At 44.4% G+C, this 144,179-nt stretch overlaps 1 protein-coding gene across 1 annotated transcript; it reads right to left on the bottom strand.

Annotated features, from left to right (window-relative positions):
• Positions 1-46,299: 46,299 nt before the first annotated feature.
• Positions 46,300-118,078, bottom strand: prkx (protein kinase X-linked). Its single transcript, XM_078402042.1, has 9 exons — positions 117,723-118,078; positions 97,159-97,327; positions 95,557-95,820; positions 79,121-79,240; positions 72,459-72,554; positions 65,862-65,919; positions 57,516-57,593; positions 53,342-53,489; positions 46,300-50,990 (listed from the first exon to the last, which is right to left on the bottom strand). The coding sequence occupies exons 1-8, from the start codon at positions 117,880-117,882 to the stop codon at positions 53,364-53,366; spliced, it is 1,071 nt and encodes a 356-aa protein (XP_078258168.1). The 5' UTR covers positions 117,883-118,078; the 3' UTR covers positions 46,300-50,990; positions 53,342-53,363.
• Between the last annotated feature and the right edge of the window lie 26,101 nt (positions 118,079-144,179).

The following is a 144,179-nucleotide window of genomic DNA, read 5'->3' as shown; positions in this document are numbered from 1 at the left end:
CCTGTGGCGTTCTGTCCTACATCTTGGTGGAACCAGTCTGTTGCTGAAGGTTTTTATTCACAAAATGCTGGAGTAACTCAGCGGGTCAGGCAGTATCTCGGGAGAGAAGGAATGGGTGACGTTTCGGGTCGAGACCCTTCTTCAGACTGATGTCAGGGGGGCGGGACAAAGGAAGGATATAGGTGGAGACAGGAAGATGGAGGGAGATCTGGGAAGGAGGAGGGGACGGGAGGGACAGAGGAACTATCTACAGTTGGAGAAGTCGATGTTCATACCGCTGGTCTGCAAGCTGCCCAGGCGAAATATGAGGTGCTGTTCCTCCAATTTCCAGTGGGCCTCACTATGGCACTGGAGGAGGCCCATGACAGAAAGGTCAGACTGGGAATGGGAGGGGGAGTTGAAGTGCTCGGCCACCGGGAGATCAGTTTGATTAATGCGGACCGAGCGCAGGTGTTGAGCGAAGCGATCGCCGAGCCTGCGCTTGGTTTCGCCGATGCATCTGCAGGTATCTTCTTATACTAACTGTTGCTGAAGGCGCTCCTCAGGTTGACCAGTGTGTGTCATGGAGGGGGTGAGCCGTATTGTCCAAGATGCTCCGCAGTTTGAGGAGACCACCCTCCCTTCCAATACCACCTCCCGTGAACCCAACTCCGCCCCCAGGACGTATACAAAGTGTAACTGCAAATGAAATCATTTACTCTGGCAAGGAAGTCAAATTATTTTAGAAAGTGGATACACTACAGTGTATGTTAAAAGAATATCATCAATCAAAGCTTTATGCCTTTCGTTAACCCTAAGTAGTTAGGGTTGCAGGATGAGGGGGGACCTCATTGAAACGTACTGAATAGTGGAAGGCCTGGATAGAGTGAACGTGGAGAGGATATTTCCACTAGTGGTACTATCATGCGTAGGAAGGCAGAATGTTTAAGAGACATTTGGACAGGCGCATGGATCGGATAGGTTTAGAGGGTTATGGCCAAGGGCAGGCAGTTGGGACGAGTGTAGATGGGTCATGTTTGTTGGTGTGGGCAAGTTGGGCCGAAGGGTCTGTTTCAGCACTCTAAGACTCTGTGGCTCTCGTGGAAGAGTCTAGGAACAGATATATATTCACAAAATGCTGGAGTAAATCAGTGGGTCAGGCAGCATCTCGGGAGAGAAGGAATGGGTGACGTTTCGGGTCGAGACCCTTCCTCAGACTGATGTCAGGGGGGCGGGACAAAGGAAGGACATAGGTGGAGACAGGAAGACAGGGGGAGATCTGGGAAGGAGGAGGGGACGGGAGGGACAGAGGAACTATCTAAAGTTGGAGAAGTCGATGTTCTAGGACCAGAGGCTGAAGAAGGGTCTCGACCCGAAACGTCTCCCATTCCTTCTCTCCTGAGATGCTGCCTGACGCGCTGAGTTACTCCAGCATTTTGTGTCTACCTAGGACCAGAGGCCACAGCCTCAGGAAAGTGCATTCAAAAATCAAATCAGCGTTCATGACTCCGTGCCGAAGAGTGTTGTCATCTTTAACACCAGTCCCCAATATACGAATGTGCTGGAATAGTTCGAGAATACATTGATCTAAATCAAAGACGTTTGTTTTATTGGTGTTCATGTTTTTACTCTTATTTGTTTAAATTGATCCCAGTAATTGGAGGCAGGTAAAGTTACTGTTGGATTTTTATTTTATTCCAATCTAAACAGAAAGAGAAACCTAGTTGGGGAGAGGAATTTGAACAAAAGGGGTAGCCCAGATGTCAGTGATTTCTGAGTGAGCAGACTGCTGCCTCACGCCGCCAGAGACCCAGGGTTTGATCCTGACCTCGGGTGCTGTCTGTGTGGAGTTTGCACGTTCTCCCTGTGACTGAAAGGGTTTCCTCCGGGTGCTCCGGTTTCCTCCCACATCCCAAAGACTTGCGGGTTTGTCGGTTAAATGGCCTCTTAGTGTTTTTAGTGTGTAGGGGGTCAACCAGAAAGTGGGATAACATAGAACTGGCGTGAACGGGCGATCTGTGATCGGCGTGGGCTCGGTGGACCAAAGGGCCACTTTCTTCACTATACTGTCTCCACTAAACTCTAGTCTGTGAACTAGACTAACTTACAACTCTAGTCTGTGAACTAGACTAACCTACAACTCTAGTCTGTGAACTAGACTAACCTACAACTCTAGTCTGTGAACTAGACTAACCTACAACTCTAGTCTGTGAACTAGACTAAACTACAACTCTAGTCTGTGAACTAGACTAACCTACAACTCTAGTCTGTGAACTAGACTAACCTACAACTCTAGTCCGTGAACTAGACTAACCTACAACTCTAGTCTGTGAACTAGACTAACCTACAATGGATATTACTTAATCTTAGTCATTGTTCAATATTCAATTTAGTTATGTAATTAGTTTATTAGTGTAATACAGCATGGAATTATGTTTAATGTGGATAAATGTGAGGTTATCCACTTTGGTGGTAAGAATAGGAAGGCAGAGTATTATCTGAATGGTGTCAAGTTAGGAACGGGACGTACAACGAGATCTGGGTGTCCTAGTGCATCAGTCACTGAAAGGAAGCATGCAGGTACAGCAGGCAGTGAAGAAAGCCAATGGAATGTTGGCCTTCATAACAAGAGGAGTTGATTATAGGAGCAAAGAGGTCCTTCTGCAGTTGTACAGGGCCCTAGTGAGACCGCACCTGGAGTACTGTGTGCAGTTTTGGTCTCCAAATTTGAGGAAGGATATTTTTGCTATTGAGGGCATGCAGCGTAGGTTTACTAGGTTAATTCCCGGAATGGCGGGACTATCATATGTTGAAAGACTGGAGCGACTAGGCTTGTATAAACTGGAAATTAGGATGAGAGGAGATCTTATCGAAACGTATAAGATTATTAAGGGGTTGGACACGTTAGAGGCAGGAAACATGTTCCCAATGTTGGGGGAGTCCAGAACAAGGGGCCACAGTTTAAGAATAAGGGGTAGGCCATTTAGAACTGAGATGATGAAAAACTTTTTCAGCCAGAGAGTTGTGAATCTGTGGAATTCTCTGCCTCAGAAGGCAGTGGAGGCCAATTCTCTGAATGCATTCAAGAGATAGGGCTCTTAAGGATAGCGGAGTCAAGGGGTATGGGGAGAAGGCAGGAACGGGGTACTGATTGAGAATGATCAGCCATGATCACATTGAATGGCGGTGCTGGCTCGAAGGGCCGAATGGCCTCCTCCTGCACCTATTGTCTATTGTCTATTAATTAGGCCCACCGAGTCACTGCCAGCCAGCAATCTCCGGACACAAACACCATCCTACACTCACGAGGGACAAATCGCAATTTTACCAATCCGATTAACCTACAAACCTGCTCGTCTTTGGAGTATAGGAGGAAACCGGAGCAGCCGGAGAAAACCCACGGGGAGAACGTACAAACTACGTAAAGACAGTGCCCATAGTCAGGATCGAACCCAGGTCTCTGGTGCTGTGAGGCAGCAACTCTACCGCTGTGCCACTGTGCCGCTTCCTAATATGAAACTCCTTTAACCTTCTGCCATTTATTCTTGAAGGCTGCAGTTCATTTATCAGGTTGCAGAATAAATGAGGAGGAATTTCTTTAGTTGAGGAGGAATTTCTTTAGTCAGAGGGTGGTGAATCTGTGGAATTCTTTGCCACAGAAGGCTGTGGAGGCAAAGACTGGATATATTTAAGGCAGAGATAGATAGATTCTTGATTAGTGCGGGTGTCAGGGTTATGGGGAGAAGGCAGGAGAATGGGGTTAGGAGGGAGAGATAGATCAGCCATGATTGAATGGTGGAGTAGACTTGATGGGCAGAATGGCTTAATTCTGCTCCAATCACATGATCTTACGATAAACCAAGGGTCACCATTATAAAAGAAATGTTTTAGCCAGAGAATCCTCTCTTTTCCCAAAGGCTGTTGGCCAGCTATTAATGGAACTCCCTGGCATCTGAATTGAAGGATTAGTTTCCTCCATTAATTCAAGCCATGCAAGGCATCCTAACAAGCTGTATCCTTTCTAACTTTAGTGTTAACTGAGATTCGTGGTATCGGTTTACTAAAGCAGCAAAAGTGTATTTAAGTGCTTGCAATCTATTGCGATCTGCTCATTACGGAAAAGGAAACTTATTACAGCCTTCTGGATTAGTCTCAAAGTAAACGTGCAGGGTGTGTAACAATGAGTCATGTCTAGGGCTTTCTAACCTTGTGGCGTAAAGACTTTGGAAAGGTCCTCGACTGGCTTGTCAGCCTTTGGAAGCAGGCCCTTCATCCCACCGAGTCTGCGCCGACCAGCGATCCCCGCATATTAACACTTCCCTGCTCACGCTAGGGACAATTTTAAAAAAAGACATTCATACGTTTACACCGCCGATTAACCTACAAACCTGTACGTCTTTGGAGTGTGGGAGGAAACTGGAGATCCCGGGGAAAATCCACACAGGCCACGGGGAGAACGTACAAACTCTGTACAGACAGCACCCACCCGTAGTTGGGATTGAACCCGGGTCTCCGGCGCTGCAAGGCAGCAGGTCTACCGCTGCGCAACCATGCCACCCTATTTATTTCAAACTCCTTTAACCTTCTGGCATTTATTCTTGAAGGTTGCAGTTCATTTATCAGGTTGCAGAATAAATGAGGAGGAATTTCTTTAGTTGTGGAGGAATTTCTTTAGTCAGAGGTCGGTGAATCTGTGGAATTCTTTGCCACAGAAGGCTGTGGAGGCAAAGACTGGATATATTTAAGGGACCCGACGTGGCAACTCCAACAGCCTGACCGCGGGAGAAGACGGCAGGGGAAGAGAAAAGACATTCCATCACAGTGAGGAGGGGACTGGAGGAGACTCACTGTGATGGATGTTTCTTTTGTTTGGTGTTGGTTTATGATTGTATGTGTTATTGCATATTTTTTATTGATTATTCTTATTGGTCTTATTGTTGAACTGCGGGTAATTTTTCATTTCACTGCACATTTATGTGTATGTGACAAATAAATTGACTATTGACTATTGACAATTTAAAAAAAAAACATTTATATGTTTACACCGCCGATTAACCTACAAACCTGCACGTCTTTGGAGTGTGGGAGGAAACTGGAGATCCCGGAGAAAACCCACGGGGAAGAACGTACGAACCCACCACATTTCTACCTCTATATTTAAACTCTTACTTTTATTGCTTTTGCCCAGCTGACTTTTTTGACAGCCTCTGCTAAAATAGAAACGGCATTGCAATGTTGGAAAGAAAAGTTTCATCATTTCATTTGAGAGACGGTGTGGCACGGTGGCGCAGCGTTAGAGCTACTGCCTTATGTATCTTATACGTTCGAAACGTATAAGATTATTAAGGGGTTGGACATGTTAGAGGCAGGAAACATGTTCCCAATGTTGGGGGAGTCCAGAACCAGGGGCCACAGTTTAAGAATAAGGGGTAGGCCATTTAGAACAGAGATGAGGAAAAACTTTTTTAGTCAGAGAGTTGTGAATCTGTGGAATTCTCTGCCTCAGAGGGCAGTGGAGGCCAATTCTCTGAATACATTCAAGAGAGAGTTAGATAGAGCTCTTAAGGATAGCGGTGTCATGGGGTATGGGGAGAAAGCAGGAACGGGGTACTGATTGAGAATGATCAGCCATGATCACATTGAATGGCGGTGCTGGCTCAAAGGGCCGAGTGGCCTAATCCTGCACCTATTGTCTATTGTCTTACGGCGCCGGAGACCCAGGTTCGATCCTGACCACAGGTGCTTGTCTTTATTGAGTTTGTACGTTCTCCCCGTGACCCGCGTGGGTTTTCTCCGGGTGCTCCTGTTCCCACCCACACTCCAAAGGCGTGCAGGCGTGTAGGTTAATTGGCTTCGGTACAATTGTCCCTGGTGTGCGGGATGGTGCTAGTGTACGGGGTGATCGCTGGTCGGGACGGACTCGGTGGGCTGCAGGGTGCGTTTCCGCGCTGTATCTGTAAACTAAAAACTACATCCACAGTAGCGGAAATCCTTACGTGTTCCTCAGATCAAGGGGAGTTGAGGTGTAAATCAACATCGAGGTATTTGTACAGTGTTACTTGAAGGGTGAACAACCTTCCCCTGTTCAAAGACTGGAAGATTGGGCTTGAAGTTGAGAGAAGCAGAGTTAAAAGGGGCAAATATTTTTACAGAGAGGGTGGTGGGTGCCTGGAACGTGGTACTGGAGGCAGAGACGATGGCAGCATTTAGGAGGCTTTTAAATAAGCACATGGATGTGCAGAGAACAGGGGGCATAGATCACAGGCGGGCGGTTGAGGTTTGTTTACCTTAGCATCACGATTGGCACAGACATGATCAGCCATGATCACATTGAATGGTGGTGCTGGCTTGAATGGCCGAATGGCCTACTCCTGCACCTATTGTCTATTGACATTGCGGGCTGAAGGGCCTGTTCCTGAGCTGTACTGTTCGAAAGGAATAGATAATGTTCTTTAGGTTTCAACCACAAACGTCATCTATTCTTTTTTCTCCAGAGGTGCTGTCTGTCCCACTGAGTTACTCCAGCATTTTGTGTCTATCCTCTGTTTAAAACCAGCATCTGCAGTTCCTTCCTACAATGTACTGTTGTTCTATGTTCGATATGATCCCAGACATTAAAGCACAGCATCTCAAACCTCTCGATTCTCTGCCACAGAGGGCAGTGGAGGCCAATTCACTGGATGTTTTCAAGAGGGAGTTAGATTTAGCTCTGAGAGCTAAAGGAATCAAGGGGTATGGGGCAGAAAGCAGGAACGGGGTACTGATTTTAGATGATCAGCCATGATCATATTGAATGGCGGTGCTGGCTCGAAGTGCCAAATGGCCTAGTCCTGCAAATATCTTTCTATGTTTCTACGTTTCTCAAGATGGAGGTGCTTTCTTTTGAAAATAAAACACAACTGTGATTTATCTTCGTTTCTTCCACCAATGCACAAGAGGATTGTCATCCACGCATCTATATTATTTATTTAGTTGTGGATCGAGTTGTTTTTCCCGTGAGGTTTGTGTGTCAGTCTGATGCCAATAACCCATGACCGTTGCCCATGAATTGCACGATTAAATTCCTCTTTTTTCATGATATATTCCACCTCAGTCTTAAACCACAAGGGCCATATTTGGACTGCAGTCTACGTTGAAAGAACACCATCAATCAAAGCTTGACACCTTGAGTTCAAACCTAAGTAGTCAGGGTTGCAGGATGATGGGGGACCTCATCAAAACTCCCCAAACATTTCAAAAACAGGTGTCAGGAGTTATGGGGAGAAGGCAGGAGAATGGTGTTGAGAGAGAAAGATAGATCAGCCATTGATTGACCAACTGTAGGGGCCAACTGGCTTATTTCTACTCTTATCACGTATGACCTGTTGACTGAATAACATTTGGACAGGTACATGGATTGGAAAGATTTAGAGGGATTTTACAAGAATGATCTCAGAACGAGTAGGTTAACCTATGATGAGCGTTTGTCAGCACTGGGCCTGTACTCGCTGGAGTTTAGAAGAAAGAAGGAGGACCTCATTGAAACATACGTAATAGTGAAAGGCTTGGTTAGAGTGGATGTGGAGAGGATGTTTCCATTAGTGGGAGAGTCTAGAACTAGAGGTCATAGCCTCAGAATTAAAGCACGTTCTTTTAAGAGGATAAGGAGAAATTTCTTTAGTAAGAGGGTGGTGAATCTGTGGAATTCTTTGCCACAGAAGGCTGGAGAGGCCAAGTCAGTGGATATTTTTATGGCAGAGATAAATAGATTCTTGATTCGTATGGGTGTCAGAGTTTACGGGGAGAAGGCAGGAGAATGGGGTTAGGAATGGGGTCACTAGGTTAATTCCCGGAATGGTGGGACAGTCAGATGTTGAAAGACTGGAGCGACTAGGCTTGTATACGCTGGAATTTAGAAGGATGAGAGGGGATCTTATTGAAACATATAAGATTATTAAGGGATTGGAGACGTTAGAGGCAGGAAACATGTTCCCAATGTTAGGGGAGTCCAGAACCAGGGTCCACAGTTTAAGAATAAGGGGTAGGCCATTTAGAACGGAGATGAGGAAAAACTTTTTCAGAGTTGTAAATCTGTGGAATTCTCTGCCTCAGAAGGCAGTGGAGGCCAATTCTCTGGATGCTTTCGAGAGAGAGCTAGATAGAGCTCTTAAAGATAGTGGAGTCAAGCGATATGGGGAGAAGGCAGGAATGGGGTACTGATTGTGAATGATCAGCCATGATCACATTGAATGGCGTTGCTGGCTCGAAGGGCCGAATGGCCTACTCCGGCACCGATTGTCTATTGTCTATTGAGGGAGAGATAGATCAGCCATGACTGAATGTTGGAGTAGGCTTGATGGGCCGAATGGCCTCATTCTACTCCTATTCCTTATGACCTTATCATACGGACCAAACATGGGCAAATGAGTCTAGTTTAGATGGGGCATGTTGGTCGGCATGAAGAGGTTGGCCAAACGAGCCTTTTGTCCATTTCCCCATGGAGCATGGCTCCATGACTATGACACTGTGAACCAAGGTGTTTATTTGTCATATATACAGACAACGCAACAATGAATTTAGACATAGACATAGAAAACAGGTGCAGGAGGAGGCCATTTAGCCCTTCGAGCCAGCACCGCCATTCATTGTGATCATGGCTGATCACCCACACTCAGTAACCCTTGCCAAACTTCTCCCCATATCCCTTGATTCTACTAGCCACTAGAGCTCTACCGAGCATCAGAATTTGCATCAGAACTGGAAGACATTAGAGAGGTAATCATTACTTAATACACACAAGAGCAGTGATTGTCAGTTGTACACACTCCAGCAATACTTTGCCAGGATTTAAAGTGAATGGGCAAATGGGACTGTGATTAGCAGCCAATACTCTTGAGTGTATCGAGGGCTGACTACCGAATGTGAACTAGGCCAAGCTTGAAGCTGAGGAGAAGGAAAGGAAGGACACAGGGAGTAAAGGAAAAAAAGTTTGTGATATACAAAAAAAGGCAGGAGACATTTAAAATAACCAAAAGAATCATCTATAAAGCACAGCGTGAATACGCGGTGTTGGCAGGTACTGTGAAAGACACAGCACAGAAACGTGTCCTTCAGCACACCGAGTTTCAGTTTATTTTAGTTTATTGTCACGTGTACCGAGGTTTAGATTTTTTTTTAGATTTAGATTTAGAGATACAGCACAGAAACAGGCCCTTCGGCCCACCGGGTCCGCGCCGCCCAGCGATCCCCGCACATTAACACTATCCTACACCCACTAGGGACAATTTTTACATTTGCCCAGCCAATTAACCTACATACCTGTACGTCTTTGGAGTGTGGGAGGAAACCGAAGATCTCGGAGAAAACCCACGCAGGTCACGGGGAGAACGTACAAACTCCGTACAGACGGCGACCGTGGTCAGGATCGAACCTGAGTCTCCGGCGCTGCACTTGCTGTAAGGCAGCAACTCTACCGCTGCGTCACCGTGCCGCATATCTTAAGAGTATGGTACAGTGAAAAGCTTTTGATGCGCGCTAACCAGTCAGCGGAAAGACAACACAGGCGCTCCTCAGCTTACAATGGGGATCAGTTCACAGAAACCCATCGCAAAGCGAAAATATTGTAAGTCGAAATGCACATGATACCCACCCGGTCACGTGGCCGGAAACGAGCCGCGGCCCGCTACGGGTCGCTGCCGTTTGCTCCATCGCAAAGTCGAACCATCGCAAGTCGAAGCATCGCAAGCCGGAGAGCATCCGAGACATTCACAGTGTATAGATACATGATAAGGGAATAACGTTTAGACAATAGACAATAGACAATCGATAATAGGTGCAGGAGGAGGCCATTCGGCCCTTCAAGCCAGCACCGCCATTCAATGTGATCATGGCTGATCATTCTCAATCAGTTCCCCGTTCCTGCCTTCTCCCCATACCCCCTGACTCCGCTATCCTTAAGAGCTCTATCCAGCTCTCTCTTGAATGCATTCAGAGAATTGGCCTCCACTGCCTTCTGAGGCAGAGAATTCCACAGATTCGCAACTCTGACTGAAAAAGTTTTTCCTCATGCCAGGTAAAGCCGGCAAAGTCTGATTAAAGATAGTCCGAGGGTTCCCGCTGAGGTGGATAGTAGTTCAGCACTGCTCTCTGGTTGTGGTACTTTGGTTCAGTTGCCTGATAACCAGCTGCGAAGAATCTGGAGGTGTGCGTTTTCACACTTCTCGACCTTTTGCCTGATGCGAGAGGGGAGAAGAGGGAGTGGCCAGGGTGCGACTCGTCCTTGAGGCAGTGTGTCCTTGCCGACCATCGATCATCCGTTCACACCAGTTCTATGTTATAAGGTCATAAGTGATCGGAGTAGAATCAGGCCATTCGGCCCATCAAGTCTGCTCCGCCATTCAATCATGGCTGATCTATCTCTCCCTCCCAACCCCATTCTCCTGCCTTCTCCGCATAACGTCTGACACCTGCACTAATCAAGTCTTGATCTATCTCTGCCTTAAAAATATCCACTGGCTGGGCCTCCACAGCCTTGTGTGGCAAAGAATTCCACAGATTCACCACCCTTATCCCACTTTCTCATCCACTCCCTGCACACTGGGGGCAATTTACAGAGGCCGATTAACCTAAAAAAAAACAGCATATCTTAAGAGTATGGAAGGAAACCGGAGCACCCGGAGGAACCCCACGCAGTCACGGGGAGAAGGTGCAATCTCCATGTAGACTGCACCTGAGGTCAGGATTGAACCTGGGTCTCTGGCGTGGTGAGGTAGCGGCTCTACCAGCTACGCCACCATTGCGCCCCTAACTTGGCCCATGAGCAATTTCCTGCATCTTTCAGCTGCAGAGCCTCAAGCCTTGACCACTGGACATCTGCGGTTGGAATTGGATATAATTACTACTTGGATACAACACAAATGATGAATTATGGGACACTATTTGTAGTATTCAGACCAAATTGGTCATCAGACAATAGACAATAAACAATAGACAATAGGTGCAGGAGGAGGCCATTCGGCCCTTCGAGCCAGCACCGCCATTCAATGTGATCATGGCTGATCATTCTCAATCAGTACCCCGTTCCTGCCTTCTCCCCGTACCCCCTGACTCCGCTATCCTTAAGAGCTCTATCCAGCTCTCTCTTGAATGCATTCAGAGAATTGGCCTCCACTGCCTTCTGAGGCAGAGAATTCCACAAATCAGATCATAAGATCATAAGTGATAGGAGTAGAATTAGGCAATTCGGCCCATCAAGTCTGCACACCGTATCTCTAAACTAAACTAAGCTAAAATAACAAGAGTGCACTTGAAATCCCTCTAACTGCGGCCGGCAGATCAGATGGTTCAGAAGGTCATAAGGAATAGGAGTAGAATTAGGCCTATTCGGCCCATCAAGTCTATTGCCATTTAATCATGGCTGATCTATCTCTCCCTCCTAACCCCATTCTCCTGCCTTCTCCCCATAACCTCTGACATCTGTACTAATCAAGAATATACCTCTCTCTGCCTTAAATATATCCACTGCCTTTGCCTCCACAGCCTTCGGTGTGACAAAGAATTTTACAGATTCACCACCCTCTGTCTAAAGAAATTCCTCATCGTCTCCTTCCTAAAAGAACGTCCTTTAATTCTGAGGCTGTGATCTCTAGTCCTAGACTCTCCCATTGGTGGAAACATCCTCTCCACATCCACTCTATCCAAGCCTTTCACTATTCTGTATGTTTCAATGAGGTCCCCCCTAATTCTTCTAAACTCCAGCGAAGAGAGGCCCAGTGCTGACAAACGCTCATCATAGGTTTACCTACTCATTCCTGGGATCAATCTTGTAAATCTCCTCTGGACCCTCTCCAGAGTCAGCGCATCCTTCCTCAAATATGTTGCCCAATATTCCAAATGCGGCCTGACCAGCGCCATTTTGAACCTCAACATTAAATCCCTGTGTTTGTATGCAAGCCCTCTTGAAATAAATGCAAGCATAGCACCTGCTTTCTTTGCTACTGATTGGACTTGCAGATTAACTTTTTGGGAAATCTGCAGCAGCATTCCCAAATCCCTTTGCACCTCCGATTTCTGGATTCTCACCCCATTTAGAAAATAATCTCTGCCTTTATTCCTAATTATAAAGCCATTTCAATCAAGAACAAGAGAACTACTAGAAAGTTACTTTGGAGATTGAAAAGCAGAAAAGAAACTGTCTTTGGGGAACAAACAGTCAAGGGGAAACAAAACTGTTTCCTTGTAACCGCCCCACAGTAATCAAACACCATTGGCGATTAAGAAAAATGACCAGGGCCCATGGAAATTGACACGCAATCGCTTTTATCGACATTTGTGCAATGATACGTTATTAAACAATGTAACATATAGTCTTTAGTATGTTTAGAATGCAATAACAATAATAAATTTATAGCACTTGACTAAACTTTTACTTTGGTAAACCCTGAAGGAAAAATAACTTTGTTTTTGTATGGGTGGCACGATGGCGCATTGGTAAGGGACCAGGCTTGCAGTGCCAGGGACTCGGGTTCGATCCTGACTACGGGTGCTGACTGTACGGCGTTTGCACGTTCTCCCCGTGACCTGCGTGGGTTTTCGCGGAGATCTTTGCTTTCCTCCCACACTCCCTAAAGTATGCAGGGACACGACTCTTTGTTTTTCATTCCCCTATCCTAGGTAAAAGACTGTGCATTCATAGAGTCATAGAGTGATGCAGTGTGGGAACAGACACTTTGGCCCAACTTGCCCACACCGGCCAACGTGTCCCAGCTACACCTGACCCCATCCTCCTGCCTTCTGCTCATAACCCCTGACACACTTACTAATCAAAAATCTGTCAATCTCCACCTTGCAAATATCCATTGACTTGGCCTCCACAGCCATCTGTGGCAATGAATTCCACAGATTCACCGCCCTCTGACTACACAAATTTGCTTCTCATCTCCTTTCTTCAGGTACAACCTTTAATTCTGAGGCTGTGCCCTCTGGTCCTAGACTCTCCCAGTCATAGAAATATCCTCTCCACACCCACTCTATCCAGGCCTTTCACTATTTGGTATGTTTCAATGTAGAACCCCATAATCCTTCTAAACTCCAGCGGGTAGAGGTCCAGTAACATTTACCCAGTCAATTAACCTACAAACCTGTACGTCTTTGGAGTGTGGGAGGAAACCGAAGATCTCGGAGAAAACCCACGCAGGTCACGGGGAGAACGTACAAACTCGTACAGACGGCGCCCGTAGTCAGGATCGAACCTGAGTCTCCGGCGCTGCATTCGCTGTAAGGCAGCAACTCTACCGCTGTGCCACCGCGCCGCTTCTAAACTCCAGTGAATCCATTCTTTCGTCATCTGTAAATATGGCTGATTCTGAGAGGAAGTGTGGCATGGACGATACCTGAAGCAGAACATTGCATGGGTCATTGGCACCATGTTAACAAAGAAGCCTCACAGTGACAATCTGTTCCACATCTGGCTTTGGCCATTCACGTCGACGTTCATCTCAAAGGCATCTGGATGACAGAAACTCATCGTAAGATTGGCAGCCGAGGTTTACGTTGGTGCTGAGCCAAACCCCATTGGACTATAACAGGAACTAGAATATAAAAACAGGGACATAATGCCGAGGCTTTATAAGGCACTGGTCAGACCGCATCGATGCACTGTGAATAGCTCGATTGTAATCATTCGTGTATTTGTCTTGCCGCTGACTGGTTAGCAGGCAACCAAAGCTTTTCACTGTACCTCGGTACACGTGACAATAAACTAAGTTGAAAATGATTTGATTCGATTTTGATTTAGAGATACAGCGCGGAAACAGGCCCTTCGGCCCACCGATCCCCGCACATTAACACTATCCTACACACACTAGGGACAATTTTTACATTTACCCAGTCAATTAACCTACATTATTTATCTTTAACTAAGAAAAGGCACAAAGTGCTGGAGTAACTCAGCGGGTCAGGCTTCATTCCCGGGCAACAAGGATTGATGACGTTTCTGGTCGAAACTGTCCGAAGAAGGATGCCGACCCTAATCGCCACCTATCCACATTCCCCAGAGATGCTGCCTGACCTGCTGATTTATTCCAGCACATTGCTCCCTATTTTTGTAAACCAGCATCTGCAGTTCCTTGCTTCTAAATTTACCTTTAACTAATCTCCGAAGGGTCTGATTGTTAATCTCATAGCTGTTTACGGTACATTTTTTAATGTAGAAATTGAGCAATTCGCATTATAACTTGAGCATACTTCCAAAGTGTAGGAAGGAACTGTTTATACCGAAGCTGTTCACCAAATACTGGAGTAACTCAGCGGAGCTGGCAGCATCTCTGGAGAGAAGGAATGGCTCAAGACCCTTCTCAAGACCCTCTCAGTCTGAAGATGGGTCTCGACCCAAAACGTCACCCATTCCTTCTATCCAGAGATGCTGCCTGTCTTATTTCCAAATTGTTTGGTTTACAGTGAGTAAAATGGAAGGTGTAGGAAGGAACAGCAAAGAAGGAATGGGCGACGTTTCGGGTCGAGACCCTTCTTCAGACCCGACCCGAAACGTCGCACATTCCTTCTCTCGCGAGATGCTGCCTGGCCCGCTGAGTTACACCAGCATTTTGTGTCTACCTTCGATTTAAACCGGCATCTGCAGTTCTTTCCTACACAGGGAACTGCAGATGCTGCTTTAAACCGAAGATAGACACAAAAAGCTGGAGTAACTCAGCGGGACAGGCAGCATCTCTGGAGACACGGAATGGGTGACGTTTCGGGTCGAGACCCTTCTTCTCGACCAGAAACATGACCCATTCCTTCTCTCCAGAGATGCTGCCTGTCCCGCTGAGTTACTCCAGCATTTTGAGTCTATCTTCGAGTAAAATGGAAGTGCTTACTAGGTCCTACTGCAATTTACAAAGACCTGAAAAGAAGAACGGCGCTTTGTAAATGGAAACCTTTCAAATTCCCTAAGGGACCAAATTGCGGATGGCTGGGAATTATTTCTGTGTGTAAGGGGATACCACTCGTGTCTTTCCTTCTGAACATAATTCCTTTGAGGCACTTATCACGGGAACATCTGTCTCTGTTTAGTGACTGTAGTCAATCAGAGGAAATAACTGCTATTTCCCCAAATTAACCTGATGACTTTGATACACACACACACACACACACACAGCTGTATTAAATGCTGTGATTGCTGCCTTGATTAAGTTCCAAGATACGAATGTTTAGTTTAGTTTAGTTTGGGGGAATAGCGCGGAAATAGGCCCTTCGGCCCACCGATTCCGCACCGACCAGCGATCCCCGCACGCTAACACTATCCTACACACTGGAACCAGTTTTACCAAAGCCAATTAACTTACAAACATGCATGTCTTTATAGAGTGTGGGAGGAAACCGGAGCACCTGGAGAAAGCCCACACAGGTCACGGGGAGAACGTGCAAAATCCGTACAGACAGCACCCGTAGTCAGATTCGAAGCTGGGTTTCTGGCGCTGGGTAAGGCAGCAACATACTATTGACTCCATTTATACCTCACGCTGTCTCGACAAGGCCAGCAGCAAAATCAAGGACGAGTCGCACACCCTGGCCACTCCCTCTTCTCCCCTCTCAATCAAGCAAGAGGTACAGAAGTGTGAAAACGCACACCTCCAGATTCTGGGACAGTTTCTTCCCAGCTGTTATCAGACAACTGAACCATCCTACCACAACCAGAGAGCAGTGCTGAACTACTATCTACCTCATTGGTGACCCTCGGACTATCCTTGACCGGACTTTGCTGGCTTTACCTTGCACTAAACGTTATTCCCTTATCATGTATCTATGCCCTGTAACTGGCTCGATTGTAATCGTGTATTGTCTTTCTGCTGACTGGTTAGCATGCAGCAAAAGCTTTTCACTGTACCTCGGTACACGTGACAATAAACTAAACTGAACTTAAATGAACACACTAGGAGCAATTTACAATTTTGCCCAGCCAATTTAGCCTACAAACCTGTACGTCTTTGGAGTGTGGGAGGATACTGGAGATCCTGGAGAAAACCCCGCGCAGGTCACGGGAGAACGTACAAATTCCGTATAGACAGCACCCGTAGTCGGGATCGAACTCTAAAAGTATTTGGGCAGAAAAATGGCATATTCTACACATTCGAGATTAGATTTGAACTTGGGTCTCTGGCACCGTGAGGCAGCTGTTCTACCAACCAAGCCACCGTCACTGCTTTGTGACTGTCAGCTTTGTGCTCCACGGCACGGTGTCACGGTCATGTTGCTGCATAACAGCGCCAGAGACAAGGGTTCGATCCTGACTACGGTCACTGTAAGTACAGAGTTTGTACGATCTCCCCATGACCTGTGTGGGTGGATTTTCTCAGAGATCTTCAGTTTCCTCCCACACTCCAAAGTCGTGCAGGTTAGACAATAGACAATAGACGATAGACAGTAGGTGCAGGAGTAGGCCATTCGGCCCTTCGAGCCAGCACCGCCATTCAATGTGATCACGGCTGATCATTCTCAATCAATACCCCGTTCCTGCCTTCTCCCCATACCCCCTGACTCCGCTATCCTTAAGAGCTCTGTCTAGCTCTCTCTTGAATGCATTCAGAGAATTGGCCTCCACTGCCTTCTGAGGCAGAGAATTCCACAGATTTACAACTCTCTGACTGAAAAAGTTTTTCCTCATCTCCGTTCTAAATTGCCTACCCCTTATTCTTAAACTGTGGCCCCTGGTTCTGGACTCCCCCAACATTGGGAACATGTTTCCTGCCTCTAACGTGTCCAACCCCTTAATAATCTTATATGTTTCGATAAGATCCCCTCTCATCCTTCTAAATTCCAGTGTATACAAGCCTAGTCGCTCCAGTCTTTCAACATCTGACTGTCCCGCCATTCCGGGAATTAACCTAGTAAACCTACGCTGCACCCCCTCAATAACAAGAATAGCAGGTTGGTTGACTTGGTGTAAATGTCACATTGTCCCTAGTGTGTGTGGGATCGTGTTAGTGTGCGGGGATGGCAGGTCGGAGCGGACTCGGTGGGCTGAAGTGCCTGTTTCCGTGCTATATCTCCAGAGAAAAACCATTTGAATGGTTATGAGGATGGAAGCTGGAGTAGAGACTCAACCTAACTGGCCAGTATCCTAGACTGTGTTAAAAACTGAAGCTGCCCGCCAAGGCTCTGTGGGGGAGGACCACAGTCTGGGGTCCTTCTGCGGCTAGACATGGGGGGGGCAGGGTGTGGTGGAGACGCCCCTCCAAATAAGGGAAGGGATTCTGCGTAAATCTGACAATGAATATCTGTATTGAATGTATAACCTCCGGGAATGTCGGATGGAGTTTTTGAAAAGAAAAATGGTTTGTAAATATTTAATACTGGAATAAAGTATTTTTTGATATATATTTTTTTAAAGTCTCTGGCGCTGTGAGGCAGCGGTTCTACCAGCTGTGCCATCGTGACTGCTTTGTGACTGTCAGCTTTGTCATGGTAGTGTTGCTACCTTACAGCGCCAGAGACAAGGGTTCGATCCTGACCACGGGTCCTGTACAGGGCTGTCCAGTTGGAACCCAATTAATTGGAATATAACTCTTTCATCTTCAGCCTTTGTCACTTACTCACACACAACGGGCAGCACGGTGGCGCAGCGATAGGGTTGCTACCTTACAGCAATTACAGTGCTGGAGACTACGGGTTCGATCCTGACTACGGGTGCTGTCTGTACGGAGTTTGTACGTTCTCCCCATGACCGCATGGGGTTTCTCCAAGGTCTCCGGTTTCCTCCCACGCTCCAAAGACGTAAATTATCCCTAGAGTGTGTAGGATCGTGTTAATGTGCGGGGATCGCTGGTCGGCGCGGACTCGGTGGGCCGAAGGGCCTAATTTACGCACAGTGTATCTCTAACTAAACTAAACTAAAAAAAACTGTCAATCAAGCACTCCACCACGACCTGTACCCACCTATCACTCAGTTTAGAGACACATTGCAGAAACAGGCCCTTCGGCCCACCGATTCTGCGCTGATCAACTATCACCTGTACACTAGTTCTATCCAACACATTTCTGTACAATTGCTAATCGGAGGGGGGGGGGGGGGGGGGCGGGGGGGGGGGGGGTATGGTGATACACTACTAGACTGTTTGTAAGAAAATAATTTCACTGTGCATCTGCACTTCGTACATGTGACAATGAAACACCATTAAATCATTGAACCATTAAAGAAATCGAAGCGTTAAGGGGCAGTATTAAGAACCATGAATCCACCATTAACCTTTTCACTCAGAGAGTTGTAAAACTGTGGAATTCTCTGCCTCAGAAGGCAGTGGAGGCCAATTCTCTGAATGCATTCAAGAGAGAGCTAGATAGAGCTCTTAAGGATAGCGGAGTCAGGGGGTATGGGGAGAAGGCAGGAACGGGGTACTGATTGAGAATGATCAGCCATGATCACATTGAATGGTGGTGCTGGCTCGAAGGGCCGAATGGCCTTCTCCTGCACCTATTGTCTATTGTCTATTGTTTATTAAAGCGGTGGCATGGTGGCACAGCAGTAAAGTTGCTGCCTGACAGTCCAGAGACCCGGGTTCGATCCTGTCTAAGGCTGCTATCTGTATGGAGTTTGTACGTTCTCCCCGTGACCTGCGTGGGTTTTCTCCGAGATCTTCGGGTTCCTCCCACGCTCCATAGATGTACAGGTTTGTAGGTTAATTGGCCTGGGAAATTGTAAATTATCCCTATTGTGTTTAGGATAGTGTTAATGTGCGCTTGTCGCTGGTCAGAGCATACTCACTGGGCCGAAGGGCCTACTTCCGCACTGTATCTCTAAACTAAACTATACTAAAACAAGAAAACAAAAGAGCCACTGAGGTTGCTGCAAAATTATGTATTGATCTTCTAAATAATGCACACTAATGACTGAGCCACCGGCATTAGTCACTTGACAAGCAAGCTCAAACTGTACCAGAAACCTTTCTGAAAGTAGAATCCACATCTCCATTGAGGTGCAACACCTCATCAGTAATTTATAATTGTTGCTCAGGCTGGCTAATTTGCTCTCCAAGAAACAAATGCCCATTGATAATGGGCCTCCCCAGAGTTGTAGTCCATATTCATTCACCTAACTCACATCTGACCCCAGTCACAAAATGTTGTCATCGTGCTCAGTAATTGGTTTCCAAACACATTCATGATTCGTTTAGTTTAGTTTAGTTTAGAGATACAGCGCGCACATAGGCCCTTCCGCCCAGCGAGTCCGCGCCGACCAGCGATCCCCGCACCTTGACGCTATCCTACGCTCACTGGAGACAATTTACAATTTTATCAAAGCCAATTAACCTGCACGTCACGGTGGCACAGCGGTAGAGTTGCTGCCTTACAGAGAATGCAGCGCCGGAGACTCACGTTCGATCCTGACTACGGGCACCGTCTGTACGGAGTTTGTACGTTCTCCCCGTGACCTGCGTGGGTTTTCTCCGAGATCTTCGGTTTCCTCCCACACTCCAAAGACATACAGGTATGTAGGTTAATTGACTGGGTAAAATGTTTTTAAATTTTTTTTTGTCCCTAGTGTGTGTAGGATAGTGTTAATGTGCGGGGATCGCTGGGCGGCGCGGACTCGGTGGGTCGAAGGGCCTGTTTCCGCGCTGTATCTCTAAATCTAAATTTAAAATCAAACCTGTACTCCTTTGGAGTGTGGGAAGAAATCCCACGCAGATGACGGGGAGAACGTACAAACTCCGTACAGCCAAGCAACCGTGCTCAGGATCGAACCCGGATCCCTGGCGCTGTAAGGCAGCAACTCTACCACTGCGTCACCTTGCCACTCTAATATCCCTGCATAGTTTTGTGCTCTGATGTGTGAATAGCGGTGACTGAAAATAACTTGCCCCTCCATTCATAGAAATCTACTATTGAGTTTAGTTTACATTAGTTTAGTTTAGTTTAGCTTAGAGATACAGCTTAGAAAACGGGCCCTTCGGCCCGCCGAGTCCGTGCTTTTTCAGTCAGAGAGTTGTAAATCTGTGGAATTCACTGCCTCAGAAGGCAGTGGAGGCCAATGAATACATTCAAGAAAGAGCTAGATAGAGCTCTTAAGGATAGCGGAGTCAGGGGGTATGGGGAGAAGGCAGGAACGGGGCACTGATTGAGAATGATCAGCCATGATCACATTGAATGGTGGTGCTGGCTCGAAGGGCCGAATGGCCTCCTCCTGCACCTATTGTCTATTGTCCAAGCGAAATAAGAAATGCTGTTCCTCCAATTGGCGGTGGGCCTCACTCTAACAGTGGAGGAGGCCCAGGGCAGAAAGATCAGCGTGGGAATGGAATAGACAATAGACAATAGGTGCAGGAGGAGGCCATTCGGCCCTTCGAGCCAGCACCGCCATTCAATGTGATCATGGCTGATCATTTTCAATCAGTACCCCGTTCCTGCTTTCTCCCCATACCCCCTGACTCCACTATCCTTAAGAGCTCAATCTAGCTCTCTCTTGAATGTATTCAGAGAATTGGCCTCCACTGCCCTCTGAGGCAGAGAATTCCACAGATTCACAACTCTCTGAATAAAAAAGTTTTTCCTCATCTCCGTTCTAAATGGCCTACCACTTATTCTTAAACTGTGGCCCCTGGTTCTGGACTCCCCCAACATTGGGAACATGTTTCCTGCCTCTAACGTGTCCAACCCCTTAATAATCTTATACGTTTCGATAAGATCTTCTGGGTTCGATCAATGACTCTACCAAACATGATACCAAGTCAAACAGATCTCCTCTGCCTGCATGTGATCCATATCTATATGCATTCACTGCTATTCCTTGTGCCTATCCAAAGCTCCTTAAACGCCACTATCATAGTAGCTGCCTCCACACAACCATTCCAGGTACCCACCATACTCTGCGTAAAAAAACACGACCCGCACATCACCTTTAAACTTTGCCCCATTCAATTTAAAGCTATGCCTTCTAGTCTTTGACACTACCACCCTGAGAAAAGGTTTTTGATTCCCTACCCCACCTATGCCTCTCATAATTTTATACACTTCTATCAGGTTTTCTCTCAGCCTCCCACGTTCCAGAGAAAACAAGCCAACCTCTTCTTATAGATAATACCCTCTAATTCAGACATCACTCTGGGAAACCCCTTCTGCACGCTCTCCGTCCTTCATGTAATTAGGTGACAAGAACTGAACATAATGCTTCAAATGTAGCCTATCATATGCTAACACTCAGTGTTAAAGGTTCTTTTTGAAATGATAAGTGATAGGAGCAGAATTGGGCCATTCGGCCCATCAAGCCTACTCCGCCATGGCTGATCTATCTTTCCCCCCTAACCCCATTCTCCTGCCTTCTCTCCATAACCCCTGACAACCGCACTAATCAAGAATCAATCTATCTCTGCCTTAAAAATATCCATTGACATGGGCTCCACAGTTTTCTGTGCCAATGAATTCCACAGATTCACCACTCTCGGGCTAATGAAATTCCTCCTCATCTCCTTCCTATAGGAACGTCCTTTAATTCTGAGGCTGTGACCTCTGGTCCTGGACTCTCCCCGCTAGTGGAAACATTTTCTCCACATCCACTCTATCCAAGCCATTCACTATTCTGGATGTTTCAATGAGATTCCCCCCCTCATTCTTCTAAAACCCCAGCAAGTACAGGCCCAGTGCTCATGTCTCAGTTTTAACTTGCTCAGCCTTTATCAACATTTACAGTGCGTTTGATATTTATTAAGTGCCATTTTATGCAAGTTAATCAAAAATACTGGCAGCAAAATTACCCGTCACACCTCCGCTTCCAACAGGGTGGTTTTCACACATCGGTTGCACTTTGAGAAACACATCTTGGCTTTGCAGTTTTCCGAAGCTCCAGTTAAATGATTGACTTTCGAGTCGTCTCTCAGCCCTTTTCTTCAGATGGGCCCATTGCTCTGGATGTAGGTTTTGATAATCCTTTGATAACCCGCGGTGCATGGTAAAATGTTAAACACAACTACCAGGCTGTTTGCATTTCCATTCCAGACCTTGAACGAATTACTCAGGATGTGGTGGAGCCCAGAGGGATGTGTCGATGGGCTCCAAGCTTCTGTCAGATTCGTTTTCTCTCCAAGGCACCGCAGGAAACAATGGTCACAGAGCTGTTATTCCACTACCACCTGTTCTCCGCGGCTCAGAGCTCTTCCCTCCAGTTCCTTGCTTAATGCAGGACAGCTCATGGGAAGAAGGCTTCATGTTCTTGCGAGGTGCAGCCTACCTTAATTAGCACGGGCTTCAAGGGGATTTGGGGAGAGGGCAGGAACGGGGTACTGATTGTGAATGATCAGCCACGATCACATTGAATGGCGATGCTGGCTCGAAGGACCGAATGGCCTACTCCTGCACCTATTGTCTATTGTTATGGGGAGAAGGCAGGAGAATTGGGGTTAGGAGGGAGAGATAGATCAGCCATGATTGAATGGTGGAGTAGCTTGATGGGCTGAATGGCCTAGTTTTTTTAGTTTAGTTTGGTTTAGAGATACAGCGCGGAAACAGGCCCTTTTGGCCCACCGGGTCCGCGCCGACCAGCGATCCCCGCACATTAACACTATCCGAAACCCACTAGGGACAATTTTTACATTTACCAAGCCAATTAACCTACATACCTGTACGTCTTTGGAGTGTGGGAGGAAACCGAAGATCTCGGAGAAAACCCACGAAGGTCTCGGGGAGAACGTACAAACAGCACCCGTAGTCAGGATGGAACCCGGAACTCCGGCGCTGCATTCGCTGTGAGGCAGCAACTCTACCGCTGCGCCACCGTGCCGCCCTATTCTGCTCCTATCACTTATGACCTAATGACCTTCTGACCTTAGCGATAGCCGAACACTTGCGTCGCTCCGCCAAGGCCTTCTTCAGTCTGAAGAAGGGTCTCGACCCGAAACATCACCCATTCCTTCTCTCCTGAGATGCTGCCTGACCTGCTGAGTTACTCCAGCATTTTGTGAATAAATACCTTCTCATCTGTTGAGTTGATATCATTTTTATTTTAGTTTATTAGAGATACAGCGTGTAAACAGGCCCTTCGGCCCACCGGGTCCGCGCCGTCCAGCGATCCCCGCACATCAACACTATTCTACACACACTAGGGACAATATACAATTTTAGAAAAGCCAATTTGCCGACAAACCTGTACGTCTTTGGAGTGTGTGAGGAAACTGGAGCATCTGGAGAAAACCCACGCAGGGCACAGGGAGAACGTGCAAACTCCAAAGAGACGGCACCCACAGTCAGGATCGAACCCGGGCCTCTGGCGCTGTAAGTCAACAACTCTATCGCTGCGCTACCTGCTGCCATCCAGTCTATTTCTCCAAAAGCAACACCTCAGAGACGCAGTACGTCAGCTCGATAGAGCTCTTAAGGATAGCGGAGTCAGGGGGTACGGGGAGAAGGCAGGAACGGGGTACTGATTGAGAATGATCAGCCATGATCACATTGAATAGCGGTGCTGGCTCGAAGGGCCGAATGGCCTCCTCCTGCACCTATTGTCTATTGTCTATTGTCAGGGATCCTGAAGGAGGAATTCCCACTCAGATAATATATCCGATGGCCTGACTGTGGTCAGCTGCGCTGTCTCGGATGTGGTCCAGTGGACTTGGAAGTGGATGCTGGCACTATATCCCAACTGATACTGAACTACTTAAGTTGGATTTCGAGATGGAACAATGTGTGAGCTCAACAGAAAACAAAGTGAAAAGGTTTGTGTGACTTCTGCAGGTGAAAATACCTTTGCCCACACACATCTAAGTGTAGGCTGCATCTTAATTAATGGAGGATAGGCACAAAAAGCTGGTGTAACTCAGCGGGTCAGGCAGCATCTCTGGAGAAAAGGAATAGGTGACCTTTCGGGCCGAGACCCTTCTACAGACTGAGAGTCTGGTGAAAAGGGAAACGAGATATAGATGGTGATATAGAGAGATACAGAACTAATGAATGAAAGATTTGCAAAAAGTAACAATAGACAATAGACAATAGGTGCAGGAGGAGGCCATTCGGTCCTTCGAGCCAGCACCGCCATTCAATGTGATCATGGCTGATCATACTCAATCAGTACCCCGTTCCTGCCATCTCCCCATACCCCCTGACTCCACTATCCATAAGAGTTCAATCTAGCTCTCTCTTGAATGCATTCAGAGAATTGGCCTCCACTGCCTTCTGAGGCAGAGAATTCCACAGATTCACAACACTCTGACAATAGACAATAGACAATAGGTGCAGGAGTAGGCCATTCGGCCCTTCGAGCCAGTACCGCCATTCAATGTGATCATGGCTGATCATTCTCAATCAGTACCCCGTTCCTGCCTTCTCCCCATACCCCCTGATTCCGCTATCCTTAAGAGCTCTATCTAGCTCTCTCTTGAATGCATTCAGAGAATTGGCCTCCACTGCCTTCTGAGGCAGAGAATTCCACAGATTCACAACTCTCTGACTGAAAAAGTTTTCCCTCACCTCTGTTCTAAAAGGCCTACCCCTTATTCTTAAACTGTGGCCCCTGGTTCTGGACTCCCCCAACATTGGGAACATGTTTCCTGCCTCTAACGTGTCCAACCCCTTAATAATCTTATACGTTTCGATAAGATCCCCTCTCGTCCTTCTAAATTCCAGTGTATACAAGCCTAGTCGCTCCAGTCTTTCAACATATGACAGTCCCGCCATTCCGGGAATTAACCTGGTAAACCTACGCTGCACGCCCTCAATAGCAAGAATATCCTTACTCAAATTTGGATGCCAAAACTGCACACAGTACTCCAGGTGCGGTCTCACTAGGGCCCTGTACAACTGCAGAAGGACCACCTTTAACGATGATAAAGGAAACAGTCCATTGTTAGCTGTGAGCTAGGTCCTCTTCTTCTTTCGTGTCCATCATCCATGTTTCAAATGTTACATCACTGTCGTCATCCGTCCTGAAAAGGGCGCGAGCTTCCGGCGACAATCAGTGGGAGCCATCACGTACAATAGTCAAGTCAAGTCAAGTCAAGTCAAGTCAAGTCAAGTCAAGTCAAGTCAAGTCAAGTCAAGTCAAGTCAATTTTATTTGTATAGCACATTTAAAAACAACCCACGTTGACCAAAGTGCTGTACATTTGATTAGGTTCCAATAGAAAAAAAAAGAAACATACAGTAGCACGCAAACAGTTCACAGCGCCTCCTCAATGAGCCTCAAACGCTAGGGAGTAGAAATATGTTTTGAGCCTGGACTTAAAGGAGTCGATGGAGGGGGCAGTTCTGATGGGGAGAGGGATGCTGTTCCACAGTCTAGGAGCTGCAACCGCAAAAGCGCGGTCACCCCTGAGTTTAAGCCTAGACCGCAGGATAGTGAATAGCCCCAAGTCGGCCGATCTGAGGGACCTGGAGTTAGAGAGGGGGGTTAGAAGATTTTTGATGTAGGGGGGGGAGTGTCCATTTAGGGCTTTATACGTGAATAGGAGGAGCTTGAAGTTGATTCTGTACCGTACAGATGAGAGTGGTAGCAGAATTAGCTCAGGACACTTCCAGTTTCCAGCCCCGCGACGTGGACACTTCTGCTATGGCGCCGTGGGCTAGGTGAAAACGGGTTACAGACAATGAGACTCAACAAGACAACTTTGAAACTGGTACAATGACTTGGGGGGGGGGGGGGGGGGGAAGGGGAGGGATGGAGAGGGAGGGGATGCCTCTCTCACCAGATTGATTCCTGTGATGGCAGGACTTTCATGTGAAGAAAGACTGGATAGACTCAGCTTGTACTCACTGGAATTTAGAAGATTGAGGGGGAATCTTATAGAAACTTACAAAATTCTTTTTATTCACAAAATGCTGGAGTAACTCAGCAGGTCAGGCAGCATCTCGGGAGAGAAGGAATGGGTGACGTTTCGGGTCGAGACCCTTCTTCAGACATTACAAAATTCGTAAGGGGTTGGACAGGCTAGATGCAGGAAGATTGTTCCAGATGTTGGGGAAGTCTAGAACAAGGGGTCACAGTTTAAGGATAAGGGGGAAGTCTTTTAGGGCCGAGATGAGAACGTTTTTTTTTCACACAGAGAGTGGTGAATCTGTGGAATTCTCTGCCACAGAAGGTAGTTGAGGCCAGTTCATTGGCTATATTTAAGAGGGAGTTAGATGTGGCCCTTGTGGCTAAAGGGATCAGGGGGTATGGAGAGAAGGCAGGTACAGGATACTGAGTTGGATGATCAGCCATGATCATATTGAATGGCGGTGCAGGCTCGAAGGGCCGAATGGCCTACTCCTGCACCTATTTTCTATGTTTCTATGATGCAAGGGTTACTTAGAGTTAATGGTGAAAAGGGAACAGTGGGATAGAGGGCAGCTTTTCAGCTTGATCCACAGGGATTGGGAGTTGGTGCTATTGTCCCTCTTACAGGGAGAATGTGGAAGGTGCTCTGGGAAGGTGGTGACGGTCCTCCGATATTTTAGTTTAGTTTAGTTTAGAGATAAAGCATGGAAACAGGCCCTTCGGCCCACCGAGTCCACACCGACCGGCACATTAACACTACCCTACACGCACTAGGGACGATTTTCGATTCATACCATGCCACCTAACATACAAACCTGTACGTCTTTGGAGTGTGGGAAGAAACCCACGCAGGTCACGGGGCGAATGTACAAACTCTGTACAGACAAGCACCCGTAGTCGGGATCAAACTGGAGCGACTTGGCTTGTATACGCTGGAATTTAGAAGGATGAGAGGGGATCTTATCGAAACATATAAGATTATTAAGGGGTTGGACACGTTAGAGGCAGGAAACATGTTCCCAATGTTAGGGGAGTCCAGAACCAGGGTCCACAGTTTAAGAATAAGGGGTAGGCCATTTAGAACGGAGATGAGGACAAACTTTTTCAGTCAGAGTTGTAAATCTGTGGAATTCTCTGCCTCAGAAGGCAGTGGAGGCCAATTCTCTGGATGCTTTCAAGAGAGAGCTAGATAGAGCTCTTAAAGATAGTGGAGTCAAGCGATATGGGGAGAAGGCAGGAACGGGGTACTGATTGTGAATGATCAGCCGTGATCACATTGAATGGCGGTGCTGGCTCGAAGGGACGAATGGCCTCCTCCTGCACCTATTGTCTATTGTGGGAAAGACTGGAGCGACTAGGCATGTGTACACTGGAATTTAGAAGGATGAGAGGGGATCTTATCGAAACATATAAGATTATTAAGGGGTTGGACACGTTAGAGGCAGGAAACATGTTCCCAATGTTGGGGGAGTCCAGAACCAGGGGGCCACAGTTTAAGAATAAGGGGTAGGCCATTTATAACGGAGATGATGAAAAACTTTTTCAGTCAGAGTTGTAAATCTATGGAATTCTCTGCCTCAGAACGAATCTGAGGGGTAACTCTTTCACACAAAGGGTGGTGGGTGTATGGAACAAGCTGCCGGAGGTAGTTGAGGCAGGGACTATCCCAACGTTGTGAAATAGTTAGACAGGTACATGGATGGGACAGGTTTGGATCTGGGCCAAACACGGGCAGAAGCTGCTAGTTAGTATAGCTGGGACATGTTGGCCGTTGTGGGCAAGTTTGCCTGAAGGGGGCTGTTTCTGCACTGTATCACTCTATGACTCTATACATAGAATTCAAACATACCAGACTTCCTTTTTTTTCAAGTACACCAACATAGAATGTCTTCAACTGGATGTCCAAACCTGTTGACGATTAGGACAGATGCCAAGAAGTATTTCTTTGCACAGAGATACTCTGCTGCAAAATGGTTTGAAGTTCGGATGACACCGAGAAACAGCTAGATATCGTAGTGAGAAAACAGTAGCTAAAGGGCTGAAGGGCCATTTACTTATTCGAGCCCATTGTGTATTGTGGTATCAGGAGATGAAGCGGAAATTTTCGAATCGAGTGCCAACAATAAATTGATCCTTAGCCAACGCAAATAGATTACTGTGGATAAAAAGATTAACTGTCAAAAGATTAATAGGCCGTTGAAATGCCATTAAACAAAATATCGAGAAGGATCCAAAAAGGATACACGGACTCAGTGTTGGTCATGATTTATTATTGTCACGTGTACAGAAGTGTAGTGAAAATCTTTGTTTAGCGTGTTTAGCGTGTTATCCAGGCAAATCATACCATACATGAGTAGAACAGAGTGCCTGGGGATTTAAAAAAAGAGTAGCACTTGTGCATGTAGGAAGGCACTGTTTCCGTGTTGTATGCCACGATGATTTAAAGCAACATCTTGCTTGTTTTACAAAATAGTTCACTCATGACAATAGTCAGTTCAGCCTACAATCAACAAAAGAAGCTTTTCACTGTACCTGTGACAATAAACTAAACTGAACTGGTACAGTTAATACAATCAAGGATTCTATGGGTGGTGGAGTAACGGCAGAGTTACTGCCTTACAGCGCCAGAGACCCGGGTTTGACAATAGACAATAGACAATAGGTGCAGGAGGAGGCCATATGGCCCTTCGAGCCAGCACCGCCATTCAATGTGATCATGGCTGATCATTCTCAATCAGTACCCCGTTCCTGCCTTCTTCCCATACCCCCTGACTCCGCTATCCTTAAGAGCTCTATCTAGCTCTCTCTTGAATGCATTCAGAGAATTGGCCTCCACTGCCTTCTGAGGCAGAGAATTCCACAGATTCACAACTCTCTGACTGAAAAGGTTTTTCCTCATCTCCGTTCTAAATGGCCTACCCCTTATTCTTAAACTGTGGCCCCTTGTTCTGGACTCCCCCAACATTGGGAACATGTTTCCTGCCTCTAACGTGTCCAACCCCTTAATAATCTTATACCTTTCGATAAGCTCACCATTCTCTCCATTTAAGTTGAAAAGTTCATAGATTCTTGGAGCAGAATTACTCCATTAGGCCCATTGAGTCTACTCCGCCACTCAGTCATGGCTGATCTATCTTTACCTCTCAACACAATTCTCCCGCCTTCTCCCCATAACCCCTGACACCCTTACTAATCAAGAATCTGTTAATCTCCGCCTCAAAAGTATCCACTGACTTGGCCTCCACAGACATTGAGAGATCCCCCAGTTTCTACCACACACCAATAGAAACATAGAAACATAGAAGCCAATGGGCGGCGTAGTATCGCAACGGTTAGATACCCGGGTTCAATCCTGTCTGCGGCTGTTGTGTTTCCGGAGTTTGCAGTCTCTCCCTGTGATCGTGTGGGGTTTTTCCCGGTGCTCCGTTTTTCACCCAGATCCTAAAGACGTACGGGATTGTAGGCTAAATGACCTCTAAAAATTGTCCCTAGTTTGTAGGGGGTTGGATGTGAAAGTGGGATAACATGGATCTTGCGTGAACAGGTGACCAATGATCGGCAGGACTCGGTGGGGCAAAGGGCTTGTTTCTATGCTGTAACACTAAAGTAAACTAAAATGCCAACGGAGAGCTTCTGTGCTGAACTCTAAAAACGTTTGTTTAGTTTAGATTAGTTTAGGGAACAGCGCGGAACCAGGCCCTTCAGCCCACCGAGTCCGCACCGACCAGCGATCCCCGCGCACTAACACTATCCTACACACACCAGGGACAATTTACAATTTTACCACGCCAATTAGCCTACAAACCTGTACGTCTTTGGATTGTGGGAGGAAACCGGACCACCCGGAGAAAATACGCAGGTCACGGGCAGAATGTACAAACTCTGTACGGATAGCACCCGTGGTCAGGGTCGAACCTGGGTCTCTTGCGGTGAAAGGCAGCAACTACACTGCCTTGAGCCACTGAGCCGCCAACTGACATTTTTGTTGAAGTTCATCATCACAAACAATCTATAAAACTAAAGCTGCGATTTCCTCATTTCCACAACCCCTTTGTATCATCAACACCATTTAGTACAAAGTACACTCTCCCTGAATGTTAAAAGTTACTTGGTTCATCTGTCTTCTCTCTCGCGGCAGATTACCTTACGCTAAGGGCCGCAGCGGGTGGAGTTGCTGCCTCACAGCGCCAGAGACACGGGTTCGATCCCGACTACGGGTGCTGTCTGTGCGGAGTTTGCTCGTTCTCCCCGTGACCTACGTGCGTTTACCCCGGGATCTCCGGTTTCCTCCCACACTCCAAAGACGTACACGTTTGTAGGCTAATCGGCTTTGATAAAATTGTAAACTGACCCTGGTGTAGCAGGATCGAGCTAGTGTTCGGGGTGATCACCGGCCGGAGTGCCAAAGGGCATGTTTCTCCGTTGTATCTCTACACTAAACTAAACTAAACAATGGAGGGGCAACTAATTCTCAACATACCAGAGAGAAAAAGCAAAAAGGTGCAGGAGAGGGAAGTGTGAGGTTTCAAAAGGCTGTGGAGATGGGAAAGATTTACAGATGAAAGTGGGTGATTTTTGAAGAGTCTTGAAAGAAATTAAAGAGAGGGACTTCAGGGATTAAATTCCAAGAAGCAGACTGCACCAATGGATTGTTTTGCTAAAGCCTTATTCCTTCAACATTGCATTCTGCTTCATATCTTTAATAATATTACATTTTGCACTCTGCATTGTTCAGGCCCCTTTGCAAGGAATTCCGTGAATTTCCTTACTGCTTGGATTACTAAATGAACACTCCGCAGGATTGACAGTTTTATTCATGGGTTTAACTTCAACAGACCAAAAAAATTCAACTAATGTTTTCAGAATTAAGCAAAGGGGGATAGGATTGCATGGGTGTTTAAGTTGGTGAAAAAGGATATTGGACTGTTTATATAGAACTGAGAGTTCATATCACCCCCCCCACCCCCTCCCCAGCCTCACAAGTGAGAAATCCAAGACATTATCCAAGGTTCATAAGTTCATAAGTGATAGGAGTAGATTTAGGCCATTCGGCCCATCAAGTCTACTCCGTCATTCAATCACGGTTGAACTATCTCTCCCTCCCAACCCCATTCTCCTGCCTTCTCCCCATAACCCCCTGACACCCGTACTAATCAATAATCTATCTTTGCCTTACAAATATCAATTGACAGCCTCCACAGCCTTGTGCGGCAATGAATTCCACAGATTCACCACCCTCTGGCTAAAGAAATTCCTCCTCCTCATCTCCTTCCTAAAGGAACGTCCTTTAATTCTGAGGCTATGATCTCTAGTCCTAGACTCCCCCACTAGTGGAAACATCCTCTCCACATCCAATATCCAGGTCTTTCACTATTCGATCATATTGATGATCTTATAGAGGTGTATAAGATCACGAGAGGAATAAATGGAGTAATTGCACAGTCTTTCACCCAGAGTAGGGGAATCAAGAATCAGAGGACATAGGTTTAAGATGAGGAGAGAAAGATTTATTAGGAACCTGAGGGGTAACTTTTTTACACAAAGGGAGATAGGTATGTGGAACGAGCTGGAGGTAGTCGAGACCGGAAACATTTTCTCCAATTCCTTTCCTCCACAGATGCTGCTTGACCCGCTGAATTACTCCAGGTTTTTGTGTCAATCTTCGGTGTAAACCAGCATCTGCAGTTCCTTCCTAACCAAATGAAATCTGCAGATCTGGTCTATATGTGAGTCCAATGGGGATTCATATGTTCATAAGTTCATAAATTATAGGAACAGAATTTGGCCATTCAGCCATCAAGTCTACACTGCCATTCAATCATGGCTGATCTATCTTTCCCTCTCAACCCCATTATCCTGCCTTCTCCCCATAACCCCTCATCCCCTTACTAATCAAGAATCTGTCAATCTCTGCCTTAAAAATATCCATTGACACCCACAGCCTTCTGTGGCAATGAATTCCGCAGGTTCACCATCCCCTGGCTAAAGAAATTCCGCCTCATCTCCTTCCTAAAGGTTTTAAGTTCATTCTTAATAGACAATAGACAATAGGTGCAGGAGTAGGCCATTCGGCCCTTCGAGCCAGCACCGCCATTCAATGTGATCATGGCTGATCATTCTCAATCAGTACCCCGTTCCTGCCTTCTCCCCATACCCCCTGACTCCGCTATCCTTAAGAGCTCTATCTAGCTCTCTCTTGAATGTATTCAGAGAATTGGCCTCCACTGCCCTCTGAGGCAGAGAATTCCACAGATTCACAACTCTCTGACTGAAAAAGTTTTTCCTCATCTCTGTTCTAAATGGCCTACCCGTTAATCTCTAAGGCCTTCCTAAATTGCAAGTTGGTGTTATCAGTTCAGTTTATAGTTTACCGAGGTACAGTGAAAAGCTTTTGTTGAGTGCTATCCAGTCAGTGGAAAGACAGTACATGATTACAATCGAGCCATTTACAGTGTATAGATACTTGATAAGGGAATAACGTTGGGTTCGAGGGCGATGAATGCTGGCCAAACGTACCCACATTCCACAAATAAATAAAGTGGAAAAACTAAGTGCTCTTTAAAAAAAAAATTGAACAAAAAATAAATGTATTATTACAAGAATAATTTAGATTTTTAGATTTAGAGATACAGCGCGGAAACAGGCCCTTCGGCCCACCGAGTCCGCGCCGCCCAGCGATCCCCGCACATTAACACTATCCTACACACACTAGGGACAATTTTTACATTTACCCAGTCAATTAACCTACATACCTGTACGTCTTTGGAGTGTGGGAGGAAAGCGAAGATCTCGGAGAAAACCCACGCAGGTCACGGGGAGAACGTACAAACTCCGTACAGACGGCGCCCGTAGTCAGGATCGAACCTGAGTCTCCGGCGCTGCATTCACTGTAAGGCAGCAACTCTACCGCTGCGCCACCGTGCCGCCCATTGTACAATAATATGTACAATACAAAACAATACCAACAAACCCATCACCAAAGTACAAAGTAAAACAAATATTCTTAAATAACAAATATACTGAGTATTAAACAACTATGCTACAATCTTTGTCAAGGATACATTCCCCCTGGGAGCCCGTGGACAGCGCGTAGTCCCTCTCTAATGCTACCCGGGCGCGGACGTAACCCCGGACAAGTGTCAGGCAGCCGTCTCTTGTAGAGCCCTCTTCCGCCTGGCGCCGTGACTCGCGGATAGCCAGCTTGGCCGGGCCCAGGAGCAAACCCAACCAGGACATATTCAGCTCTACCCTCTCCCCTACGCCCAGGGGTGTCCAAAGATGAGGATGGTGGGTGTGAAGTATAGCCAGAGGGCAAGGAGCAGCCCCTTCAGATATTGGAACAGGGGCTGCAAACTCACACACTCCATGTACACGTGGAATGCAGACTCGTCCAGCCTGCAAAAGTGGCAAATGTTCTTTGAAGGAACGATGCTTTCAATGCCACCCTATGTGGCACCAATTCTGCACCATGTTCGGAGAGCAGGGAGTACTTTTGTGTTCTTGTTATTCCATCAGGAAAGCATGCTTACTGAACATAAATAAATTAATGCAGATGGAGCTCACCGCAATGAGAAATTAGAAGTCTGCTCTCATTAAATTCCACAATAGTTATATGTTTCAAGTAACCAAACTAAAACAAACTGCATGGTGTCATTCCAAACTTCTACACAACTAACACATTCAGATGTCTCTTGGGATATAATTTTGGTTATGAACAATTTTTCCAATGAATTAGAAACCGATTTACTCCACAAAGCTGACTTCAGAGAGTCATAGAGTCATAGAGTAATACAATGTGGAACCAGGCCCTCGGTCCAACTTGCCCACACATGTCCCACACATGGCCTACATGTCCCAGCTACACTAGTCCCACCTACTCACATTTGGTTCATATCCCTCCAAACCTGTCCTATCCAAGACTTGATGAAAAATGTGTTGAACAATGGTTGAACATGGTTTTCAGTATATTAAATTATGAGAGGCATACTGTAGATAGGGTAGACAGTCAGAACCTTTTTCCCCAAGTTGGAAATGTCCAACACTAGAGGCCCTTTACTTTCTTGGAAGTTTAAAGAGGTTCGGTGGGGGTGGGACATGTCTCCAAATAGACTTCTGCAGAAATAAGACATTAAGACATCGGAGCAGAATTGGGTCATTCGGCCCAAGAAATCTGCTCCGCCACTCAATCATGACTGATCTATCTTTCCCTCTCAACCCCATTCTCCTGCCTTCTCCCTGTAACCTTTGACGCCCTTACTAATCAAGAACCGATCAATCTCCACTTTAAAATCACCCAATGACTTGGCCTCCACAGCTGTCTGTGGCAAAGAGGTTCCACAGATTGGAACTGTGGCTTTGGCTAGAGAAATTCTTCCTCATCTCCATTCTAACTTCAGCATCATTTTGCTTTAGCACTAGTACAAAATCAGCACTGTTTCGTTGGGACGATAACATGAAGACACCATATTTGATGATTTGGCAAAACTACCACCTGCTGAGTTACTCCACCTTTTTGTGTCTATCTTCGGTTTAAACCAGCATCTGCAGTTCCTTCCTACACTTACCATCTGCCCTGCAGTCGTTGTGACAGTGTAGCGTGGAGTCCTAACTTAAGAATAATTTGTTTTTTTCTCCGAATGGGCAGGAATAGAAAATTCCAAATGTTCCACAGAAGGTACATGGTGAGAACACTTTCAGGTGACACATTATCCTGTCCTATATCTTCACAGAAAGATGGTACGCAGGTGCAGAAAGTAATCTGAAAGCCAACTAGAATCTTGGCATGTGAAAGCCTTGGAATACAAATAACCATTGAGAGATTAGTTTAGCTTAGTTCAGTTTAGAGATACAGGGCGGAAACAGGCTCTTTGGCACACCGACCCCACGCCGACCAGCGATCCCCGCACACTAAAACTATCCTACACACACTAGGGACAATTTTACAGTTATACATTTATATCAGGCCAATTAACTTACAAACCTGCACGTCATTGGAGTGTGGGAGGAAACTGAACATCTCAGCGAAAACCCACGCAGGTCACGGGGAGAACGTCCAAACTCCGTACAGACAGCACCTGTAGACAGGATGGAACCCGGGTCTCTGGCGGCAGTAAGGCAGCAACTCTACCGCTGCGCCACCGTGTCACCCAACTTTGCTGAGGTTTTGTCCAATTCTCTCAATGTGTAGACACAAACTGCTGGAGTAACTCAGCGGGATGGGCAGCACCTCTGGAGAGAAGGGATGGGTGACGTTTAGAGATACAGCACGGAAATAGGCCCTTCGGCCCACCGAGTCTGCACTAAACAACGATCCCCATACACTAACACTACCCTACACACACTAGGACAATTTACAATTTTACCAAGCCAATTAACCTACAAACCTGTACGTCTTTGGAGTGTGGGAAGAAACCGGAGCAACCGGAGAAAACCCACGCAGGTCACGAGGGAACGTACAAACTCCATACAGACAGCAATCGTAGTCAGGATAGAACCCGGGTCTCTGGCGCTGTAAGGCAGCAACTCTACCGCTGCGCCACCGTGCCACCCTTGTCAAGTAAATTTTAAGAAAGCTCAGTTCTTAAAGTGACCTAATTGACAATTTCAAGAGTCTCTAAGAATTTGTACAGCACATACAATCTGAATAATTTGCCAATGGCAAAGACCTCAAGATACTAGAAGGCAAGAATTAAAAGAAAGAATGAGTGTATTCGCGGACATACAATTTCCTTAAATTAGTAACATATTAATTTATTTTTGAAGATTGCAATAGTTTAGTTCAAAGCGGAGGTCAGTAAGACGTTTCATATAAAGCTGTTCTTAATTGCCGGAGCTAATTTTTACTAATTGTGGAAATAATAAACTGCAGAGAATCCCCGGTAAACTATGGTATGTAATCTAATCTATTACAAACAATCGAACCCCTGCCCTGAAGGCAAAGGAGGAAAATGCCCTATCAGAAAAAACAAACTAGGGTAGGTTCTAATTCGAAACACACCTACTTATGTTACATATTAGTCTTACACCACTCTGAGACAGCGATGCCATCTTAATTGTAAAGGAGGCGCCTTTCAAGTGTGGAACGTATGGCGACGGACCTCCTGAAATCATAAAACTGCGATTTATTCCCCTTTCGTTTAAGGAACGGCTTGAAAAATGTAGCTCTCAATCTGGTAGTCGGCGGTTAGCCGCACGTCACAAGGGGAGTGGAATGAAATGGCATCATCCGACGCTCTGAGATGAACTGATTTATGTGGTGTCTGCTTGTGGGAGGTTAGCCTGTCTGTTCCAGCGCTGGGCTGCACTCTGAAACTCAAAAGTTATATATAAACAAAATTCCACCTCTACCCAAAGAGGATCCCGACCCAAAGACGAGTCTAAACATGGAGCACAAAACAGTACAGAACGAGAACAGCCCCCCCCTCCCTTAGTTCAGTTTGGTCTCTAAGTGTCACGTGCACCGAGGTACTGTGAAAAGATTTTGTTGTGTGTTATCCAGTCAGCGAAAGACAATACATGATTACAATCGAGCCATCCACAGTTTACAGATACATGATAAAGGGAATAACGTTTAGTGCAAGGTAAAGACCAGTAGAGTCAGATTATAAGGGCGGCACGGTAGCGCAGCGGTAGAGTTGCTGCTTTACAGCGAATGCAGCGCCGGAGACTCAGGTTCGATCCTGACTACGGGTGCTGCACTGTAAGGAGTTTGTACGTTCTCCCCGTGACCTGCGTGGGTTTTCTCCGAGATCTTCGGTTTCCTCCCACACACCAAAGACGTACAGGTATGTAGGTTAATTGACTGGGTAAATGTAAAAAAAAAATTAAAAAAATTGTCCCTAGTGGGTGTAGGATAGTGTTAATGTGCGGGGATCGCTGGGCGGCGCGGACTTGGTGGGCCGAAAAGGCCTGAGGTAGATGGTAGGCCAGGACCGCTCTAGATGTTGATATGATGGTTCAGTTGCCTGGTAAAAGCGGGGAAGAAACTGACCCTGATTCTGGTGTGCAGAAAGGAACTGGGTTACTGGGTTAAACCTGGGTTAAAATACTGGGTTAAACCGAAGATAAGATACAAAATGCTGGAGTAACTCAGCGGGACAGGCAGCATCTCTGGAGAGAAGGAATGGGTGACGTTTCCAGCGGGTATGGGGAGAAGGCAGGAACGGGGTACTGATTGAGAATGATCAGCCATGATCACATTGAATGGCGGTGCTGGCTCGAAGGACCGAATGGCCTCCTCCTGCACCTATTGTCTATTGTCTATTGTTTCAGACCGAGAGCCTTCTTCAGACTAGAGTCAAGGGAAAGGGAAATGAGAGATATAGACGGTGGTGAAGAGAGATGAGAACAATTGAACGAAAGATATGGAAAAAAGTAACGATGATTAAAAAAAAACAGGCCATTTTTGCCTGTTATCGCGCGCTGTGTGTTTTCACACTTCTGCACCTATTGCCTGATGGGAGTGGGGGAGAGGGAGTGACTGCAGTTAGATCGTCCATGATTATGCTGGTGGCCTTGCCGAGGTAGCGTGAAGTGTAAAGGCAACATGTCGTGTGAACTCGACCCACATTGTCTTTGCCGAACATGATGCCAAGACCATCCCTTGTCGACCTGTGCATAATCCATATCCCTTCATTTCTTGCATATCCATGTGCCTATCCAACAGCCTCTTAAACGCCACTGTTGCCTCAGCCTCAACCACTAATCCTAGCAGCGCGTTCCAGCTATTCACCACCTTCTGTGCCTAAAGGAAGAAGGTCCCGACTCCCGGAAGCCAATTCTCTGAATGCATTCAAGAGAGAGCTGGATAGAGCTCTTAAGGATAGCGGAGTCAGAGGGTCTGGGGAGAAGGCAGGAACGGGGTACTGATTGAGAATGATCAGCCATGATCACAATGAATGGCGGTGCTGGCTCGAAGGGCCGAATGGCCTCCTCCTGCACCTGTCGTCTATTGTCCGACTCGAAACGTCACCTATCCATGTTCTCCAGAGATGCTGCCTGACCTGCTGCGTTACTCCAGCACTTTGTGTCTTTCTTTTGTAAACCAGCATCTTGTTCTTTGTGATGGACACAAAATGCTGGAGTAACTCAGGCAGCATCTCAGGAGAGAAGGAATGGGTGACTTTTCGGGTCGAGACCCTTCTTGTCCTTGTGTCTCCGTTCAAATACTTAGGCATCAGCTCAGAAATGTAATCACCATAGATTACCTGGACATTAACACGTCGCTATGTTGGGAAGCCTCGTCCATGTGAATTGGCTGCCAGATTTCACATTACATCAGTGACTACACTTCAAAATGCACTTAGCGTGATGGAGCTAAAGCACAGCTCAGTGGCGCAGCGGTAGAGCTACTGCCTTACAGCGCCAGAGACCCTGGTTCGAACCAGACCACGGGTACTGTCCGTATGGAGTTTGTACGTTCCCCCCCTGTGACCGCGTGGGTTTTCTCCGGGTGCTCTGGTTTCCTCCCACACTCCAATGACATACAGGTCTGTAATTGGCCTCTGTAAATTTTCCCCATTCTGTAGGAGACTGCTAGTGCAAGAGGTGATCGCTGGTCGGTGCGGACTCGGTGGGCCAAAGGGCCAGTTTCCGCACTGTATCTCCAAATCTAAGAAAAATCTAAAGCTCTACAGCATTGAAACAGGCCCTTTGGCCCAACTATCTATGCCAGCCAAGTTGGCATTCTGGGCAAATGGATGGTCGATGCTTCGTCAGCGCCCTGAATCAGGATTGAGAGTGTACTGATATTGACTAAAAACATTGACCATCCCTTTGCTTTCACAGGTACGGCTCAACCTGCTGTGTTCTTCTAGCAGTTTATTTTTGTGAAGGTAGACACAAAATGCTGGAGTAACTCAGCAGGTCAGGCTGCATCCATGGAGAGAAGGAATGGGTGAAGTTTCTGGTCGACACCCTTCTTCAGACTGAGAGTCAGGGGAGAGGGAGACATAGAGATATGGAAGGGTAAGGTGTGAAAACAAATCAAAGGGGACGTTGATCAAGGAAATGTAGAACGGTGCGTGTAGCTGCCTGTCCTGCTGACTTACTCCAGCATTTCGGTGTAAGCCAACATCTGCAGCTCCTTCCGACAGAGTTTATTTTTGTGCTCAGCTTCTATTTCATGTTTGGAATTCAGCTCATTTGTGCAATTTTTGGTCCAAATTTGCAATGAAGTCTGGAGCCAGGTGGTTCTGGAAGAATCCAGACTGGGAGCGGCTAAGATTATTAGTTGGTGTTGGTTGATAGCAGGGCTGAAGGCACTTTCCATCATGGTCGACAGATGGGAGAGCGATTAGCGAGAATGGATTGGTTGGAAGGATATACTTGGGCAATCATCCATGCGGTTGGGTAGTGACCAGTGTTGTAACAACTTGGCTGGAGGCAATGCTATTCAGGAGTGCTAGTCTTATTTCACCACATGCAGCCAGGATTCCACAGCTTTGAACTCTCTGATGCACTCAGCTATTTCTTGGAATCGTGCGTAATGAATTGAATTTGCGAAGACTGGGTTCTGCGAGGAGGCCAAGATGGATTCACCATTTGGCACCTCTGAGGTTGGTTGCAAAGACGTCAACCTAGTCTTTGAAACTCGCACACAAGGCTCCTTCATCACTGAGGTTGGAAATGAGATGCCCTTGGGGCTTTCTCCTTCCTTTGGTTTGATTGTCCGTCGTTCATGGCTTGCTGAAAAGCTCTGTTCCGATCTCATTCGATTCCACACTCCGCATTCTCACACCCCGATTCCAAGATCCCAGGAATCAGTTGTTGTTGTTCGGGTTGGAAGATGACCATGACTTCACTTTCAGTTGGAGGATTGGTGACTGTAGGTCCGGAAGTGACTGGTGAGGCCAATCCGGGCCCGGAAGGCACGCCCACACGTAGGACACAAGTGGATGGGTGCTGCAGTGGAAGTGGAGGTAGCCCGGGCCTTGCACGCGGTGCGTTTCCTCTGGGCCTCTGCAGTGCGTCTGTTCTCTGCTGCACGGGCTCCTGTGGTGAGCTTGCTACGCCAGGTTGGACGGTCCAGAGCAAGAGACTCCCAAGTGCTGAGGTTGATGTCCAAGTCTTTGAGGGACACTTTGAGGCAGTCCTTAAACCGTTTCTTCTGACCTCCCACTGAGCGCTTGCCCTGACACAATTCTCCATACAGAAGCTGTTTTGGCAGACGACTCTCGGGCATTCTGACGACATGGCCTGCCCATCTGGCTTGGGCTTTCCGTAGGAGGGTCTGGACGCTGGGGGTTCCGGCCCGTTCCAAGACCTCTGTGTCGGGAATTTTGTCCTGCCACCTGATGTGAAGGAGTCTGTTAGGCAGCTCAAGTGAAAGTGGTTGACCTATGATGAGCGTTTGTCAGCACTGGGCCTGTACTCGCTGGAGTTTAGAAGAATGAGGAGGGGACCTCATTAAAACATACAGATAAGTGAAAGGCTTGGATAGAATGGATGTGGAGACGATGTTTCCACTGGTGGGAGAGTCTCGGACCAGAGGTCACAGCCTCAGAATTAAAGGACGTTCTTTTAGGAAGGAGATGAGGGGAAATTTCTTTAGTCAGAGGGTTGTGGATTTATGGAATTCTTTGCCACAGAAGGTTGCGGAGGCCAAGTCAGTGGATATTTTTAAGGCAGAAATAAATTCTTGATTAGTACAGGTGTCAGAGGTTATGGGGAGAAGGCAGGAGAATGGGGTTAAGAGGGAGAGATAGATCAGCAATGATTGAATGGCGGAGTAGACTTGATGGGTCGAATGGCCTAATTCTATTCCTATTCCTTATGACCTTATAATCCATCAACTCTTGTTGGATCATCTCTTTAGCATGTAGGCACACCTGTGATGCACCTTCACAGTTCTGCAAATGATGTTTAGGCAATGCTAGTAGTCATACAGCGTTGAAACAGGCCTTTCTGCCCAACTTGCCCACGCTGACCAACATGCCCCACATACACTAGTCCCTCCTGGCATCGTTTGGCCCATTTCCCTTTAAACATATCTTATCCACGAAACTGTCCAAATGTTTCTTAACCGTTGAGAGAATACCTGTGCTCACCTGGCATCTTGTTCCGTACACCCACCACCTTTTGTGTAAAATTTACCCTTCAGATTCCTATTAAATCTTTCTCCCCCTCAACTTAAGCTCCTGTCCTCTGGTTCTCGATTCCCCTACTCTGGGCAAAAGACTCTGTGCATTTACCCAATCTTTTCCTCTCATGATTTTGTACATCTCTATAAGATTGCCCCTCATCCTCGTGCGCTCCAAGGAATAACGTCCTACTTATTTTTTCTTCCCAGCTGTTATCAGGCACCTCACCACCAGCCTCCTCACCAGCTAGAGTGCCAACCTGACCTCCTATCTCTCCCATTGGAGACCTTTGAACTATCTTTAATCATACTTTATCTTGCACTAAATGTTGTAGCTTTATCCTTTGTCTGCGGATGTGGACGGCTCGATTGTCATGATGTAGTTTTATTCTTTGACTGGATAGCATGCAACAAAAGCTTTTCACTGTGCACATGACAATAATAAACGGAATTAAACTATAGGGCAACAAGGTGGCGCAGTGGTAGAGTTGCTGCCCTATAGAGACCTGGGTTCGATGCTGTTTGTATGACGTTTTTTAAACGTTCTCACTGTGGCCGCGTGAGTTTTCCCCGGGTGCTCCGACTTCGTCTCACACTCAGAAGATGCACAGGTTTGTAGGTTAATTGGCTTTGGTAAAGGTTGTAAATTGTCCCTGGTGTGTAGGATAGTGTTAGTGTACGGGGACCGCTGATTGGCACGGACTCGGTGGACCGAGGGGCCTGTTTCTGGCGTGTATCTCTAAACTAAATTAAACTTAAGCATGTCTTTCTGTAGTCACCAGGGTTTAAGGCCTCCGTTACTTGCATTGACAGGGCACAATCGCATTGGTAAGACAATGAATGCATGTGATTAAAATGTTGCAATGGAATACAATTCACTTGCTGCCGAGATACTCCCCTGGGTACCATTTTGAGTCAAGAACAGAGAGTCATACAGCTACGTGGCATGGAAACATGCCCTTTGGCCAAATTCACTCCTCCTGACTAAGTTGACTAACTGAACTAATCCTACCTGCCTGCGTCTAGCCCACATCCCTCCAAGCCTTCTCCAGCTATGTTTTCCTGTCCAAGTGTATTTTAAATGTGAAATTATAACCAGTTCTACCACTTCCTCTAGCAGCTCGCTCCATATACCCAGCTCTCTGTGTGAAACAGTTGCCCCTGAGGTCCCTTTTAATTTTTTCCCCTCCCCACCATAAACCTGTGACCTCTAGTTTTCAACTCTCCAACTCTCCTTCCCTGGGGGAAAAGGCTGTGGCTGTTCACCTATTCTGCGTGCCTCACGATTTTGTAAACATTTGTAAAGTGATACCTCAGCCTCCTGCACTCCAGGGAAAACGTCCTAGCCTATCCAGCCTCTCCTTAGAACAATAGACAATAGGTGCCCTTATTTAAGAGTAAATTGGATAGGTATATGGATGGGATGGGATTGGAGGGTTATGGTCCGAACGCAGGTAGATGAGACTAGGTCAGAGAAAGTGGTCGGCGTGGACTGGTAGGGCCGAACGGGCCTGTTTCCGTGCTGTAATTGTTATATGGTTATATGGCTATATGGTGCACGAGTAGGCCATTCGGCACTTCGAGCCAGCACCACCATTCAATGTGATCATGGCTGATCATTCTCAATCAGTACCCCGTTCCTGCCTTCTGACAAACCCTCCTGATCTTGTAACATCGACAATCTTCTTTGCACCGTTTCCAGTTTAATGACATCCTTCCTGCAGCAGGACGACCAGAACAATACACAGTGCTCCCTAAGTGTGGTCTCACCAATGACTTGTACAGCTGTAACCCTAGTCCTACACTCCAACCATTGACTGATGGAAGAAAGTTTTGTTTATTGTCACGTGTACCGAGATACAGTGAAAAGCATTTGTTTTAGTGTGCCTAATATCTGCGTCGCCACCCTTTCTACCTACGTTCACTGAAGATAGACAACGTTATTATGCAACGTTTGTATTCGTCATCAACATGTAAATGCAAGCGCCCTCTGGAGGCCAGGCTTTTCATTACAATAGCCGGGGCTAGACAATAGACAATAGGTGCAGGAGTAGGCCATTCAGCCCTTCGAGCCAGCACCGCCATTCAATGCGATCATGGCTGATCACTCTCAATCAGTACCCCGTTCCTGCCTTCTCCCCATACCCCCCTCACTCCGCTATCCTTCGCTGATCTCATCGCTGTCGGACGTCTCTTTATTGTGCTAGTCACAACTGAGTTATACTCAGACATTAGACCAAGTGGACCCGTTGGGTCCAAACCTCTCCTGCATTGGTGCAGCACCCTCTCCTTTCCCCCCCCCCCCACTCCATCCCTTTCAACCCCCCTTATCCTCCCTCCTCCCCCCACTCCATCCCTCTCAACCCCCCTTTTCCTCCCTCCCGCCACTCCATCCCTCTCAACCCCTTATCCTCCCCCTCTCCACTCCCCTTATTCTCCCCCCATCTCCATCCTTCTCAACCCCCTTTATCCTCCCTCCTCCCTCCCACTCAACCCCCCCCCCCCCCCCCCACACTTCATCCCTGGGAGATAGATTTAAACTTTAAAACGTGAATAACTTTTAAAACATAACACCGATTTCAATGAAACGTCTTCCATTAGCACCAAAGTGACGACGGTGAGTAAGGTGGGCCTGAAATTGTCACGCCATTGTGTACCGTTTTGGCTGTAGTGCAGGAACGAACAATCAAACGAGAGTTTTAGTATATCGATTACATGGTGTCAGAAGTGAGAAAATGGCAGCACTCGAGCCACCAGGACCACTCTCCACACAAGGGAACTTAGCCAAGAATTATCAGGACTGGATAAGGGCATTCCAGCTATACGGGACGGCGACAGAGCTGATGGGTAAGCCAGAAAAGATTCGGTGAGCAACATTCCTCCATGTGGCGGGGCCGGCCGCTCAGCAGATTTATGAAATCTTTCAATTCGCCCTGGAGGAACGTGACAAAATACAACCGCTGAAGGAGAAGTTCCAGACATACTGTGAACCAAAAAATAGCTTAAACTGTCATGAGACACATCCTCAATACATGTAATCAGCAGCGAGCAGAGACATTCTCCAACTACCTGACTGCAGTAAAGGCTTTAGCAAACAATTGTGAATTTGGCATTACAGACACAAAACACTGGAATAACTCAGCATTTTGTGTCTATTATTCGGTGTAAACCAGCATCTGCAGTTCCTTCCTACGTACTTTCATGGAACTACATACCTTGGGTCTTTCTGTTCTGCAACACTGCCCAGAGCGTTATCATTTACTTATTCACAAAATGCTGGAGTAACTCAGCAGGTCAGGCAGCATCTCGGGAGAGAAGGAATGGGTGACGTTTCGGGTCGAGACCCTTCTTCAGTCTGAAGAAGGGTCTTGGCCCGAAACGTCACCCATTCCTTCTCTCCCGAGATGCTGCCTGACCTGCTGAGTTACTCCAGCATTTTGTGAATAAATCGATTTGTACCAGCATCTGCAGTTATTTTCTTATACTAGTTATCATTTACTTTGCAGGTTCTGTCTTGGTTTGCCCGATATAGAACTGGAATTTATTTCATTAGATGGATACAAAATGCTGGTGTAACTCAGCATCTCTGGAGACAGACAGCATCTCTGGAGAGAAGGAATGGGTGACGTTTCGGGTAGAGACCCTTCTGCAGTTCCTTCCCACACATCTATTTCATTAGCACCGACTTTGTCAGTCCCCCATTTCCCCCTTGTGGTAATAAACAGAGACTGCTCAAACTAACTCTTTAAAAGCCGCCTTTTGCCCCATTATACACTGATCTTTCTGACTCCAATTTATCTGATGTTGAATCTCAACTGTGAAGGAAGGAAATGCAGATGCTGGTTTACACCATAGTCACAAATTGCTGGAGCATTTCTGGAAGAAAGAAATAGATGATGCTTCGAGCCTCGACCTGAAAATTCACCTTTTCCTTTTCTCCAGAGATGCTGCCTGACCCATTGAGTTAGTTCTGCATTTTGTGTCCATCTTCGTTGGATCTCAACTGTTTGAAGAAACAAGTCCTTCTCTATTTAAACATTCTTTCCTGTGGGAACTAGAGAAGAAATTGCAGGCATTCCGTCATATATGAATCATCGTTAGACATAGAAACATAGAAAGTAGGTGCAGGAGTAGGCCATTCGGCCCTTCGAGCCTGCACCGCCATTCAATATGATCATGGCTGATCATCCAACTCAGTATCCTGTATCTGCCTTCTCTCCATACCCCCTGATCCCTTTAGCCACAAGGGCCACATCTACCTCCCTCTTAAATATAGCCAATGAACTGGCCTCAACTACCTTCTGTGGCAGAGAATTCCACAGATTCACCACTCTGTGTGAAAAAAAACTTTCTCATCTCGGTCCTAAAAGACTTCCCCCTTATCCTTAAACTGTGACCCCTTGTTCTGGACTTCCCCAACATCGGGAACATGGGCGAGGTCTCTGAAGACTGGAGTGGATATTGCACCGCTATTTAAGGGCTGCAAAAAAACAAACTGGAACTATAAACCAGCAAGCCCAACATCTGTAGTAAGAAAGTAACTGGAGAGGGTTGCTATTACTTGGGAGAAGGTGCTTGGGAAGCTGAAAGGGCTGAAGGTGGATGTCACCTGGACCAGATGGACTGCACCCTGTGAAAGAGGTGGCTTTAGAGATTGTAGAGGCATTGATAGTGATATTTCAAGAATCACTAGTCAGGAGTGGTTCTAGATGATTGGAAAATTGCCAATATTACCCCACTGCACAAGGGAGAAAAGCAGAATTGTGGGAACGATAGGGTGGTTAGTCAGATTTTGGTGGTTGGTAAGATTTTAGTCCATTATAAAGGATGAGGTTACAGAGTACTTAGAAGTTCACAATAAAACAGGCCAAAGTCAGCATGGCTTTGTGAAGGGGACAAATTTGCTGGAATTCTTTGAAGTAAATAGTCGGACAAAGGAGAGTCAGGAGATGTTGTATACCTAGATTTTCAGAAAGCCTTTGATAGGTGCCACATGGGAGGTTGCTCAGGAAGATGAGAGCCCATGGCATCAAAGGGCAGATACTAGGATTGTTTCACCTTAAAGTTCATGACACCAACATACTTGAGTTTATAATGCCACCAATGGGTGGTGATTCATTATTATGGTAATTCTATAGAGTATGCCATAGAAAAGATGTGTGAAAGTAACACAACAACCCTACTTCAGGGACGGCACAATGGCGTAGTGGTAGAACTGCTGCCTTGCAGTACCGCAGACCCGGGTTCGATCCTGACTACGGGTGCTGCTGTATGGAGTTTGTACGATCTCCCAGCGACTGCATAGTTTTTCTCCGGGTGGTACTGTTTCCTACCACACTCCAAAGACGTACAAGTTTGTCGGTTAATTGACTTTGGTAAAATTGTAAATTGGCCCCAGTGTGTAGCATAGTGCTCCTAGGCAGGGTGATTGATGGGCCAAAGGGCCTGTTTCTGCGCTACATCTCTAAAGTCTAAAATAACATTTTGCAAAACATCAAAATGAAGACACAAAATAAAGAAAGCTGGTTTATTAGGTGTTGCAAAAATAACAATCCAGAAGACAAGCATAGCTTTTTAGCTGCACTGTAGCAGCTGAAAGAATACATCAATGACTGTACAATGTAGAAAAATTGACAATAACGGTTCACATAATTAGTGGTTTAAAAAAACCTGATCAAAGAGACAATAGTGGTGATCACCTCAACTCACACTGAATAATGCTGACCTTAGTGTGTACATTATTATGTGCATTTGTTTTATAAATTACTTTTGAAAGTGATAATCCAGGAGAATGAGCCAACACTGATTCAAGTTTTGATGTCAGCAACTATATTTCAAGTATCCGACAACTAAGAACAAGGATAAATTGGAAAAGTTGTACTCTTCAAATTAATCTCAGATCACAAGGGACTGAATCCAGCTTCCAGAACGTGGATTGGACCCAGAGAGAGAGAGAGAAAAGAAAATCGCAACTGCCAAAATGGAGGTTTAAGATTATGCAGCTTGTTAATAAATTCTTGAAACATTCGCACGTACTGTCACTTGACCCCAGCTTCCATTGGTTCTTGTAGCTAGAATGATTGAATTGGCAGATCCAATAGCCAACCCCAAAAGGGAGTATTAGAACTCCAATTTTTGTATTTCCGTCCAGATGGAAACAGAGCCAGTTTGCAGTTTCCAATAATAATCGCAGGTCGAGCTAGATTGTGGAAACTTTAGTGTTCAACAAATGAATTCAGACTGCTACTAAGGTGGCGTTTCCTTAACTGATAACGTTTTGAATTATAAAAGTCTTCTCTCAACCGATTTGGTCCCCTTATCTAAAATAAAAGGATATTGGAGCATTGGAGGCAATCCAAAAGGAGATTCACCACATTAATTCCTGGGATTGGAGGAGTGTCCTTGGGATCAGAGGCTGGACTGTTTGTGCTTGTACTCCTTGGAGTTTAAGAGGAGAGATCTTATTCAAAAACATAAAACACAGAGGGTTTAATTTATTGTCACGTGTACAGTGAAAACCTTTTGTTGCGTTCAATCCAGCCAGCAGCAAGACAATGATTACAATCGAGCCATTTACAGTGTAAAGATACATAAGGGAATAACATTTAGTGCAAGGTAAAGCCAGCAAAGCCCAATCAAGGATAGTCCGAAGGTATCACAAATCTTGACAGCACAGATGCTGAGCATGTTTCTACTAACGGAGAGACATAATTATATTTAAAAAGATAAAAAGTGGAAGGGCATTTAAAACTGATGTGGCAAATCTCTGGAATTCTCTGCCTGAGATTAGATGAGGCCAGGTCATTAGATATTTGAGGTGGAGACAGATGGACATTCAACATATTGAAGACTTGAGTGGTACGGGGAACAGGCACAATAGACGAAGGAAGCATAGATTAGTGCAGGTATAAGGAGTTAGTATTGATTAGTAAGGGTGTCGAGGGTTATGGGGAGAAGGCAGGAGAATGGGGTTGTGAGGGATAGGTTAGCCATGATTGAATGACGTAAATGATGGGCCAAATGGCCCAATTCTGCTCCTACAACTTATGAAAATAGATGTTCATACTGAATGGGCTGAGTGGCCTGCTCTTGCTCCTATATTTTAGTGCTCTTGCGCACTTTATCAGTCCATCAACCGGACAATGGACAATGTCACAAGGTTGCTGATACTGGAGTAGAGTAGAGGTGTCCCTATATTTGTATCACACACACCTTATGATCAAAATGGCCTGTATATGGCTGCATTAAAGTGTACACTAGAACTGCACATGTATGGGCACGTTAGTTCAAATAGATTAAAAGGCAAACAAAATTCTGCAGGCTGGCCATGTTTACCTCAATGGAAAATCTAGAGAAGCCAGATGTACAAAAAGCTACAACTTTGATCCATCTCCATGGGATCGAAACAGTCATATTAACTAGCTGTACCTGACATCTACGTGACCAAGACGCACAACAGGCCTGTCTAATTTTCCAATGGTTATACAGGCCAAGCCTCTGCATATACTTTTTTTTACTTCACCTGTAGGTTTTTAACCTATTGATGGGAAGCTTGTGACTGAGGAAAAGAAATGCAAAAGTGAATGAAGCATTGTTAACACATTGCTGCAAATATTATCCATCCATTAGATTTGCATTTATATCTGTAATCTGGTGCAAACACATTGGTGAAAAATAGCTTCCAATGATAAGCATTGTACAGTACAGATTACATAGTAAACACTGCATTATCTAAACTGGGTGGCAATCCATTTTGTGATTTAAAACTTGAAAGATCAGTGTATTCAGAGGAGGTTATCAGCAGTCTTTTATCAAGAAAACCCTCTATTTCCTATGCAGGTTTAAAGTTTTTTGCCTTTCTTTGCAGATAATTAGGCTGTGCAAAGACAATTAAATGTCACGACCATCATTAAAAATGTGGAGATCTGTAAACCTATTGTACAATATATCCCTGTTAACAGTAGAGTTGCTTCTTTACAAATTTTACACAATATCCAGAAGCTAAAATCTACCAGGTATCTACATTATTTTGTCATACAACAGAAATTAGACATTGACTATATACAGCAATATTAAGAAAATACCAGTTAAAAAGGTAGTCAGCAAAAATGGACACCGGCAGAAAACCCTAATACTAAAACATATTCAACACTAGGGCTTGCAATGTGCAGTACACGATATTTAATAAATTGTCTTTGAAAAGTAACAATTTCAGTTTGAAGTTCTTTCCATATTTTCTCACCTATCCGCCAAATATTTTAGTCGATTTCATCAAATGACCGATTTCATCAAGAGAGCTGGATAAAATGCATTCAGCAGTATGACTACAAAATTCAGCAAATAAGCCACTTGTCAAAGGAGAGGGATTAATGGCCATTGATCCTGAGGGAGGCAATTGTGCAGTGAAATCATCCAGTGGGTACTTTCGGTAAAATAAGGCAACAAGTGTTTATGTGCACCAACTGGGCGTGCTGCAGAATAACACAGCTAAGGCATTCCACAGACACTTTGTTTTCGGTTGAGCTAGGCCTTTAGAAGGGCATTAAAGGGAGCATGTTGGCCTGCTAGGCAAATAGATTTATTAGGTCAGCATGCTTCAACAAAAATAAAGGACTGGCACAGGTGGAGGAACAGACTCAGTTTGTTTCTTGTTTGAGATGTTAAAGGTGAAGCAACGCAAAATATTCCGGCATTGGAAGCCAGCGAAATTGAATACGATATAGTTTTGTAGTTTTAGTTTTAGAGATACAGTGCGGAAACAGGCACTTCGGCCCACACTCGGGTCAATTTACATTTAATACTAAGCCAATTAACCTACAAACCAAAGAGCTCAGAGAAAACCCACGCAGGTCACGGGGAGAACGTACAAACTCCGCACAGACAAGCGCCCGTAGTCGAACCCGGGTTTCTGGCACTGCAAGGCAGTAGCTCTACCACAGCGCCACCCAGCAAACAAGACTAATTAGATGTGTCCTCAATTTGGTGCCACACTGTCCTTTATTTAATTAAACCAGCTATTCCAGTACATTCAAACATTTTGTCAATACAAATGCAAAGACATTTTTTATTAGTGTTTCTTCTCATTTAAAAAAGAATCCTAAATATTGGTGTGAGAAATATTTTGCTTGTTACAGAGGGGCTTATATGATCTCCAAAATCTATACATGTCCAAAAACACATGCCCACCTCAACCTAATTCATCCTCACAAGACTGTATTTAAAGTTTGAAGTCGTATACATACAAGAAAGATTGTCCGAAGGCCGTAAAATGTACAAGTTGTACATCTGTAGGAGAAAAATGTACAGTTTTAGAATTAAATCCTTCAAATCATTTTCTATTTCACCGACCCACCCTTCCATTTAACGCTGATGGAAACACAGGGCAGCAGAAAGCTTTTTCTTTGCCATTGCAGCTGCATGTAAACACTGCACTATTTACTTAGCACACCTGATTTAGAGTGAGAAAATAATTTACAATTGGTGGAGTGCGAAAACATTAATAGATGGGAGCTCCATAGATGAGAGTGACAACTCCAGAACATTGTGCTGTATGACAGCAAACACAGACAAACACAATGGCAAGATGCTGGTATTTTGGATGATCCCTTCAAACAAAAGCTATATACATATATTCTTAAAACCCTATCCTGATTCAAAAGTTAAAGACAATTATATTTGCATAGTGCATCCATTTTGGATTTATGTATTTACAAAATGATACGACCCTATCTTTACACCTATATAAACAGTTATTTAAAAAATAAATCATTGTAAGGAAGTACTTGTGCTTTTTTTTAAAAATCAAGGCAACTTTACAATAATGAAGGATCTGGATCAATCACTTTCTAAAAAGAAATACAAGAATTCAATTAAAAACAGGTGTCATTATGGACATGCAATAAAATAATTACCATAAAAATTCAGATTTATTTTGTACATAATCTATATTATATTCTATGTTTAAAAAAATCCAGTTTAGACTTCCAATCTTCAGTACGCGCCTTTCAGTCATTTCAGACTGATGGGTTGCGAAGTGGAATCATGTCTGTGCCTGGAACCTTTCAATGTGCTGATTTGTACAAGATCACCAGACACGGGCGGCCACGTAGAAGAAACAAAGTGGAGAAACAAATGTGCAATTTGCTGCCCGTTCCTTCTTCAAAGCACATTCATCTTGGCTTCACTTCGACCCAGTCCTCTGAAGTGAAGAAGAAATATTCTAGAACAAAGGAAACGCAGAAACACATGCTCAACACAAGATTCTTGAAATGACCAATGTTATTTTGTTACAGGCATGAAGCTTAAGGTTTTTTGACAGACTGCCTTCTCTACTTAAACCTCATCCAGAATGGCTACAGCACAGACCACTCCATAAGGTCATAAGTTCTAGGAGCAGAATTAGGCCATTCGGCCCATCAAGTCTACTCCGCCATTCAATCATGGCTGATCTATCTCTCCCTCTCAACTCCATTCTCCTGCCTTCTCCCCATACCCCGACACCCGTACTAATTACGAATCTCTCAATCTTTGCTGTAAAAATATCCATTAACTTGGCCTCCACAACTGTCTGTGGCAATGAATTCCACAGATTCGCCACCCACTGATTCCTCCTCATCTTTCTAAAGGTCCGTCCTTTTATTCTGAGATCCTAGACTCTCCCACATCCTCTCCACATCCACTATATTCCACCTATTAATGCTGCATTGCCTCGGTCTATCTTGGGTGTAAACCAGCATCTGCAGATCCTTCCCACACATTTGTCTGCTCCACTGCAAAATCTCCTCAAGGTATGCCTACTTTGAAGAAGTTTGACTAGAGTTCTGCAACACCCTCTCTCACTGCTACCTCTAGTTTCCCTCCCCCCTGACTCCCAGTCTGAAGAAGAGTTTCGACCCGAAATGTCACCTATTCCTTTTCTCCAGAGATGCTACCTAACCCACTGAGTTACTCCAGCATTCTGTGTCTATCCGTTAGCTCCTGCTGCTCTGCCCTCTCCCTTGCAATGTACAATAGACAATAGGTGCAGGAGGCCATTCGAGCCAGCACCGCCATTCAATGTGATCATGGCTGATCATTCTCAATCAGTACCCCGTTCCTGCCTTCTCCCCATACCCCCTGACTCCGCTATCCTTAAGAGTTCTATCTAGCTCTCTCTCTTGAGTGCATTTAGAGAATTGGCCTCCACTGCCTTCTGAGGCAGAGAATTCCAGATTCACAACTCTGACTGAAAAAGTTTTTCCTCATCTGTTGTAAATGGCCTACCCCTTATTCTTAAACTGTGGCCCCTGGTTCTGGACTCCCCCAACATTGGGAACATGTTTCCTGCCTCTAACGTGCTCAACCCCTTAATAATCTTATACGTTTCGATAAGATCCCCTCTCATCCTTCTAAATTCCAGTGTACACATGCCTAGTCGCTCCAGTCTTTCAACATATGACAGTCCCGCCATTCTGGGAATTAACCTAGTAAACCTACGCTGCACGCCCTCAATAGCAAGAATATCCTTCCTCGAATTTGGAGACCACAACTGCACACAGTACTCCAGGTGCGGTCTCACTAGGGCCCTGTACAACTGCAGAAGGACCTCTTTGCTCCTATACTCAACTCTGGAGTACAACACAAGAAAACAGACCCTTTGGCCCACAATGTCTGTGCCTGCACATGACGCCAAGCTAAACTAATCTCATCTGCCAGCACATGATTCATACCCTTTCATTCCGTGCAAATCTTTACAAATATTTATCCAGTTCCCCTCTGAGCATCACAACTGAACTGGCTTTCACTGTCACCCAGGCAGAATATTTCAGACCCTAATCACTCTAGATAAAATGTTTTTCTATCACTTTGTTCTCATAGTTTAGACCTTTGAGATGCAGTGCGGAAACAGGCCCTTCGGTCCAGAGTCGGCACTTACCAGCGATCATTCCTTACACTAGCACTATCCCACACGCTAGGGACTTTTTATAATTGTACCAAAACCAATTAATCTACAAACCTGTATGTCTTTGGTGTGTGGGTGGAAACCAGAACACCTGGAGAAAACCCACACGGTCACAGGGAGAACGTACAAACTCCGCAGACAGCACCCGTAGTCAGGATCTCTGGCGCTGTAAGGCAGCAACTCTACCACTGCGCCACTGTGCCACCCCAGCGTTCATTCTATGCTCACATCTTCTTGGTTTTTCCATCTATCCCCCCTGTCGATACCATTCATGTTTTTAATTACCTCGAGCAAAGGCTATGGCAACCTCTGTTCCAAAGAGAACAGATCCAGGTTTTCTAATCCATTGATTTTTTTTCCTAATATGCTCAGAACAAAAGATAGCGTTGTTTCCAAATAGCTCATGTTATATCTATCTAGACACCCGATAGATTTTAAGATGGGGCAACTATTTGTCGTTAGAACTTCAAAGGCAAATCTGGAGTGAAAACCTTTCACATCATCAAATTCAAATGGAAATGGAAAACAATGGTCTCAAACACAAATTTCACGATGCATCTATGCTCTTAAGTAACGACTTAACAGAAATATGTCTGCAGGCTCTCACTATTCATGGGAGGGAAACTCACTTTATCTTGTAGAGCAGCACGATCAAAAGGTCTTGAAAATTTCCAGATCTTTGGGAGGCACAGGAGGAATTTTTTTCCACTCATTTTCCGGGTAGGTCTCGAAATTTGATGTATCCCCATCATGAGAGAGTTTCGGTACTATTGGTGGCTGAAACAGAAAATTAACCCCTTTAGAAAAATCACGTTGGGTAGATTTAGATTTTTAGACTCTTGCAGGTGATCCCAGCACAGGATCTTTTCCCAATTCTGAAGGGTCACAACATCATCTGTCCATTCCATGACTGACCTGTTGAGGCCCTCCAGTACTTCAGTTTCAGTTTAGTTTATTGTCATGTTTACCGAGATAGTGAATTGCTTTTGTTGCGTGCTATCCAGTCAGCGGAAATACAATACATGATTACAATCGAGCCATTTAGTGCATAGATACACAAGGGAATAACATTTAATGCAAGGTAAAGCCAGCAAAGACCGATTAAGGACAGTCCGAGGGTCACCAAAGAGGTAGATAGCAGTTCAGCACTGCTCTCTGGTTGTGGTAGGATGATTCAGTTTCCTGGTAACAGCTGGGAAGAAACTGTCCCTAAATCTGGAGGTGTGCATTTTCACCTTTGGCCTGATGGGAGAGGGGAGAAGAGGGAACGGCCAGGGTGCAACGTCCTTGATTATGCTGCTGGCCTTGCCGAGGCAGCGTGAGGTATAAATGGAGTCAATAGAAGGGAGGTTAGTTTAGGCGATGGTCTGGGCTGCATTCACAATTCGCTGCACAAAACTGTGTTTTGCTCAAGATTCCAGTATCTGCAGTTTCTGTCCACAATTTTTTTTTATTGCTTTCTTAACCATTAAAGAAGTGTTAACGGCACATTTGGATAGCAGCAAAAAGATTGGTCCAAGTCAGCGTGGATTTATGAAAGGGAAATCCTGCTTGACTAATCTTCTGGAATGTTTTGAGGATGTGACAAGTAAAATGGAAAAAGGAGAGCCAGTAGATGTAGTGTATCTAGACTTTCAGAAAGCCTTTGGTAAGGTCCCACACAGGAGATTGCACATGTCATTGAGGGTAGGGTATTGACATGGATAGAGAATTGGTTGGCTGACAGGAAACAATAATAGGAATAAACGGATCCCTGTCAGAACGGCAGGCAGTGGTGAGTGGAGTGCCGCAAGGCTCAGTGCTGGGGCCACAACTATTTACAATATATATCAATGATTTTGATGATGGAATTAAAAGTAACACTAGCAAATTTGCAGATGACACAAAGCTAGGTGGCAGTGTGAACTGCAAAGAGGATGTTAGGAGGTTGCAGGGTGACTTGGACAGGTTGAGTGAGTGGGCAGATGCAGTATAATGTAGATAAATGTGAGGTTATCCACTTTGGCGGCAAGAACGAGGAGGAAGATTATTATCTCAATGGTGTCAGATTAGGAAAAAGGGAAGTGCAACTAGATCTGGATGTCCTTGTACACCAGTCAGGCACGGGTTACTGATTGTGGACGATCAGCCGTGATCACAATAAATGGCGGTGCAGGCTCGAAGAGCCAAAAGGCCTCATCCTGCACCTCTTTTCTATGTTTCTATGATTCAATAAACATTACAAATAGATTTTCTGGTTATCATTCTGCCATTCGCAAGAACACGCTGGGTAGGAACTGCTGGATACGTTTCCTGTCTAAAAACAATTAAAACTCTTAGGTATCACAAAATGCTGGAGTAACTCAGCGGGTCAGGCAGCATCTCAGGAGAGAATGAATGGGTGACGTTTCGGGTCGAGACCCTTATTCAGACTGACGTTAGTGAATGCATTTTCAGACTAATGTTCAGTCTGAAGAAGGGTCTCGAACCGAAACGTCACCCATTCCTTCTCTCCTGAGATGCTGCCTGACCTGCTGAGTTACTCCAGCATTTTGTGATACCTTCGATTTGTACCAGCATCTGCAGTTATTTTCCTACAAAGTAGATGGGAGGTCAGGACCCAGCAGCTGGTGAGAGGACCATTCAGTTGCCCGATAACATTCAAACTTCTGTACCTCTTGCCCGATGGGAGAGGGGAGAAGAGGGAGTGGCCGGGGTGAGACTGGTCTTTGATTATGTTGGTGGCCTTGTTGAGGCAGCAGATGGAACTACACTTCACAAAGGTTGTGCTTCAAGAGCCGACGTTTACTCTTTTTGCAGAGTGACCCCCTTTGTTGTAAGGAAATATATAAAAGCAAGCGCCTCTCTTTATTACAGGCAATGTCTCCAAGCATTTATAGAAACATTTTCTGAAAGAGCTCCAATGCACTTGGACGAACTTTCGATTCATGAGTCTTGTTAAATTGCTGGAGCTCAATGCACTTGCAGACAACTGCTAACTGAAGGCTAATCCATAAAGAGCTCCTTCTTCAATTGTGCATGCTGTCTCCACAACCATTACAACAAATTTATGATCAGCACAATGCTATTAACTCAGCTGCCTTCATAGCAATTCATCCCAGAACACAAGACTAAATTGTTGTGACAGAACAAGACCACTGTAAAATCCGAACAAACCTAGGAGGTAAAACATTTTTTTCAATCATGAATAAATACCCCAATAAAACAAAGTGCCAATATGCGCAGAAACTTTGCAGGATTCAAAAAGAGAGAGAAAAAAAAGCAAAAAGCCAGGCCTTTTCAGAGATTCTTTCCAAGGTTTAGTGTAAGAAAATAACTGAGATGCTGGTACAAATCGAAGGTATTTATTTCAAGAAAAATGCTGGAGTCACTCAGCAGGTCAGGCAGCATCTCAGGAGAGAAGGAATGGGTGATGTTTTGGGTCAAGACCCTTCTTCAGTCTGAAGAAGGGTCTCGACCCGAAACGTCACCCATTCCTTCTCTCCTGAGATGCTGCCTGACCTGCTGAGTTACTCCAGCATTTTGTGAAATAAATACTTTCCAAGGTTTACATTGTCAAAAAAACAGGAGCAAGATTTAGTCTCTGACACCAGTTCCAGACTTCAATTGGATCACATCTGATCTGCACCTTAAATCTCCTCAACATTCTCTTAAACTTTATTTCTGCTTAAATTTAGGTTCTTGGCTGCTTCCTTTGCATTTTGAATCATTTGGGGCCATTTTATTTCATTGGTTTTGGAAACATTCCTCCATTGGGCCAAATTATCATCCAAGTTGATTGCTAAATGGTGCATTAATACTTCCTGGCAGAAGGGGAAAGGATTTGAGGAGGATCATTTCAACCGTATATGTCCATTCTTTTTCATGTAGCTATTTTAATAGTATTGACAGAGGATTGAAATCGGGGTGCAACAGCAGTATGCCAAGAACAAACATGGTCAAATTTTCGAAAGAGAGGGTTCAACAGGTAGGCCTGGCTAAAAATACGAAGGCTGATTAAACCAGTTCACATGATCTACCAAGTTTTGCAGCTCAATTCTAGATAATATCCAAAATATGCAGAATTTTGTTTTGCATACTGCAGTTGTGATTTAAACTTTCAATCTACAGGATACTGGTGTAGTGTTGTGGTAACTATATTATCACGTGTGCGTAGATACATAGTTCCTTGAAAGTTGCATCACAGGTAGACAGTCTGCTCAAAGTGACTTTCAACATATTGGCCTTCAGTCTGAGTGAAGTTGGATAGACACAGAAAATGCTGCAGTAACTCAGCGTGACATGTAGCAACTCTGGAGAGAAGGAATGGGTGACACTTTGGGTCGAGACCGTTCTTCAATCTAGAGTCTGGGTTAAAACAAGGTCGTAGAGCAGGAAGAATCACAGAGGAGGAGCAGTGAGAAAGGATGTTGCAGAACTCTCGTCAGAGAGAGGAGCACAGAAGTTGGGATGATATGTTGCAGTTGCACAAGAAAATGGTGAGGCCACATTTAGAGTACTGCGTTTAGTTTTGGTTACTCTGTTATAGGAAAGACCTGTTAAACAGGAATGAGTGCAGGGAAGATTTATAAGTATGTTGCCAGGACTCGAGCAGCTCTAACAACAGTGTCACTACCGTATCTAAGTAACTACTATAAAAGAATAATTTTAATACAAGAAATAAACATGCTTGACATACAATTTAAATATTCAACCATCATCAGTATATGGTGAAATAGAGACTTTTAAATATTTTATTTAATCCTACTGATATGCAAACCATCCCTATGTTTTTAGGAATATAGTACCTTTATTGTACCTCACCTTTAGTTTTCTTAGCAGTACTGCTTCCCAGTCCACATATTTGAACCATCTGTGTCGCTTAACATCATCTACTCCATTCTGAAATTGAAAGGCAAGCAGTTTTAGAATTTTTATTTCTTAAGGATTGCACTTAGTCAGTAAGCAAATAAAAGCATAATAGTGCAGCAAGCTTGGCTGGTCCTTTGCCCTGTCCAGTGGAGAGATTCCAGAGTCACGATTATGTTACCTCCCTATTGAAGATGGGGGAAGGTGGGGGAAACAAACTATAGCACTGCAGAGTGATACAAGTTTTATCAGTGATAAGGAAGGTAAAACCCAAATACTATTTCTAGTGTATAAAATCAAGAGAGGAATAGGTCGGATAGCTGTGCAGAGTCTCTTGCCCAGCGTAGGTAAATCGAGGACCAGAGGTCGAAAGTTTAAGGTGATGGGGAAAGGATTTAATAGGAATCTGAGGGGTAACTTTTTCCACACAAAAGGGGTGGGTGTATGGAATGAGCTGCCAGAGGAGGTCGTTGAGGCAGGGACTATCCCAACATTTAAGAAACAGTTAGACAGGTACATGGATACGACAGGTTTAGAGGGATATGGAGCAAACGCGGCAGGTGGGACTAGTGTAGCTGGGACATGGTGATCGGTAGGGCCAAGTTGGGCTGAAGGGCCTGTTTCCACACCATATCACTATGACTCTCTGTGACTCTAGACATCCAAAGCAACAACAGGTCAAATGTATGACATTTGCTTACACAAAGGATGAAGTTGGAAAGAATTGCTGAGAAGTGGTTGAGGTCTGAACATTAGAATCATTTAACAGCTAAGTTAATGAGAAGGTAGCAGTTTTCACATGGTTGAGATTATAACAAAGCGAATGAACAGATGTCTTTATTCAAATCCATCTTGTGAATGCACTCTGAATACCTATGATACTGTTACAGAAGGAGCATAGCAAGTCCACAGACTTCCATTTCAAGGTAAGAATGGACTGGAATCCATCTCTGGGGTGTGGTAAATTGAAATCAGAACTCTGTCAACTGACTTGTATTTTAACATACAACAGAACTGTCAAATTCAGTTGGGCTCAGTGGTAGTACAGCTCTTCATAGCAAAAGGCTTTGAGGTTAAAGATGTATTCCAGTACAAGCACTGTACACATCACCTAGTCTGCACAAAAGCTTCATTGTCTGTACTGAAGGAGTGCAGAATAGTTCAAGTGATTGTCCTTCAGAAAAACATTAAATTAATGCAAAGGAATGCTATGAATCTCACATTGTTCACAGAATAAAATTCAATTGAAACTGTGGATTTTCCACAAAAAAAGCAGATCAAGACTAAACACAGCAAGAAGCAAAATTATCAGTGTATTCTTACCTACTAATTAAATAAAGTGTGCAGTTTTATACTGTAAATACTGTACAATTCTACAGTTAAACTGTAGTTCTACTGTATAATTCTACAATTATCCAAGAGGATAATTCCTTGAATTCTTTGGCGTGCAGATCAAAGTGAAAATTATTTTACTTTCTATTCTACGCAAGAGTTTAAGTAGCAAACAGATAACTGAAGTATGAATAGAAGAGGAGTGTTTTTATACCAAAATGAAGTATCATTTCATTTTAGTCTAATTGATTAAATAATTTGGATTTGAGCAGATACAATCTCAGGAATGCTTCTGATCCAAATAAAATGCTCATTTTTAAGGCTCAAACATGGTACTTTTAATCCCTTCATCCAAGTCATTAATGTATTTTGTAAATAGCTGCGGTCCCAGCACCGAGCCTTGCAGTACCCCACTAGTCACTGCCTGCCATTCTGAAAGGGACCCATTTATCCCCACTCTGCTTTCTGTCTGCCAACCAATTTTCTATCCATGTCAGCACCCTACCCCCAATACCATGTGCTCTAATTTTGCCCACTAATCTCCTATGTGGGACCTTGTCGAAGGCTTTCTGAAAGTCAAGGTACACCACATCCACCGGCTCTCCCCTGTCAATTTTCCTAGTTACATGCTCAAACTACAGATGACCTCCATGCTACAGGGATGGGGTCGGGGGTTGTACTCTTGGAAAATGGTTAAAAAAAAGGCCGGTTATCACATTTTTCCATAATTCATGTTTATAAATGATAGGAATGAAACTAACTTTCACCATGTTTCCTCAAGAGATGGAAAACATCTGGACTGTACTAAATGGGCTTAATCATGCAAAAACAAAAAATCACAAAACTCACCTTTAGAGTATCGCCATTGTTTAAAACAATAACTATCTGCTGAATAAATTAACAAACTTCTGGACTTCAGCCAAATGAATTATTAATATGACTTATGACTGAACTTTATTTCATCATAAATCTTTTTTTTCCCCAAAAAGATCAATATCTGGAGTGGTGTGGAGTGAGAAAAGTCGCAAATACTTTAGCAAATGTAGCTCTAACACAGCAGAAGATCCCTGCAGCCACGTAGCAGGTGGACAATCCATCCCAAAAAGCCCACTGACTAAAGAAATTTCTCCTGATCTCCTTCCTAAAAGAACATCCTATAATTCTAAGGCTGCAACCTTCAGTTCTAGACTCTCCCATTAATGGAAACATCTCTCCACATCCACTCTATCCAAGCCTTTCAATATTCTGTATGTTTCAATGAGGTTCCCCCTCATTCTTCTAAACTCCAGCAAGTACAGGCCCAGTGCCAATGATAGGTTCATCATAGGTTAACCTACTCATTCCTGGGATAATTCTTGTAAATCTCCTTTGGATCCTCTCCAGAGCCAGCACATCCTTCCTCAGATATGGTGCCCAAATTTGCCCACAATTTTCCAAATGCGGCCATACCAGCGCCAAATAGAGCCTCAACATTACATCCCTGTTTATGTATGCAAGCCCTCTTGAAATAAATGCTAGCATTGAGTTTGCTTTCTTTACTACCAATTCAACTTGCAGACTAACTTTTTGGGAATCCTGCTCCAGCACTCCCAAGTCCCTTGCACATTTGGAAAGCAGTGACAGGATCAGTCAAAGTCAGCATGGATTTATGAAGGAAAAATCATGCTTGACTAATCTTCTGGAATTTTTTGAGGATGTGGTGTATCTGGACTTTCAAAAAGCCTTTGACAAGGTCCCACACAAGAGATTAGTGTGAAAAATTAGAGCACATGGTATTGAGGGTAGGGTATTGACATCGATAGAGAACTGGTTGGAAGACAGGAAGCAAAGAGTAGGAATTAACGGGTTCTTTTCAGAATGGCAGGCAGTGACTAGTGGGGTGCCACAAGGCTCAGTGCCGGGACCCCAGCTATTTACAATATATATTAACGATTTAGACGAGGGAATTAAATGTAACATTTCCAAGTTTGCGAATGACACAAAGCTGGGTGGAAGAGTGAGCTGAGAGGAGGATGCTATGAGGCTGCAAGGTGACTTGGACAGGTTGGGTGAGTGGGAAGATGCATGGCAGATGCAGTATAATGTGGATAAATGTGAGGTTATCCACTTTGGTGGCAAGAACAGGAAGGCGGATTATTTTCTGAATGGTGTCAGATTAGGAAAAGGGGAGGTGCAACGAGACCCGAGTGTGCTTGTACATCAGTCACTGAAAGTAAGCATGCAGGTACAGCATGCGGTGAAGAAAGCTAATGGCATGTTGGCCTTCATTGCAATAGGATTTGAGCTTAGGAGCAAGGAGGTCCTACTGTAATTGTACAGGGCCCTGGTGAGACCACACCTGGAGTATTATGTGCAGTTTTAGTCTCGTAATTTGAGGAAGGACATTCTTGCTATTGAGGGAGTGTAGCGTAGGTTCACCAGGTTAATTCCTGGGATGGCGGGACTGACATATGATGAAAGAATGGGCCGACTGAGCTTATATTCACGAGAATTTAGAAGGATGAGAGGGGTTATAAAAACATATAAAATTCGTAAGGGGTTGGACAGGCTAGATGCAGGAAAAATGTTCCCGTGTTGGGAGAGTCCACAACCATGGGTCACAGTTTAAGAATAAGGGGGAGGCCATTTAGGACTGAGATGAGGAAAACGTTTTTCACCCAGGGTTGTGAATCTGTGTAATTCTCTGCCACAGAAGGCAGTGGAGGTCAATTCACTGGATGTTTTCAAGAGAGAGGTAGATTTCGCTCTTAGGGCTAACTGAATCAAGGAATATGGGGAATAAGCAGGAACGGGGTACTGATTTTGGATGATCGGCCATGATCATATTGAATGGCTCGAAGGACTGAATGGCCTCCACCTGCAAATATATTCAATGTTTCTATGTTGCTACCTCCACTTTCTGGATTCTCTCCCCGTTTTTTAGAAAATAATCTACGCTTTATTCCTACTACCAAAATGCACGACTCCACACTTTGCTACACCATAATCCATCTGCAACTTCTCTGCCCACTCTCCCAACCTGTCCAGTCTTTCTGCTTTCTCTACATGACCTGCCCCTCCACCTATTTTCGCATCATCCGCAAACTTTGCCACAAAGCCTTCAATCCCCTTGTCCAAATCATTAATATACAACGTGAAGAGTAGCGCCAATAGCACCGACCCTTGCGAAACTCCACTAATCACTGGCAGCCAACCAGAAAAAGCCCTCTTCATTGCCGCTCTTTGTCTTCTGCCATCCAGCCAACCTTCTATCCATGCTTGCATCTGCCCTTTGATACCATGGGCTCTCATCTTCCTAAGCAGTCTAATGTGTGGCACCTGATCAAAGGCTTTCTGAAAATCTATGTAAAAAGCATCTACTGACTCTCCTTTGCCTGTCCTGCTAGTGGACTCCATTGTGACTTCTGGACTTGCCTATGACAACAGTCATTCATGTTCATTGTAACTGCTTAATCCAGTTTCTATATTATCTTCCTCCATTCCCCTTTTACACCAAGCGTGGCGACTGCCTGGAACGCACGACCAAGGTGGAGGTTGAAACAGATACATTAGTGGCATTTAAAAGACTTTTGGGTAGGCGTATGGATATACACAGGATGGAGGGATATGGGTTATGTGCAGATTGGTAAGTGATGGTCTTGGCATCATGTTCGGCAAAGACATAGTCGGCCAAAGGGCCTGTTCTCTTGCTGTACTGTTCTATGTTTGGTGCTCCTGCCACAGTTAACTGCTGCTGAAACCATTTTCTCATCTCCAGATTTGACAATTCCAATGCATTCTTCACTAGCTGCCTTATTCTGCACTGCACAGGTCATTCACTCAAGAATTTTTACTCGTCATATTCAACCATCAAACAAAAACTAAATGCTGCTGACTTACACAGGACTCTGTTAAGCAACATTCAAAGTTTAAATTATGATCCTCATTTTCAGATCACTTTGTGCCCTCGCCATCTTTTTTTAATTATCTTTTGCCTCAACCCTCCAGAATACCTGCAATTCTCTTCCTTTCCACAATCATTCCTGGTTTTATTAAGGCTACGGTGGCGCAGCGGTAGGGTTGTTGCCTTACAGCGAATGCAGCGCCGGAGACTCAGGTTCGATCCTGACTACGGGCGCCGTCTGTACGGAGTTTGTACGTTCTCCCCGTGACCTGCGTGGGTTTTCTCCGAGATCTTCGGTTTCCTCCCACACTCCAAAGACGTACAGGTTAATTGGCTGGGCAAATGTAAATATTGTCCCTAGTGGGTGTAGGATAGCGTTAATATGAGGGGATCGCTGGGCGACGCGGACCCGGTGGGCCGAAGGGCCTGTTTCTGCGCTGTATCTCTAAATCTAAAATCACTGACACCCACATCGTGGAATCTTCTCCCTAAATCATGCAGCCTCAAGATGCTCCTTAAAACCATGCCACTCTAACCAAATCTGGACTAACTACCTTGTTAATTTTTGTTTTGACTATTGGACGAGATACGGCACGGTAACAGGCCCTTCGGCCCAGAGTGCGCGCCAACCATTGATTACACCGTGATCTGGCGCTGTGAGGCAGCAACTCTGTCGTCCCAAGCAATACTGTTCTGCTAAACCTTTTTATAATATTAAATGCATTATACAAATAGATGCGCCTGTCGTTGACCCATGGTCATTGTAATCTAAATTGGGGGAGAAAACATTTTTCCCATCACAACATTTGTGAACCTAGTTTTATTAATTTTACTTTTATAATCATATCGTTGACTCTTTCTGAAAATGCAACCACAGCAATCTGCTTTCCACCGGGTTCTGATCTACTAACATTAAGGGCCACCACTATATTATTATATACTTTCAATGCAAACGCAAGTCAAGTTTCTGCTCCACTATCTCAAATCGCTCAGTAACTTGGGTGGCTGCAGCGTCGCCACATGAACTAGAAACAAAATGGTACCTTGGACTATTCTCCCATGTAAACCCACAGCACTCAGACATTTGACCCCAAGCCTATTTTATCTGAATTCAATAAAAGGTTCTCATGCATAAGAATACTCCATTACGAGGTATGAATATTGGCCGTACCAGTATTCATAACATCCAAATTGATCCTGCACAGCTAAAAGATTTGCTGATGCATTACGCCTTGCAGAACTTTAGGTTGTATTACTTCACTTCAGAAACAACTAGGTCTATAAAGAAAACTATAAATATTATACGAACTGCTAGACATGCTTTATATGTGGAATCTGGCAAACTCAATAAGCTATGAAATTTTTCTGTTCAGTCAGCTATCACCACTGCACGACCGAAACAATGATTAGACCCGACTACAGCGAATTAAAGGTAAAATGACAAGGTATTCATTTTCGTTGAGTTTGAGGCGGCACAGTGGCGCAATGATAGAGTTACTGATTTGCTGTGTTAGAGACTCAGGTTCGATCCTGATTACATGGATCTGTCTGTATGGAGTTTGTACGTTCTCCATGTGACTGCATGGGTTATCACCAGGTACTCCGCTTTCCTGCCACACTCCAGGTTTGTAGGATAATTGGCTTCGGTAAAATTGTAAATTTTCCCTAGTGTGTAGGATCGTGTTAGGGTATGGGGTGATCGCTAGATGGCGTGGACTCAGTGGGCCGAAGGGCCTGTTTCTGTGCTGTATCTCTAAAGTAAAGTCTAAAGAACCATCTAGCTCCACTTTACCACAATAACCTAGAGTGATAGAATACAGAAATACGCCCTTCACCCTACTTGTTCCTGCTGCCCAAGTTGCCTCATCTAAGCTCATTCCATTTTCCCACAAAAAAAGTCAAATTGCTAGAGTAACTAAGCGGGTCAGGCAGCATCCCTGGAGAACATGCATTGGTGACTTTTGAGGTCGGGACCCATCTTCAGACGGGTTCCTTTTCCGACTTTAGCCTATATCCCTCTGTATATTTCCTTTGCATCTAACTGTCCAAGTGTCTTTTAAATGCCGTTAGAGTATCCGCCTCAACTATCTCCTTTGGTAGCACATTCCACATACTCACACTGTCCGAGTGGAAAAAGTTGCCCCTCAGGTTCCCAATAAATCCTTCACCTCTCATCTTAAATCTATGTCCTCTAGTTTTTGATTCCCCTACCCTGGGTAAAACACTCTGTGCATTCACCCTATCTATTCCCTGGTGATCTTTTATACCCCCATAGGATTAGTCCTTAGCCTCCTGCGCTCCAAGGAATAAAGTCATAGCCTGCCCAACCCCTCCCTCTAGCTCAGGCCCTCAAGTCCTGGCAACATCCTTGTAAATCTTCTCTGCATTCTTTCCAGACATCCTTTAATGACATCCTTCCTACAGAAGGGTGACCAAAATTGAACACAGCACTCTTAAATGTGGCCACCCCAACATGTTTTACAACAGTAACATGACTTCTATACTCAAAACTGACGGTTGAAGGCCAAAATACCAAAAACCATCTTTTCCACTCGATCTACTTATGCTACTTTCAGGGAATAATATCAGTACTCCTAGATCCCTCTCTTGACAACACTCCCCTTAGCCCTACCATTCGCTGTGGAGGCCCTGCCCTGCTTAGACTCCCCAAATGTAACACCTCACACTTAACTGCATTAAACTCTATTAGCCAATCATTAACCCACTTGCCCAGCTGATCAGGACCTGTTGTCATTTTTGATAACTCAAGCACTTGGTCTTTTTTTTGTTCCCACCTCACCAATTTTATAAAATAGAAATTTGATAATCATTTCCAAATCCTAATGTGCAATGCAATACTCTAACAATATTGACACCTTCAATTAGAAACTCATTGATAATCAGCTTTAAAGAACAGGAAAACCCCCAGCATTGAATGGCGGTGCTGGCTCGAAGGGCTGAATGGCCTACTCCTGCACCTATTGTCTATTGTCTAATAGTTTACGTCACTTATATAATCTCTATGGCAGACGTTTCAAATGAAATTTGATGCAAATAATGATTTGGTAGTTTCTATTATTGCTTACCTTCATATTCCCTAATCGTCTTGTCCGGTCTATAACCAAAAGCTTTTTTATAAGGTCTCTGAAACAATAAAATATATTTATTATATATTTATATTATATATTTAATATAACATTACATAGATGTCAAGGGATTGTAAACATTAAAATGCCTCATTTTAATATATAAAACCGAGTAAGCTCAATGAAACTCTCTACAATGCCAACCAATAGCACATATAACATAAAAAAGAATGGCGAGATTGAAATGATGCAATTTTACACAAACTATTCTCCTGGAACAGTAGCTGCATCTTTTGAAAATATCAGTGGATCTCCAGTGACACTTCCCATCGTTATTCCAAGGCATATATTAAATGATGAAATAAACAAGACAAGAAATGAACTTAATAAACAGCAGCTGAGGCAAAGAAACTCAGTCTGAAGATCTAAACTCCCAAAATAGTGCGGTCCCAAAATAAAACAGAAGATTTACAAGGATGTTGCCAGGACTAGAGGGTGTGAGCTATAGGGAGAGGTTGAGTAGGCTGAGTCTTTATTCCATGGAGCGCAGGAGGATGAGGGGAGATCTTATAAAGGTGTACAAAATCATGAGAGGAATAGATCGGGTAGATGCACAGAGTCTCTTGCCCAGAGTAGGGGAATAGAGGGCCAGAGGACATAGGTTCAAGGTGAAGGGGAAAAGATTTAATAGGAATCCGAGGGGGTAATTTTTTCACACAAAAGGTGGTGGGTGTATGGAACAAGCTGCCAGAGGAGGTAGTTGAGGCTGAGACTATCCCATCATTTAAGAAACTGTTCGACAGGTACATGGATTGGACAGGTTTGGAGGGATATGGACCAAGCGCGGGCAAGTGGGACTAGTGCAGCTGGGGCATTGGTGGCCGGTGTATGTAAGTTGGGTTGAAATGTCCGTTTCCACACTGTATCATTCTGTGACTCTAAAAACGTGACCACAAAAGTGGAATGCAGGTCAGCCACTCAGTTTCATCCTGTTCCATCATGGATGATCTGAATCTCTATCCACTTATTTCCTTTTACTCCACATTCTTTGATCAAGCCTCATTGAGTCAGTGCTTCAACTCCTGGTGAGACGATGAACCAACTCTCTGCAAAAATGTATTAATATCTGGCTTGAAAAATTAAATTGGCTCAGCTTCCACCTTTTTCTGAGAATGACTGGAGATGCAGTGGTGGTGAGGAGAGGGGGAAGGCATTGTAGAATAGCTCCTGAGAACACATATTTGTGAGGGAATTTTTCATACTTTACATTATTTTAAAATTAATGTAATCCACCTTGACTAGAATTCTCCAGAGATAAAACATTTTAACTTTATGTCTGATAAGACTTCCTAACATTCCCTTCACCACGAAAAAGGTGGTGTCACTGTATTACTATTTGGTGGAAAGTGCCTATCAGCTTTAAAAAAATAAGCAAGATTTCTTGGATATAATTGAATACACATTGATGTCTGATTTTTTTAGTAAAAAACTAACACTGTATATTTCCCGATAACTGTACCCAGATGCATTCTATTCAATGACAAATTGGAATTGGCACCTCAGACCTAACTGTACTGTAGATCAGAGTACGGGCAATGCAGAATTAAGTGAATCTGGTTTATTCCAAGTATCCGAGTCCATACAATTTTAACCTGGCGAAAATATTTATATAATGGACAGAGATTAAATGAATGGAAACAATTTGCAATAGCTGGAATCTCAAAATAGGCATGGGAAGCCAGAGTTATTGGAATATGTACAAGAACTAGAGCAGTGGAAAATTGTTTCTTGATAAAATACAGTACTTTCAAAATAGGTAACTACTCAAACATTGATAAGCTCAAGGGAAAATCAGGCAGTAAAATCAGACAGGCTTCCATCTTTTAACAATATTTTTAGACTTTTGACATGGAGAGAACAAAAAGAAAACTCATATAAATAGGAGACAATCAAAACATTGATATGTTGCATGCATAATTGTGGTTGTGTGTCTTGTTGCTTTTCACTTAGTATGGCTGTAGGTAACTCAAATTTCACTGTACCTTAAATGGTACATGTGCCAATAAACTGACCTTGAAACCTTGAAAAGACTGTGGCTGTTCACTCTATGCTCCTCCTGATTTTATAAACTTCTTTAAGGTCATCCCTCAACCTCCAACTCTCCAGGGAAAAAGGACCCAGCCTATCCAGCCTTTCCTGATAACATAAGCCTTCCAGAGCTGGTAATGTCCATGCCAATCTTTTTTTCTCCCTTTCCAGTTTACTGGCATCCTTCCTATGGCAAGGCAACCAGAACTGTACAGTGCTCCAAATGTGACCATATCAACTGTATCTTGTACAGCTGTAACATGATGTCCCGACTCCTGTGCTCAACACACTGACTGTTGGAAGGAAAATATGCCAAATGTCTTCTTCACCACTCTGTCGACCTGCGTCACTACTTTCATGGAACTATGTACATGCACGCCTGGATCTCTGTTCTACAGTACTCCTCGGGACCCTACCATTTACTGAGAAAGATCTGTCCTCATTTGTCTTAACCAAAAAGCAATATATTGCAATTGTCAGACTTAAACTCCATCTGCCATTCTTTGGCCCGTGGTCCCAATCAGTTGTGATCCCACTGAAATCTTAGATAATTGCAGCATTGTCACATTGTAGCACCAATTTTTGTAACATCCCCAAACTTATTAAAGCGAGGGGAGGGGGGGGGGGGGGGGGGGGAAGAAGGTTAAGAGAGTCTGTTATTTTAATATTATATTAAGCAAAAACATAAGACAACTTTCTGGAACGATGCCTAATGCAGAATTGAAAAGAGATAACAGGAAAAGTCCAGAATAAACCACATGTGGGGCAAAATCATAGCAAAAGGAAAAGGTTGTTTGCTTATTTATAGACTGATTGCAATGACGTCCACAACCAAATCATCCATGGTAAAATTGATATTTAATGTAACCACTGTTATTTTTTTTAAACTCGGCATTTGGGACTTCTACCATTACGTTAAGAACGCTTGAAATATCAGTGGAAGAACTGTAAAGGAATTGATTCTCACCACTAATGCTCGTATCACATGAATTTACCATGGAAAAACTATGTTCCTTGCCTGCAACTGAAAACTCATAACTAGAAGAAAATGTCAGCTTAAAGCTTCTGCAATGCAAAATACATTATCCAGCTATTATGGCTCATAAGTGTTGTGGAACTGAACAGAATTTTGTTAATTTGTTAGAGTTGATATTCCACAATCTGGCAAACAATTACATAATGTTACATTAGTTACAGCTGATGGTTAAATTGCTGCCTAAAATTTCAAATCAAAAATCAGCATGTTGAATTCTCAATATAATTATAAAGCAGAACATACTTTCTATAAACAAAGTTCAAGGAGAAAGACTGCACCATTGCGAAAGTGTGATATAGAACACAATAGGGCCAGTGCTAACTAAACCTCAAAATAATTGTACAAGTCAGATTGTGCCACCTGCACGATTTGATGTCTGGAAGACTTCACATATATGCATTAGATTACTTTTGCACAAACAATTTGCAAGCCATGACTTTTTTTAAAAATGAGGTTAAAGCATGCACGAGCACAGTAGTTAAAATAAGCAATCTTTCGTGAAAGGTGTGTGATGTTTAAAGACCACGTCCAGATTTGCCAAAAAAAATACACAAGCATAAAAGATTCCTACCCTAGATTGTTACACAAGCAGAGGGATAAAATGTCTCAATTTATTATGAGAGTGCAAATGTTTCTTGCATGTTCAAAGCCTCGAAGAAATGCAATACCCCTGCAGATTTCTACAAATTTCTATCTCTTAGCTGCTCAACTCTCATTTCCCTTTCCCCTGACTGAAGCAGGGTCTCAACCTAAAACATCACCTATTCCTTTTCTCCAGTGATGCTGTCTGGCTCGCTGAGTTACTCCAGCTTTTTGTGTCCATCTTTGGTTTAAACCAGCTTCTGCAGTTCCTTCCTATGCAAAAGGTGTATTTGTGTTGCCATTGAGAATCCTAGAGGTACATACATACACAAGAACACTGCGCAAGCACTGGACCACCTCTAACTGCCCATTTAATGAGGCACTCCCTGCCCCATCCTTGGTAGCTTCCTTGGCCATCGAGGAACCGTGAAAACCACAGTGGAAGTCCTTGGGTGCTTAACCGGAGGTAGAATTAAGGCTGCGTAGAAGAGAATTTCAGCAAAAGAGCAGAGTTGGTGGTTGTCAGAGAATGGTATTGAATTGGAGATAATCTGAATTATGGCAGGGTACAATATCTGAAGACGTACCTACGACAAAGTTGTAAACAATCTGTAATGAATTTGAAAGGATCTTTTTCCCCCCAAGGAACGCAGGAGGCTGAGGCGTGACTTTAAAGGTACTCAAAACATAGATAGGCAAATGTTCACGGACTTTTCCCCATGGTAGAGCAGTTCCGAACTAGAGGGCATAGGTTTAAGATCGGGGGACAAAGATTTGAAAATGATCAGAGGCACATATTCTTTGCACGGAGGGTGATGCCTATATATAGAACAAGCTAACAGAGCATGCTGTGGAGGTGGGCACAATGGTAACATTTAAAATATATTTATACAGGAACATGGGCAGGAAAGGTTTAAAGGATATGGCCCGACTGCAGACAGATGTGATTAGCCCACAAGGCCAACTTGGTTGCCAGTCATAAAACCTGATCAGCATGGCCAAGTTGAGTAAAAGACTCAATGACTCCAAGTACTCAAGACTTGCACACCAACCCTGAAGCCACCGCCACATGTTCAAATTATAACTTTCAACTCATTCTTCCAAAAATTGAATTAAAACCTCCATACAGAACAAAAGCAAAATGGGATTTAGCAATAATAACTAGCAATAAATATATACCAGTCTCGCCATTGACACGTACATTTGGAAACACAAAGTAAGAAAGTATTCATGACAGAGGAATTTCAACATTAGATTCAGAAAACAGTCACATGGGAGCTAAATGAAATGAAACATCTTCAATCAAGTGCTTGAACAGCCTTGAAAACCATCTAAATGCTTTTAAAGATTTATTTGACAGACACTAAATGCAAGATGAACACTAACTTGCCTGGAGCATTTTTTATTCAACATAAACGGCAATTAAAAATTTGACATGGATTCAACTGCATAGTAAAATGGCCATGGTTTTACAGAAGGCAACAGTATTCTAAATCGATTCATTATACAACTGCTGCCATCGGCAACAAACATTTCTAATTACCAGTAATAAAAAAATGTTTTACTGCATAAAAGTCTATACTTCTGTTTTAAGGCTGTTTCTACCACAGACATTCATACTTTACAAGGTCTATTTTCATTAGTCAGCAGCAAGAGAATCTCTCTTCGCCCCCCAAAAATAATTTGCGAACAAGTGGATACTGCAGCATTAGCCGATTGGCTTTTCTTAATTATACAGCGACCATAACAATATCCAACTATCTGACTATAACAATTTTCCTTTGAACCATCAACTACTCCCATTCTGGGCTATGTAACATGACAAAGACTAAAATTCAGTTACATTAGTTTGCATTGAGTGCAATGCACCAGAATTAAATTTACATCAAATGAGTTAACCAGAGACTGTTCAAACAATGCGATTGTGCAAACATGTTTTGCTTTAAAACAATAACAATATTCGGATAGTGCTTCATGTTACATTTCAAATTATTGAAGGTGGTACCTAGCAACAAATGTGAGGTATTCCCCATGTCACTTTGAAGATTGGATGCATTCCAAAGCTCTGGACTGCTAACAAAATAGGTGTGCCACATACCTACAGAGCCAGCATGTTTTTAAAACAAGTGGGAAGTAGATGTCTTACAAAACTATTCAGTTTATGCCAAGTTATCACTTTACTTGATTTGCTATTACCTGGAACAGCCTGTCTAAACAAATATAAAACTTAATGCATTTTTCAGTCTTGCCTAAATGTGGACATTCCTGCAGAAGTTGGTTTGACGATTCTTTACATGGAAAAATAGTTGGGGGTGGATTGGTAAAACGACTCACTGCTGCTTGCACATAATAAGCAAATGTAATATAGAAAAATAAGCATAAATTCAAAAGTTCAAGGAGCAGAAGTAGGCTCTTTGGCCCAACAGGTCTACTCCGCCATTCAATCATGGCTGATCTATCTTTCCCTCACAACCCCGTAGCCCCTAAATACCCTTACGGAACGCAGAGAGGGGAGGATTGTCCCCTGGTTGTCTCCTCAGTCCAAGAATCAATCTAATGAACTTCTGTTACGTACAATTTAATACAAGCACTCTGTCTTGCCCTCCACTTTGACCGATTTCCACATTAGGACATATAACTAATGAATTAAAGTTAATATAAATTTTTAACAGCAAGATCTGCCCCTCAGAATGAAATGAAAAATAATGTCAAAGCAATCAATGACAATTATCCATGAAACTTCTTTAGACAAAGCTCCAATCAAAATACTGGAGGGGAAATTTTGAGTTAACTGCTGCATGTTCTCACAAACTCTTCAGATGTTTAGAGTAGCCTTTCCAATTCTTAATTAACATAATCTTCCAATTATCAGAAGGTTGGGTCAAACTTACTTCACATAGAAATCGAGATGTTTTGGGAACTCCAATTTTCCAGCAAGAATCTTTTGATAAATTCCAAAGGGATTGTCATCAAAAAATGGCGGGTAACTGTAAAAAGAAAAATCAGTGGATGAAAAATTAAATCTCTTACAGTATCAGATGCGGTCTCAGATAAAGTTGTACACTCTAGATTTGGAAATGGTCTACAACAGCATAAACAAACATCCACTCTATTGGACATGATTTATCCCCTGCCACCCCCGCCACACCCCCCCCCCCCCCCCCCCTCCATTCTACCTCACTTGAAAACCAATGTAATAGCATTAGTTTTTCTTATAAAAGTGACCACTGTTCATACTTCCTTCCAGCTGCTTGCTCAGATATCTTTTACACGTTGGTGCTTGGACTTCGATAGGATATAAAATATCTTCCCCTTTCTATGCTGGCTGCAGATCCACAGATCTTGCTTAAAGCCCTTCACTGCACCTTGGTACATGTGACAATAAACTAAACTGAACTGTGGCTGGGGATATCTCAATCCATTTGGTGGGCAGAAGGTGACAGAACCAAATTGTCATTCATCTGAAAGACAATATAACTCAAAAGATGCAAGGTAATTAAAGAAACCACCTGACCTCTTGATTCTTGAAGGGAATTTGGTTTACAAAGGAAAAATGTATCATTGGCGCAGTTAAGGCACACCTTGGACGTAAAAGGAGAGGTCAAATCCTATTTATTGTGTACACGATGGTACATGTTGGAGCCAAGGCACAATGGGTTTTTAACACCCAGGTTCCTTTGCATAGTATTTGTTCTGGGAGATTCATGCATACAATTTATGCAAAACAAATTATTCAACTTTGACATTCTGCACCTTTAAAAGCTGTCAAGCAAACCTAAGCACTTAATTTCACATTACAAGAACTTACAATATGTGCACTGCCTCAGTAAAAACCTGTACAGGTACACAGTGCAAATTGTACATTTATTTTAAATAGCAATTCCACATTCACTACTGAAATGAAACTCACGAGGATTTTAAAAAAATGTAGCCTTTTGAGAGTTTGAAAGCAAAAAAAAAATTCAATGGTTTTATCCTCGATGATAATGAAATCAAGGAAATGTTAAAGCTACCATAAAACAAACTGAAAGTTTTAGTTTAGTTTAATGTTGGAGATACAGCGCGGAAACAGGCCCTTCTGCCTACTGAGTCCGCACCGACCAGCGACCCCCACACATTAACATTATCCCACACACACGAGGGACAGTGTACAATTATACAAAAGCAAATTAACCTACAAACATGTACGTCTTTGGAGTGTGAAGAGGAAACCGGAGAGAAAACCCATGCAGGTCACAGGGAGAACATACAAACTCCGTGCAGACAGCACCCCTAGTCAGGATCGAACCAGGGTCTCTGGTGCTGTAAGGCAGTACTTCTACCGCTACGCCAGCTTGCCGCCCTTAATACACAAAGCTTGGTACAGAGAGCTATATCCCAAGAAAATCTTTTGTTTTGCCAAAATCTCAAACACCGAAGAAAACCACTTGCATCAAACATATTGGTCATTATTCCTTAAAAGCAGTGCATTTTCTGTGGACAAAAAAAGTAACGGTACGCACCTTTAATAAACATACATGTCAAGTGGCCAGCACCACTTACAAGCATTCTCCAGAATGGATTAAATACAAAGTATTTATTTTTCTAATAACCAGAAAAATGGTTTGATTTACACTTGCTATTTTCCAGGTGACGTTGGATATTTAAGGTGTCCAAGATCAGATCAATCAAAAGTGTGGCATTAACATGGATTTTTTTTTTGCCTCTTAAATTTTGAATTATAATATGTGTAAACACCATTAAAATTTGCAGAGGTTTACTTAGATGCCAAGCCAAAACACTGTAAATATGCAAAAACTATATCAAGTTGAACAGATTCCAATTGTACGCACATATTTTCCTGCTTATTATAACTTGCTATAAAATCTACCATCCTCAAACTTCTACAATATCTCATTCCTGACCATTAGAAGAGAAAATAATTAAGTCTTGCAAGGTGGACTATCCTGGCTTTCAATGCCCATTAATGCTTAATTTTACGTACAAAAGTCAGTACTATAAGTGGGTCCAAATACAGTGCACTCCAGAAGCAAGAGGTGAAAAATGAAAAATCAATCACCATTATTTTTCAGCCCTTTCATTCAGACAACCTTGTGCATGCATGTTAGATGAGGATCGATCTGCTAGAAAGCTATCATGCTGAATTATACTCAGCATGTGTAAACGAGTTCCTTAAAAAACTGACAAGTTGACTGGTGTGCAATTAGGGATGTTTTAGCAAGTACTTTGCAGTCATTTAAAATATATAAACATGAAATGAAGAGAATTGAAGGTCCTAAATGGGTTTAAATTATTTTTAATCTTTTGTCACAGCTGTTTAGTATATTTTTATGATTGATACATAAATTGTCATCATCGCAAAAATATTTTAACTGAGCCATGGCAAATTATTTTCAGAAATACCATCTATCATAGAAGCAGTAGGCTAGTCGGCCCTTCAAGCCAGAACCGCCATTCAATATGACCATGGCTGATCATCCAAAATCAGTACCCCGTTTCTGCTTTTACCCCATATTCCTTGATTCCATTAACCCTAAGAGCTATATCTAACTCTCTCTTGAAAACAACTAGTGAATTGGCCTCCACTGTCTTCTGTGGCAGAGAATTCCACAGATTCACAACTCTCTGGGTGAAAAAGCGTTTCCTCATTTCAGTCCTAAATGGTCTACCCCTTATTCTTAAACTGTGACCCCTGGTTCTGGACTCCCCCAACACCAGGAACATTTCTCCTGCATCTAGCCTGTCCAATCCCTTAAGAATTGGCAGCCATGATCACATTGGATGGTGGTGCTGGCTGGAAGGGCCGAATGGCCTACTCCTACACCTATTGTCTATTGTCTAATTTTATATGTTTCCATAAGATCCCCTCTCATCCTTCTAAATTCCAGTGAATATAAGCCCAGTTGATCCATTCTTTCATCAAATGTCAGTCCCACCATCCTGGGAATTAACCTGGTGAACCTACACTCCCTCAATAGTAAGAAGGTCCTTCCTCAACTGCACACAATACTCCAGGTGCGGTCTCACCAGGGCCCTGTACAATTGCAGTAGGACCTCTTTGCTCCTATACTCAAATCCTCTTGCTATGGACAACATGCCATTTGCTTTCTTCACTGCCTGCTGTACCTGCATGCTTACTTTCAGTGACTGATGTGCAAGGACACCCAGGTATCGTTGCACCTCCCCTTTTGCTAATCTGACACCATTCAGATAATAATCTGCCTTCTTGTTCTTGCCACCAAAGTGGATAACCTCACATTTATCCACATTATACATCTGCCATGCATCTTCCCACTCACCCAACCTATCCAAGTCACCCTGCAGCCCAATAGCATCCTCCTGGCAGCTCACACTGCCACCCAGCTTTGCGTCATCCGCAAACTTGGAGATGTTACATTTAATTCCTTTGTCTAAACCGTTAATATATATTGTAAATAACTGGGGTCCCAGCAATGAGCCTTGCGGCACCCCACTAGTCACTGCCTGCCATTCTGAAAAGGACCCGTTAATTCCAACTCTTTGCTTCCTGTCTGTCAACCAGTTCTCTGTCCATGTCAAAACCTTACCCCCAAAATAATGTGCTCTAATTTTGCACACTAATTTCTTGCTTGGGATGGATGTGGATGTAGTGTATCTAGACTTTCAGAAAGCCTTTGATAAGGTCCCACATGGGAGATTGGTGAGCAAAATTAGAGCACGTGGTATTCGGGATAGGGTGTTGACATGGATAGAGAATTGGTTGGCAGATAGGAAGCAAAGAGTAGGAGTAAACGGGTCCTTTTCAGAATGGCAGGCAGTGGCGAGTGGAGTGCCGCAAGGCTCGGTGTTCGGGCCGCAACTGTTTACCATATATATTAATGATTTGGATGAAGGAGTTAGAAGTAACAAGTTTGCGGATGACACAAAGCTGGGTGGCAGTGTGAACTGTGAAGAGGATGTTAGGAGGTTGCAGGGTGACCTGGACAAGCGAAATGCAGGAATTTTTTTCCCAATGTTGGGCGAGTCTAGAACCAGGGGCCACAGTCTTAGACTAAAGGGGAGGCCATTTAAAACTGAGGTGAGAAGGAACTTTTTCACCCAGAGAGTTGTGAATTTGTGGAATTCTCTGCCACAGAGGGCAGTGGAGGCCAAATCACTGGATGAATTTAAGGGAGAGTTAGATGGAGCTCTAGGGGCTAGCGGAATCAAGGGATATGGGGAGAAATTGGGCACAGATTACTGATTGTGGATGATCACAATGAATGGCGGTGCTGGCTCGAGGAGCCGAATGACCTCCTCCTGCACCTATTTTCTATGTTGCTATCTTTGTCAAAGGCTTTTTGAAAGTCCAGATACACCACATCCACTGGCTCTCCCTTATCCATTCTTCCCGTTACATCCTCAAAAAATTCCAGAAGATTAGTCAAGCATGATTTCCCCTTCTTAAATCCATGCTGACTTTGACCAATCCAGTCACTGCCATCTTTAATAATCGACTCAAGCATCTTCCCCACTACCAATGTCAGGCGAACAGGTCTATAATTCCCTCTCTCCCTCCTTTCTTAAAAAGTGGGGTTACACTAGCTACCCTCCAGTCCACAGGAACTGATCCAGTCTATAGAACATTATCATTACTATAAAATAGCACCAAATGTTGCTTGCAAATTAAGACAATGAAGCAGAAGATCTGAGAGCAGTCTCAAGAAAGCATTTGAATTTACAAAGTTTATGGAACGAGCAGATTGGTAGCCAAAATTCAAGAAGTTTAGTATGCCCTTTGATTCAATGGCCTACTTCCTGGTTTTAAAGGAAGTGGCTAGATAGTGGATGCGTTGATTGTAATCTACCAAAATTCCCCAGATTCTGGAGAAGACCCAGAGGAATGGAAAAATACTAATATTTCAGAAAGAAACAAGATACAAACTATGTTATTTAATCTAACATCCATTATCGGAAAAATTCCAGAATCCATTGTTGAGGGGGTAATGGGCAGGATGTTAAGAAAATCAAGCAGGAATCAATGTGAAAAGGAAGTAATTATGGACAAATTTACTAGAATCTGATGTAGCAAACAAGAAGAATGCAATGTGATATGTTAGAAATGCAAGATTTGGAGAGGGATTAACAGGGTGGATGGTGAGAGGATGTTTCTCTGACCGAGTGTTCTTGAAGTAGGGCAAATGGTTTCAAAATAAGGAGTTACCCACTTCAGATATAGATGAGGAGGAATTTCTTAAGGCTCAGGAATCTTTGGAACTCTAACCAGATGTCACACACGAGGGTGCAATTAAACTCCTTGTTAACATGAAACTTGCAGTACACAGGATACAATAATGAATGCAAATCAACATGATGGTGCAAAGATTGTAATCCAATCTGAAGTGGTGCAAATAAATTGAGTGCAAATAACAGAATAACCAAGGGAAGAAGAAAGAATAAGAGAACCTTCAGGAAGGGAGTGCGAAAGAGGTGGGGAATAAGCTGTTCTTATGTCCGGATGTCCAGGCTTTCAAGCTTCTATATCGTCTCCCAGAAGGTAGAAGAGAGAAAAGGTAATGGTCAGTATGGCATGCATCCTTGATAATACTTCCTGCCTTCGCAATACAATGCACAATGAGGATTGACGGGATGGAAGGAAGTGACAAGCCTGTGATGGACTGGGCTGTGCTCATTCTCAGCAGGCTCAGTCGAGAGCAGAGCAGTTCCTCTACCAGGGAATTGTGGAGGCAGGGTCACTGAATATACTCGAGGAGGAAATACTCTATGGACATCTGAATTACAATTTAGTTGTGGGTGAGTGAGCAGAGAAAGTGGTGTTGAGGCCATGATCGGATCAGCCATGTTATGGCGAACTAAAGGAGTCGAGGGGACTGCTGCTGTTCCTGGTTCTTAGGTTTAAACAATGTGAAGAATGGGAAAGTATGAGATTGGAAAGAAAACCTTTGGTGGAGGTTGGCACCATTATTGGCATTTTCCCAGTCTGGTATTTCAGATTTGTATCTGGTGGTGTATTCTCAAACACCACCAGTGTTCAAAATATAAAGGGGTCACGTTGCCCATCTCGCCTTCACACGTGATGTTCTGCAGAGCATGGAGTTGTTGGCTACTGCACTCCCGGCCACAGGATATTGGCAAAGCCTGGATGTATAAAAATTACAATAAAACGCATAAATATTTCAAGTTACTTCTTTCTCTATGCCAAAATTACCGTTTGGCATGGAGAAAGAAGTAACTGTTGAAATATTTGTTGATAATGAATAATGCAAAATTCAAACTGTAAGAATATCCAACAGCAAATATACCAACAATCTGCTGCTAAACCACTTTTGCATGGTGTTTTATTTCAGAAAGGGGACTTGTAAAATAATTTCAAGATTCTGTTTTTGCCAAACAATAGTTACAAAGAGCAGGGATGGTAGTAATATTATGCATAGACGAAATGCTGGAGTAACTCAGCGGGTCAGGCAGTATCTCTGGAGAGAAAGAATGGGTGACGTTTCGGGTCGAGACCCTTCTTCAGCATTATTTATGCATGGTTATAGAAGTCAGCTGAAAACTCTCCACAAAGACCTACCCTGAAAGCATTTCAAACATCAGCACGCCTAATGCCCACCAGTCCACAGCTCTTCCATGACCTTTACTCTGGATGACTTCTGGTGCAAGGTATTCTGGAGTTCCACAGAGAGTCCAAGTTCTAGAAAAGAGCAAAGAAAAGTTATTTTGTTGAGAGAATCTGAATAAATATTTGGTAATGGATTGGTCAGTAATAATGATCAAAAATTGACTTTTCAATACATTTAATGAAGAGCATGCTTAAAAAAAGGAACGTGGCCTGCAGTCTCAAATAATTTATAAAATTAATGCACCAAAGGGGTTCAAAACATCTGAATTTGGCGACTTGTAACACAGGCAATACATGCATTCGCGCATGCTTGGAGGCTGATCTCCAAGCTATCATTGATTTGTTCATTGATACACAGCTAGACCTTTCATATAATACCTGCAAAGCAATGGACTTCTAACCTGCCTCCTCTATATCACATTGCCCTCCAACAATAACGGTGCATGGAGAAACCGTACAAAAGGCAAACTGCTCCTTTGTCAAGAACTACTTCTCAGCCCAGACAAAGACGGATGAATTTCACCACCGACTTCACAGTTCAAGCATGACCTTCGCTTGATTGAAGAAAATGATGTTTAAGGATCAAGATCAGATACAAAACACGTGGCCAACCCAGCGCTGTGATCTCTGCCCTCCTATATACTTCTGAGAGTTGGACTACCGACATAATTAAACTCAAAGTATTAGAAAAATACCACCAATGTGATGGCTACCATTCTACTGGAAGGGTTAATTAATCAGCATCCATTTACTTTCTCAGATCAAAATCCGCAGCTTTAAGACTCCAATTTTCACTTGGTTCCACTGGACAGGCCAAATCAATTGTACAGCTGGCACCAGTGGACAAGTGGAAAGATTCAAAGTTATTCTTAAAGCTTCCTTGAAACAAAAAAGCAACACTCCTCCTTTCTTCTGCAAATTCCTGGCCCATGACTGCTCAAAGTGTTAGAGCATTAGGAGCACATAAATAGCCAACAAAATGGTGGATAGACTGAAACTACCTTCAGCTCTCACCTTATCGGTCACATCTGAACTCATGGAAGCAAGTCACCCTGGATCATGAGGGAATGCCTCAGTTAAGTTGGTTACTGCAAGTTATTCTTTATTGAAATCAATTAAGATTTTTTTTTTACCAATACCAAAATTTCACTCCTACTGAGCATACACAACGTTTAAGACACTGACAACTTGAAGATCTACGAATCATTGAAGGATGTTTTGCTTAAGTGGCATATCTTACAATAATTGAGTGTGGCGCTGTGTGCTTTCCTAGCCAGAGCTTCAATGTGGTTGGTCCAAGACAAGTTGCTGGTGATATTTATACCTAGGAACTTGAAGCACACTACTATCTCCTCTTCAGCACCTTTGATGCATTGAGTGTGTACACCACCTTGCTTCCTGAAATTAATAACTAGCTCCTTTGTCTTGCTGGCATTGAGGCAGACGTTGTTGATACTATTAAGTTCTCTCATCTTTCTGTGTTCAGTCGCGTTATTAGGATCAATATCTTTGGGGATTACCACTAAAGGAACACTCAATTGGTGCAGCTACATAAATATCATAAATACGATGGTTACAAAAGCTGCAGTGACTGATTTCAAGACGCCACAAAGCCATCAAGTACAAGATTTCCAAATGATCAAAATATCACGGCTGAGTAACATTTCGTGAAACCCTCTATCCCCCCCACCCACATAGGTCAGAGATTACGGTTAATTTGCAGAAAGTCCCATCATAAATAAAAAGTATCCCTTAATGAATGCTTGTTGGACACACAAAGTTGGCAAACAGTCTGACTGTATGATCAATGTAGTACAAATATCTTTGGGGAAAGTCAGTCAGCAATATTTTCAAAAATTACACACATCGATAATTGTCAAGTTTCCTTGAATGATTTGGCTCCTTCCTGGAAACTTGACTGTTTAGTGTAAAGGTCGATAATAATTTATGATTTTGCAAATGGTACACAATTACAAAAGTAAAAGTTGGTTGCAATAGCTTGAGAGCTACAAGTAAAACACACACTATTAAAAAATTCCCTTTTCTAAATTTACAGAAGTTTACAACGCCGACCAGATTAAATGTGCATACATTTTGGCATTTGGAAATAGCTCTTTCTTGAACCATCTGTACTTTCCTGTTATTTATAGATTTTCAACTTTTAAGAACTAATAGCTCAAGCAACGGTCAATCAGTTCTGGTTTATGATGAGAAACAGGATGGTGCATGCCTCAGGCGACAACCAAGCACATCAGTTTTATGACAACATGAACTTTAATGCAGTGTGCAAAGACACTAAACAACTCAGATTTTCATTCCTGATTCGACATGCAATAGTAAGAATACAATATTGTTCACCTGTTAAAGTCATTGAGTAACTCCAGCATTATTCTACAGAGCCAACACATGAACTAAGATTCCGAATGGCCTACTCCTGCACCTATTGTCTATTCCAGTATATGTTTTCCAAGAGAATGTTACCAGTAGAAAAATAATCTGATACAGCAATATTAGAGGCAGATATTATTTACCAACTGTCAAGTAAACAAAACTGAGGATGCTTTAGTACATGTATCTTTTTTTTGTCATTTATTACAATATATATTTGGGGGAAAGTGAACAAGGAATATCAGTGAATATTCATACGAATCTTTTGTTTGAAACAACACTTTTTTTCAGCCATCGAGGACATTTAAAAAATCTGAACATACTAGAGAACATCTGAGCCCCAAGGAGATCCATTTCTGGGCTTATGGCACTGCAAGTAAAATTATAAAGGAATAGATAGACACTAGACAATAGACAATAGGTGCAGGAGTAGGCCATTCAGCCCTTCGAGCCAGCACCGCCATTCAATGCGATCATGGCTGATCACTCTCAATCAGTACCCCGTTCCTGCCTTCTCCCCATACCCCCTCAATCCGCTATCCTTAAGAGCTCTATCCAGCTCTCTCTTGAAAGCATGTCATAGATGAACACACACCATTATCCATATCTGCTTCAGGTACCAAGCATTGTGGTTTTAATGATCTAGCATGTTTTCCAGATGTAAATATATGAATAATCAGGCTTTAACAAAGCATAATAACTTTTGAAGATGAACTCCAAGAGTCGTTTACCAGCCTATACATGGCCATGATGATGCTCGAGGAGAGGATGCATGTTCAAATCCTTGGTTGGGATTTTGGCAGCAATTCTCAAAATAAAATGACCATGTTGTCCAAAGTAGATGACAAGAAGTCACACAACATGGGAAGTTCTGCAATTAGGTATGATATGATATCCTCACTGGAGGATGATATCACCATCTGGTGTTAGAATAAGCACGGTACATGTACAAAATTAAGGTCACTTGCAACGCAGAATCATAGCTTTGCACAGATCCAAATCCATTCCAACCCTCAGACACAAATCCCAGTTATTCCACATTCCTCTCAACCTCCTCCAGATTCTATTACTCACTAGCAGAACTTCTTTTAAAATACAGCTAATTATATTTGCCTTGGCCTGGACAATCTTGTCACACACCCCAATTGTCACAGAAGGGGAGGCTGCCAAAAATCTTTTGTCTTTCAGAGCTTTCGATCAAGTCCCATCCTTACCTAAACATCAAAGAAGCAACAATGATGGAGTTTGGTTTCCAAATGTGTTTGCACGCAACACACTGATACAAAGTTTGGGGTGATTTTGAGTGTGGAATGGAGAAAAATATTAGAGGGTTTCCAATTAATTTTACATGTGCAGCTAGTAGAGCTAATACAGCATCCAACGACCTGGATTCAATTCTGACCTGTGGTGCTCGTCTGGGGGGTTTGCACGTTTCTCTGTGACATCATGGGTTTCCTATCACATCCAAAAGATGCGGTTGGTGGGTTAATTGGCCACCATATATTGCTCATGCGGGCAGTTACACCAAAGTGGAAAAGATTGAGCGCTTCAAGTTCATTGGCATTAATATTACCAATGATCCGTTGATGGAATACCCACGAAAGCATACCAATACTCAACGTCCTCAGGAGACTGAGGAAATTTTGGATGTCTCCTCTGACTCTTAGATTTCTATTGATGCACTGTAAAAAGCATTCTGTTGGGTTACATCACAGCTTGGTTTGCAAACAGCTCTGCCCAAGACCTCAATAAACTGCAGAGAGTTGTAGATGTAGCCCAGTTCATCACACAGATCAGACTTCCCACCATTGACTCCATCTATACTTCACGCTGCCTTGAAAAAGTAGCCAACATAGTCAAAGACTTGCCCCAACCCAGTCATTCCTCCTTCTCCATTTCTCATCAAAATGTCTCCATTAAGGAAATCTTCAAAATGGTACTTCCAGTCGGTGTTGACAGCCTCAGTATTTAATAAGCTCTCTGCCAACTTTGCCGTTTAGTGTGATCTGTCCTTCAGTTTGGGTACTGAAAAATCTAGGCACAAAGGGTGTTAAGTTTTGGTTTCTCTGTTTTTTTTCCCCCTTCACATAGTATCTGTTCTTTAGATTACAATTTTTTTTATTGAGTCTTGGGCTTTCGATGTCTGCAGATCTGGGCAATTTTCTACACGAGGCATGATCGTGTGGAGTCCACAAAAGCAATGCATTCACAATGAGTTCCTGGACATCCTGGTTATTTTCATCAAATCTCTCTTTTGTTTCCTACTAGAGAACACGATAGTCTCTTCATGTATGCCCATTATGCTTCAAAGCAGACTACACACCCCATTCAGACTGCACCTGCCATTAGTTAGCAAACATCAGGCTGTTTGAGATGAACTGACTGTGCATAAACCATAGACTAGTTTAGAGTGGGTTCTTTTGAATTCTTTGATAACGATTTTCTTGTAGCAATGTTTCGGTTGCCATTTAGGGCTCATGGAGATGGATGGTGCAAGGCAGTGGCTGCCTCAGCAGTCCTCGGGACTGTCCTAGTTTTGTTATGAATGTCCTTTGGTCCGTAGCACAAATAATGACATAATCCAGCAGGAATCAATGCCCAGAATTGAGCGTGTTGCCATGAGGCCATGCACAAGTTTTATGGACAAAGAAATGTGCTGTTTATAACAAGGGAGGGTTCTAATCATCTTGTGAGGAAGATTCTGCTGGAATTGCATCGCATATTCTGTTTTCTTTGCTAATTACACCAATCATATCAACTGCCACTGAAATCACAAAGTTATCCAGGCTTTTTCCAATTACATCCCATCCAGGGATGAATTGCATTAGAATTTTTATTTGGCCTCATTCATTGAACGAGCAGCATAATCATGCAGCTGGTAAAACCACTGCCTCATAGCACCAGAGACATGGGTTCAATCCTGAACTCGGGTACTGTCTGTGCGGAGTTTGCACGTTCTCCCTGTGACTGTGCAGGTTCCCTCCAGGTGCTCTGGTTTCCTACCACATTACAAAGATGTGCGGGTTTGGAGGTTATTTGGCCCTCCTAGTGTGTAGGGCTTGGTGAGAAAGTGGAGTAACATAGAACTAGTGTGACCAGCTGATTGATGGTCTGTGTGGACTCAGTAGGCTGAAAGGCCTGTTCCCATGCTGTATCTCCAAACTGAACTAAACATTGCTTCTGCAGTTGGTGCATTACAGTGGGGCTGGACATGACAGTCTTTGGAAGAAACAATTTCAAAGAAGCTTGTCATAACTTAAGTCAGTCAGCAGGTGGTGTACTTTACCAATAAGAAAAGATTAAATCACAATTTCATGCTGGTGTATTGATGAGCTGTTGGGATGTTATCCTAATAAAGCCAAAATTCCCAATATTTATTATTACAGTAGATAAATGGAGTATTGAAAAGTACCATTTCATTGTAAAATGTTGAAGATATACTCAGACAAGTATGATTAGATCATGAAAACAAATTAATAATCAAATGATGCACGTAGGACAGGGTAATAGTTTTGTAAGTGCCACACACTTACAATGCCAGTTCAAGTGGAACAGACTTAAAGTTCTTACTTGATACATTTTGATGCAAAATTTAGAAGTTGTATATAAAATAACAAGTGCCTGAAAATGTAAGAAGTAACAAAAAACCCGATTTATAATAGTTTTATGTAATATAATTCGTAGATTGCTTGGTTTATGTTCATCAATATGAAAGCATTTATTTCAATCAAAGGGCAAGCTCCAATTATGACTATTTCTCAATGACAATCAGTATAACAGTAATAGAGGAAGAACTATCATAACTATCATAACTTGAAAGTGCTTCGGTGGCATAACGGAAGTGATGTAACTTGTTCAGGAATGAGCCTCTTAGTCAACTGAACTGTAAAACTCCAGTTGGCCACGACCCAATTTTTTTGAAATCCTGACTATTTCACCAGGGTCCCATTCCAATGTTTCCTAAAACCTGCCTATAAACCCATATAAATTTGGACTATTGGAGGTCCCCTGTTATCAGGCCCATGTTTCTCATGCTCCCTTTAAACTCACCAGGTTTTGCGTGACAATAATAATCTAAACTCAGCTGGTTCACTGAAAAATATATTACAAGTACAAATTAAAAATTACGGCATGGTGGTGCAGCAGTAAAGTTGCTGCCTTACAGTGCTTGCAGCACCGCCGACCCAGGTTCCATCTTGTCTATGGGTGCTGTCTGTACGGAGTTTGTACGTTCTCTCCGTGACCACTTGGGCCTTCTCCGAGATCTTCGGTTTCCTCCCACTCCAAAGATGTACAGGTATGTGGGTAAATGGGCTTGGTAAACATAAAAATTGTCCCTAGTATGTATGGGATAATGTTAATATGCGGGGATCGCTGGTCGGCACGGACTTGGTGGGCCAAAAAAACTATGTAACATGTAAAAAAAGGAATTGAAATCCCTGCTGTACCACGAGTTAAAAAACGAATGGTTCAGAAAGTCTCCCAGCATGTCATCATCAAAATTCTAAGGATACTGGATTATTGGAGTACTTATTTCTGTTCTGTTGCAATGTGTAGGAGCTTTGAGAGAACAAAGTATAGGTTTAGGGGTTTTAATGGATGGTTTCCATTAGAGGCATCAAAAGAATCGCAGCCATCGAAAGAATCTACACAAAGTGCTGCCTCAAGGCGATGGCATCTATCATCAAGGATTCCTACCAATCGGGTCATGCACTCTTCTCACTGCTACCATTGGGGAGGAGATATGGAAGCCACAACACAATGTTAGGGAACAGCTACTTTCCTGCAACCAATAGGGTCACGACACCAAACTCCACCAGATAGGCCTCAGCTCGTCATTATGCGATTGAATCCTGAATTTCCCTATGGAGCGACCGCAGGCAGTTATTTTTGTGCTTACATATAACAGTACTGCACAAGAACAGGTCCTTCAGCCCACAATATCAGTGCCGAACACGATGCCATGACCATCTCTTATCTACCTGCACATAATCCATATCCCTTCATTCCCTGCGTATCCATATGCCTATCCAAAAGTCTTAAATGCCACTATTGTATCTGCCTCAACCACCAACCCCGGCAGCACAATCCAGGCTCTCACCAGCCTCTGTATAAAGTTAGCCCTCAATCTCCTTTAAACTTTGCCCCACTTATCTTAAAGCAATGCCCTCTAGTAATTGATTTTCCATCCTGGGAAAAAGGTTCTGATTGCCTACCATATCTTTATCTCTCACAATTTTATATTCTATCAGGTCTCCCCACAACCTCCGACAGTCCAGTGAAAACAATCCAAGTCAGTTCAACCTCCCCCTATAGCTTATACCGCGTAATCCAGGCATAATTGTGGTAGACCTCTACACCTTTTTCAACACCTCCACATCCTTCCTGTAATTGGGTGACCAGAACTGCACAAAATACTCTAAATGCAACATAACCAAAATAATATAAAGCTGCATCATGACTATGATGACCTATAAAATCAAACATACCATATTCAGGTTAGTTAATTGTCACGTGTACCAATGCACAGTGAAAAACCTTTGTTGCATGCTAACCAGTCAGCGAAAAGACAATACATGGTTACTGTCGAACCTGTATACAGATCCACGAGGGAATAACGTTTAGTGCATGATAAAGCCAGTCTTTACCACTATCTACTTCTGTTGCCACTTTCAGAGAGTTATGTCTTGGACCCCAACATCCCTCTGTACATCAATGCTGTGAAAGGGCCATGCCATTAATTGTATATTTTCCCCTTACATGCAAATTCCCAAAGTACAGCACCTCACACTTGCTTGAAGTAAACTCCTTCTGCCACTTATCCGCCCATTTCTGTAGCTGATCTGCATCCCGGTGCATACCTTGACACCCTTCCTCACAGTTTGCGACCCCAGAAATCTATGAATTTACTAACTAACCAGTCTACGCTTATGTCCAAGTCAGTTATATATATCACAAATAGAGGTCCCAGCACAGATCCCTGTGGAACTCTACTGGTCACAGGCCTCCAGCCTGAATATTGTCTATCCACCACAACTCTGTCTTCTATCGGTAAACATGTTATAAACCCATATGACCAAATCACTGTTAATCGCATACATCTTACTCCCCTGGATTAGCCTATCATGGGGATGTTATCAAATGCCTTACTAAAGTCCTTGTAGACAATATCCACCGCCCTACCCTCACCTCTGTTGCCTCCTCATACACTCAATCTAGTTAGTAAGACAAACCCTGCCCTGTCTAAAGACATGCTTACTTTCTTCATTGACCCATTCTCTTCCAAATGGACTTAAATCCTGCCCTGAAGAATCCTCTCCAATAGCTTCTCTGCCACTGACACAAGGCTCACCAGCCCATAATTCCCTGCATTCTCTCTACTTCTTGAATAAAGGAACAGCACTAGCTACTCCCCAGTCCTCTAGGATCTCGCCTGCGGCTAGAGTAGACGCAAAGATCTATGTTAATGTTCCCACCATCTCTTGCGGCTCTCAACAACTTGGGATAAATCTCATCAAGTCCTGGGGATTTATCCACCTTAATGCTCTTTAAGAGCAACAACACCTCCCCCTCCTTAATTTCAAACTTCCCTTACATATTAGTATTCTTCACACTGATCTCAATGTCCGTGCATTTGTCTGACTGTGTGCCTGTGATGTGAGATTTTTCATTGCACCTGTACTTCACCATGTTTGCACATTTGGCAATAAACTCAACTTAACTTGAGGTTGCCAATGTGTGTACGTCTACAGATAAAACATTCAATATGGACAAGAGACCAAAAGAGTGTGTTTCCCCACATAAATAAAAACTGTGAATAACAAAATGTTAAAAAACAAAGTGCTCAGCTTTCTTACAGGTTTTTCTACAGATTAACCATATTCTAGCATTTGCCTTTACGTACTTGAAAATTAAAAACTAAAATTGTTTGCAATATATAATGTAGGCAATCGAGACTCAAATCAATAAAAATCAATAGAAATCAAAAAGTTTTCAGATGCTTAGTACCCTTGATAGAATTGTGCCATTGTTTCAATTAATAAAAAATTAAGCAGCTTGGTATGAAAGCTAGAAACTAGATTGAGGATTTTGCAAAAAAATCCTAGTGCTAATAATCTACAGCAAATACTTGGAAGGAATAACCATAACCATGACGTGGCGGCGCCTAACGGCAGCGGCTGACTAGCAGTCTGTCCGTCTTTTTTTTCCCTTTTTTTTGTTGTGTGTCGGTGTTGGGATGGTTTTTATATATATTTTTTTTGGTTGTGTATGTGTGGGAGGGGGTGGTGGTGTGGGTGGGTGGGGGGGGGGGGGGGAACTTTTCTCTTCCTCACGGCGCGGGGTGCGGCTCGGCTGCGGGCCTAACATCGCCCGCTGAGGCTCGGCCGCTGGACTTTACATCACCCGGTGCGGCTTGGCCGCTGGACTTTACATCCCGGTGCGGCTTGGCCGCTGGACTTAACAGTGCCCGGTGCAGCTCGGCTGCGGGGCTTAACATCGCCCGGTGCAGCTCGGCTGCGGGGCTTAACACCGCCCGGTGCGGCTCGGCTGCGGGGCTTAACATCGCCCGGTGCAGCTCGGCTGCGGGGCTTTTCATCGCTGGTGCGGCTTGGCTGCGGACTTGACATCGCCCGGTGCGGCTCGACCAAGGGACTTAGTTGCGCAAGGCTTGGTCGCGGGCCTTTCATCGCCCGGTTCGGCCGCGAGACGTTTCAGCGCCCGGTGCGGGGACTGTGCGGGTCGGTCGGGGACGAGCTGTCTGTCCGTGGGCGTGGGGAAGAGAGTGGAAGTTTTGTTGCCTCCATCACAGTGAGGGGGTGTTTGGAGTCACTGTGATGGACGTTTGTGTTGGGGTTATGTGTCTTGTGTTCTTTTTTTTTTCTATGACTGCTATGTAGTTTCGTTCGGTACTTCGGTACCGAACGACAAATAAAGCTCTGTTATACCTGTTATACCTGACTGTGAAAAACACATATGCTGTAGAGAACAGGTTCATAATTCATGCAAAATAGCACACAAAAGGATCAAATTTTATAATCACACAATATCATCAAGCAATTTACAGCCAATTAAGTACTTCTGAAGTTGTCAGATCTAATCTAAAAAAACAGTAACCAAATTTCACACAGCAAGGCTAGAAAAATAAGTAGTTGGATAATCTGTTTTAGTGTAGACAAAATGCTGGAGTAACTCAGCGGGAACCGGGCAGCATTCCTGGAGAGAAGGAATGGGTGACATTCCAGATGGAGACCCTTCATCAGACTGAAGTCAGGGTAGAGGGAGATACAGAGATAAGGTGTGAAAACAAGACAAAGGAGATGGAGGTCAAGGTAAATGTAGAATAGATCATTGTTAGCTGGGAAAAGCAAACAAAGCAAACAGATAAAATGTAAATGGAGACAGACTAGTCAGAGAACTGGGAAGGGGGAGGGATAGAGAGAGAGGGAAACAAAGGGTTACTTGAAGTTAGAAAAGTCAATGTTTATACTGCTGGGGTGTAAGCTGCCCAAGCAAAATTAGGTGCTGTTCCTCCAATTATCCAAATACCACTCTGACAATGGAAGCGGCCCAGGACAGAAAGGTCAGTATGGAAATAAGAAAGGCAGTTGAAGTGTTTAGCAATCGGGAGATCAGGTAAGTTTAGGTGGACTGAGCAAAGGTGTTCAGCAAAACGATTGCCAAACCTGTTCTTGGTCTCGCCAATATATAGGAGTCTACACCTGGATCAGTGGATACAAGTAGATGAGGTTGGAGGAGGTACAAGTGAACCTCTGCCTCACCTGAAAATACCGTTGGGGTCCTTGGACAGAGTCACGCTCACCAAATCCACCCAAAACTTCATCCTCAACATTGATGGTCTCCCAGTATCCACCTCCCCTCACATCCGGAATCTTGGAATCATCTTTGATCAAACCCTCTCCTTCGACAAACACATCAAACACATCACAAAGACAGCCTTCTTCCACCTCAAAAACATTGCCCGTCTCCGTCCATCCCTCTCCTCCACAGCTGCAGAAACCCTCATCCACGCCTTCATCACCTCCCGTCTGGACCACTGCAACAGCCTCCTCTATGGCGCACCCTCAAAAATCATCAGTAAACTTCAATACATTCAAAACTCCGCAGCCCGTCTACTCACCCACACCCCGACCCGTGACCATATCACCCCCGTCCTTTATAAACTCCACTGGCTCCCCATCCCCCAGAGAATCCAGTACAAAATCCTCCTCATAACCTACAAAGCCCTCCATAACCTGGCCCCATCCTACCTGACCGACCTCCTCCACAGGCACACTCCCACCTGCACCCACCGCTCTGCTGCTGCCAATCTCCTATCCCCCCACATCCGGACCAAACTCAGATCCTGGGGGGACAGGGCTTTCTCCATCGCTGCTCCCACCCTATGGAACTCACTACCCCAAACCGTTAGAGACTCCTCCACACTCACCACATTCAAAACATCGCTGAAGTCTCACCTGTTCAGTACTGCCTTCAACCACTGAAGGTCTCCTCACCTTCTGTCTCCTTTCTCTGTTCGTTTATTTATTTACTTATTTATCTATTTATTCATTTCCCTTTGTTCTCTAAATCTCTGTAAAGCGTCTTTGAGTATATGAAAAGCGCTATATAAATAAAATGCATTATTATTATTATTATTTATAGGGACAGGTGTTGCATCTCCTGCAGTTGCTGGGGGAAGTACCTTTGCTGGGGAAGGAGTGGTTTGGGTGGGAAAGGACGATTTAACCAGTGAGGGAACGGTCTCTGCGGAAAGCGGAAAAGAGTGGAGGTGGGAAGGTGTGGCTAGTGGTGAGATCCCGTTGGAAGTGGCAAAAATATCAGATGATTATGTGCTGGATGCGACAGCTGATGGGATGGAAGGTGAGGACTACGAGGACTCTGTCCCTCTTGCGTCTAGGCGGGATCCCGCTGAGTTACTCCAGCATATATTCGGTTTAAACCAGCATCTGCAGTTCCTTCCTTTTAGTGATCTTGACTGAGAAATATATAGTGACTGAATCACTGCCTTTCAAAGTGTCATGGGATCCACTGCATTAAGCTGAGACAGCAGAAGAGATCAGTTTAAATGCTCCATTCAAAGGACTGTACCTTTGACGTCAACCAAAATGTCATATTTGTATCTGATGTGGGACTTAAAACAACTTTATAAATACAACCAAAAGCGAGTCATCTACAATATTGATCAACCACAAATCAGGTTTTACTTAAAACTAGACTGTGTACATTGCACTTAATGGCTCTGCTGGTAGCACTCTCATCTCTTTGAACCAGAGCTGTGAATTCAAGTCTCACTCCAGGGACTTAAGATCAGAAATCTAACCTGACACTCCAGTGTACTACTGAGGATATCACCATTACTCAACTATGATGTTTCTGTTTGTGGCTGCACTTCAGAAAGTATTGAAAATGTTGGAAAATGCTTTGAATATCCTGAGAGTGGTAAAGGTGCTACATGAAGCAAAGCATCCTTTTAATTAAAATACAAAAATGTGTACTGTTGGCTTAAATTTGCAAGCTAGGATATTTCAATTAAATGCTTGACAATAGAATTGTTGGCTGTACTAGAAATAGAGAGCACATCAAGACTGGGATGAGGGGAGACTGATACCAAGTCAAAGCATGACCTTTGGTGCATCAGGTAATGAATATAGAAACATTGAAAATACATGGAGTAGGCCATTCAGCCCTTCGAGCCAACACCGCCATTCAATATGATCATGACTGATCATCCAAAACCAGCACCCTGTTCCTGCTTTCTCCCCATATCCCTTGATTCCATTAACCCTAAGAGCTATATATAACTCTCTCTTGAATACAGTTTGAATCTTTGAATTAATAACCTTTCCCAAATCAGTAATTGGGTCTCCCCAGGCCCCTTGCCAAGAAAATACAGGATAAAGAACATTCTTATCTCAATCGTGAATAGTTGTCCTGTTTTGATGTTTTAACCACCACCTAACCGGGGCTGAACATCACTGGAGCATATGTTAGGATCAGTAAGGATTTAGTATTTCTCTATGAGATAACTTCTCATTTTAAAATAATCTACTTAGTTTTTAGAACTTCCTCACATAAACAGTTGTCTCGCAAATCAAATCTGGTGATTCTTCTCTATACTCAACACAAATATATCCTTCCTTTGGTAGCGACTAGACCTGTTCACAATACCATAGGTGAGGTTTTACCAGCACCCTCAATAATCAAAGCAAGGCATCTTTACTCTTGTATTCAAATTTTCTTAGAAGCAGGTCAAATTTACCATTTGTCTTACTTTTTCATGTGGTGGAACAGTGCAGGCATAACTCAGAATTCTTGCCAGCAGGGTCCCGAAAAGTTGCCTATCCATGTTCTCCGGAGATGCTGCCTGATCTGCTGAATTAGTTGAGTTTAATTATTGTCACGTGTACCAAGGTACAGTGAAAAGGTTTTTGCTGCATGCTATCCAGTCAGCAGAAAGACATTAGATGATTACAATCGAGCCATTTACTGTGTACAGATACATGATAAGGAAATAGCTTTTTGTGTAAGGTAAATCCAGCAAAGTCCAAACAAGGATAGTCCGAGCGTAACTCATCATAATCAGATAGCATAGAGATGCATACACAAAAAAGACACGGTGCTAAAGGTGCAGTGTAAATCATCATACCACAATCAGAGAGCAGTCATGAACTACTATCTCATTGGTGACCCTCGGACTATCCATGTTCAGACTTTGCTGGTTTTCCCTTACACAAAACGTTATTCCCTCATCATCTATCTTAACACTGTAAATGGCTCCATTGTAATCATGTATTGTCTTTCTGCTGACTGGATAGCATACAGCAAAAAGCTTTTCACTGTATCTTGGTACACGTTGCAATAAATTAAACTGAACTAATTCGGCAGGTCAGGCAGCATCTCCGGAGAACACGGATAGACAACTTTTCGGGACCCTTCCTCACATTGATTGTGAGGATTGGGGGAGGAAGGAAAGCTGTAAGAGAGGTGGGGGCAGGACAAATTCTGACAAGAGATAGGTGGATACATGTCAGAGCGGTTTTGGTTGGCCAAAGGCCAGAGATGAAAAACATGTGGAATACAGACAGGAGAGGGTGCATAGAGATGCTGCCTGAACAACTGAGTTACTCCAGCACAAAATTCCAGCATCTGCGAATTCCTCGTATCTTCTAATTGTTGTTCCCGTCATGTCAAAATTCAGTAATTTTGCACAAACTGGTTAACAGCTAATTGAATTCTAAAATGACTCCACATGCCACTTAATCCTGGGGCAATTAAATATAGCTTTGGCCTAGCCTGTGATTCCTTCACTCTGTAAATTAATAAATTACAGATAAATTACAAATTAATAAATTTGACTTGACAGTACTCTGCCTTCATCAAGTTGACTGCTGAGATCTTATGCACACGACACGTGTTAGATGCTTTTCACCCTTGTTGCCAAGTGCTCCATTGAAGGCGCAAGTTATTTGTAATTTGATGCGTTCTCTTGCCGTGGAGCTAATCACAATCAGGATTGCCTATAATTTTATGCTAAATGTGTTTCTTTGCAAATCCTTGAATTTTTAAACCAGTCTTGCACATCCACTCAGCAACCAAGAACACAATCCTTTGATAAGGAGTATTCAGAATACAGAGTCAAGAGAACCTATTGATCGATTTTTTGAATGAAAATGTGATTTACCATTTCTGAACTCCACTCCAAGCCCTTAAATCATTCATGTTTACACTTCTCAAAAATGCCAAGTATTTACATTCTCACTGCTTTATCCCAGTAATTAATTCAGTCTCTGCCACTAACCATTTGCCAACATTCCTCATCGGCACACTCTTCAGAAAATTAAGCCAGATCATTGTCCTCCCATAAATCCAATCTACTAATCTGTAATTAATAGAAAAATAGTGTCAATGGTTTCAGTCAAAGCAGCTGAATCTTATCGTTTAAGAGCACCCACTGTGCCTTCCAGTGGCGGTCATTGTATCAAACAGTAAAGTCAACAGACCTTTTCCTTCCGCCACAGAACAATGAACTCAAACTTTTAATTTATCCAAGCCTGTTAAATTCAGCAGTAGGGCAGTAGAAAATTTACTCACAAACCAGAGTTTTTAATTTTAAAACACAAGGGGTTGATAAATGTTGATGTGTTAAATGAGAGCTAATGAATAAATGGAAGAATGTCAGACAAGTAATTCAAACTTTTATATTTGCCCTTCAAGTAACAACAGTAAAAAGATATATTATTAAGTTTTAGTTTTTAATTAAATTGAATGTAAACTTTTAGCATCCAAAATTCATCATTCATAAACCCATACAACACAAATCACGGATATTTCCATTATTTCGACGTAGCCATCAATTGGTATTGCAATTACTTAAGAGTCATAGAGTGATACCGTGTAGAAACAGGCCCTTCAATGGCCAACATGTCCCAGCTACTCTAGTCCTACCTGCCTTCATTTGGTCCATATCCCTCCAAACCTGTCCTATCCATGTGCTTGTCCAACTGCTTCTTAAATGCTGAGATAATCCCTGCCTCAACTACCTCCTCTGGCAGCTTGTTCCATACACCTCCCACCCTTTGTGTGAAAACGTTACCCCTCAGATTCCTATTAAATCTTTTCTCCTTCACCTTAAACCTACGGTCCTCGATTCACCTACTCTGGGCAAGAGATTCAGTGCATCTACCCGAACTATTCCTCTCATGATTTTATACACCTCTATAAGATCATCCGTCATCCTTCTGTGCTCAAGGAGTCCCAGCCTACTCAACCTCTGCTAAAAGCTCAGACCCTCTTGTTCTGGCAATATCCTCATAAATCTTCTTTGTACTCTTTCCGCAAAATTAAAACATCTTTAAATATGAGAACTTACTCCTCCAGTAAGAAAAAAACTTGCTTTATTGTACAAAATAACATAATATTTCTGAACACTAAGTAAATACCAAGGTCTTGAAAATCAATTAGCCAGGCAATGGACTTACCGGTCAACAAGTTTCTTCGCAAATCCAAAATCTGTAAGTTTTATATGACCATCTCTGTCCAGTAAAATATTTTCTGGTTTTAAATCTCTGTAAACAATATCTTTGGCATGTAGATACTCCATTGCACACACAATCTCTGCAGAGTAAAAAAGTCCAGTACTATTGTTGAAACGTCCCAAGTTACGCAAGTAAGAAAACAGTTCACCTCCAGGCACATATTCCATTAACATATATAAAAAGCATTCATCATGATGTGTCCAGTACCTGCAATTAAAAACAAAGTCAAAAGGTTAGATTGGGATGAGTTTTGCGTATTGGGCAAATGCAATGATTTGTCACTGAAAAAATATATCAAATGAAAAAATGAAACTCCGAAGAACAAAATCTTTAATTTCATCAAATCAGTGGCCTTGAACAAAATTCAAATAATAATAACATCCGTCTCTTATCCAAAGGACAGGAGCTAACCAGCTACAATATATCTATCTCGATACCCAATACAAAGACTCAAGTGTGCAGTTGCAGAACCACGCAAAAGCTAGACATCCATTGGGTTGAAATTAAACCTCATTATCATAATACGGAAGTCAACAGATTTTAAATAAAACTCACTTGTGCTGCAAAGTTTGATAAGAATCAGACTTGCATGTTCAATGTACTAAAGGCATGTGTTTAGTAGCTGAAGCGTCTATACGTGAGACAGTATGTGAACTGCTATTAATCAATACTTTCATAATAAAGTTTTATAATTGAAATTCAGCATTTATAAGTACAGTAGATTCGTTCCGATCAGATATTGAAATGTTCTTCTAGAGTCATAAGAGATAAAAAGCATGGAAACAGGCCCTTTGGCCCAACTTGCCCACAAGTGGCAGACACAAAATGCTGGAGTAACTCAGCGGGTCAGGCAGCATCTCTGGAGAGCAGGAAGGGGTGACGTTTCGGTTCGAGACTCTTCTTCAGACTGATGTCAGGGAGGAACAAAGATAGGATGTTGTAGGAGACAGGAAGACTGGTGGGAGAACTGGGAAGGAGGAGGAGATAGAGAGGGAAAGCAGGGACTATCTGAAGTTACAGAAGTCAATGTTGATACCGCTGGGGTGTAAACTGCCCAAGCAAAATATGAGATGCTGTTCCTTCAATTTGCGCTGGGGCTTACTCTGGCAATGGAGGAGGCCCAGGACAGAAAGGCCAGATTGAAAATGGGAGGGGTGTTAAAGTGATGAGCCACTGGAAAATCAGGTTGGTTAAGACGGACTGAGCGGAGGTGTTCAGCGAAATGATCGCCGAGCCTGCCCTTGGTCTTGCCAATGTAGAGAAGTTGACACCTGGAACAGTGGATAACGTCTCAACAGTATCCGCTGTTCCATGTACTGTAACCACTTTTGGGTGAACGTGTTACCCCTCAGATTCCTATTAAATTGTTTCCCCTTCACCTTAAACCTGTTCAGGAAGTTAACAATTCAATTTAAAGTTTTATTTATATCCAGCGGTCCACATCGATAAAACAGAAGAGAAAAATAGAGTTTTAATAACAACCTCCCTTAAATACGTATGTTGAAGTACAATGTTTAGATGGACAAAATTATGAAGCTTACTTACAGTTTTATAAGAAATGGATGATGGATTTCTGTTAATATGCTTTTCTCGTTGTGTACATGCTGCTCCTGCTTAAGGCGAATTACATCAGGAATGCTCATCACTTTCAAAGCACGATATTCTTTCGTCTTTTTGTCTTTGACTAACAGAACCCGTCCAAAGGTACCAGTACCTAACAAAAAACATAAGAATGGTCAGTCCTCCAATAAGAAATTCACACAGATTACATTAACTGAACTTCCCAGATTTTTTGTTTAAATCTACAATTTTCAAGTCAGCAATAAGATGTAATTAATTTAGCTCCAGTTACTTCAAGCTGGATAACGTTCCTGGCACTCAGAAGCCTTGCATAACCTTTCAAACGCACAAAGTACAACTAATTGTATTCTTTAACACAATTACCGAGGCTTTTCAGTGCTAGATTAACTCGACAGTACTTGTGCCATACATTAAAAGTTTTGGAAAGCCACACCAGGCACAATGCTGTTGAGGACTACAATGACATACGTTCCATCAGCTATGCCATTAAATGTTGATTGCCGTTATAGAACTCCTTCTTTGCCCATTTTGAAACTGGCAACACCACCAGTAGTGGAATAACCCCGGCCATGGCGGAGGGACAGGTCTTAACATTGAGCACACAGGATGTACAGCGTGCTCTGCGAAGGGTCAATCCATGCACGGCTGCAGGCCCGGACGGAGTTCAAGGAAGGGTACTTAGGGACTGTGCTGTGCTGAATCAGTCTGAAGAAGGGTCTCGATTCCTTCTCTCCCGAGATGCTGCCTGACCCGCTGAGTTACTCCAGCATTTTGTGAATAAATACCTTCGATTTGTACCAGCATCTGCAGTTATTTTCTTATACTACTGTGCTGAACAGCTGGCTGAGGTGTTCACCAGGACCTTTAACCTGTCTTTATCTTTGGCAAAGGTCCCCAAGTGCCTGAAGTCAGCTACCACAGTGCCGGTGCCGAAAAAAACAAAAATCACCAACCTGAACGTCTACCGTCCGGTTGCCCTAACACCAATAATCATATCATATCATATACATACAGCCGGAAACAGGCCTTTTCGGCCCACCAAGTCCGTGCCACCCAGCGATCCCCGTACATTAACACTATCCTACACCCACTAGGGACAATTTTTACATTTACCCAGTCAATTAACCTACATACCTGTACGTCTTTAAAGTGCTTTGAAAGGCTAGTCCTCTCACACATCAAATCCAGCATCCCTGCCTCACTGGACTCGCATCAATTTGCATACAGGGCAAACAGATCCACAGAGGACGCCATCTCGCTAGCTCTTCACACTGTCCTGACTCACCTGGAGAGACAGGGCACGTACGTGAGGATGCTATTCATAAACTATAGTTCTGCCTTCAACATGGTCATCCCCACCAAGCTCAACACCAAACTCCACGAGCTAGGCCTCAGCTCGTTGTTATGCGACTGGATCCTGAATTTCCTGACGGAGCGACCGCAGGCAGTGAGACTGAGCCCGCACCTGTCCTCCACTAGAGTACCGGCACACCACAGGGCTGTGTATTGAGCCCCATGCTCTACCTCCTCTTCACATAGGACTGAGTTCCTGCATTCGCCACCAACACCATTGTTAAGTTTGCAGACAACACAACGGTGATCGGGCTGATCACCAACGGTGATGAAACACACTACAGAGCGGAGGTGCAGAACCTGGAGGACTGGTGCTCAGATAACAACCTGTCCCTAAACACCTCTAAAACCAAGGAGCTGATCATCAACTTCAGGAGGTCACATAATGGGGAATACACCCCGATCTTTATCAACGGGGACAGTGTGGAGAGAGTGTCCAGCTTCAGGTTTCTGGGCATACATTTCGGAGGACCTCACATGGTCCACTAACACTGCTGCGTTGGTCAAGAAGGCACAGCAATGACTGTTTTTCCTAAGAACACTGAAAAAGACTGATCTGCCCCAACAGCTGCTGACGACCTTCTACCGCTGCACCACAGAGAGCATCCTAACGCATGACATCTGTGTGGTATCTCAGCTGCATGGAGGCGGAGAGGAGAGCTCTTCACCGGATAGTCAGAGCTCAGAAGATTATCGGGATGCAGCTTCCAGCCTTGGAGGGCATCTACAATACACGATGCCTCAGGAAAGCCACCAGCATTCATAAAGACTCCTCACACCCTTGCAATAGTCTGTTCGAACCTCTACCACCCGGAAGACGTTACAAGGCCTTCTACGCCCACACCTCCAGACCTCGGAACAGCTTCATCCCCAGACCTATAGCTGCTCTGATCCGGTCCGGTCCACAAATAATGGATAACAATGAGTCAGAGTACAGAAGGGAGATTAATAATCTGGCCGAGTGGTGCTGATACAACAATCTTGCTTTTTACGTTGGCAAAACCAAGAAGCTGATTGTGCCCAAAGGAACTGCAGAAGGCCCAGCGCAAATTGGAGGAACAGCACCTCATATACCAAAGATAGACACAAAAATCTGGAGGAACTCAGCAGGTCAGGCAGCATCTCTGGAGAAAAGGAATAGCGGACGTTTCGGATCAAGACCCTTCTTCAGACTGATTTTGCTCTCGGTCTGAAGAAGTGTATCGACCCAAAAGGTCACCTATTCCTTTTCTCCAGAGATGCTGCCTGACTCGCTGAGTTACTCTAGCTTTGTGTCTATTCAAGGAGCTGATGGCTTTCTCATCCTGAAGTCAGCAAAGTGACCATACGCCCGTCTTTATTGGCAGGATGGCATTGACCATGCATATCTCTGATGATGCTTCCTTTAATGCAATTATAATGAATGCTCACCAACACCTCCACTTCCTCAGAGGTTTGAGAAGATTTGACAAGTCGCTGAATACTATCAAACTTTTAGCAGAAGTTCCCAGCATGTTGTCTCAACTGAAAAACCATGGTTCATAACATGCAGTGGAAGGATAGGTGTAAACACCTGAAACATGAACCTTTTCTCTTTCCATAGAGGTTACCCGAACTGCTGAGTTCCTCAGCAATTTTCACCTGTTTTAAAATCTTGTTCACTCAAATTGTCTTATGTTAAAGACACAGGAAACTGCAGATAACGGAATCTTGAGCAAAATACAAGTTGAAGGGGGACCTCAGCAAGTCAGGTAGTATCTGCGGAAGGAATGGACAGATAATGTTTCAGACCAGAGAGAAGGATATGGGTGAAAGGGGATGAGGTGGAGACAGAGGGTAGAATAAAAAAGGGATATTCGGGGATGGGAGATGAGGGGAAAGGAGCATGTTGACTGTGGGGGCTTGGGAGAAATGCATGCACATTAGAGAACTCCCTGCAAGCTACCCTGGCACAAACAGTTCCGCGTGTTTGCATGCGACCATCTCTCTGACAATAGAGGCATGACTATTCAAAGTTGACAGGAGGCATTTGGGACGGCATTAACCAGAAGGGTCTTGAACTGCAATGTCACCCATTCCTTCTCGCCAGAGATGCTGCCTGACCCGCTGAGTTACTCCAGCATTTTGTATCTATCACATCACGTTTGTTACTTGAGAGCACATGAAAGCCCAGCATATCCAGAAAATAACCCCACAAACTGCCTACAGGCACATTCCACAAGATACCTCATCCAACTGGCAGAAGGGTCTGCAGACCCAGGGGTCTCATCAATCACCTCAGGATGCACAGAAAAGGCATGGAAGGAAGTTACCTGCGATAAACAATCACGAGAGGAAAGAAGGAAAAAGGATGATTTAGCTGACAGCTTATTTTTCATTTGCTGAATGCAAACACATGCAAATACCACATTTGGTTTCAATTGCATTTAATAATGTTATTGAGTATGACTGATGCTAGGGTGATGGCCTGAAATTTGCTGAAAATGTCAGCAGTTCCATGCTAAAATACCTATCAGTGTAAGTATTACCAAGTTTGGGATTCGAACATGAAAGCTGAAGTCTGGAACTTGTCGGGGATCTTTAGTCAGTAATTTCCCATCTGTGCTCTGTTACTGGGATCTTCACAGGATTCAGCAGCATCCCATGAAACCTGCAGCAATTCTCCAGATGCCACGTTGGGGAATCTGCCAACTTAACATGCCCCAGTTAGACTGAGAGGAAAAACAGCAGGTGCATTCATTTGAATGGTGGGAAGCATCCGAAAGGAGCCTAGCTAAGTAAATTGTGATTTGAATTTTGCTTCAATGCTTTTAATTATTTAAAAAATACTTGGTGCTTAGAAAATATTTGGCATATTATTTTGATTTTTTGTAAATGTTTTTGAATATTCAGATATTCAAAAGCATTAAAACTCTCCAAAGGTTGATTACAAATAATTTTTCCCAATGTCTGAAAAAAGGGGGTAGAAAATCATTCCCATCTGGATAGGAGATCCCAGTCTTCTAATGTTACAGGGGCAATATTGCAAATTATTTATTTTTGTTGAAAGTCCCACTTGTAAAAGGCAGAACATTCCCAATTTAAATGGGAGAAAAATAATTTATTAAGTACGATTCCAAAGATTTTAACAAGCAATTTCAGTTTAAACTGCAATATATGAAACATACATATTTATAAAGAACCAATTCATACATATATGGTCTAATGCCTGTACTATACAGTCATCTAACATGAAACTGGAATATAAAATCTTAACCACAAATACAATCCATAATTTAGTACAAGAGCAATCTCCATGATCAACTAGGTTATTTTCTACGAGTGCAATTACATCTAAACAAATTTAATAGGACCTTCATCCACTCCAGATATTTGCACACAAAAACAATTACATTGACAAAGTGCTAAGGAAGTGCTGAAATGTTGCATGTGCTGCCTTTAGTTTGTAGATGTATCGAGGCTCCATCAACTTTCTCATATGGTTGCAAAAGATCTCATGATACTGCATTGTTCTTGGTGTTTTGGCCAACATTTATCCTTAAAACCAACATTATAACAAAACCAACGGCAGAACCTGGCGAGCCACAGCCATAACCCGACAGCAGGCCTAACATGCTGTCGCGGAACTGGGGGAGGGAAGCCACCAAGCCCGATCCCCGCTTGCCCACAAAGACTAGGAACCGGTGAGGACATGGAGTCGGTGACAGCAGAGGAAGCTGGACAAAAGGCCAGTAAGAAGAACCAGGGGTCTTTCCTTCTGTGCCCTCAAAGTCGGTGCCCCTGGGACATGAAGGTTGAAGATGGCCGGGTAAGGAGAGGGATGGCAGTTCTTGGGATGACTGGATGGAGCCTGCAGTTGGAACGTGCCTCTATGGCCAGCTGATGTTGGGACTGTGAAATGGCATCAAATCCTGGCGATTCCTGCATATACACTCAGTGGGTTGTTTCTATATATTATGTACTTATTTTACTTATGTATGGTAATAATCTTCAGATCTGTATGTAAAAAAATAATTTCACTGTACCTTGGTACAGGTGATAAATAAAGGAACTATTGAACTTTAAAAGATCAGCACATTTATCACATTATCTATTTATGGAAAATTAAACATTTTACACTAGCTTCAAAACAAACATGATTGCAAAACCTAAGCCCCAGATTTCTGGAAATTGATAGGTAAAGGGGTTGGCAAAGCTAACAAGCAGGATAATTCAAGGTAATCCTAATTACCAAATAAAACTGTCAACTTCTTAATGTCTCTTGGTAAATGACAATTTACAAAATAGCATATGATTAACATTTAACCAACAAAATGGGAATTAATAAAAGGATAAACCATGAAATTATGCATTACCCATTTGTCCCAACAGATGAATTCCAGTATTAAAGCATGAGGCTTTCGACAAAAGGAAGAGGGAGGAAAATGCAGAAGCCTGGAATAAAATTAGCAGAGCCAAACCTTAGTGATGGAGAAAATTCTACAAATACTGGTTAGGGGCAGAATTAACAGTCAGAGTCAGAATAACAGACCCTCAGCCCAACCTGTCCAGGCCAATCAAGATGCCCATCTAAGTTAGCTCCATTTGTCTACATTAGACCTGCATCCCTCCAAACTTTTCACCTTATCTACACACCTTCACAGGGTCACCCCGCAGTCTCCTACTCTCAAGGAATAAATTTCCAGCCTGCCCAACCTCTCACAATAACTCAGGACATCGAGCCCTGGAAACATTCTTGCAAATCTTCTTTTGCACTTTTTCCAACTTAATGACATCTTTTCTATAGCAGGGTAATCAAAATTGTAAAAAATATTTCAAGTGCAATCTGACCAACGTCTTTTAGTTTAGTTTAGAGACACAGCGCAGAAGCAGGCCCTTAGGCCCACCAGGTCCCCACCGACCAGCGATCCCCGCATATTACCTTAACAATGGAGGAGCCAGCGCTGCCGTCGCAGCTGCGGCTTGCCTGCAGTCCGTCTGTCTTTTGTGTTTTTTGTTGTTTTTGTATGAATTGTAGTTTTAATATGGTGTAGTGTTTGTATGTTATGTGGGGGGGAAGGGGGTGGGAGGGAACGGGAAATGTAAAAAAAAATCTCTCCCGAACGGAGACGCGACCTTTGTTTCTGTGTCGTGTCTCCGTTCCCGCTGCGGCCTACCACCGGCCATGCACCTGGGACCACCTGGGGCTCTGGTTCGCAGAGCCCACGGCCCGGACTCACCACCTGCGGCGCTGGCTGCCTGCGGATGCTGCAGGAGCGGCTGCGACTCGTCTCCGGAGGCCTGGAATAGGCCGTGGACCTTTCACCGTCCGGTGCGGCGCTCCAATGTCGGGAGCCCCGACCGCCCCGACGTGGCAAGTTCAACAGCCTGACCTCGGGAGAAGACGGCAGGGAAGAGAAAAGACATTTTGGCCTTCCATCACAGTGAGAAGGGACTGGAGGAGACTCACTGTGATGGATGTTTCTTTTTGTTTGGTGTTAGTGTATGATTGTATGTGTTGTTGCATTTTTATTGATTATTCTTATTGGTCTTAGTGTTTCAACTGCGGGTAATGTTTAATTTCACTACACATTTATGTGTATGTGACAAATAAATGACTATTGACTATTGACATATTAACACTATCCTGCAGCCCAACCCGTCCAGGTCAATCAAGATGCCCATCTAAATTAGCCCCATTTGTCTACATTAGGCCTGCATCCCTCTAAACCTGTCACCCAATCTACACACCTTTACAAGGTCACCCCGCAGTCTCCTTCTTTCAAAGAAATACATTTCCAGCCTGCCTTGGATATGTCTTGTACAACTGCAACATATCGTCTGAACTCCTGTACTCAATGCCCCGACTGAAGGCCAGCATGCCAAATGCCTTCTTCACCACTGTCTACTGTGATGCCAACAAATTGAATTGAGGAAAGTAAGCAAGTATGGATCCGTAAACAACAGCCAGCATCTAATTAACTTAACAATTCTTTGATGAGACTGCAGAGAAAGATTTGCAGTTCACTTTATGCATGGTTTTCCAAAAGACATTTGATAATGTGTCACATTACAGTCTTAGTTTAGTTTATAGTTTAGTTGGAGATACAGCTTGGAAACAGGCCCTTCAGCCCACCAGGTCAGCGCCGACCATGATCACCTATACACTGGTTCTATCCTCACACTGGGCATAATTTTACAGAAGCCAATAATCCTACAAACTTGCACGTCACGTCTTTGGAACGTGGGAGGAAATTGGAGCACCAGGATAATATCCACACGATCACAGGGAGAGCATACAAACTCCGTACAGACAGCACTCATAGTCAGGATTGAACCCGGGTCTCTGGCGCTGTAAGGAAACAACTGTGCCACCCTGTCACAGCGACTAATAAAACAGACCTGTAGCAGTGTGGAGAGTAAATTTGCCAAATGATGGAAGAAATCTTGTGAAAAGCTGTTTCTTTGCAGGGAAGTATATGTTGGAATTTCCCCGAAGTCAGTACTGGGACTACTGCTAGTATTAATGATTTGGTTACAAGGCATGTTTCCCAAATTTGCAGATGGCAAAACTTGGGAGACATTAGGAACTGCAAGGAAGATACACTTCAAGAGAGATAAAGCAGATGTTGTAATTAGCAGATATGGGCAAATGAAAGCCGAGAGATCCAAAAGAGTTAGATTTTGGAAGAGGCAAGATACATACACAATGAACTGAAGCCTGCAAGACTGGCTGTGAAAGTTGTTAAAGCAGCATTGCAGAATCCCTTGTTCAGACTTTGCTGACTTTATCTTGTACTAAACGTTATTCGCTTATCATGTATCTATACAATGTAAATGGCTCGAATGTAATCATGTATTGTCTTTCCAGGCTGAATATATAGCATGCAACAAAAGCTTTTCACTGTACCTCGGTACATGTGACAAAAAACTAAGCTGGACTAAAAAAAAACATATAGAATACCATGAAAGTCGTGCCAAACCTTTCTAAGACATGGGTTTGGTTATAAATGGAGTATGGTGTCAATTAATGTCACTGTGCTACAGCAAAGATGTGAGCCCAAAGGAGGGTGCAAAGCATTTACTGAAATGATAGGAGAAACAACTCTGGTGGATACACTGCATAAGCTGGGGATGCTCTTTGTGTAACAGATGATTTATTTAGGAAATCTGATAGAGGTATTTAAATCACAAACCATAAAGGCTTTAGATAGAGAGCAACTATTCCTATTGGAAGGATCACAAACTAGGGGAAACAGAATGACAATAATATGCAAAGGAACCAAAAATGATGAGGGAAAACCTATCATCTGGAGAGTAGCTAAGGTCTGGAAATGCACTGTGATGAGCTAGCTGTAGGGCAGATTTGATTAAAGTATTTGAAAGGAAAGAACATGGAAGATTAGGGGGTGAGCATATGCCCTACTTCTGTGCTGTAACCAATCTGTGATTTTGCAATAATCTCCATCAGAAGAAGTGCTAACACATATTTTCACACTGGTTCCTATCACACTACTAGTTCACATTTCTCTCAGCCAGTGCTTTATTTAACCATATTGACCTGAACTCTCAACCACCAGCTCCAAGTCAACAGACACCCAAGAACGCATTGGATAAAAATCTTCTCTCACACTCACTTCTTACATTTAAACTTTTATTTTTGACATTTATCCCATGCCAATCATTGGAAACAGCACAGCCCCTGTTTTAAATGAGCCATGGCCTAGGGTTTGCAGCAACTGTTGACTTCATAACTTCTGCAGATCCTCAGCGTTGGTTGCGGCATTTTCCTCTATTCCAATACTAACACTTCAAAATGGCTTTCTGCGTGCTTCCCATGCCTGCAAAAAGGGTGCAATAAATCAACTTTAAATTGAACACAAAGGTTCATAATTTCAACATATTTTGTTTAAATAAAGAGCAGATTTCTCCAAAGGATTTTATATTTGCATTCATTAGGATGTTGCTTGTAAAAGAGACTATTTAAACGTCCACTCAGGGGGTTTAACCTTACTCTCACTAAATGTTCTGTACTCAACCTTGCATTTCGTTTTTTTTAAAGTGTCACAAGAAGAAACTCAGTAACACAAATTTATTCCTAAGTGTTGACACATCCCCCTCCAATTTCATAGAGCTCTATGAAAACACATCTGAAATATAACAAATAATTCTTGTTCCCTGTACCTAACAAAGAGAAAATGCAACAAAACTTTGCTAGATTGGTTCCTGGAATATTGAGTTTGTCATGTGGATTAATTAAGCAGAAAAAGCCTATACTATTCATAATTTAGAATGCGAGGCGATCTCATGGAATTAAAGTCTTGTGGGATTTGACAGATTAGATGTTTTGCCTGGTAGACACAAAATGCAGGAGTAACTCAGCGGGATAGGCAGGATCTCTGGAGAGAAGGAATGGGTGACATTTTGGGTCGAGACCCTTCTTCAGACTGAACTGTTTTGCCTGGTTGGAGTATCTCAACGCAAGAGTTAAAAGGGGAGATGACAGTAGCCAATCGGGACAGAAGAGGTAGAATCTCTATCTGGATGAGAGAAAATATTTGGAAATCTTAAGAGGATGTTCAGGCATTGAGTAGATTTAAAACATATCCAAACATTCTAGGATGTTATCAAAATTATGAGATATGGGATTAGTGCTGAAAAGTGGTGCATGAAATAAAATGCCTCAACGATGGCATTCTGTGTTGACGTTCTCCTCAGATTCACACATAATGGCATTGCCCAGAGCAGAGGGACAGGAGTTTAAACTTGGAACTGTGTCCAGTTAATAACTTCAAGAAAAGTGAAAAAAAACTAATACAAGAAAACCTTCACTAAATTAAGTACTAAGCACTGCAAAACAGATTGTTGCATGACTCTGATACCAAGAATAGACAAAAATGGAACTTAAAACCTCACTGAACATTGGTAACTAAACAAACAGATCTCCCAGTCCTTCAGACAGCTTGCCACTCACTCCATTTGTGAGCAAAATAGAATGGGTGAGATGAAGCTGGAGTGGTCAGAGGGAGAAGTAACTCCAATATTATGCTGCCGAAATTCCACTCTGAACAAAATGAATAAAATACAAAGAACCAATAAAATGGGCAAATGAGACTGTCAGTAAATTCATTCTTCTACAGATAACATCAGGTGCCAGCACCAGACAGCTCAGGTGGCAGCAAAGTCTAGAGGGGCAGGCTCAGTCATTTACTCACTACTTAAAAAAATTATGATGTTTTATCAGACAGCCTCAATTCATTCCACGTGAAAAGGTTACTGTTTCCAAAAGAAATGGCACAGAACACCTGTAGAGGTGAACAATATATTCAGTCAGAAACAAGCAGGTAAAGAAAGTGAAAAACTAAGACAATAACTTTGCATTTTGTGATGCAACGACTTGAGCCACATTTTCGTTAAAAATATTTATTTTAAGGCGGAAAGATGGAAAGCAGTAACTTAGGTCAGAGTTGGAAAGATGTTTCTGCCAACATGAATGTATCGTACTGCAAAGCAAGTAAGCAGCTGGCAGTTTACATTTAAATAATCAAGATCCACAGCCATATTAAACGGTCAATTAGTGCAAGAACAAGATAGTCACAATGTGCTTATGTAAAACACTGCTTCAGACATAAATAGAAAGATGTGAAGGCCTTAAAATGGTACATAAAAGATTTACTGGAATGATTCAAGGAATAAAGAATTTTAGCTATTCTGTAATTTAAAAGCTGATATTGTCCTGCGAACACCGAAGATTGAACGTGAACCGATAAAGGTATTTAGCACATTTTAAAGAACTAGGCTGAGACAAACTGTTCCCACCATTGATGGAATGGGCAAAGGACCAGAATGAAGTTGATTGCTTTTCCTACTTCAGCTTCCATTAGTGTTCTACCCAGAGATACAGTGCCCTCCATTATGTTTGGGACAAAGACCCATCATTTACTTATTTCCCTCTGTACTCCACAATTTGAGATTTGTAATAGATTTTTTTTTACATGTGGTTAAAGTGCACATTGTCAGATTTTAATAAAGGCCATTTTTATACATTTTGGTTTCACCATGTAGAAATTACAGCAGTGTTTATACATAGTTCCCCATTTCAGGGCACCATAATGTTCGGGACACAACAATGTCATGTAAATGAAAGTAGTCATGTTTAGTATTTTGCTGCATATCCTTTGCATGCAATGACTGCTTGAAGTCTGCGATTCATAGGCATCACCAGTTGCTGGGTGTCTTCTCTGGTGATGCCCTGCCAGGCCTGTATTGCAACCATCATTAGCTTACGCTTGTTTGGGGGGCTAGTCCCCTTCAGTTTTCGCTTCAGCGTATAAAAGGCATGGTTAATTGGGTTCAGATCAGGTGATTGACTTGGCCACTCAAGAATTTACCTTTTTTACCTTTGAAAACTCCTTTGTTGCTTTAGCAGTATGTTTGGGATCATTATCTTGCTGTAGAATGAACCGCCAGCCAATGAATTTTGAGGCATTTGTTTGAACTTGAGCAGACAGGATGTATCTATACACTTCAAAATTCATTATGCAACTACCATCAGCAGTTGTATCATCAATGACGATAAGTGAGCCAGTACCTTCAGCAGCCATACATGCCCAGGCCATAACACCCCCACCACCGTGTTTCACAGATGAGGTGGTATGCTTTGGATCTTGGGCAGTTCCTTCTCTTCTCCACACTTTGCTCTTGCCATCACTCTGATACAAGTTAATATTCATCTCATCTGTCCACAAGACCTTTTTCCAGAACTGTGGTTGCTCTTTTAAGTATTTCTTGGCAAACTGTAACCGGGCCATCCTATTTTTGCGGCTAACCACTGGTTTGCATCTTGCAGAGTAGCCTCTGTATTTCTGTTCATGAAGTCTTTTGCGGACATTGGTCACACTGACTCCTGACAAGTGTTTGTGATCTGTCGGATAGGTGTTTGAGGATTTCCCTTTATTGTAGAGAATTCTTCTGTCATCAACTGTAGTGGTCTTCTTTGGCCTGCCAGTCACTTTGCGATTAGTAAGCTCACCAGTGCTCTCTTTCTTCTTAATGTTGTTCCAAACAGTTGATTTTGGTAAGCCTAAGGTTTGGCTGATGGCTCTAACAGTTTTATTCTTGTTTCTCAGTCTCATAAAGGCTGCTTTGACTTTCATTGGCACAACTTTGGTCCTCATATTGATAAACAGCAATAAAAGTTTCCAAATGTGATGGAAAGACTGGAGGAAAGACTAGGTGCTGAGAGCTATCTTTTACCTGCATTAAGGAGGCATTTAAACATACCCGAGCAATTACAAACACCTGTGAACCCATGTGTCCCAAACATTATTGTGCCCTAAAATGGGGAGGGGGGACTATGTATAAACATAGCTGCAATTTCTAAATGCTGAAACCAAAGTGTATAAAAGTGGCCTTTAATAAAATCAGACAATCTGCACTTTAACCACATGTTATTTTTTTCTATTACAAATCTTAAATTGTGGAGTACAGAGGCAAATAAATAAGTGATGGGTCTTTGCCCCAAACATTATGGAGAGCACTGTAAACTGTAATGTGTAGCAGAATTTCCTGTTCAGCAACAAAAATAGGCCTCTCCCCCCCTCTCCATACCAGCTCCTTCTCCTCTACTCTTTCAATGTTGATGGTGTTGATCATAAACTTTGAATGTCCATTTCCTTTCACAGACGCTGCCTGACCTGCTCTCATTTTCTTTTGCAGGGAGAATAAGTTTTAAGTTGTAGATAAGGGGTAGATAGAGAGAACAAGAGAATGTCTGTGATAGGATCCAGAACAAAGTTGATAAGAAAGAGGTAAAAGAGGGCAGGTAGTGCATCTATCACTTCTACACAGGGAAGTACTATGAGGATGAGAGTTGTTAAGAGAATTTTACTTCCTCCCTTCTCACCATCCTGGAACACAGATTGTAATGCATCTCCATTACTTTACCCAGATTGAAATGTCACCTGTAATTTTAAATTTCCCTCCCATCCCACTCTGACCGTAGATATTCACAAAATGCTGGAGTAGCCCAGCTACTCGCCATCTATATCAACAATTTGTCAGGAGGGGACCAAGTGACATACCCAAGTTTTGTTGGCGATATAAACTAGATGAGATTGTACAGAATACAATGTAGAAAAAATGTGAGCTAAAGCACTTTTGTGCACCCCAACAGATCAACAGCCTGTGAGAATAAGGAACTGAAGGAAATTAGTCAAATAGAACAAAAGGTGGCGAGGTGAAAATCCAAAAACGTGATCTATTTCCCAGAAACTTGAAAGAGATGATGACAGAAGCAATGATTAATTCTTCCAGATTATAGATGTTTGAAGGTTTTTGCGGATTAGAGGATAGCAAATATGACTCAACTATTTAATAAGGATTTTTTTAAAACAACGACCTGTCAGCCTAACAGTAGCGGGCTGGAAAAATGTTGGAATCCTGAAGATATAACGGTAGAATACCTCAAAGTATTTGAGAAAGCTAACATGGATTTATGAAAAGAAAATCGGATTTGAGTGCTCTGCTGATGTTTTTTTAATGGGTGTTGATAAAAGGTTTGTACTATAATTTAATTTTCAGAAGACTTTAAACAAGGACATACAAAGAAGGTTAATCAATAGTTTAAAGCACATGGAATTGTAGGTAATAGGCTGATAGGCATTGAAAATTGGTTGCAGTTTGTTTCAAAGAGTGGGAATGAACAGATCCTGTTCAGGCTGTGATTAGCAGGGTATGAAAGGGATTGTTGCTTTAGCCCGACTATTCACCATCTGCATCAAGTTTGTCAGGAGACCAAATGACATATATTCAAGCTTGCTGGAGATGTAATCTAGATGGGATTGTGAGAATGGAATGCAACGTTGAAAAACGCATGGTCAACCATTTTAGTGCACCCAAATCGAGTAGGGCCTTGAGACCACACCTGGAATTGTCTGCAATAAGCTTCCCCTTATCAAAGGAGGGATAAAATTGCCAGAGGACTTGTTCAGCAAAATTTCATTACATGGTTTCATTAATGCAATTTTTCATATCAAGCACACCAGATCTGTGTTCTTCTAAACTCCAGAGAATAAAAGATTTAAAAACCATACAATATCCACAGGACTTGGAACGGAATGCTTTGTCACATGTGACAAGGCACAGTGAAATTATTTGCTTGCATACCCAATGTATACAAATGATAAGTCTCTATGTAGTATAAGAAAATAACTGCAGATGCTGGTACAAATCGAAGGTATTTATTCACAAAATGCTGGAGTAACTCAGCAGGTCAGGCAGCATCTCAGGAGAGAAGGAATGGGTGACGTTTCGGGTCGAGACCCTTCTTCAGACTGATGTCAGGGGGTGGGACAAAGGAAGGATATAGGTGGAGACATGAAGATAGAGGGAGATCTGGGAAGGGCGAGGGGAAGAGAGGGTCAGAGGAACTATCTAAAGTTGGAGAAGTCGATGTTCATACCACTGGGCTGCAAGCTGCCCAGGCGAAATATGAGGTGCTGTTCCTCCAATTTCCGGTGGGCCTCACTATGGCACTGGAGGAGGCCCATGACAGAAAGGTCAGACTGGGAATGGGAGGGGGAGTTGAAGTGCTCGGCCACCGGGAGATCAATTTGGCCAACGCGAACCGAGCGCAGGTGTTGAGGAAAGCGATCGCCGAACCTGCGTTTGGTTTCGCCGATGTAAATAAGTTGACATCTGGAGCAGCGGATGCAATAGATGAGGTTGGAGGAGGTGCAGGTGAACCTCTGTCTCACCTGGAAAGACTGTTTGGGTCCTTAGATGGAGTTGAGGGGGGAAGTAAAGGGACAGGTGTTGCATTTCGTGCGGTTGCAGGGGAAAGTGCCCGGGGATGGGGTGGTTTGGGTAGGAAGGGCCGAGTGGACCAGGGAGTTACGGAGCGAACAGTCTCTGCGGAACGCAGAAAGGGGAGGGGATGAGAAGATATGGCCAGTGGTGGGGTCCCGTTGTAGGTGATGGAAATGTTGGCGGATGATTTGTTGGATCCGCTGGCTGGTGGGGTGGAAGGTGAGAACGGGAGGATTCTGTCCTTGTTACGAGTGGGGGGAGGGGGAGCAAGAGCGGAGCTGGGAGAGTTTCCCCCCAGCCAAGGAGTTTAAAATAGAAGGCATTGGTATTGAAGGTATTGAGTCACTTTTGGTCTGAAATGAGGCAAAATCTCTCCAGTGGGTGAATTTATTTCACTGGGGCACTGTGGAGGCTTAGTTGTTGGGTTCATTCAATAAATGTCAATATATTTCTGAAGGAGTGTAGAAAAATAACTGCAGATGCGGGTACAAATCGAAGGTATCACAAAATGCTGGAGTAACTCAGCAGGTCAGGCAGCATCTAGAAGAGAGGGAATGGGTGACTTTTCGGGTCGAGACCTTTCTTCAGACTGAAGAAGGGTCTCGACCCGAAACCTCACCCATTCCCTCTCTCCTAGATGCTGCCTGACCTGCTGAGTTACTCCAGCATTTTGTGATACGTTCAATTTCTGAATGTTTAGGGAATCAAGCTTCTGGGGATAATGCAGGCAATTGTCATTAGTGCCATTTTTTGTTTTATTAATATCAGTTGACAAAATGAGACAAATCTTCTTTCATTTATTTCAGAAAGTAAAACAGATTTTGAGTTACTATTTAAAAAAAACATGCATTTTATTTAAAGGAGTCTCAACCAACGCCTTTGTCACAAGCAGAAGCATTCCAGCACAAAATTATCCAGACTAAATAAATGCAGCAGCTCAAGTGAAAATCAATAACACTCATAAGAATTTAAAATGTTCACCTTGATTCAGAGTGAGGAACATCAATTTATTAAACTTTCAAAAGGAATGCATTATAAAACAATCAATGACACATAAATCGTGAAATTACTTGTCCATACGGAATTGGTGCAATCTTAGAACTATTTAAAAGTAAATGCAGGCACATTTAAATCATTTTCCAGAGCACAGTAATCAATACACATTTGCAGAGGGAAGAATGAAATAAAATCACAAACAGTATGAAAGGCAACCTTCCAACTCCCTCCCCCACAGCATAACCATATTTTTTACTGTAGAAATAAATCAAAATAAGATAAAAGAGCACAGTATAACCTGAAAATAAATTAAAGATTACGAGATAACCATGACTATAGCAAGCAAATTAGGGGGGGGGGGGAGGGGGAGGAGAGGGTGCTGCACCAATGCAAGAGAGGTTTGGGCCCAACGGGTCCACTTGGTCTAGTACTTTACTAAAACATGGAAGCACCATCTTATTCTAACTGCACAGATGCTCCTCTCACCACTGGTTCAAAATACTGAAAATCCCCAAGAGATGAGTCACCATCATCAGGGCAACTGGGAAGGATATCACATGCTCTTTTCCACATGTATTATCTATGTTCCTCTGACTAAGATGTCTCTCATCTGTAGGATCTTAAATGAGATACTTGGAACATAATGTCTTTGAATACAAGCTCTCTTTACAGGCCAAAAGAAATTAAGTAGTGCTCTGCAAGGAGTAACAATTATTTTATCTTATTCAGATACAGAATATTGTTTTCAGAATTGATAGCTCATCATAAACTGCTGAACCAACAAACAAGTAACAGCAGAAGTGAAGAACGCTGACATAAATAACAGCAAATATTCTCTCATGACACTATACAATAATCACAACCAATACAGTAACAATTTGATAATCTGGAACCTGTGGGACTTTTGTGTTGCTGTAATAGCAAACTTGGATGTGACTCTTAATCATGCCAAACTACACATTGTTTTTAACCTTTTAACCAATACATTTTCCAGTGAACCCAGTGAGCTTAAAGAATGTAGAAAACACAAAAGCACTCCAGATCCTCTTTTCAGCTGCAAACCAACCCACATTCTGCCAGATGTTTTGGATCCCAATGTTGGTTCCAGCCATACCAGGCCACTGTCAAGATCTTGGCCCAGTCTGCACTCCAGATCCCAACCATGGATCTGGCTGCACAAACTGACTGCACTCTGGCCACCCAGGTCTTGTTCTAGTCAGTAAATTGGATGTTCAGAAATCCTGGTGGCCTGGCAAACAGCGGCCAGGTTAACAAAATACATTTGATGGCCTCTTCTCCAAGTGAAAAGCTTAGTAAAAAAATATCAAATTTTATACAATCATTTTCAACTGCAGGGTTAGCAATCTGACTTCTAACATTTGGACTAGGAATCATTTAGTAAAATTCAATCTGACATTGAATTTGTTTGCAGTAATCAAGTGAAGGAAGCAGAAGTAAAATTAATCCAAACAGGTGAATCTATTTGACTTATGTAATCAGAGCATTTTTTGGACACCCTTATCCACATTAAGGCTGCAAATCATGTTTGGGTACTGGGTCACATAGAAACAAATCTTCATAAGTCTAGACAGCAAGTTATTCATAGTGGGCCACCACTGATAATCCAACGCTACACTTGGTTTCACCCTGCAAGTAAATGTTTGCTTATTGTCCTCGGACAGATCAATTAGTTGTTATCCAGTCAACAATCCCAAATCAAGAAACAAATAAACCCCAGAAATCCAAAATTTAAAAAATGAAGGAAATACACAGCAAGTCGGGCAACATCCGTGGAGGAAAAAAAGCTCCAGATTCACAACCTTTCATGTACTCTAATGTAAAGATAGTGAGCTAAAATATTAACGTTCATTTTCTATGTATTTCCAGCGTTTTCTTTTTATTTTATTAGAAATCGTTAAGGTCCAAGTTAAATACAAAACTGCAATCACAATCAAAGAATGTTTCAACCAATATAATTGACGATCATTCTCACTGGGGCAAAGCTTCAAATTGATTTTTTGAACTACAATTAAATACATTTACTTGTAAGCATGACTGAGAATTACAGTTGCTAGTTTGCAAAGCGAATTGAAACAGAATAGTGATAAAAAGTTTTAAAACCACAGATGCTGGAATTCAAAAATAAAGACAATGTGTTTTATGCTCCTGTCTTGTCTACATTCTTTTGTCCATGTTCTCACTCTCTAACTGCTTGCCTTTACCCACTGACCAACTGTAACTTTGTTTACAGCTTAGTCAACATGGTCACCCGTTTTACCCTATCAAAGGCATCTCCCCCTCCACCACCATCTGTGCAGTTTAGCAAACATGCTTTGTCTCGTTCCTAGTTCTGACGAAGGGTCTTCGACCTGACTCTTTTTCTCTTTTCAGTCAGTAGGCAGTTGTCTTTCTACTGACCGGATAACACGCAAAAGCTTTTCACTGTATCTCATTAAACTAAACTAAACTTTCCACAGATGTGACCTGACCTGCTGGGTATTTCCAGCATTTAGTACTTTTATTTTGCAATTAACTGAACTATACATCTGCTTTAATTTCTCCAACTGCTAATGATAAAGATAACACCATATCAATATGGGCAAATTTAGCTATATTGTGGCCAGTTTATGTCGGGGTGATAAAAATGAAAGATCAGAATGTAGATTGTCTCCCTTGAGCCACAGCACACAATCATGTACATCTATATTTCGCAAGATAACATCCAACACTCAACATTCCTCATACATTTCATTAGTCCTGATTGAGTGACTTATTGTCACATACATGTCATCAATGAACAATAAATTATCTAAAACAGCTCACGATGTTCGGATCACGAGACAATAATGGGTACAAGTGCTCTACGGAAGCAAATACGCATTTTAAAATCCACCCTATTAAAAATAAGCACAAAAACACAAATGAGACCCAAGAACTTTAACCTTCGAAGTAAACGTGCCTTAGAAATGCCAAAAACCCAAGTAAACATACCTTAGAAAAACAAACCAGTTAGATCATGACAAATCTAATCCATCATTGCTCCACAAATGGCATAATTGACAATACAGCTTTTCTACAAACTATGTTATTGGCAATAATACAAATGGTTTCACAGAAAATGCTCAGTGACGTATTAATGTACAATATTTCCGACTACAAATAACTAAAACCAATTGGAAAGCGATGTGCACGACCGCCACTCTGATAAAACACCATCAGCATCACATCCAATTAATAAAAATGACTGATAAAACCTACATCAAATGCAAAAATGGAAACTGGTATTAAAAACTGACATCCAGTAAAGATCAAATTCAAGCCAGATTCATGACTGTATTGGATTCGTGAAGCCTCTTTCCATCAACGCATCGATCAAATCAAAGACCAGCTCTCCAAAGAGAACAAAGCCAAGGACAGAATTGACCAGGAACCAAGGCAACAAAAAGTTCAGCAACCACTGATTTTCCATTCTTTTCCCACCCACACAAACACACATGCATATCAGATTTGGACAAGTATGTGCAAGTGTTCAGTAACAAATGATGGTTTGCACAAGTATAAAGTTAATTCAATTACGAAATAATAAACATGGGACATGTTTCATTCAAACAAATGCTAAAAACTATCCTGAGATGTTCAATATTAAAAAATTGGAAGTATTGAGGAAACTGACATAAATCACTTGCTCAAACTTCAAACTCGTAATCAATTCAAGTTTCAGGGAAGGGGAATGAGATGTGGATAGGGAAGAGGTCCGGGGTGGAAAAGGGTAGCCAGCAGGGTCGATAATGGGGGCTGCGAGGTTGTGTGTAAAGGGGGCATGGAGAAAGTGGGACATGTGGAGGGGGTGACAGATGGAGGGGAGAACCAGGGGGGGGGGGGGGGAGAACCAGGGGGGGGGAGAACCGGGGGGGGGGGGGGGGGAGAACCGGGGGGGGGGGGGGAGAACCGGGGGGGGGGGGGGGAGAACCAGGGGGGGGGAGAACCAGAGAGGGGGGGGAGAACCAGAGGGGGGGGGGGAGAACCAGAGGGGGGGGGGGAGAACCAGAGAGGGGGGGGGGAGAGAACCAGAGAGGGGGGGGGGAGAACCAGAGAGGGGGGGGAGAACCAGGGGGGGGGGGGGGAGAACCAGGGGGGGGGGGGGAGAACCAGGGGGGGGGGGGGAGAACCAGGGGGGGGGGAGAATCAGGGAGGGGGGAGAATCAGGGAGGGGGGGGTGGGAGAATCAGGGAGGGGGGGTGGGAGAATCAGGGAGGGGGGGGTGGGAGAATCAGGGAGGGAGGGGGTGGGAGAATCAGGGAGGGAGGGTGGGGGTGGGAGAACCAGGGAGGGGGAGGACCAGGGAGGATGGGGAGGGGAGGGGGACCAGGGAGGACTGGGGGTGGGACCGTGATGGCGACCGCCAGACTCACCCACGGTGGCCACCGTCTCCAGGTCGTCCAGCTGGTAGTCCCGGGGCTCGTCGGGCGCCGTCTTGTCGCCGTTGACGAGGGGCAGACGCAGAGCGGGCTCGGCATCCGAGGAGCCGGAGCCGGAGCCGCAGGTTAGCGGCTTCACCCTCAGCGCCGCCATTTTAGCGACCCTCCCCCCTCCGTCCCCTCCCCTCAGGGGCAGCCGCTCATCCCTCTCTCACTCTTTCTCTCTCTCCTCCCACAGCTGCTGTAAACCAGTGTGCACGGCTGAAGTGATGGAAGCCGATCAGACAGACGACGACGGTGGTGGTGGCTGAGGGGCGCCGGCGAGAGGTTTCACACACGGCAGGCGGGCGGGCGGCCGCTCACTGACGGTTGGCGCCTCCCCCGCACCCTCCCACTCCCCGCCCCCAGCGGATGATTGACTGCTGCCCGGCCCCACCTCCGCCCCTCCCACTCCCCGCCCTCCCTCCACTAGACCCCGCCCCCTCTGCTCCACCCAGCCCCCTCCACTCGACCCACCCCCCCTTCACTAGACCCCGCCTCCTCTACTAAACCCCACCCTCCCAACACTAGACCCCGCCCCCTCTGCTCCACCCAGCCCCCTTCACTCGACCCACCCCCCCTCCACTAGCTCCGGTCTCCTCTACTAGATCCCGCCCCCTCCACTCTACTAGACCCCGCCCCCCTCCACTAGACCCCACCCCCCCCCTCCACAAGATCCCGCCCTCCCACCACTAGACCCCGCCCCCTCTGCTCCACCCAGCCCCCTTCACCCGACCCATCCCCCTCCACTAGACCCCGCCTCTACTAGATCCCGCCCCTCCCTATACTAGACTCCGCCCCTCCACTAGACCCCGCCTCCTCTACTAGACCCCGCCCCCTCTGCTCCTCCCAGTCCCCTTTAGACCCCGCCCCTCTCCACTCGACCCACCCCCCTCCACTAGACCCCCTTCCACTAGACCCCGCCCCCTCTGCACTAGACCCCGCCCCCTCTGCTCCACCCAGCCCCCTGCTCCTTCCACTGTACCCCACCTCCCTCCACTAGATCCTGAGTCTGAAGAAGGGTCTCGACCCGAAACGTCACCCATTCCTTCTCTCCTGAGATGCTGCCTGACCTGCTGAGTTACTCCAGCATTTTGTGAATAAATACCCGTTCGCATTAGTTCTATGTTTCCCTTATTTTTCCCTTATTTTCCCTTATTTTTCCACACAGTAGGGGGGGAGGTCTACAGAGACTAACTAACCTACAAATCCACATGTCTTTGGGCTGTGGAAGGAACCGGAGATAACCCTGGCGGTCACATGTGGAACGTGCAAACTCCACATAGATAGCATCTGAGGTCAGGATCGAACCTGGGTCGCTAGCATTGTGAGGGAACAGCTCTATCAGCTGCACCACTGTGCTTCTGCAGACGTACGTTCTGATTAAACCACCATGATTATATGATCTCTCACCACAGATGATAACTGATCTGTTAATGATATTCATTTGTGGTTTTGTTTTCAGGCAGGCTCATTCCGCTTAACTGCCTACATGTCCTGGTCTGCCTTGCCTCACTCAACTTACTGGCACTCCTCCTGCAGTTACCATAAAAACAAATTATTAGCTACGCTCATTTCACCACTCCCTTGACATTAACATTACCAACAATCTGCTGTGGACCAAGCACACTGGTGTGTCAGCCACACCAACGCCTCGAAGAAGGATCCTGAACCAGAAACATCACCCACCCACGTTCTCCACGGATGCTGCCTGACCCGCTGAGTTACTCCCGCACTTTGCGTCTTTTTTTTGCAACATCATCTGCAGTTTCTTCCATAATCTAGGGTACTGACCGATTCACCTCTGCCCCATTGTGGACATTGGACTTTGTTTATGGAACTGATCTGATACAATGCGTTACAATGCTGAGAACGATATTCTGCACTTTAGACAATAGACAATAGACAATAGGTGCAGGAGGAGGCCATTCGGCCCTGCACTGCCATTCAATGTGATCATGGCTGATCATTCTCAATCAGTACTCCGTTCCTGCCTTCTCCCCATACCCCCTGACTCCGCTATCCTTAAGAGCTCTATCTAGCTATTTCTTGAATGCATTCAGAGAATTTGCCTCCACTGCCTTCTGAGGCAGAGAATTCCACAGATTCACAACTCTCTGACTGAAAAGGTTCTTCCTCATCTCAGTTCTAAATGGCCTACCCCTTATTCTTAAACTGTGGCCCCTTGTTCTGGACTCCCCCAACATTGGGAACATGTTTCCTGCCTCTAACCTGTCCAACCCCTTAATAATCTTATACGTTTCGACTTTGTATCTTCACCTTTGCTCCACCTATTGTGCTTGATTTGGAAGTAATTGCATCTATGTATTTGATTATATTTGACTGTTTGGACAGCATGCAAAACAAAGCTTTTCACTGCTCCTTGGTCCACAAGGCAATAATAAACTTAAACCTAAACCATCTCTGCAGAATATGGATAAGATGACATTTTGAGTCGTGAACCTTCTTCAGACAGAAGAAGGTTCACTGAATGGCCTACTCCTGCACCTATAGTCTATTGTCTATTGTCTATTGTTCACCTATCCATGTTCTCCAAAGATGCTGCCTGACCTGCTGAGTCACTCGAACACTTTGTGTCCCATCCAAAAATATACTACTCCACTTGTCTAGACTTGCATTAGCAACAATTCACAAGAATCTCCTGGGTGGAACAGTGGTATTGAAGTTTGACCTACAAACCCGCCCATCTATGGAATGTGGGAGGAAACCGGAGCACCCGGAGTAAATCCACTCTGCCACAGGGAGAACATGCAAAATCCCTACAGACAGCACCCGTAGTAGACAGGATCGAACCCTGGTCTCTGGCGCTGTAAGGCAGCAACTCTACCGCTGCGCCACCGTGCCGATCTTAAGTCCCAGCAATTGGGACTGCCAGTGATGGCCAAATGCTGAGAATGCTTTTCAAAAACAGAAGCCCCACGTTCCAGACCTCACGTTCTGTCTGTGTCATGTCATCACCTTCTCCCTGTGACAAAGTAGGTTTCCTCCGGATGCACTGGTTTTCCCCTACATGCTGTAGGAAAGATGCCATTAAGCTGGGAAGTGTGCAGAGAAATGTACAAAGCTGTTGTCAAGGACATAAGAGCCTTTGGCAGAGTCAGGACTAAGACTTTACTCCTTGAATCATATGGGGAATAGATGGAGTGAATGGGGCCACAGTTTAAGAATAAGGGGTAGGCCATTTAGAACGGAGATGAGGAAAAGCTTTTTCACTCAGAGAGTTGTAAATCTGTGGAATTTTCTGCCTCAGAAGGCAGTGGAGGCTAATTCTCTGGATGCTTTCAAGAGAGAGCTAGATAGAGCTCTTAATGATAGCGGAATCAGGGGGTATGGGGAGAAGGCAGGAACGGGGTACTGATTGTGAATGATCAGCCATGATCACATTGAATGGCGGTGCTGGCTCGAAGGGCCGAATGGCCTCCTCCTGCACCTATTGTCTATTGTCTATTGACGTGTGGGTTTGCAGGTTGGCTGGCCTTTAAATTGACCCCAGTGTGTTGGAAGTGTAAGAAAATAACTGCAGATGCTGGTACAAATCAAAGGTATTTATTCATAAAATGCTGGAGTAGGAATGGGTGACGTTTCGGGTCGAGACCCTTCTTCAGTCTGAAGAAGGGACTCGACCTGAAACATCACCCATTCCTTCTCTCCTGAGATGCTGCCTGACCTGTTGAGTTACTCCTGCATTTTGTGAATAAATACCAATGTGTTGGAAGTGAATACGAAAGTGGGAAAACTACTTTTAAGAGCTCATAAGGATAGTGGAGTCAGGGGGTATGGGGAGAAGGCAGGAACGGGGTACTGATTCAGAATGAACAGCCATGATCACATTGAATGGTGGTGCTGGCTCGAAGGGCCGTATGGCCTACTCCTGCACCTATTGTCTATTGTCTACTGTGAATAGGTGATCGTCGGTCATGTGGACCTGGTGATCTGAAGGGCCTGATTCCACGCTGCATCTTTCAATCAAATAATTTGGGTTTAGTTTAGAGATACAGCATGGAAACAAACCCTTTGGCCCACCGAATCCGTGCATTGACACTATCCTACACACACTGTGGACAATTTACATTTGTACCAAGCCAATTAACCTACAAACCTGTACGACTTTGGTGTGTGGGCGTAAACCGAAGATTTCGGAGGAACCCCACGCAGGTCACGGGCAGAACGTACAAACGGGAGATCCATACAGACAGCACCCGCAGTCAGGATTGAACCTGGGTCTCTGGCCCTGTGAGGCAGCAACTGTACCACTGCGCCACACTGCAGCCCGTGAATAAACAGATAAATTAACTCACTGAGTTACTCCAAAGTGCTGGAGTAACTCAGCGGGAACGGCAGCATCTCCGGAGAAAATGGATGGGTGACGTTTCGGGTCGGGACCCTCTTTCAGAAGAAGTACGAGGAAGGGTCCCAAGCTGAAAGGTCACCCATCCTTTTTCTCGCAGAGATGCTGCTTGACCCGCTGAGTTACTCCAGCATTTTGTATCTATCTTTGGTTTTGAACCAGCATCTGCAGTTCTTTGTTTCTGCCTCTGTTTGCTTTGTCGGGTAGGGAATAACAAACATTTAGCTGAAAAACATTCATTAACCTGAGTCATTTGATACACCCTATACGGTGTCTGGGACTTAAGGAAGAAACAGAGTAAAAGAGAAGGATAAATTGGTCACTTGAATCCACTGAGACTCATTTCATTAGGGTTAGTCAACTGATATCAATGCAAGTATCAGATGTCAGCAATTCTTGACAGGCATTAATACTTGCACCTGGCTGAAAGGAGATGTTGAATAAATAAAACAAAACACACAGCTAATGCCAAAGCAACTCGAACAAGGATGAACACGCCTCAATATAGAAACATTCGTCAATAAAACCAGATATGAATCATCATCCTAACATTGATGGTTAGGACCCCAGTTCTCCCGCTAGTCTTCCTGTCTCCGACTACATCCTATCTTTGTCCCCCCCTCCCCCTCCCCTGACATCAGTCTGAAGAAGGGTTTCGACCCGAAACGTCACCCATTTCTTTTCTCCAGAGAATCTGCCTGTCCCGCTGAGTTTTATTTTAGTTCGGTTTAGAGATACAACACGAAAACAGGTCTTTCGGCCCACCGAGTCCGCATCGACTAGCCATCCCTGTACAATATCACTACCCTACAATACAATACAATACAATACAATACAATACAATACAATATATCTTTATTGTCATTGTACAGGGGTACAACGAGATTGGGAATGTGCCTCCCATATGATGCAATAATTTAGTTAATTTAAACAACAGCAACCCAATGAAACAAATTGTAACAGTTTTAAGACAGAATAAAGTGCAAGTAGATCTGTGCCGGTTCACTGTGCGATGTGACCATCCGGCTCAGCAGGACAGGTTCATAGCAGCTATGGCCCTGGGGATGAAGCTGTTCCTGAGTCTGGAGGTGCGGGCGTAGAAGGTCTTGTATCGTCTTCCCGATGGAAAGAGTTCGAACAGACTGTTGCAGGGGTGTGAAGAGTCTTTGTGGATGCTGGTGGCTTTTCTGAGGCATCGTGTGTTGTAGATGCCCTCCAAGTCTGGTAGCTGTGTTCCGATGGTCCTCTGAGCTCTATGGACTACCCGCTGGAGAGCTTTCCTTTCTGCCCACACCACCAGGGACAAATTTCCCCGGTGTGGGACGAATAAAGGAATATATTATTATTATTATTATTATTATAACATTTACACCAACCCAATTAACCTACAAACGTACGTCTTTGGAGTGTGGGAGGAAACCGAAGATCTCGGAGGAAAACCACAAAGGTCACGGGAGGAACGTACAAACTCTGTACGTACAGCACCTGTAGTCAGGATCGAACCCGGGTCTCTGGCGCTGTAGAGTCAGTAGCTCTACTGCTGCGCCACTGTTACTCCAGCATTTTGAGTCTCTCTTCAGAGTTATTTTATGGATGTTTGTCCTTTCATTACCGACTCTCGTTATCAGTTACAGAACTTGTGTCACCAGACCAAAACCCACAAGATAACAATGGAGCTGGTTTTCCAGACAGGTAACAGAGTGTAACTCAGTGGGTGGCCATCTGGCAGTGAGATGAATGTTCCCGGGTTCAAGGTGACCCACGGTCATGTAATCAAGGCATTTCTTTTGTGCAGTAAGGTGATTACTGTTCTCCAGACTCGAGACTAAACTAAGCTGCCATCTCAAATGTCCTTCAACATTTCTAATACTTCTCCCAGGCAGCCTGGCTGACAATCATTCCTCGTTGAAAGACATATTTTCTAACTCTCTTTTACTTAGACAATTTTTTCATGAACATTATACGGGGTACTGATTGTGAATGATCAGCCATGATCACATTGAATGGCGGTGCTGGCTCAAAGGGCCGAATGGCCTACTCCTGCACCTATTGTCTATTGTCTATTATGGGCGGTACGGTGGCGCAGCGGTAGAGTTGCTGCCTTACAGCACTTACAGCGCCAGAGACCCGGGTTCGATCCTGACTACGGGTGCTGTCTGTACGGAGTTTGTACGTTCTCCCCGTGACCTGCGTGGGTTTTCTCCAAGATCTTCGGTTTCCTCCAACACTCCAAAGATGTACAGGTTTGTGGGTTAATTGGCTTGGTATAAATGTAAAATTGTCCTTAGTGTGTGTAGGATAGTGCCAATGTGTGTGGGGATCGCTGGTCAGTGCGGACTCGGTGGGCCGAAGGGCCTGTTTCCGCGCTGTATCTCTAACTGCAACTAAACGAAACATCTTTCAGGCAGGCTGGCTGATAATCATTCCTCATTGAAAGACATATTTTCTAACTCTCTGTTATTTAAACAGTTTTTTCATGAACATTTCAGGAAATTCATGATAAATTCTTGATTGGTGCAGGTGTCAGGGGTTATGGGGAGAAGGCAGGAGAATGGGGTTGAGAGGGAAAGATAGATCAGCTATGATTGAATGGCATAGGAGATTCGGGCTGAATGGCCTAATTCTGCTCCTATAATGAATGTATTAGTATCATACATGAATTCACAACATGACCTGGGCAGCACAATGGCACAGCGGTAAAGCTGCTGCCTCACAGCACCAAAGACCCAGGTTCAATCCTGACCTCGGGTGCTGCCTGTACGTAGTTTGCACGTTCTCACTGTGACATCAATAGTTTTAGTTTAGAGATACAGTGTGGAAACGGGTCCTTCGGCCCACCGAGCCTACGCCGACCATCGATCACCCGATCTACGTTATCCCACTTTTGCATCCACTCCATGAAAACTCGATGCTAGCATTTATTTCAAGAGGACTAGAATACAAAAATAGGGATGTAACGCTGAGGCTCCATCAGGCGCTGGTCAGGCCGTGTTTGGAGTATTGTGAGGAATTTTGGGCCCCATAATCTGAGGAAGGATGTGCTGGCTCGGGAGAGGGGGTATACCAGAATGATCCCAGGAATGAGTGGGTTAACATTTGATGAGCGTTTGACGGCACTCACTGGAGTTTAGAAGGATGAGGGGGAGATCACATTGAAACTGAGATGAGGAAAAACTTTTTCAGTCAGAGAGTTGTGAATCTGTGGAATTCTCTGCCTCAGAAGGCAGTGGAGGCCAATTCTCTGAATGCATTCAAGGGAGAGCTGGATAGAGCTCTTAAGGATAGCGGAGTCAGGGGGTATGGGGAGAAGGCAGGAACGGGGTACTGATAGAGAATGATCAGCCATGATCACATTGAATGGCGGTGCTGGCTCGAAGGGCCGAATGGCCTCCTCCTGCACGTATTGTCTATTGTCTATTGAAACTTACCGAAGAGTGAAAGGCCTGGATAGAGTGGATGTGGAGAGGACGTTTCCACTTGTGGGAGAGTGTGGGACCGGAGGTCATAGCCTCAGAATTAAAATTCATTCCTTTAGGAAGGAGATGAGGAGGAATTTCTCTAGTCAGAGGGTGGCGAATCTGTGGAATTCTTTGCCACAGAAGGCTGTGGAAGCCGTAAATGGATATTTTTAAGGCAGAGACAGATAGATTCTTGGTTGGTACAGGTGCCAGGGGTGATGGGGTGAAGGCAGGAGAATGGGGTTAGGAGGGAGAGATAGATCAGCCATGCTTGAATGCGGAGTAAACGACTGGGCCGAACTGACTAATTCTGCTCCTATCACTTATCAAATTTTGAACGCACACATTCGAGGCATTTTCTCATTCACCTCTGACATATTAGGGGCAGTTTTACAAGGGCCAATTAACCTACGCACATCTTTGTAATGTGGGAGGAAACCGGATCACCCGGAGGAAACCCGTAGGCGTGGATTTGTGGAATTCTCTGCCACAGAGGGCAATGGAGGCCAAATCCACACTCCAAAGACGTACAGGTTTGTAGCTTAATTGGCTTTCTCCAAATTGTCCCGAGTGTTAGTGTGCGGGGATCGCTGGTCGGCGCGGACTCGGTGGGCCAAAGGGCCTCTTTCCGTGCTGTATCTCTAAACTAAAACTAAACTAAACTAAAGCACCTCATATTTCGCTTGGGCAGCTTACAACTTAGACAGCAAAGCTAGAGCTCTAGGGGCTAGCGGAATCAAGGGATATGGGGAGAGGTTGGGCACAGGTGGATGATCAGCCATGATCACAATGAATGGCGGTGCTGGCTCGAAGGGCTGAATGGCCTCCTCCTGCACCTATTTTCTATGTTTCTATGTTTCTATGACAGGGGAGAACGTGCAAACTCCACACGGGCAGGAACCGAGGTCAGGGTGGAACCGGGGTCTCTGGCGCTGTGAGGAAGCAGCTCTACCAGATGTGTCTCTGTGCCGCCAAATGTTGATGGATATGTGAGAGCTATCGCCATATGACAGTGTATAGGTTTCAGGGAAGTAGCAGGGAAATTGAATCTGAAGGGAACACTCGGGGAGCTGGCACGGATTTGATGGGCCGAATGGACTCCTGTGTGGTAGGCGAAATTGAAATATGAATAGCTCAGCTTGCACAATGTCGGCTGTGTCTGCATGTTGTGGAAATCTTATGGGAGTTCAGTGCACACATTATGCCGTTTGGCTAATTTAGGATGACATTTATTGGCTTTGTGTTGCAAAGGACTGTTCCAATCGGTGGGGAATGCTGTACTGCAGAAATCTGCCTTGTCAGCAAAGATTGTGGAATTCTGTATTGCTTTTAGTTTAGTTTAGTTTAGTTTAGAGATACAGCGCGGAAACAGGCCCTTCGGCCCACCTAGTCCGCGCCGACCATCAATCCCCACACATTAACACGATCCTACACACAATAAGGGACAATTCACAATGAACTACTATCTACCTCTCCGAGACCCTCGGACTATCTTTGAACGGAATTTACTGGCTTTACCTTGCATGAAACGTTATTCCTTTATCGTGTATCTGTACACTGTGATGCTATGAGGTTGCAGGGTGACTTGGACAGGTTGTGTGAGTGGGCGGATGCATGGCAGATGCAGTTTAATGTCGATAAGTGTGAGGTTATCCACTTTGGAGGTACGAATAAGAAGGCAGATTATTATCTGAATGGTGTCAAGTTAGGAAAAGGGGACGTACAACGAGATCTGGGTGTCCTAGTGCATCAGTCACTGAAAGGAAGCATGCAGGTACAGCAGGCAGTGAAGAAAGCCAATGGAATGTTGGCCTTCATAACAAGAGGAGTTGAGTGTAGGAACAAAGAGGTCCTTCTGCAGTTGTATATGGCCCTAGTGAGACCGCACCTGGAGTACTGTGTGCAGTTTTAGTCTCCAAATTTGAGGAAGGATATTCTTGCTATTGAGGGCATTCAGCGTAGGTTTAGTAGGTTAATTCTCAGAATGGCGGGACTGTCATATGTTGAAAGACTGGAGCGGCTAGGCTTGTATACACTGGAATTTAAAAGGATGAGAGGGGATCTTATCGAAACGTATAAGATTATTAAGGGGTTGGACACATTAGAGGCAAGAAACATGTTCCCAATGTTGGGGGAGTCCAGAACCAGGGACCATAGTGTAAGAATAAGGGGTGGGCCATTTAGAACGGAGATGAGGAAAAACTTTTTCAGTCAGAGAGTTGTAAATCTGTGGAATTCACTGCCTCAGAAGGCAGTGGAGGTCAATTCTCTGAATGCATTCAAGAGAGAGCTAGATAGAGCTCTTAAGGATAGCGGAGTCAGGGGATATGGGGAGAAGGCAGGAATGGGTTACTGATTGAGAATGATCAGCCATGATCACATTGAATGGTGTTGCTGGCTCGAAGGGCCAAATGGCCTACTCCTGCACCTAATGTATATTGTCTATTGTCTATTGAATGGATCAATTGTATTGTCTTTCCACTGTCTGGTTAGCATGCAACAAAAGCTTTTCACTGTACCTCAGTACACGTGACAATAAACTAACGCTAACTAACTAACTAATTTACAAACAAAATAAACCTACAAACCTGTACGTCTTTGAAGTGCGGGAGGAAACCAGAACACCCGGGGAAAACCCACGGGGGTCACGGGGAGAACGTACAAACTCTGTACAGACAGCACTCGTAGTCAGGATCGAACCCGGGTCTCTGGCACTGTAAGGCAGCTACTCTACCGCTGTGCCACCTTTTTTCTATCGAGCCTCCGGAGAAAGATGAGTTCGCAAAAAGGCAGAGCAGGAATTTTAGTGAGAAAAAAAAAAGTTTTCCAGTTAGCTGCCAACTGAAGCTGTTCTGGGAAACATTTTGTCTACTCCCTCCCATTTGAAGTTTCTATTTTTAAAACAAAGTTCCTTTGCAAACTCATAACAGTGTTATTAATCATAATCAACTGTTGTAGCTGTTTACAACATGTGCAGTCAGACTTAGATGTGAAGGAAGGAACTCCAGATGCTGGTTTAATCCGCAGGTAGACACAAAAAGCTGGAGTAACTCAGCGGGTCAGGCAGCATCTCTGGAGAGAAGGAATAGGTGACGTTTTGGGTCGAGACCCTTCTTCATGATTTCAAGATTTCAAGATTTCAAGATTTCAAGATTTCAAGATTTCAAAATTTCAAGATTTCAAGATCAATTTATTGTCACATGTACCGTTTAAGGTACAGTGAAATTTGAGTTACCATACAGCCATACTAAGTGAAAAGCAATAAGGCACAGAGCCACATACAATAAAATTTAACATAAACATCCACCACATTCCTCACTGTGATGGAAGGTAATAAAGTTCAATGATCTTCCTCTTTGTTCACCCGCGGTCGGGGCTGTTGAACCGTCTGCAGTCGCCGCTGCCGACTGTCCAAGCCTTTGCGTCGGGATGATCGATAACTCCCTGCGTCGGGACGGTTGACAAACTCTCTCCGCGGCATGGAGCTCCCGAGTCGGCCTCTTCTTACCAGAGACCGCGGGCTTCACGATGTTAAAGTCCACAGGCCCCGCGGTTGGAGCTCTCCACAGTCGATCCTCGGCAAAGGATCGTAAGCTCCGCGATGTTAAAGTTTGCGCCGCGCCCGCGTCATGAAGCGCCGGGCCGGTCTCCAGGAAAGACCGCCAACTCCTCGATGTTAGGCCGCAGTGGGGACGGAGATACAATACGCATTTCCGTCTAGGTAAGAGATTGAAAAAAGTTTCCCCAACTCCCCCCCCCCCCTACCCCCCACATAAAACAAACCAAGAAACACTAAAACATACTTTAACACATACTTAAAATAACAAAAAGTGTAGAGAGGACAGACAGACTGTTGGCGAGGCAGCCAGTGCTGGTGGCGCCACCCGGTGGACACGATTCATCGAGGGAAGTCTTGATAGTGAGTGTTACCTGTCACGAAATATTTGACATGCATCTCAACAAGAAGAAGTGAAACGAGTTTGTGTTAAAATTAAATGGAATTGGAAAATATAAGCAGCACGGTGCTTGTTCGTGAAGGTATCAGTTGTGGATGAATTTATCCTATTGGTATGTAGGAGATGTCTACAGATACCGAGCGGCAGAGGCCTGCCTAAGATGTCGACAGACATACCCCATCTACAGCAGTCCCACCTGCCTGCGTTTGTCCACTATTCCTCTAAACCTGTCCTATCCCTGCACCTGTCTAATTGTTTCTTAAACATTGCAATCAAAGATAATAGAGCAGAGCAAGATAGACCACTCAACCCTAAAAAACGTAGTACGTCATGGCGCCATTTTAGTAACAGAAACTTGCAGAAACATTTAAAAAGAAAAACAACAAAAATCTGTGAATTGATAGATGAGATATATTCTGCATTTTTATGGTATCATCACACATACTGTTCCCCCAAAATGCTGATTACACTGTGAGAGGCATAGCGAATGGTGGGTTTTGCCTACTAAAATGGCTCCTTTGTGTAATACACCAGTATAGGCAATTTCAACAGAGTGGTCCATCTTGCTCCTCTAGTATCTTTGATTGCAATGGTCCCTGCCTCAACTACCTCTTCCGGCAGCTCGTTCCATAAAAGTTACCCCTCGTGTTCCTATTAAATCTTTCTCTCTCACCTTAAACATGTCCTCTGGTTCTCGATTCCCCTACTCCAGGCAAGAGACTGTGCGTTTCTCTCATCGATCTGTTCCGCTCATGAACTTATACACCTCCATAAGATCACCCCTCATCCACCTGCGCTCCAAGGAAGCCTGGTCAACCTTTTCCTATAGATCAGGCCCTTGAGTCCTGGCAATATCCTCGTAAAATTGGCCTCTGTAAACTGCTGCTGGTGTGTAGGGAGTGGGTATGAAAGTGGGATAACATGGAGCTCACGTGAACGGGCGATCGATGGTCGGTGTGGACTGGATGGGCCGAAAGGCCTGTTTCCATGCTGCATCTTTCAATCAATTTAATCAATCAAACCAAGCATATCCTTGTCAGTCTGATGTATCAAACGTGGTGGATCCATTATATAAATAGCCAGAGATAGACACAAAAAGCTGGAGTAACTCAGACTGAAGTGGGGTCTTCACCCGAAATGTCACCCACTCCTTCTCGCCAGAGACGCTGCCTGTCCCACTGAGTTACTCCAGCTTTTACTATCTATCTTCGGTTTAAACCAGCATCTGCAGTTCCTTCCTATATATAAATAGCCAGAGTGGCCGAAGAATAAATTACTAGACAGTTTTAGAAATGTTGCTTTGCTTGAAACCAAAGTATTGGGCAGTAATCACCAATGATCAGAATAACTTTGCCCAGCAGCCCTGTTTAGATGCAGGCACTCGGATTTCAAAGATGTTATTCAAAGTCTGTGCTAAAACCACAAAAAGTGAAACCCCAGTCAACATAAAGGGCTATTTCTGTCTAAAAACAAGTGCATGAAGCTTGCACATTCAGTTTAGTTTAGTTTAGTTTAGATATACAGCGCGGAAACAGGCCTTTCAGCCCACCGGGTCCGTACCGACCAATGATTCCCACACACTAACATTATCGTACACACACTCAGGACAATTTACACTTATACCAAGTATACAAACCCAAGCCAATTAACCAACAAACCTGCACGTCTTTGGAGTGTGGGAGGAAACCGAAGATCTCGGAGAAAACCCAGGCAGGTCACGGGGACAACGTACAAACTCCGTACAGACAAGCATCCGTAGTCGGGATCGAACCCGGGTCTCCGGTGCTGCATTCGTTGTAAGGCAGCAACTCTACAAAGTACAAAGTGCTGGAGTTACTCAACGGATCAGGCAGCAACTGTGGAAGTCATGATGGGCAACGTTTCGGATCTAACCACCACAATCATTGTAAGTATATTTTATTTTATTTTATTTTATTTTATTTTATTTTATTTTAGTTTAGTGATGCAGCACGGATATACAGTAGGTGCTTCGGCCCACTGAGTCCGCGCCGACCAGCGATCCCCACCTGCTTGCGTTACACTAATCCCACCTGCTTGCGTTTGGCCCATATCCTTCCAAACCTGTCCTATCCGTGTACGTCTAACTGTTTCTTAAACTTTTGTGGTCACATTTTTAGAGTCATAGAGTGATACAGCGTGGAAACAGGCCTTTCAGCCCAACTTGCATACACCAGCCACCAATGTCCCAGCTACCCTAGTCCCACCTGCCTGCGTTTGGCCCATATCCCTCCAAACCTGTCCGATCCCCATTACACTAACACACAGTACACACTGAGGATCATTTACAATTTTTACCAAAGCCAATTAACCCACCAACCTGTACATCTGTGGAGCACCCGGAAAAAACCCACACAGTGAGAACACACAAACTCCGTACAGATAGCACCCGGGTCTCTGGCGCTGTGAGGCAGCAACTCTACCGCTGCGCCACCGTGCAACCCCGAGGTACACATTTCCAGATATTTACCATCCTCTATGACTGGCGAAACATTATTTATCCATGTCTTCCAGAGATGCTGCCTCACCAGTTGAGTTACACTAGCACTTTGTGGGCCTTTTTCTGTAACCCAGCATCTAAAGTTCATTGTGTCTACATTAGCTTAGAGAACTTCCTTAGCTTCCACTGACTAGATAGGTCCTAGGCTGCTATCCACCTCATTGGAGATCCTTGGACCAGTCGCACCCTGGCCACACCCTTCTCTCCTCTCCCATCAGGCAAGAGGTACAGAAGTGTGAAAACGCACACCTCCAGGCTCAGGGACAGTTTCTTCCCAACTGTTATCAGGCAAATGAACCATCCTACCAACCATCCAAACAACTTGAGAGCAGTCATGAGCTACTATCTACCTCATTGGAGACCCTCGGACTATCTTTAATCGGACTTTACTGGACGTTATCTTGCACTAAACGTTATTCCCTATATCATGTATCTGTACACTGTGGATGTCTCTGTTGTAATCGTGTGTTGTCTTTCCGCTGACTAGTGAGCACCCAACATAAGAGCTAGATAGAGCTCTTAAGGATAGCGGAGTCAGGGGGTATGGGGAGAAGGCAGGAACGGGGTACTGATTGAGAATGATCAGCCATGATCACATTGAATGGCGGTGCTGGCTCGAAGGGCCGAAAGGCCTCCTTCTGCACCTATTGTCTATTGTCTAAAAGCTTTTCACTGTACCTCGGTACACGTGCCAATAAACCAAACTGATAAACTAATGACTACTGACTTGTAATCTTTATTAATTAAAACAACAACATGCAACAAAAGCTTTTCACGGTACCTCAAACAAAACTAAACTCAAACTTAGCAAAACTACTTTAGACTGAGTCCAGTGCATCCTATGCTGGCAATGGATTCAGTTGTTTGCAGACACACCAAGCCTGATGGCTGTCAGTCACATAGAGTCATAGAGTTATAGAGTCACACAGCGTGGAAACAGGCCCACACCAGTCACCAATGTACCAGCTACACTAGTCCCACCTGCCTGCGTTTGGCCCATATCCCTCCAAACCTGTCCTATCCATGTACCAGTCTAACTGTTTCTTAAACGTCGGCGTAGTCTCAGCCTCACCTACCTCCTCCAGCAGCTCGTTCCATACACCCACCACCCTTTGTGCGGAAAAAGTTACCCCTCAGATACCTATTAAATCTTTTCCCCTTCACCTTGAACCCATGTCATTTGGTCCTCGATTCACCTACTCTGAGCAAGAGACTCTATGAATCTACCAGATCTATTCCTCTCATGATTTTATACACCTCTATATAATCACCCCCTCATCCTCCTGCGTTCCAAGGAATAGAGTCCCAGCCTACTCAACCTCCCAGACCCTCTAGAGCTCAGACCCTCTAGTCTTGGCAACAGACCACAAAGCTCACAGCTAACGCTGCCATAAACCACCATGAAATATGATTAACTCATCATCCACGGTGTCACTGTGTGAGGGGTTGTGTTCCAAGTACGTTAGGTGCTCTTCAGGAAACAACAACAACCCTGCTTCAAAAGTACTTAGTTAGCTGTCGATCTATTGGAGAGCCCTGTGGTTTTAAATGTTGGACATTGACCCATCCTTCTTCCTGACTTTTATGTAGTTTAATTTACAGCTGCAGCATGGAAACAGGTGGCCCTTCAGCCCACTGACCATCGATCACCCGCTCACACCAGTTCCATGTTATCCCACTTTTGCATCCTACACACCAGGGACGAATTCGCAGAAGTCAATTAACTTACACACCTGCACGTCTTTGGAATGTGGGAGGAAACCGGAGCACCCGGAGAAAACCCACGCAGGTCGCAGGGGGAATGTGCTAACTCCACACAGACAGCACCCGTAGTCAAGATGGAACCTGGGTCTCCGGTGCTGCAAGGCCGCAACTCTGTCAGCTGTGCCACTGTGCTGCCCGACGAAGCTTTGTCCTGATAGAGTAATAGAAAAGGTCTTGATTGTATTCATGTAGAGTTGCTGCCTCACAGCGCCAGAGACCCGGGTTCGATCTTGACTACAGGTGTTGTCTGCACGGAGTTTGTATGTTTTCCCTCTGACCAGCGTGGGTTTTCTCCGGGCGCTCCGGCTTCCTCCCGACATAGGTTTGTAGGTTAATTGGCATTGGTAAAAAAATGGTGAATTGTCCCCAGTGTGTGTAGGTTAGTGCTCCCCGCCGATCGCTGACCGGCGCGGGCTCGATGGGCCGAAGGGCCTGTTTCCAAGCTGTGTCTCTAAAGTCTAAAGTAAAGCCCTTCAGCCCACTGATTCCATGCTGATTACTAAACACACATTTACTCCAATCCTACATTTTATTCTCACCTCAGTTTCGACATTTGTTCCCAGATTTTATCACTCACCAGGGACAAATTTACACTAGTCAATTAACCTACAACCTTAATAGAATAGAGTCAAAGAGTCATACAGCAAGGAAACTGGCCCTTCGGCCTAACTTGCCCATACCAACCAATGTGCCCCATCTTCACTAGTTGCACCTGCCTGCATTTATACAGAATACAGAATACAGAGCTTTATTTGTCATTCGGTACCGATTTAGATTTAGTTTTAGATTTAGAGATACAGCGCGGAAACAGGCCCTTCGGCCCACCGAGTCCGCGCCGCCCAGCGATCCCCGCACATTAACACTATCCTACACACACTAGGGACAATTTTTACATTTCACCAAGTCAATTAACCTACATACCGGTACGTCTTTGGAGTGTGGGAGGAAACCGAAGATCTCAGAGAAAACCCACGCAGGTCACGGGGAGAACGTACAAACTCCGTACAGACGGCGCCCGTAGTCAGGATCGAACCTGAGTCTCCGGCGCTGCATTCGCTGTAAGGCAGCAACTCTACCGCTGCGCCACCGTGACGCCCGTACCTTTAGTATTTTGTCACGCGCTATACATCGAGGTACAGTGAAAAGCTTTTGTAGCGTTGCAGCAGAAAGACTATACATGATTACAATCGAGCCATTTACAGTGTGCAGATACAGGATAAAGGGAATAACGTTTACTGCAAGATTAAGTCCAGCAAAGTCCGATCAAAGATAGTCCAAAGGACTCATGAGGTGGATGGTAGGTAGGGGATGCCAACTATCTCACTCCCAAATTCGGGACAAGGTGACGTCACCTCACCCAGCCAGCGGCCACGTGCTCCCGCTCCGCCAATGGCGGCCGCCCGGGCCAGGAGGCGGGTTGCTATGCAACCTCCGTTAGGCGGCGCCAGGGCCTCCGGACCTAGACTGTCCAGAGCTAAAATGTCGGAAACCTAGAGTGTTGGGACCTAAACTGTCGGTACCTAAACTGTCGGGGACTACAGTGTCGGGGCCTACAGCATTGGGGCCTACAGTGTCCGGGCCTACAGCGTCCGGGCCTACAGCGTTGTGGCCTACAGTGTCCGGGCGTACAGCGTCTGGGCCTACAATGTCGGGGCCTACAGCGTTGTGGCCTACAGTGTCGGGGCCTACAGCGTTGGGGCCTAGTGTCCGGGCCTACAGCATCCGGGCCTACAGCGCCTCCCAAGCCTAATACGGGACAAAGGCAACTTAGCCCAAAATACGGGATGTCCCGCGCTAATACGGGACAGTTGGAAACCCGAATGGTAGGTCAGAAGCACTCTCCAGTTGGTAAGAGGATGGTTCAGTTGCCTGACAACAGCTGGGAAGAAACTCCCTCTTTTCCCCAGAGATGCTGCCTGACCCGCTGAGTTACTACAGCATTTTGTGTCTATCTTCAGCCACAAAAGCACCCTTGTTTTAAACTTGTGACCTGGAATTGAGTAGGACTGCAGTGCCAACTCTAACATACTCAGGTCAAACTAACCTCTCCCATTTGCCACCTGTATGTTAAAAATCTGAACCAAAGCCATTGCCAAGTAACAAAGGGCGACATTTGAGCTGACTTTGTGAAGCATGCGAGTTAATTTCTACACTAAAGGCAATGGAAAACTACGGTAGGTGATGAGTTTTTCAGGTCTGTTGCCAAATGGAACCCTTCAATGCACTCTCAGTTGAAATAGGAGCAAAGAGGTCCTTCTGCAGTTGTACAGGGCCCTAGTGAGACCGCACCTGGAGTACTGTGTGCAGTTTTGACCTCCAAATTTGAGGAAGGATATTCTTGCTATTGAGGGCATGCAGCGTAGGTTTACTAGGTTAATTCCCGGAATGGCGGGACTGTCATATGTTGAAAGACTGGAGCGGCTAGGCTTGTATACACTGGAATTTAGAAGGATGAGAGGGGATCTTAGCGAAACGTATAAGATTATTAAGGGGTTGGACACTTTAGAGACAGGAAACATGTTCCCAATGTTGGGGGAGTCCAGAAACAGGGGCCACAGTTTAAGAATAAGGGGTAGGCCATTTAGAATGGAGATGAGGAAAAACGTTTTCAGTCAGAGAGTTGTAAATCTGTGGAATTCTCTGCCTCAGAAGGCAGTGGAGACCAGTTCTCTGAATGCATTCAAGAGAGAGCTAGATAGAGCTCTTAAGGATAGCGGAGTCAGGGGGTATGGGGAGAAGGCAGGAAGGCGTACTGATTGAGAATGATCAGCCATGATCACATTGAATAGCTGGCTGGCTCGAAGGGCTGATTGGCCTCCTCCTGCACCTATTGTCTATTGTCTATTGAAATCCAACGATGCGAAAAAACACAACAGCTGGAAAAAGAGCAGAGAAGATTTACGAGGATGTCACCAGGACGAGGGTAACTGAGCTATAGGGAGAGGTTGAACAGGCTGAGACTCTATTCCTTGGAGTACAGGAGGAAGAATGATGATCTTTTAGAGGTGTATCAAATCATGAGAGGAATAGATCGGGTAGATGGACAGAGTCTCTTGCCCACAATAGGGGAATCGAGGACCAGAGGACATAGGTTTAAGGTGAAGGGGAAAAGATTTAATAGATATCTGAGGGGTAACATTTTCACACAAAGGGTGGTGGGTGTATGGAACGAGCTGCCAGAGGAGGTAGTTGAGGCAGGGACTATCGCAACGGTTTAAGAAACAATTAGACAGGTACATGGATAGGACAGATTTGGAGGGATTTGGACCAAACGCAGGGTGGTGGGAATAGCGTGGCTGGGACATGTTGGCCGATGTGGGCAAGTTGGGCCAAAGGGCCTGTTTCCACGCTGTGTCACTCTTTGATTCTACGACACATGAATGTCAGTTTGCTTAACAACATGAGCTGAGTCCCATATTCTGAGCTGCAATATTAACGTTTGGGTCAAGCTAGACTTCAAACATTCCTCACCACAACCTTTTGTTGTTCAGTTCTTAGATTTACCAAAATGCTACCTGGATTAGAGGGTATTAGTTATAAGAAGACACTGGACTAACTTGCAATGGTTACTCTGGAACGTTGGAGACTGAGGGGCAACCTGGTAGAAGTATATAAAATTATGAGATAGGGCGTCACGGTGGCGCAGTGGTAGAGTTGCTGCCTTACAGCGAATGCAGCGCCGGAGACCCGGATTCGATCCCGACTACGGGTGCTGTCTGTACGGAGTCTGTACGTTCTCCCCGTGACCTGCGTGGGTTTTCTCCGAGATCTTCGGTTTCCTCCCACACTCCAAAGACGTACAGGTGTGTACGTTAATTGGCTTGGTATAAATGTAAAAATTGGCCCTAGTGGGTATAGGATAGTGTTAATGTGCGGGGATCGCTGGTCGGCGCGGACCGAAAGGGCCTGTTTCCGTGCTGTATCTCTAAACTAAAAAACTATGGGTCTTGACCCGAAACGTCACCCATTCCTTCTCTCCCGAGATGCTGCCTGACCTGCTGAGTTACTCCAGCATTTTGTGTCTACCTTCGATTTAGACCAGCATCTGCAGCTTTTTTCCTACCAGGATATTTATTGTTCTTTATCTCTGTACATCACCGTCTATGTCTCTCATTTCCCTTATCCCTAACCAGTCTGAGGAAGGGTCTCGACCCGAAACATCAGCCATTCCTTCTCTCCAGAGATGCTGCCTGCCCCGCTGAGTTACTCCAGCTTCTTGTGTCCATTTTCAATTTAAACCAGCACCTGCAGTTCCTTCCTACGCACCAGGATGTTAAAGCAGGTTACCTGGGCCATTAAATAACACAGTGAACAATACTTTCCCATGTTAGTTCGACCTCTGCTGTAAAAGGATCAGGTTTGAAGGATCGGTCTGACCATAGAATAGCATGATATTGGCACCGTCGGCTTCATTCACGGCCTGCTGGGCTCCCTGCCTGACGATGGCTGGCTCCCTCTCCACAAAGCCGCACCTTAAAAGTTCTCATCTTTGTTTTAAAATTCTTTCGTTCCCTCGTCCCATCCTTCTTGCGGTGCACATTTTTTGAGAACTCTGTGTTCCTTCAAATTCTGGGCCAGGTTTTAATCGTTGCATCTTTGGCAGCCTCCTCTCTGGCTGCCCAGGCCAGCAAGTCCACTGCCTCTCTACCTCTCGCGGCGGCGGCGATTCCTCATCGCGGGTCGACCCGCGGTGGACGGTCCACGAGAGCGTGGGGAGGGGGGGGGGGTGGAACCGCCGTGAGAGAGGGAGGAAGAACAATGGACAATGGGGGAACCAGCACGAGGGGACCACCGTGAGAGGGGGGGAAGAACAATGGGGGACACGGCATGAGGGAACCGCCGGGAGGGAGGAGGAAGAACAATGGCGGAACCAGCATGAGGGGACCACCATGAGGGGGGGGGGAAGAACAATGGGGGACCTGGCATGGGGGACCGCCGTGAGAAGGGGGGAAGGAACAATGGGGGACCTGGCATGGGGGACCGCCATGAGGGAGGAGGAAGAACAATGGCGGAACCAGCACGAGGGGACCGCCGTGAGAGGGGGGGAAGAACAATGGCGGAACCAGCACGAGGGGACCACCATGAGGGGGGGGGAAGAACAATGAGGGACCTGGCATGGGGGACCCCGCCGTGAGGGAGTAGGAAGAACAATGGGGGAACCAGCACGAGGGGACCGCCGTGAGAGTGGGGGGAGAACAATGGTGGACCTGGCATGGGGGACCGCCGTGAGAGGGGAGGAAGAACAATGGGGACCTGGCATGGGGGACCACCGTGAGAGGGGAGGAAGTACAATGGGGGACACCGCGTGGGGGACCACTGTGAGAGGGGAGGAAGTACAATGGGGGACACCGCGTGGGGGACCACCGTGAGAGGGGGGATGAACAATGGCGGAACCAGCACGAGGGGAAACCGGTGTGAGAGGGGGGGAAGAACAATGGCGGAACCAGCAAGAGGGGACCGCCATGAGAGGGGGGGAAGGTACAATGGGGACACAGCATGGGGGACCGCCATGAGAGGGGGGAAGAACAATGGGGGACCCAGCATAGGGGAACCAGTGTGGGGGCGGAGGGAGGGGTGGGGGGAAGAACAAAGCAGGAGCTGGCATACTTTGTAAGTGTCGTAAGTGGCCGCTATTTGTTTACATTGAGTATTCAGTCAAAGATTTTCACTGTGCCGAGTCGCATGTGACAATAAATGTTTACCATTCCATTCCTTCGAACCTACCTTAGAAACATAGAAACATAAAAAATAGGTGCAGGAGGAGGCCGTTCGGCCTTTCAAGCCAGCACCGCCATTCATTGTGATCATGGCTGATCATCCACAATCAGTAACCCGTGCCTGCCTTCTCCCCATATCCCTTGATTCCGCTAGCCCCCAGAGCTCTAACTAACTCTCTCCAGTGATTTGGCCTCCACTGCCCTCTGTGGCAGAGAATTCCACAAATTCACAACTCTCTGGGTGAAAAAGGTTCTTCTCATCTCATTTTAAATGGCCTCCCCTTTATTCTAAGACTGTGGCCCCTGGTTCTGGACTACCCCAACATTGGGAACATTTTTCCTGCATCCAGCTTGTCCAGTCCCTTTATAATTTAATATGTCTCTATAAGATCCCCTCCCATCCTTCTAAACTCCAGTTAATACAAGCCTAGTCTTTTCAATCTTTCCTCATGTGACAGTCCCGCCATCCCAGGGATCAATCTCGTGAACCTACGCTGCACTGCCTCAATTACAAGGATGTCCTTCCTCAAATTTGGAGAACAAAACTTACCCAGGTGTGGTCTTACCAGGGCCCTATGCGACTGCAGAAGAACCTCTTTACTCCTATACTGAAATACCTTGTTCTGCAACCTGCTCTCGTATCTTGTACGTAAGCAGGAAATGCCCGAACGCATCGAACGGCATGGTGGCGCAGGGGTAGGAGTTTCTGCCTCACAGCTCCACAGACCCAGGTTCTATCCTCACCATGGAAGCTGTCTGCATGGAGCTTGTACGTTCTCCCCGTGACCCGTGTGGGTTTTCTCCAGGTGCTCCGGTTTCCTCCGGTTTTCTCCCACTTTCCAAAGACATACTGTTTGTAGGCTATTGGCTTGGTCAAATTGTAAATTGTCCCTGGTGTGTGTAGGATAGTGTTAGTGTGCTGGAGATCGCTGGTCGATGCTGGTTTACCCTGAGGAAACCCACACAGTGGCAGTGAAAAGTCCTCACGGAAAGCACTAGAGGTCGATTGGGAGGTAGATTGGACATCTTGGTCAGTGTGGGCAAGTTGGGCCAAAGGGCCTATTTCCACGTTGTGTGACTCAATTACTCATTGGTCTCAGACTCACTCTCACAATAGACAATAGACAATAGGTGCAGGAGGAGGCCATTCGGCCCTTTGAGCCAGCACCGCCATTCAATGTGATCATGGCTGATCATTCTCAATCAGTACCCCGTTCCTGCCTTCTCCCCATACCCCCTGACTCCGCTATCCTTAGGAGCTCTATCTAGCTCTCTCTTGAATGCATTCATAGAATTGGCCTCCACTGCCTTCTGAGGCAGAGAATTCCACAGATTCACAAATCTCTGACTGAATTTTTTTTTCCTCATCTCAGTTCTAAATGGCCTACCCCTTATTCTTAAACTGTGGCCCCTTGTTCTGGACTCCCCCAACATTGAGAACATGTTTCCTGCCTCTAACGTGTCCAACCCCTTAATAATCTTATACGTTTCGATAAGATCCCCTCCAATCCTTCTAAATTCCAGTGTATACAAGCCTAGTCGCTCCAGTCTTTCAACATATGACAGTCCTGCCATTCCGGGAATGAACCTAGTAAACCTACGCTGCACGCCCTCAATAGCAAGAATATCTTTCCTCAAATTTGGAGACCAAAACTGCACACAGTACTCCAGGTGCGGTCTCACTAGGGCCCTGTAGAACTGCAGAAGGACCTCTTTGCTCCTATACTCAACTCCTCTTGTTATGAAGGCCATCATTCCATTGGCTTTCTTCACTGCCTGCTGTACCTGCATGCTTCCTTTCAGTGACTGATGCACTAGGACACCCAGATCTCGTCGTACGTCCCCTTTTCCTAACTTGACACCATTCAGATAATACTCTGCCTTCCTATTCTTACCACCAAAGTGGATAACCTCACACTTATCCACATTTAACTGCATCTGCCATGCATCCGCCCACTCACACAACCTGTCCAAGTCACCCTGCAACCTCATAGCATCTTCCTCACAGTTCACACTCCCACCCAGCTTTGTATCATCTGCAAATTTGCTAATGGTACTTTTAATCCCTTCATCCAAGTCATTAATGTATATTGTAAATAGCTGCGGTCTGAACCTTGCGGTACCCCACTGGTCACTGCCTGCCATTCTGAAAGGGACCCATTTATCCCCACTCTTTGCTTTCTGTCTGCCAACCAATTTTCTATCCATGTCAGTACCCTACCCCCAATACCATGTGCTCTAATTTTGCCCACTAATCTCCTATGTGGGACCTTGTCGAAGTCAAGGGACACCACATCCACCGGCTCTCCCCTGTCAATTTTCCTAGTTACATCCTCAAAGAATTCCAGAAGATTAGTCAAGCATGATTTCCCCTTCGTAAATCCATGCTGACTCGGAACGATCCAGTTACTGCGATCCAAATGCTCCGCAATTTCGTCTTTTATAATTGACTCACTGGTGACCCTCGGACTATCCCTGATCAGACTTTGCTGGCTTTGCCTTGCACTAAACGTTATTCCCTTATCGTGTATCTATACCCTGTGAACGGCTCGATTGTAATCATGTATTGTCTTTCTGCTGACTGGGTAGCACGAAACAAAAGTCTCTTCACTGTACCTCAGTACACGTGACAATAAACTAAACTGCAACCTGACAGTATGACTCGAGGGTGAAAGCTTTTCATTCCCCCTGGGTAAACATGCCAATAAAGTCAATGTAAACTAAGCAAGGGTCACTGATGCTGTGAGGCAGCAGCTTCACCAGCTGTTGCACTGTGTCCTAACCAGTAGTATTTTGCCTTTCACTTCAGTTTAGTTTATTGTCATGTGTACCGAGCTACAGTGAAAAGCATTTGTTGCGTGCCAAGCAGTCAGCGGACAGACAATACATGATTCCAATCGAGCCATTCCCAGTGTATAGATACATGACAAGGGAATAACGTTGAGTGCAAAGTAAAGCCAGCAGTGTCTGATCAAGGATAGTCCGAGGGTCACCAATGAGGTTGGTAATATTTCAGCACTGCTCCGGGTTGTTGTAGGATGGTTCAGTTGCCTGATAACAGCTGGGAAGAAACTGTCCCTGAATCTGGAGGTGTGCGTTTTCACACTTCTATACCTTTTGCCCAATGAGAGAGGGGAGAAGAGGGAGTGGCCGGGGTGAGACTGGTCAATAGACAATAGACAATAGGTGCAGGAGGAGGCCATTCGGCCCTTCGAGCCAGCACCACCATTCAATGTGATCATGGTTGATCATTCTCAATCAGTACCCCGTTCCTGCCTTCTCCTCATACCCCCTGACTCCACTATCCTTAAGAGCTCTATCTAGCTCTCTCTTGAATGCATTCAGAGAATTGGCCTCCACTGCCTTCTGAGGCAGAGAATTCCACAGATTTACAACTCGCTGACTGAAAAAGTTTTTCCTCATCTCCGTTCTAAACGGCCTACCCCTTATTCTTATGCTGCGTCCCCTTGTTCTGGACTCCCCCAACAGTCCTTGATTATGCTGCTGGCCTTGCCGAGGCAGCGTGAGGTGTAGATGGAGTCAGTGGGGTTTTGCAGTCAGTGCTGTTGGGCTCTCGAAGGAAACGCGTTGGGCTTCTCACGTCGGTCCCAGGAATCTTCTCGGCATCAAGTGTCCGAGCATCGGCAGGTCAGCATTCACGTTTTAATGCAGCGGGTAACTGAATCCGAACGGGATCTTCGCAAGCACGTCAGGCATGTGGGCTCATATTTCGCAGCCTGAGGTAAAAGTGGCCTCTTTGCTTCAACCTTACATTCGATTAGCTCTCGCTCAACAAGGTGCTGACCAATGAAAGTTCATCAGCACATCACTTCCAGGAGCAGAATTAGGCCATTTGGCCCATCGTCTACTACGCCATTCAGTCGTAGAGTGATACAGTGTGGAAACAGGCCCTTCGGCCCAACTTGCCCACACCGGCCGGCCGACCGACATGTCCCAGCTACACTAGTCCCACCTGCCCGTGTAGAGCTCTTAAAGATAGCGGAGTCAGGGGGTATGGGGAGAAGGCAGCAACGGGGTACTGATTGAGAATGATCAGCCATGATCACATTGAATGGCGGAACTGGCTCGAAGGGCCGAATGGCCTCCTCCTGCACCTATTGTCTATTGTCTATTGTCTATTGGCCCATATCCCTCCAATCCTGCCCTATCCATGTACCTGTGTAACTGTTTCTTAGACGTTGGGATAGTCCCAGCCTCAACTACCTCCTCTGGCAGCTTGTTTCAATCATGGCTTATCTATCTCTTCCTCCAAACACCATTCTTCTGCTTGCTCCCCATAAACCCCGACACCTGTACTAATCAAGTCACTCTCCGCCTTAAAAATACTCTCTGCCTTATCCTCCATAGCCATCTGTGGCAGCGAATTCCACAGAGTCGCCAGCCTTTGACTAAATAAATTCCTCCTCATCTCCTATCTAAAGGTACGTCCTTTTATTCTGTGGCAATGGCCTCTGGTCCTGGACACTCCCGCTCAACTATCTCCTCTGGCAGCTCGTTCCATACACCCACCACCTTTGTGTGAAAAAGCTACCCCTCAGATTGCTGTTAAATCTTTTCCCCTTCACCTTAAACCAATGTCCTCTGGTCCTCGATTCACCCACTCTGGGCA

Source organism: Rhinoraja longicauda, chromosome 7 (genome assembly GCF_053455715.1).
Source record: "Rhinoraja longicauda isolate Sanriku21f chromosome 7, sRhiLon1.1, whole genome shotgun sequence".
NCBI classification, from domain to species: Eukaryota; Metazoa; Chordata; class Chondrichthyes; order Rajiformes; family Arhynchobatidae; genus Rhinoraja; species Rhinoraja longicauda.
The sequence above is the reverse complement of the archived record's forward strand: the minus strand, read 5'-3'. Positions and strand labels throughout refer to the sequence as shown.

Bases quoted from the DNA above. Each gene is read 5' to 3' on its own strand.
- prkx (XM_078402042.1), bottom strand. From the start codon at position 117,882: ATGGCGGCGCTGAGGGTGAAGCCGCTAACCTGCGGCTCCGGCTCCGGC. The intron at 72,555-79,120 runs GTAGGTCTTTGT...TTCTTTTTACAG, and splicing joins ATGTTTGAAATGCTTTCAGG to TTACCCGCCATTTTTTGATG. The intron at 57,594-65,861 runs GTAAGCAATAAT...TTTCAATTTCAG, and splicing joins GACGATTAGGGAATATGAAG to AATGGAGTAGATGATGTTAA.